We start from the raw sequence: 133,169 nt of genomic DNA, 5'->3' as shown, positions 1-133,169 counted from the left end.
ACAAGTCATAAGTGCAAAAAAGTCTATAAGGGTTTCCAGTCACCATAAATGTAGATATTGTCTTTCTTTTGATCAAGGAAGTCAATTTAGTCATCTCTGCAAGCTCCATCATCTTCACCAACCATTCTTCCATTGTGCGTAGTATCGAACCTTTCCACTTTTGAGCATATAATAATCTCACTGCAGTTGTCATATTATAAAAAGAAAGTTCCATGACTTTTTTCTAGTTGCCTGCCATTAGACCCAAAAGAAAAGTCTCTGGTTTCAGTTGTACTTTAATCTTTAAAATCTTCTGAATTAATGTCAGTATTTGTATCCAAAATTCTTTGGCTTTTTTACATGTCCACCAAACATGATAAAATGTCCCTTCATGTTGTCCATATTTCCAGCAAAGACTTGAAACACCTTTATACGTTCTAGACAATTTTTCTGGTGACAGACACCAACGATACATCATTTTATACACATTCTCTTTAAGGTTAGAGCAACTTCTACATTCTTTTGGATTCTTTCTTAGGTCATAATATGTGTTTCAGGTATTCATCTATTTACCTCATTTTTAAAGAGGGCACTGAGAGTATTACCAGATGTGTATATACTTCTCAAGCCATTTCTCTAAGCTTCTAGAGCTACAGCCACCTACATTTTAGATACAGTTAGAAAGCTAAATTCTAGGAAACTAATTCTTTGTACTTTTCAGTAGCAAAAGACTTAGGGAAGCCAAGATTTGTTCTGATTCTGATGAAAATAGGAACTTGCATGCTTGCTTAGTGTCCTGCTCAATTTCCAGAGACTAAAAGCCACATCAAATGAATCTTATGCACTCAACTGTCCTTCTAACGGCTATCCTTATGAAAAATTACTACTACTTGCTTGGGATGCTCATAGGGACTGAACCTTAATAAGTCAAAATACATCCCTTTTATTTATTTGACTTCAGCTTTACCAAGGCTACAATCCTAAATGTACTTACCTGGAAGTAAATCCCATTCAGTTCAAACAGCTTTACATTTGAGTACATACGCTTAGAAAAATTGCATTGATTTTTTTTAACAATTTCATCTGTACTGACATTGTTACATGTGCCTTTACATGCTTACATGCTTCATGTTACATGCTTCAACAATTGTCCTTCGAATATATAAGTACCAACTAGGAATTGGAACTATTGCTTTCTTCGTTTTAATTCAGTACTTTTTTCTTTGATATCAACGTAATAGTTATTAATATGGTATCCTATTTGCTGTTTTGTTGCCTATTAACTTGCTTTGGAGAGGGGCACCTACAGGGCTCTGTATTCAGTGAGCCTTATTTGCAAGCTAATGCATATTATCTATATGAACAAGTAGCACAGGTTCTTCTGCATATCCTTGTGAAGAATCTCACTTCCCTCCATTGTGAAAGCTTCCCATGTATTCCTGCTTTGTATTTCCTGTTCTTTCACCAGTTGCTAATCTATAACCTTCTGCTTACTCCAGATAAAGCTTTGAAACTTGCTGGATTGAATTTGTCAACAATTGGAACACAGCTTTCAGAGGAAGAACAAATAAGAATAATGAATGAATTTTTAATCTGAGAGCAGAGATAGTGAAGATTAGTGATTCAGTCTTCCAGATGTGTATAATCTCTATACCTTAAATTGAACTACTTACAGTGTTTGTTCAGATGTTTTTCTTGGTTTACATTTATATACTGATTTTAACATTACAAATTTTGCAAAAAGACAATTTAATTGAAAAAGAAGTTGAGCATAAATCTGTGTATCAGCTTAGATTGTGGCAGCGGATCCCAATTGTCAGAATAGTTTCAGTGTTGTAGTCCTCTGCAGGAGCATGCCAAAAAAAAGTAGGAATCATTTTCATGAAAGAAAATGAATTTCTGTTCTTGTGTGTATCCACCTTTTAATTCTCCCCCATTTGTAAAAACAGCTGGATAATTTATCATACATAGTTCTGTGAAAAAGCATTTGCCCCTTTTGGATTTTCTGAATTTTTTCCTTATTTTGCCACTGAGTATTTTCAGAGCTGCTTTTGCGTGCTTGTTATATTTAAAGGGAATCTGAGTAAACAGTACCAGAGCTTGATGCTCATTTCAGTTATTTCTTAAACAAATATCCAGATGCTGTTTGTCAGTGTGGAAAAAGTACTTACATATAGTAATCGGTTGTACCAACTTAGCCACAATAGCTTCAAATGCTTCCTTGAAGTGGCATATAGAATTTTAGCCAATTCCTCCATTGTGAATTCACTCAGTAATACTACAGGGGCATAACCTGAAACCAGTAGTTCATGCTAGAAAGTATTCAAAAATCTGACTCATACTTTTTGACAGAACCGTATTTCTTTATTTAAAAATAAATGAAAGATAAACATAATGTGAAATGAAACTGCAAATTACTTCACTGACATTTAATCCATAAACCTCTAGTTATTAATTTTCTTAATTGAAGTTTTGATTCTTCTCACTTCTTAGTCTGCTGTCCAGTTCTTTATTTTGTGCTGGGATCTCTAGATAGTTCATTTTCATTGTCAGGACAATGCTTGACTTATGAATCTTTTTTTTTTCTGTTCAGCATCTTTTGTTGAAACCTCTTCATTAGAATTTCTTTGTAATGCCAATATAATGAACTAGTTTGCATAATCCAGTCATAGTTCTTTGATAGAATAAGAACCGTTGGGTATTTTCATTGCTGATTTGGTTTTTACTATGTCCTTTGCTGGACTACATTTGTCAGAACAATCCTGCACATTAATGAACACTGGTGGAACAATCCTGCATACAAGTAAAGTACATAATTATTTGCTTACATATATAAGCTACACAGAATCTGTTAAGAAGAAACAAAGACTGATTTCCTGTAGCTGTTCTTTAGAAAGCTATCTGTAAAGTTACCTAGGCAAAATCATTTATCTTTCATTTTACGCTAGGATGATTGCATGGCACTTGACAATGGATTAAATGGTAAATTGGTTTCTATGTGTTCTCAAGATATAACTTTAATTTTAAAAAAGTCCACTCAAATAGAAAAGACAGAACATTCCCTGGATTGAATTCTAAAGTCCATCTGTGGTTTGCTTTGTAAGAACAGAGAGCCCATATGTGAGGTTGCATGGCGGATTACTTGAAAATATAAATAAGCAAGATGGTTTTCTTCATGTCTCTGATCTAATGCCCTTAAGTAGAACTTTCTTCAACTGTACATGTCCTATGACGTTTTGAGTCACGTTTTGGTATTCCCACTATGGTTGGGTAACTTTGTATAGGTTACTTTGGGATTCTCAGTAGCATAAATACAACTTGATGTTACCTGTCAGAGTATTGACAGTGGTATTTTCAAAATTATTAGGTGCTTAATAGCATTCACAGTTTCAACAGGTATTGTTCTGGAAATCATTCTTGACATCTGAAGAACTGTGTAAACATGGAATTGAAAGTACCTCCAGAAAGTTTAATTCTTTGTCCTTATAGCAAGATCAGCCCAGAACTTTGACCAATAAATCCATGCAATCTACACTACATTGATAGAAACAGATAATCTGTTTGTAGAATTGTAGAATAGATTATCTCAGAGAGCAAATATGGTCACATCTTAAGAGGGGAAGCAAAAAATGCTGGGTAATATTTAGATACAATCTGGAAGTGATAGGAGTGTGTACATGTGAGAGGGGGATGCTTTTATAACTCAAAATACAGGGATTAAACACAAATACACTTGTTTTCACAAATACAGTGTAAAGATCCATATTCATTTTCCTAAATCTAGTCCTAAAAAAGAGTCTTGGATTCCCCAGAGCAGCATTTCTCAACCTTGGCAACTTTAAGATGTGTGGATTTCAACTTCCAGAATTCCCCAGCCCCTGCCCTAGAGAAAGGGAGAAAGCAAGGTCATATATTGGGAAATAAACTACAGTATTCCTGAATCAATGGGTGATGGAAAATCAAAATAGAGGTATTGTGATCAGATTATTATATATAATAGGACCGTATAGCCCTTTAGAAACAATGTGGAAAGGAGCGCAAACACCTGTCTATGTTTGCATCCTTGCCTGCTCCAACGGAGCTTTTGGGAACATAATGCACAGCATTACTCACAGAAATGTTCTAATATCTAATCGTTAAATATTGCCATTTTGCCATATGTAAAAGCTCAGGTTGTCAATGTTAATATTATTTTAGCCTTCTTTGTAGCAAGTCTCACACTATTCTCTCCTTGTTGAAAATGTAAAAAAAGCAAAAGCAAAAGAACCAATTTGGATGAGTCCTGATGAATGGTCAGCATGCTTAAACCTAACATGAGACATAACTTGTAGGGTTGTGTGGTGTTTTGGATTACATTTCAAAAAAGTACTTCAGAACACACAAGGATGCAAATGTAGCACCTATCTGCAACTTTTTAAAGCAGCCCCATATTTTACTGAGATTGTCAGTCAGTTACATAATTCTGGGGAGATACAACTGCTGTAAAGAGGTTCTTTTTGGAATTGAATTTACAGTGCTGAATACTTTGCTTGCAATAACTAATTGCTTAAATTATATATTGTTTTACATTTTATATTTCTGTCCCTATAAAACTTGCATTGCATATCTTTTTACTGTTTATGCTCTAAAATGTTGAACTTTAGCTGTTTCTTTTGTCTTGGGTATATATATAGTATAAAATATCTCTATCTGGCTAAGAGCTTTTGAAAGTAAGTTTAATGTGTCACACTAAAACTGGGTATTGTCAGACAAAACCTCATGGATTTCTTCCTTCTCTCATTCAAAATAAGGGCAATTAACAATCTTCATATTTTATTAGGAACTTAGTTGATAGCATATCTTGCAGATTCTAGTAACCAAATAACATGCTGCATAAAGGCCTGCCAGAACAGAAGACTGATATAGCTTAATTGGCCTCTGTCTGGACCTCTTACTTAGTTGGCTCTTCAGCAAGAGCTTCTGAGTATGTGGACCTAAAAGCATCAACCTAATCCATTAACCTTCACATGACTGAATGGGGTGTTTGATGTGGGCGTGTGGGTGGGAAGAAGTATTCTCCTAAGGCAGGGATGGGAAACTTTTTGGTGGTCTGGAGATACACTTAATGGCCCTATTCCTACTGAGTCCATCAGAGAATTAGTACATCATGGAAACACCAAAAAAGAGTCTGCTGAACTAATCAACTAATTCCAAGAGACTAAAGTAAACATAATCTTGCATGGGGTTAGATTAATTCAGTCCAGTCACCTCTGTTGTGGGAACATCAAAGTTGATCAATTTGTCTATCTAGTCCTCCAAGAAAAGAATTGGAGAGAGAAAGTGGCTGCAAAACACAATCCTTTCCATTATAGAACTCGCTGCCAAGACCAGGAGACATAGAACACATTTCCCATATACTGATTGATATGGGAATCAATATGAAAGCACTGGCTAATCCATGCCTATTGCTGCCTGGCTAGCCAAATAAGGGAAGGGCTAAAAATGCCTTAATAAGTGTGGTCTTGGTAAAAGGACCCATGGAGTACCAGGTACTTCCTGGAAAGAGGTCAGGAATTCATGGTCAAAAATCCCTATTCTGAGAATGCCATTAGCTTGATTCTGTGCTGCCAAAATGGAAGATGAGTGGCCTATTGGCTGACTGGCCTCATTTCTACAACACAACCCAAAGTGGAGAAGGTGAGTACTATGGTGGGCAAGTGATAATGTAAAATGGATGGAGCAACATTCAGACCCCTATAATCCAGTAGATGCTTGAGTTGGGCAAGCACGACAGTGAGAATGAGAATGAGGAATTGGGTGATTTGATAGCCAAGTAAGCAAAATAAGGGCAGTGGTGACAGGATAGTTAGAGCAATGGAGCAGCCAAGACAGGAGAACTAGGGCCTCCAGAAGGCATTGTGTTTGGCCATCCTGAACCCTGAAAGCACTATGGCCAATAAAGGTGTGAAATACAAGGGAAACTATTATTTCAGGAAGGACCAAGACTGAAAGTATGCAGTTGGGTGTTTTATGAGCTGGAATAGGGTACAAGTCAAATAATATGAAAACTAGAGTAGCCAGAATGTCAGATAATATCAACAACTGCCTTTCATAAATTATGAAATGTTGCTTCTTGAAGAGACATTTTTCTGCTTGAAAATGACAGCTGCGTTGTTTGGTTACCTGACCTTTGGGATGTTTAGGCTTTTGAACAGAGAACAAAAATATAGTCAGTTTTTCACTTCAGCTTTTGTAGTTTTCTGACTGGAAGCTCCCCATACTTCTCAGTTGTATGATACAAATGTTCTGCTTTTAAGGGATTCATGGATGCTAGATTTCAGTGCTGTATAGTTCACAGTCCATGCTATTGCTCAAAAGAGAATTCAAACTCAAAAGATCATTTGTATATAATTACGTGGACACCCTGACAAATCCAAGGCTAAGTGATTAATTTCACTTACTACTCTTGGAATTCCTATTCATTGAAATGTGAGGGATTTGATAAGAAACATGGTCTTTTCCACATCAAATCATTTGTCCATCTAGCTTGCTATTACTTTAGCAAATAAGTCACTGGGGGAATGATAAAGAATTTCACACAAAAATTGTGATCTTTTTCTTAAATCACAGGGCTGAGGTACTTATGACAAAAAAACAAGCTCTCTTCACTTTCAGGCATACAGAGAACGAGCTATATCTCAAGAAGAAAAGATGTAGAGTTAAAACATGCTTTAGCTGAATTAGAACCAGAGGTCTCACAGCCATATGTGTCCTCCAAAGCCATTTTACATACTTCCTGGAGTTTCCTTGAACCATAGATGCCTGTAATTCGTAGCACATTTCCTGACTTTTTCAGGCAAGAATCACTGTAGTATAAACCCTAGAAGAGAATTTATGTAGTTAATTCCACTATCCCACTGCCATTTAAAAAAAAAAAAAAATCCAGGAAAAAACAAGAAAATTCAACTCTTGCTCCCATGTATGTTATGACCCCATCTACTTTGTAACATGACCCTATGCACTGCAGCCCTGCCTGCCCCCATATTAACTATTGCCTCCACTGATCAAAGATAAATTTCTACTCAAGATATTTTCCAGAAAGTATACATGGCTAAAGCAACAGTAAACACTGGGAAAAACATAGAATTGCAAAATGAGAACATACACATATATGCCTCTCTGTCTCAGCCATGTTGTTAGATATATTCTGAGCATTTCAGCCCTATAGTCCTGGAAATTTCAAAGAAAAACTCACCCCTCCTGCAAAAGAGACTAAAATATTCTACCTTTTTCACAAAGGGACCAATTTTTCTAGATTGGAAAGAGGAGATTCAGCTCAGCACTAGGTTTTTTACTCTTGTTCTTTAATTGACAGTTAGAGACAGGTCTTACCTATTATTTGCTGCATAATATCTAGGCAAATATTATTTGTGGATTTTAAAATGGCTCATCCCTGGGAATGTGAGGATGTCTGAAGGAAGGATGGGCTCTGCAGAACAGATTCTATCCTCATTATATCATCTGGAGAAGACCTGAGAAGGGATTCAGTCTTTCCACCATTGCTTTCCTGAAAAGGATATCCTCGGGAAGCTTATGAAGCATAGCTTGCAGTGTTATGCACACTTCCATAGGCACTCCCCTTTTGGAATATGTGTTTAGAAACTCACCATGATGCTTTGTCCACCATTTTACTGATTCTGACTCCCCATTCCTACCCCACAAACACCACTGCACATATCTTCCATCAGCACTAGGCTATCTGAAGATCTCCCAATGTTTTGTTCCTTCAGCAGTTTTAGCTAACATGACTAATGGCAGAAAGTTGTGGTTTGGACGATATGTTTGCTGAGATCTAATATTAAAGCAAATACTTCTCCCTGTTTCCTTCTTTGATACTGGCTTTTGGTTAACCAAATTACCAGTTTCTATAAACATTTCAAAGCAAAAATCCTACGAGTTTCCACAGATTGCCCCAGAATGTTGCAATACTGAGTGTTCAATATTCAGAATTTCAGATCGCTAGCCACTTTATTTCACTTTCTACCCTAGTTTCTCATTTGCAGCACTCTAGAACATTCAACGTTCTGTTTATTAGTAGTACGTATATGTCATCTTTTCACAAGTCAATAAGGTGCTATACAACAACAAAATCAAAACAGTTATTTTCTAACACATATTTGTTTTCAGGTTCCATCCAGAACTTAACCAAAACATCATTTACAACCCAGCCCTACAATACAGACACCTCTGTTCAAGCCCATCTGACACTGAAGGCCTTTATAAAAGGCCTTTCTAGAACTTATCTAATGAAATTGAAAAGCAGATCAACATAAGTTTTCAGAAATAGTCAAGTCAGTCCAAAAGAAAAGACAACAGAACACTACTTGAGACCACCTACAACTCCTAGCTAAACTACTCAGCCCACCCACAATGATCTATATATCATTCTTCCCTTTTTTCAGCTTTGAAAAGTAGACTTATACTTGTAGAAACAAGTACCTTATCTAAAATGGCTGCTATCACTCACCCGCCAGACAGTAGCATGTGATAGACATCAGTTCCAATTCCCCACATCTACTCTAGCACCATTTTCCCCAGTCCTATAACATCATCCACTACCTCAGGAGAACATATATTTGTTCTTTATATATATATCTATATCTCCCATGTGAGCAACAGCTTGGAATGATTGCAAACAAACAGAAGTCACTGCAGGGTCAGATAAACCCTATTGATGCTGGTGGTGGTGGTGGTGGGAGAGCTGTTGGCCAGATGCTCCTGGATGTTAACTTCCAAGTATTTTTAGTTTAATTACAATACTTCAAAATCATTTAATAAGAGAACACTGCAGAATCAGCAAAAGAATGGGAAAAGGAAAGAAGCGCGAAATGAACTCTGGAATTACAGTTTCTGCAAAGCCATCAAAGCAGCTGAAAATTGTCAGCTACACTAGCACTTAAGAAAGAAGAACCAGTAAATAAAATTAATAATAATAGAGCAGGTGTTGCTTACATGTCAAACCGATACGATTTTTTTTTTAATTGGGATTTGCAAGCAGAGATTGAGCAACAACTGCTAGATTTCTCTTCTTCCCTTTGGGAGGAATCACATTCCCAGCATGGTTTTACAACAGCTTCTCCAAAGGGATGGGGCAAGAAATTTCACAAATGAAAAATTTGCTTCTTTTTCAATGTATTATAAGCCATCTGCCAGCAATCCTTCACTATGCTTTATACAATACAGGACAAATTGGCTGATCTTTACATAAAAGAGTAAATGGACACCAATCTGACATCTCTGAAATAGCAATATCCCCAAACCACAGGGAGAACTTTTCAGGTTTCCCATGACACTTTATCTCTGAATTGACTGTGGCAATCCTTGAAAAGAAGAATTACAAAGATCAGTTTCAATTAGAAACAACCAAACTGGAATGCATTAGAAATTATTTCTAATGGATTAATCAAATTGAGTTTCTTATCACACTACATATTCAAAGCAAGAATATCTGTGTCACACAAATACCATTTCCCTCTTTCCCTGTCTCTCTCTCCACTTCCTGCTCTGAATTACGTGAATATCTACCTTGCCTCTCTCCAGACTATGTTCCATCCCTCCCATGAAGTGGATTTTGGTCCATGGAATCTTACACAGTGTTAATCTTTAAGATACCACAAGATTCTATGTACTGGAAACCAGGATATAAATGTTGTTAAATAATAAATAAATAAGGATAGAGAAATGCTGTTTTAAAAGCTTTTTAGAAAAAAGGCCACATCATTCCTTCATATAAATTCTTTTATATATAAAAAAATTAAAGATTTTAATTACAGTAATAGAAACTAAACTCAGAGAGAGAAAGGAAAAGAAAAAAAGAGAATATAAAGTACAAAGAAAGAAAAAGAAAAAAGAAAGAAAAGAAAGAAAAGAATGAAATAAAGAAAAAGAAAATAAATATATAAAGAAATGATTTCCAATCTTCATCACAACAAATATAAAGTATAAAAGGCTACATTCTTTCTTTAAAGAAAAAATCCTCCCAGTTTTTCTAAAACTCAGAAGAAACTTGCTTACATATTCACTGTAAACCAATGGTTCAGGAGAAATGTAAAAACATTCTGTGGAAACACCATAGAATTCACTTACTCATTTTCCCTGTTTCACAATATGCAACAGATGCTTGAGTACATGCCTGAAATAAAAGCAACATTATTGCGCATTGTGATGAATCATTAATTTGCGCAAAGAAACAGATTTCACTTTCCAGGTCCCTGAAGATTACTGTTTACTGAACAATCATTTTGTTTAATGAAATGAACATACTTGTTGCTTTTTCAGAAGAGGATATATTACTTGCCAAGATAAATTCCTTTAAAAAACAGTTCGATTAATAAAGTACAGGTAGACCTTGACTTATGACCCTTCATTTAATGACACTTCGAAGTTACAATGGCACTGAAAAAAGTGACCTACAACCAGTTCTTGCACTTACGACCATTGCAGTGTCCCCCTGGTCGCATGATCAAAATTCAGGCGTTTGGCAACTGGCATGAAATTTGCAGTGTCCTGGGATCATGTGATTGCCATTTGCAACCTTCCCAGGGGGCTTCCAACAAGCAAAGTCAATGGGGGAAGCCAGATTTGCGTAACGACCACAGTGATTCACTTAACGACCACAGCAAAAAAGTTCATAAAATCAGGCACAACTCACTTAATGACATTGCTTAGCAGTGGAAGTTCCATTCCCACTTGTGGTTGTAAGTTGAGGACTATCTGTAGAACATTTATTATGGCAATGAATGCACACATGAATTCAATTCAAGTGAGCTACTATCACATCAGTACTTTCTAGCTAGATGTGATTATCTGTCACGGGCAAAATTAGTACTAAAGAAACAAGATGCCATTCTCTTTGGATGCATGAGTTTTTAATATTTAAATGGCAAGCAAGAAGGTAAAAAAACTCCTCCAAGTTGAGCTTGACCAATGGTGAAATCGCAGACATGTCCTTGTATAGGTTTTTGGGTGGTGGTTGAGGGGGGAACAATGCAAAAATGGTTTGACATTTCTTTCTCCCAGCATGTTTTTTCAACATTGCAATCTAGTCTACAGCCTTAGATTTTCTGGTGGCCTCTCATCCAATATGGATCAGGTCTGACTCAGCTTAGTATTTCAAGATCACCCAAGATTCCCTAATTAGCACAATGTGCCAATTTCAGTTGAGATCTTTCCATAGGATTTATGGTTAAAATCGTGATAGGCTCTTTACCCTTTCTGTTTTCCTCAGAAGATAGTTTATAGTAGCATGTCTGGAAGCCTTTAATCCTATGCAAATAGTCCAGATTCAGATGAGAGCTTTAATGCAGAGGAAAGTATTAAATTTTCCCTGTTTCCATCCCAGGGGTTCTGATATAGACTGGATATTCATTCTTGCTATTTATTTTCTTTTCATTTTTAAAACATTATTAAATATGTAAAGAGTGAAAATAGAAAAAGAAATAGGAGGAAAGAAAGAGAAAAATGCATAAGGACTTTGCAGAATATTAAAGAAACAAACCAATTCCACTATTATTCTTATAAGTCATATTAAATTGAAACAAATATAAAGATAGTCATGCAGCACTTTAAATCTGATATTAGAATCAGATCAGAAGTTGACAAAAACAGCCCAAATAATAAGAATTAACAGGAATTTCTAAGTAATCTGAAGCATTCCATCCTTAATTTTATGGCCCACCTGACAAAACCTGGTGTTTTAAGACCTTATGTTGAAAGAAACCTGAACTATGATGTTAGGCAGAATTATAGGCATGTGCAGAATTATAGTCCATCCACCCCACTTGACCTTAAAATAAATCAACGAAAGACTGGACAGTTGAGGGACCCACCTCCTTTTGTGAAATGTGACATGAAGCTGAGCGGGGGAAACCATAGAAACTGGAGCAGGGTGTTTCAAAAAATTCAAGATGGTGGCCACAATTATCTGATCATGTGGTCATGTCTGCCACATTGACTTCCTCCCTGGATGCTCTTAAGTGGAACAAATTCTTTCTTCTTCTGGGCTCTCTTTTGATTCTAGCCAAAGGCCCTTGACTACCTGAATGGCTGAATTGCAGTGATACAACCATCTCACATCTTACATTTCCTTCTTTGGTGGAGTCCTGTATAGCTTAGCCTCCAGGACTTTATGTGCCTTCCCCACCCCCAAACCTGGTATGCAGCCACTAGAATGCCACCAAATGTTGCCACCAAATTTTAATGTGCAATATATGTAAAGGGAAAGATATTAAATTAATGGAGAGAGGGAACCACATAATTAAGTTTCAATTAAATTAAACATAGTTTAATGCTAGAGCTGGCTACTTCTTGATCCTGGCCCCATTTATTTATTTTTTTAAGTGATACCTCCAGTGCACCACTCAAAGGCCAAGTATGTCCCTTTGTCCAAAGTGCACCTATATACATATCTTACACACACACACACACGCACACACGATCAGTACATTCCTACTGACACAAATGTTGTTTTTTGTCTTGATTTTACAATCAAAATGATCTTGCCATTGGTTGGTGTTCCTTCTAGTTACGTGTGTTAGAGATAAGAGTGCTATTATATATGACAGAATTCTTAGCTGGTTAAATGATTCAAGTCATCAATTAAATCCAAGCCACCATGGCAAGATGCAGAGCAAGCTAAGCCAAAAACAATAACTTAGTAGTTTAGTTGTTTAGTAACCCAGCAGTCGTATTGAAACAGGTATATCCACAGGGTATAGTCAAAAAAGTCAAGATGGTGGTTGCAAGACACATAAATATCAGGCAGAACTTCAATCACACTATCACAATTATTGTCACTTCCTCATGAGATGGGCAGTGGCTAAATTTGAAATGTAAATAAAAATAAATAAATGATTATATCCTGTGGACACCCTGTGGAGGAATCAAACTAAAACAAATGCAAATATTATTGGGCTAAATGGTCTAAAATATTCCTATCTTGAATGCTAGGTACACAGGGATTAAGAGCAGTAGCTAGGAGCTTCAGTGCTCCTGATTAAAATTTTTGTTCACTCCTGAATTCATGGTCTGCCATTAAGCAATTTTTTTCAGTACTATTAAAGAACATCACATACAGTATTTTCAGTGCACAGGGACAATAATAAAGCTGTTACACTGTTGCCTGACATTTGGAATTATTAAAGCTATGTACAGTTTAATGTAGATGGGAGACCTCAACTATGGTTGGGTTTTATAGCTAAAGGAAATGAATGGCAGGAATTTCTAATGAAGAGTATCTTTTTTATTGTCCTTACGAACATTGTTTCTGACAGAGGAAACATTATGTTAACAATAGTTCCTGTCGCACAATATGGATTTGCCTCACAGATGGCACCAACAGAAGAGGGTTCCTACTGAGAGCCCAAAAGTTTGAAATTACTTATTTTTCTGCAGTTCTATCCAGGCAACAAGTGGTTCCACAAAACCCAGGTTGCCTAATGCAGGATTATGAAAATGCACAGAAAGATATTGCTCTCTGTAGCAGAGGAAGATTTAACACCAACCCCACCCCCCATCTGGCAGATTCCAGCAATAGAAAAACATAAAGACCCATCAGAATAGAAAGATTTTGTTGTTGTTTCTTTCTCACCAACTTTTTGAAAAGAAAAAGGTAGGTGAATTGGATGCTGTGGACGCCATACTAGGAAACCAAAGAGCAGACCAATACTATTTTTAACCTAAAGTTATAGTAACAAAATTTTGTAAGCCAGCATGCGCCTTCCCGATCCCTCGCTTTATCTTCATGTGAACAAGGGAGACATTTGCGTACATTACAGCCCTGTCCTGGACTCAGGTTTCTTTTATCTGACTGTTACCTTGGCAGTGGCTTTTCCTCCTGTCCCTCAAGGCCATTCCCTCTTTTCACTACATGCTGTGACAGTCTTGGCCTCTCAGTAGTATGGAGCTGGAAGCATCATCAATGAATGGGCAAGTCAGAGGCAGGGATAACACAGGAGAACATATTCTTTGAAGGCAGGAGGGAGAATGTTGTGTGGGCTGGAGGCATACTGAATTGTGTACGAGTGTGTGTGTGGGAGAAGGAACATCATACTGGGCATTGGGGATGCAAAAGATATCGGGCCATATTTATGAGTAGGGTTGTCCAGGAAGAGGGGCAGGAGTGGGTCAGAGTGATATGAGCCCCACATGTATGACATCACATACATGTACCTTCTGTCACTTGGACAGAAGCAATGACAGCCTGTGGAACAACACTGTGAGCAGGATTGGGACCCCTCCCCTTTTTTTTCCCTTCCCTTTTTGCAGGGAAGAGGGGATATGGCTTTTTATTTGTTTTTAACCTATATTTAATCTATTTCAGGATTTACACTACAGTTTCAGTATTTCTTGCCTTATACTGGCAGGAAACTACATCACTGATTTTTATTGAATTTTAGGAGTCAAAAAGAACTTTAGGAGCCACAAAAAGGATAAAGATTTCAAGGGCTGCAGACAGCCTTTAAGGTTGTAAATTGTCCATCCTTATCTTAAATCCAGCTAGACCTTGTAGAGTCTAAACTGGCTGCTTAAACTGTGTTGGGTAGCAATTTGGAGGCCAGTGCAGCACAGAATACGCTAATCTCCTTCCAGCTACTTATTCTCAATAACTGTGCTTTGAAATAATTGTGGCTTTGGAGCAACCTGGGGTGGATCAATCTGTTTCAGATGCGGTCACTGCTGTGTATCTTATTTATAATCCTGCTCTGTTCCATGTTCACATTAATCTGCAATTTGGGGTGGAGGCATTTGTACAATATTTTTTAAACAATTTAAATCCTTATTTATGAATGTGCTTCCTTATAAAATACTTTTAATATGCATTTTGAAACATATTTGAATTCAGAGGAAAAAAATGATTTATATGCTCACCTTAGTCCAGAAGGCAGAATTGGCAAAGATTTTCCTATCACTCCTAATCTTCATCACACAGCTGAAATTTGGTAACCAATTGCTGAAAAAAAGAACAGTAGTATGAGAAATGAAATCAGTGTGTTAGACCTAGACTAGGTAAAGATGATATGGATAAGGATAAAGATAACGATCAGAGCCAGTTTGGTGTATTGGTGAAGGCATCAGGCTAGAACCCTGGAGACCTTGAGTTCTAGACCCACCATAGGCATGATGCCAGCGGGGTGCCCTTGAGCCAGTCACTCTCTCTCAGTCCTAGGAAGAAGGTAAGGGCAAACAACTCCTGAAAAACCTGGCCAAGAAAACTACAGGGACTCATCTAGGCAGTTGCCAGGAGTCAAAAACTGTGGCAAAGGCACCAAAAAATAAAATAAAATAAAAATGCACTCAAGTTAAAACATCTTGGAAACGACATGGATTCAGTGATGTTTTTTTCTTAGTAACACTGTGATAGTGTTTTGCAATTACCTTTTCCAGGATGATTGCTGACTTCGCAATCTAACCTACAGCCTTGGAATCCCCCGGTAGTATCCTGTCCAAACACTAACTAGATTTAATCACTTTATTAGGACTTACTCCAGGTGGGTTCATAAAACCCTGCAGCCTTCATCTAGGAAAGAATGCTTATATTCATTTCTAGAGCAGGATCAATCATACTTAACATTTAAGATTTTGTTTCTGACTGAGGAGCAAAAACAGTCTTTTTCTTTTTTCAAATCAGCTTTCCAAAACAAATTTGGTGGCTGCAGTGTGTACCTAACCCATTTCTTTCGGTGAGAATGGTGAACATCTTGCCCCCGTCCCAGGGTGAATGCTAGCCTCCACTTTGATTTCAGAGTCCCAGAGGCAAAAAAATGCTGAACAGTCATTGCTTTATCACCTGTGACTCTGTGGAAGCAGTTCTTCCTTCCTTTTTTCACTCCAGCGAAATTAGCTTAGGGAAGCAAAGTTTGAATGGCAAATTCCTGTTATTCCAAAATGCCCTACGCAGCACCGCATTTCCTTATCATTCGAGCACCAGCATGTACTCACTGAACTATCAGTTCTCAGAAATGAGCCCCTTTCTCTTCTTGGCTGGGTTTAATAAGATACGCTACAAAAGGAGCCCATGACATGACATGTGCTGGTGGAAGGGAAGAGAGTGGGAACCAGCTAGCAATGATTGTTCCTTTGCTTCTCTTTTTCCTTTCTGTTCTTCACAGTGCGGTTTCACTAGTGGGTAAGTCACTGTCAGTTCTTTACCAAGAATGGGGATATTAAGATGAAATAGCAGGTTTTGATTTCTTTTTTCCCACCCAGGAGAATTCAGACTTTCAAATGGATATTAGTGATTTGATGGGCATACATAATGCTGGCAATAGGATGGGAAGACATGTCTACTTAAACAGTCCATTCTGTTGCACAGGGCTTTCCTCTGCCAAATCATTCTTTGCTGCCAGTTTGAAGATTAAATAAAATAAATAACAAACCAGAACACACACCCACCACCTCTAATGCAATCAATGGAGATTGGAGAATGGGTGTGCACTATTATAAGCAGAGAATAAGCTCATGTTACACGAAATGTGTATGCATATCAGGAAAGAAAATGAATATTTTACTAGTAGTTAGCCATTCTGTTAAGATGCAGTTTTACACATAAAAGGGTACAATAAGTTTTTAAATCAGCAGCATGGTAACATTAGTGTTTTTAACTTTGAGGGCAAAAATAATTCTCTTTTAAAATCAGCTGCTGAATACTTCACTAAAACTACAGCCTCATGTCTACTTCTTTTTGAGTAATCTCATTTGAACTCACTGGGAATTATTGATTCATAATAATTCTTTAATGACTACTTTGTACATGATTGCAGAGGAAAGCTTTTAGGATTTTCAGAAATTGGGGTAATGCAAAGGGTCATTATATTTTGTTTAACGCATTGCTTAAATGTCTGGAAAGGTTTTTGCTTTTTCTTTCACCCCCATGGAACCATAATTAAAAAGTTGGGAACCTACTATATTCTTTTATGATTTTACTGAAAACCAAACCCACTTTTATTAAATACAGAAGTGTGGGTCTGTAGATTCATCCTTGTTTCCCTATGTTTCTGCTGTGAGACCAGCACGTTGTACTCTATGCATCAGAAAAGTTCTGCTGGGTCTGACTAAAGACCCATCTAGCCTGGCATTTTTATCTCATTTTAGCCATGCAGATGCCTTGGGGAAGTCCCAAAGCAAAACCAAAGCACAAGAGGATTGTCCTGTTTGTGTTTCCCAGCTACTATCTCTGTTAATAGAAGTAATATATAATTGTTCTCATGATTAGCAGCCATAGGTAATCCTGCTGTGGAAGGCTGCTTCAATGAATAGAAGGCGATATCAGAGGAATGACAATGCACACCATGCTCTTAACTTCTCTGCATAGTCTTCTGCACAGAATCTCAACAGATACCTTCTATGCAGAAGTCTGGATCGCCTATGCAGAGCTCATGAATGTCCTGAAGAAGAAGCCGAGATAGTTATGTTCTATTTTGTGGTGTAGTTAGTTGTGGATCTCATACTTGGTTTGAACACCAAACACTCTTTTTTAGGCATAGTATAATAGCCTTGCAGGCAATCTTTAGTTTTCTTGCTGCTGGAGTGAGGGATTGGGGGGGGGCACCTATTTTCATTGCTGTTCTATAGCTCTTTCTTGGGGATAGTTTTTTCACAGTCTGCTGGTATGCGCAGTATCCTGTATGTAATGTTTAGATTATGGTTATTGTTATTATTATTGTTTTTTTATTACTTGGAAGAGATACTTCAGATAATGGGTGAGTATGAGCATGAGCACAGGACTTCTTTAAGGCAGCTATGTCTTTTTTCAGACTCCTGCACAAGCCTGAAAAAAGGATGTGGCTGCTTTAAAGACAACCTGAGAAGATATTCCTGTGTATTTTGAAGCAACTCTTTGACACATGCACTGCCATAATAATTATCATTCTCATTGCCAGGGCCACCACCACAATCATCCCCATTGCATTTGTATCCTGCCTTTCTTCTGGAAGTTCAAGGCAGCATTCATGAAATTCTCCCCTCATTTTCTCCCCACAAAAACTTCGTATCTGGGTTGAGAAAGAGGGAGGGGCCCAGTGTTACCTGGAATCTGGTGAATCTGCATCTCTCCAATCCCAGGAAGAAAGACGGGATATAAATTTCATTAATAAACACCTTAACACTATACCATTACTTTTTAGTAATGTAAATTGCTAGAGTTGCGATTCTTACAGTTGGGAGGTAGGGACGTCCTCAGGGGTGTGTGAAAGAAGTCAAGATGGTGGCTGTGACTGTCCTTTTTTTACGTGCATCGATCCATATTTTAAAAAGGGTAGGGCTTCAACCTTGTGGCTGCAGATGCCATTTTGAATTTTTTCACCCCCTTAGCCTGTGGGTACCCCTGCTGGGAGGCCATCTGTGGTCTGCAGATTACTCATGCTATCAAATGAAGATAACGGATTTATAATGGCTTGTTTTCTTCCATTAGAAGAAATAGCCTTTTCTGGCTATCAGCAAAAGCCTGGACTTTTAGAAATGAAATTATGTGCCTGGGGAAATGATTCAAAGTAAAATATTTCATCTGATGAGTTGAGAATAATCCCTTTAATTAGTCTGCTGCTTTTATTTTCTCTATTCATTATCATTTTAGTGTTCTGCTTTTTTATTAGTTCATTGATGAACTATTTTAAACTATTTATTGTGCTTTTGAATTGTTCAGAATTTTTATTTGATGATTTTAGTGTTTTATATGCCACTGTAGAAACACGTAGGTTTGAAGAGAAACGTACAGTTTCAACAGTTCTTACTTCTAATTAATCTAATCTAATCTAATCAACATTTGTTACAGTCATAAACCAGCATAGAAGAATGATCTATAAAATTGCTTACAATTGGTTACAATTTCAGTTGGTTACACTTTCTCAAACCTTTAAAAAAAAACAACCTTTATCACTAGATATCACCATAAAACATGACATTTTGCAAACACTGCATATACATTATTAGTTCATGTAAACTAATTCAAGTATTATTATAACAATGCAATAGGAGGCTTTATCACTATTGGTGATAATTGTATATTTCCTTGTATTGTCAGTAAGAAGAAATGACTGTCAAACAGCAAGAGGTGATGTCTTTCACTCCCATCAGCTGTATTCTGCTTCCTAATGGCGTAAGCCAAGCAGAACAAGAGGCGGAAACTGGTTTCTGGCTGAGATAAGTCTAGGCCAACTTTTTAACTGAAACAGAAGAATTTCTAGGTCATAATTCTGCAGGAAAGCCACCTAATGCATCGCAGGAAGAAAACAGAAAATAAAATGTAGTGCAATTGGTGTAGAAACCATTTATGTGATAAACATAGACAATAAAATCTGGCTTTAGTTTATCTGGCAATAAAATTCCTAAAGACCAGTAGAAAGCAGCAGAGCAAACCAAAACCTCTTTGCAGCCATCTAGTAGTTACTCATGTTTTTGGAGCCCAAGTAGAATAGCCCAAATGCAAATAAAACTAATATTTTAAATTCCCAGGTAGGACTAGCACGTTTGGACACTATAGTCCATAGGAAAACGTATAGGGATTTTAATCTCACCATGAAGAAAGATTAACTACAGTTTATTATGATTTGCAAATCTCTGACCATCAGCTGTTAAACTGGTTATGCTGTTTAATTTTATTTATATCCGCCAATCTTGTGAAAGCTTAGTATGGTCAAATTCAACATGTGTTAATCCTTAAAGCACTTTTAGAAATGTTTAATACAGGTAGTCCATGGGTTAAGAATGCCCAGTTTTAGGACAACCCATAATTAAGAATGGAGCCTATTGTAGCAAAATTCGAGTTAAATACACAATGATTCGTGTTAAATACACAATGGTTTGAGTTAATTGCACAATACTACTTATACAATATTATACAATAATACTCTTCTGGCTTACATACGAATCTGACTTAAGGACAGACCTTGGGAATGGAACTCGTTCTTAAACTGGGGACTATCTGTATACTTGTTGGAAATTCAACAGGAGTTGTATATTCATTCTTCTGATCTGGAAGACTTATGTTTAATTCAGTGATGTACAAGACTAGTTCTTTTTAACCAACTCTGTTGCTAATGTTTGCTTTACTTACGCTTTACCTTACTTTTACATGTATAGATACAAGCACATTTCTAATATATAATGAAGACCATAAAGTCTGTGTGCATGCTCAGTCAGCCAACTACGTCACAACTGCTGCTTGCAGTCATGGAACTGAGGCACAGGAATTCAAGTGGGTTTCCAGATACCAGCTGATGAGTGTTTCCTTGAAATTATGTTTCGGAGTAGCTTCAAAGATTGACTGGACACCAGTTCAACTGTATCCATGCGACTCAGCAAGTAGTCTCCAGAAATGGGAATGCAAAAATGATACACTTTTTGCCATCCATGAAGCAAACCTGTTTTTCAACTATGGCAACAGAAATGAAAAAAGAATTATGCTCTACCAAGGATCCGGGTTATGGAGTAGATGGAAGGTCTTTGGAACTAGAGATGACTTATGTTCTCGGGGCTACGAAGGTAAACCATGCGTGCTTTCTTCCTCTTGCATCCAGAGGGAGTGGTAGTCAAAAAAGGTCAAGATAGTGGCACAGGGGGAAAAAACTATTCATTAATTAATTTATTATTCTGAAAGAGGGAAAAACAAGAATGTGTTAAAAATATACAAAACATTAAAACTACATTAAAAATTAAAAATCATTAAAAGAAAAAAGAAAGACACCCACACTTCTTACAAGTCACACTAGGTTGGAAGTGAGACAATCTTGCGACTGTTCAACTCTTAAAAAATGAATATTAGAATCATATCAGAAGCCAAGATAATAAGAATTAATAGCCAAAATAATGAGAATTAATTTATTATTTCTAATTAATACGAAGCAATCCATCCATAACTTTAGGGCCAATCAGACAAAAACTAGTTTTAAAACTTTGTGTTGAAAGAAATCCAAATGTTGGATGTGGCAGAAGGCTATGGGCAGAATTATATTCCTTAAACAGTTTCCAAATTAAGTTAAAGTTAGTACTGGACCTATTTTTAGATACAAAATTATTTTTGACATTGATGCATACGCTCAAAGCTTACTCCGACAGTCCTCTAATGAAAGGATTGGATGTAATTTCCGTGAAGAAGCATAGTGTATCTCAGTGATTATCTTATATAAAGCCAACTCAGTATACAGTATAAGGGTTGGTGATTGCTTCACAGAAAAAAAAAAAAACTGATAGAAAAGGAACGTCAGTATGTAAAATTTGTTTCACCCTACAATAAACCATGTTGCAGAACTGCTCAGCATTGTGGCATTGCCACCACATATAGAAAAATGATCCAACCTAATTGTTATGTTTACAACAGTCTTTTGAATATGGATTATCCATTTTGGCAATCAACAATATTCCAAAGGGAAAAAAATCTTATATCAGTTTTTTTTTCTGACTATAATATTGACAGTATACATAACATTTACCCTCCATTGATAGTCCCATTGTTGCTTATAAATTGTCCTGTTTAAATTATGTACCTGTTTAATCATGCAGTTTTTAGGTTCTGAATCATATTTCTGTAAGATGTTGTGTATACACACACACACACACACACACATACATGCCCCTAACAAATGTTCTGAGTTTTGTGTTATAAGCATTTCAAATCCAGTCAGATCTCTAATGTTCTACCCTGTTTTTGTAATTCCTTTTGAACGATACTGCTTACTGGAAGATATTAAAACCATTTCTGACCTTTCTGAGAGTCTCAAAAGATTTTGTCTTTGTTTTATTAAAGGTTAAATCTTGTGGTCAGTATGAATTATTATCCTTCCATTGCTCATTTTTAGTATATTTGCTTTCTTTATAGTAAATATTTAATACTGAAGCAAAGGAAGATAGACCTGGACTACTGGTTTTTTTTTTTAATTTGATCCATACTTTAAATAGGCTACATACAATCAAATGCTCTCTTACACACTTCTATTTGTATCTGACCAGAGATATTCGTGCAGGCCTTCTGGTTCCTCATTTCTTCATTCATGTCATATGCGGAATTACAGTTGAGTAATACACTTCAATGCTGCACCAAAATATCTTCTATGTTTTATGTTCAGCCTTTTTTTCATGGGAAAGAAATTGGTAGAGGGAAAGGAGAAGGCAGTTGCAAGGTGAAGGCAGAAAGCAGTGGAGTAACACTGAGAGACCTCTTACTAGAATCACCCTGAAATTTGGCAATTCCATTCATACCAAATAGTGTGTGTGTGTGCGTGTGTGTGTGTGTGCATGTGCCTTCAAGTCAATGTTGACTCCTGGTGACTGCCTGGACCTATCCCTGCAGTTTTCTTGGCAAGACTTCAGAAGTGGTTTGCCACTGTCATCCTCCTAGGCTGAGAGAGGATGACTGGTCCAAGGTCACCCCACTGGCTTTGTGCCTAAGGAGGGACTAGAACTCCTGGTCTCCCAGTTTCTAGCTGGGTGCCTTAACCACTACACCAAACTGGCTCTCTATACCAAATAGTGTACCCCTTGATATTGTCATGCAGATCCAAAGAGCCATATCACACTGCTCTTGCTGACTATCCCTTTTCTGCACACGACAGTGCATGCAGCAAGTAGAGATATGGTGAAGATCTCACAGTGTCCCCTTTGGACCCTCCACCATTAGCTTTGGCAGGAGGCCCTTCCTTCTTCTTCTCTCTAGGAATGAGTGCATTTGCATAAGTGGTCATAATATTTTAATTATTTGTTCTCCCCTTCATTCCAGACTTATTTACGTTAAAAGGCAACAGCAATGGAGCTCCTTGTGTATTTCCTTTCCAGTATACTGGCAAATGGTATCCAGACTGCACACTTGAGGGAAGGACAGATGGTTTGCTGTGGTGTTCAACTACAAGGTCTTATGATTCGGACAAGAAATATGGATTCTGTCCTGTGAAATGTAAGGATTTTTAAAGAAAAGTTTGGATCGTGAAGTGTTACTAAGTAATAGTTTGTGCTAAAAGTATCTACTAATTAAAAACATTATAGAGGATTTTTAATTGTTTAGTACGAAGTGCAAACAAAAGTACCATCCGTGGTTGTTAAAGGTATCTTCTTCATATTTCGTTGTTTTTTACATCAGCATACCAGATTCAAAATGCAGAAGTATGTTGCACTGTGCTCTATCAGTTAAAACTCAATTTAACTTCACCTCTCTTGGATATATTATTATCATGTGCAAACCTGTTTATGCCAGTGGTCAATTCATATTTGCAATATATCTTTGCATATTTGCATATACATTTAATAACAAATAAAAAATAAAAAATAAATAAAAATCTTCAGAGGAATCCCACTAAAAGCCGTGCTCAGCCCATGGGTATCCGTAAAAGTGGGGGTGGTGCAAGTGATGTCACAGTGTTAGGTTGTCACTGTACAAATAGATGCAGATTACATAATCTGTATGATGATGTCACGATGCACGTAACATCCTCGGGGCTTCCAGTGGATGCACACGGCTGAAGTTTTGCCTACCATATAGTCCCATAATCTGTAGCCAGAATGCTGATTGGCCCTTCTAGGATATGCATCTTGGATTTTTCTTGTGGCTTTACCAAACAAAGCTTCAGATCTATTGGATCTCCTAGTGTTCAGCAAAGTGATTTGCTGGATGCCTTCCATGGCACAAGGCTTTCTCCTACTGCATCAGTGTGTTCTTGTGCCATCTAATCAACTGAATACTCAACCTATAAAAGTAGTAATGTGAAATAGATGGGAGAATTCTGCAGCCAAATACTATACAGAATGGCCATCACTTATCTTGTTGACTTTCACTATTGTATGGCGGAATGTTGTGGAAATGCTTACTTTAAAACAAAAAAGACCATTATTGATTGATTGATTGATTGATTGATTGATAGGATTTATATAACCACCCAACTCAAACAGAGTGACTCTGGGTGGTATACAAAAATCATCAAGCAACAAACACAGAGAAAACAACCCATACCATTAAAAACCAACTAAAGCAATAAAAGGTGACCAGAACTAAAATATAGCATAGCTCATCCAGTTGGGAATTCTGCTCATCCAGACCTTGGGCTCTGGGGAAAGAGGCAGGTCTTGACTGCCTTTCTGAAAGCCTGTAGGGTTGGGGCAATTGTATGTCAGGGTGAGGACTGTTCCAAAAAGCAGGGGGTGCCACCAAGAAGGCACATCTCCTAGGACCTATAAGGTGATATTGCTTCAGTGGGGGAACCTGGAGTGTGTCCTTTCTGCTGAAGCATGTGGGACTGTCAAATACGTTTGGGAGCTGGCAGTCCCACAAATAGCCCCCTCCTATGCAATGTAGGGGGAGACCAGTTTGGTGTAGTGGTTAAAGTACAAGACTAGAAAGCAGGAGACTGTGAATTCTGGTCCCACCTTAAGCACGAAGCCAGCTGGGTGACCTTGGGCCAGCCACGGTCAGCCTCATGGCAATGGCAAACCACGTCTGAAATCTTGCCAAGCAAACTGCAGGGACTAGTCCAGGCAGTCATCAGGAGTCAACAGTGACTCAGAGGCACACACACACAAGCAATGTAGGGTTTTATGGGTGATAACCAGTACCTTGGAAATGCACCAGGAGCTTATTGGGAGCTAGTGCAGCTCGCAGAGTCGAGTCATGCAGACGTAACTACTCACACCACTGCATTCTGGAGCCATTGATGCTTCCGGATGGTATTCAAGAGCAGTATATTTGAAATCACATCAAGTATGTTTCAATAATTCAGTCAGTATTATGGAGTCAATGTAGTTAATGTGATATGTATGTAGTTAATATGCAATATGACTAGACATTACCTTGTAAGCCATCAGTCAATTAAGTAGAGGCCATATTATATACTGTAAGTCCTGTTCATTATTAGTATGTGTTTGGGTGGTATGTCAAACAACAACTATAGCACTGTTTAGATGGTAAAGTCTAATTCAGGAAAATGTGGAACTGCATCCTGACCTTCTGACACGTTTGTTTTGCACATTGTCTTTTTTATGTTTGCCCTTGCAAAACTGTCTAGTGTACAGGAAGTTTGACAAATAGTTCTGATCTCTCTCCTGAATTTTGTAATTGAAGAGCTTTCATTTGAAAGCATTTCATTACTGAGGAGCCTGCCTCTTCTTTTGGGGTCTCAGTCAATATTAATGCAACAGAGGTCTTGTTCAGTAGATGACTTCTGTATTAAGCAGTTGATGAATCAGCAACCAGCCTTCTTCTCCTTTCTTATTATTTGATGCTGGACCCTGTGACAAGTGCCCAGCGTCAAATAAACTCAGAAGCTATGGTTCACTCATCAAACTAAGGGATGATTTGCTCATCTATAGCTGCTGTGAACAATTGGCTTCACCCATTATGCTTGGTTAAAGTAAAAAAAAAAAAAAAAGCATTATGGCTTAACCGCAACTTGTTAGTCCATCTAATGTTATTTAGCATATTGTGTTCTAATGAAATTAGGCTTTAGATCCTAGATGAAGAAAAGGCTACCACTGAATGCATATATACAGTGGTTACCATTTGCCCAGGTATTCACCAAGAGCTTAATGCGATTCAGTGGCACCTAACTATGGTTACTGCAGTCTTTCTCAATTCTGATGACCTTCAGCTCTGTTAACATTCCCACCACATGGACTTGTCCATGTAGTCACCAGGAGTCAAGATTGTCTCAAAGGCACAAATAAGTAAATAAAACATGGAAGCTTGAGTGTAATACATGGTCTAATACATCTGGTAAAAAACAGCTTGAGGAAGCCTGGAGTAATAGCCCACACATCTGGAATGTTCCAAGTTCAGAGGTTAGTGCAAAATCCCCTCTTTTCTCTCTATAAACCACTACTTAGACATCCAGTCTTTGTGTATAGCAGCCTTATGCTTTTTTCAGCTGCTTGGCCAAATGAATTTATTCTGAATATGGGAAGCAATCCTCACATTTCTTAGTTAAAAATGAATTATGGTTATGCAGGCAATTTCAGGAATGTGGTTTTAGTCTTCATAAGATATTTAGTTTGATATTGTTTTAAAACTATTGGAAACATTGATGCACCTTTCTTTTAGCAGACGGAACAGGTAGATTTTGGACTACAGACCCTATGACAAGTGTCCAGTATCAAATAAACCCAGAAGCTGCTCTAACCTGGTTCCAAGCCAGTAAAAGTTGCCAGCAACAAGGTGCCAATCTGTTGGGCATCACAGAGATACATGAACAAATGTACATAACAGGTAAATAATCTATGTCCATTAAATGTACATTTTATGTCCAAAGAGGAGGCCTTGTAATTGTAATTTATTGTAATTCCCAATCCTGCCAAATTCTATCAACATGCCCACAGTTATTATCTGCCTATTGTTATCTTCCTGATTGGTGGTTCTGGAAAATTAGGACTCACAATTGTTCAGGAGTTCCACCATGCACTATGAATGTGCAGTGGCTGGGAGGGGAGGTGGCACCCTTGATCATCCACTATCATGAATAATTTAAGATGTAACAGGTTCTATGGTGTTGTTGCTTCAGAAATATGAGAAGCACCTAAGTGTATGCTTTGTCTCTGCCAAGACATTGTAGTTGTTGCTGCCTGCCATTCAGCATATATTCCTGAGACAGATGCATTGCTAAATGTTGATGCTTTTTCAGGGTTAACTTCTAGTTTGAGTTCTGCACTCTGGTTTGGTCTTAACAGTTTGGATTTCAACAGTGGATGGCAATGGAGTGGTGGCTACCCTTTCAGATATCTAAATTGGGCACCAGGTAATTTTCTCTTTTATGTTAACATTTACACTTTTAAATTTTACTTTTTTAAAAAATTAAAATGCTTACATCATCTTATTTTTCTTATTATATTTGGATAAAAATTGCTTTTAAATGTTTTCCTTCTCCCTTCTCCCTACTCTTCCTGAATGCTTTAATCTCAAAACCTTTGCTTATAGGCCTAATTCAAATTGTGGGGTCCCTGGGGTTCTCTGAGCTTGGTTGTTTTCTTGCACATGTTTTGTTACCCGACTAGGTAACATCATCAGTGCTAGAGGTCCAGATTAAGGATTAAGGAGTTTTCAGCTTGATGAAAACTCCTTAATCTCACAAGACATGGGCAGACGTAACCATAGTTTCAACTGGGAAACTGTCAGCATCTTAGACCAAGCTAAATCCGAAAACATGAGGGAACTCCTGGAAGCTTGGCTTTCAGACAAGTCAGCCATCAAGAGGCACATAGAGATAAACAACATTTACACACCATTCAAAAGAGACAGTAAAAAACTAAAAAAAGGAAACAAGAAGACCAAACTACCTCCTCGCCAGCAATCAACACCCAGATAAGCAGGGATTAATGCCAGGATTAACACCAGACAAACAATCAAGCAGTAAACAACAGCCTAATCAAGGAACTACCAAGGAGAAAACAGCCCCTCCAACACTGACAGGGCAAGTTACTGTATATAAACAGCAAACCCCTCCCTTCTAGCACTGAAGATGTTACCTAGACAGGTAACAAAACGTCTGTAAGCAAACAACCAAGCTCAGAGAACACCAAGGATTCCACAGTTCAACCCTGAGCTACAGATATTCTCTTCTATTACTAATTCAAATTGTCCATTTTGACTTACAACAATTCTAAATCAGGGATGTGCAACTAGAGGCATCAGGGCCATGTGCAGTTCCCTTAAGGCCTTAGTTCTGGTCTTCCAGAATAGTTTTTTTTGGGGACTGCCCACCGTTGTGGAATGTTATTGCCTGCACTTTGTGTTTCCAACCCATGCAGCTCGGGGAGGCAGGGTGCAGGGTGGGGAGAGCAAGAAAGGGCTGAAAGAGAGTAGGGTCACCATAAAGCATTAGGCTGTTGTGCTGTTATGTGCAAATGCACAGTTACTAGTAGGGTTGTCCAAATGCTTCAAAAGAGGTGGGCTTTCTATGGGCTCTTGCACATTCCAAAAATCTTCTTTTGATCAAATTACACAGCCTTTGTCTATATCTGCATCTACATTAGCTTCAATGAAGTTTTATGATATTAGGTGAGAGGTTAATAATACCCTTCTTGCCCGATACTTGTTTCTTGAAGGAAGCCCTTCGCCAGAGCCTGGGAAGATCTGTGGAGCAATAAATCCTGGTAAAGCTGCCAAGTGGGAAAGCCTCGAATGTGATCAGAAACTTGGTTACATTTGTAAAAAAGGAAATGCCACTCTGAACAACTTCATTATTCCTTCAGGTAGGTTAGTGAATGCAACATGGAGATAAGTTGATAAAATTGGTGGTGCCCTAATGGAAAAAAAATGGCGTTCTCTAAGTTTTCTTAAAATGTGTTTGTGAGTCTTTTCAGAAAGTTCATACAGAGGGAAGTCTCTCAATTTTCTAGTCCTAGGAAAGTCTAGTACTAAGAACAAATACTAGCTAACTCAGGAATATATAGTCAACTATTCCATGTTTAGAACCCTCTAACTTCCAGTAATAACAATTGTTTCAATAGATACCTGTTGAATTACCTAAATTATTCTGCAGGAATAATTTAGGTTTATGGTATCAATTTTTCATTTAATTTCTTCACTTCCTCATTAGATTTATATCCCAACTTACCTCCAGGACCTCAGGTTGGTCTACAAAGAGTTCCTTTCTCTCATTTCCCCCACCACCACCACCACCACAGCCCTGTATGATAGGTTGGGCTGAGAGAAAGTGACTGGCCCAAGGTCTCCCCAGGAGCTTCCATGGATGAGGATGGATTACAACCTGGGTCCCCCTGATGCCAGCCCAACCTCTTAACCACCACACCACACTGGTTCTCATTACTTCAGTATTTTTTCCTGGAACTGTAAAATCTATCAACTAACATGTGAAGCAAAAGACATCCATTTAGATTAAAAAAAAAAAAAACCTGAGTCCACAAATGTGTTCCTAGGACCAGACTGAACATGGTTGTCTGTCCTCTGATGTGAAAATGTCCTGGCTCCTCCAACTTTCTTCATTTCTTCCCTATAAGAATTCAGGGTGCTGAGGGAGGTATTTTTCTACTGCTACAATTAAACTACAGGAAGTCAAACTCTTTAGTGTCTGTGGCAAAATGTCCCAACAGCTCATTCTGTCTTCCCATCCTGATCCTGTGGACAATCTTTTTCTGTGCTTTCTGTCCTTCTGCCCTCCCTGTTAACTATCTTTACCCTTTCCTTAGCAGGGCCTACTGTATTTCTTTACTCTGACAGCCCAAGGTTTCTGTGTACATCAGTTTGCACGTGGGGCATTTTCAAAAGAGGACATTGCGCGGATTCAGAAAACAGCTGTGAATCTCTATGATCACACTAGTGCCTGCCTTCAAAGGTAGACATTATTTACTTCTGGCTTATCTGAGGTTTATTTTAAACCACAGTTTAAAATTAAAACAACAACTCTGCAGCGGACTTCTGGCTATTCTATTTTTCCACTGGCAGGAATTTTTATCCCACCACATTTCCTGGCTCCTGATCACAGTGGATACATCAAGGGGAAATGGGGATTTCGATCTTTGCAGCTTCGGCTCATAGGAACTGTTGGGATTTTTTTTGCATATGACCAAATACAAGCAAAAGGAGCTTTGCCTGTCTTATCACCACAGGGTAGGACCAAATATAGCCTATACCTGTGCTTGGTCAGATCTACTTTTTATCTTCTCCCATCAATGCTAATGCTCTATGCATTACATCTGCCACTTCCTCTCTTACAGATCCTCAGTAAACCAAGAAGCCAACTAGGACTGGCCAACAGAGAAAGGGCATTTGGGAATAATTTCATCAAGAGTCTGGGTTGCCTCACATTGTCAGTGGACAACCAGGTTCTTGATGGATTTGCCTGCCAGATTGTTGGGAAACTCCCCTAAGTTTCTGGATTTTTGGAAACCACCCAGTTTAGATGCCAGTGGTGGATGAGATGAATAGGTCTTGTCTTGCAGAGGTTGCTGGTAGCTGACAATCTCATCTGGACTAGGGAGTGATATGATGATGGCAAAGGAGTGATAGAAATTTCCTCCCTATCCAGATCACAAGGCAACTATTCTGATGCAAAAATGAGGTTTGTTGTATGTCCACCTATATGTGTTGAACCTAAAGAAGCCCATGGAAGCCATGAACTCCTGGACCTTACTGGTCCCATCCCCTGAGGTGAAGTTCTGAAGTTCCCTAGCACTAGCAGGTTTATGGTGAGGAGATGGTTTCCAGCTTGAGAAGGAAGCATCCCAATTCCAGTAAGTTATGGTAGCAAATTTCATATGTATGACAGAAATATCAGGTCTAGTAATCAGGAAAAGACCCGTTTGCTTGTAAAAACATATTTTGTTAACTATCCCAACTATCATGCCAATTCATTGACATGGTTTCCTCTTCTTGGCTTTCCCTGAAAACAGATCCAGGTGTTTCCTAAACATATTTATAGCATGCTTTCTCTCTGGGCTTATCTGCACAGTCTGGTTGCTTCATTGCCCGCACAGGCCTGCAACCATTTCTGGAAAGTAGAAACAAAAGACATTGCTCTGTGCTGACCCCCTCTCATTACAAATGCAAAATGGGGGTACATTTTCCTGTGGCTGTTTTAAAGTACTCTTTCTTCCCTATTGTAACCTCAAGTGCTCCTGTCTGCTTTGGCTGGTGTGGTTTGTTACAGGCTAACCCCAGCAGTTCACTGACTTCTTTGCAGAGGCACAAAGACCCCCACAGCTGAGTGAATGGTTGCTACCATCTCTAATGTTTTCAGGACCTACTTTTATCAGTAGTACCATAATAGCACATTGATTCTAACACTCACCTTATAAATAGAAAGTTGTTGGTTCAAAATCCAGTGGAATTTTTAAAAATAGTATCTTGCTTTCCCTGAGCTTACTACTTTTTTTTCTTGGGCTTTCTAAAAAAAAAAAAAAAAAAATCAAGTGGTATACCATTGCATAGTTTTTCCAAAATCTATAATTTTGGAAAAATCAATAATCTGTGAAACAATGCACTGCTGGAGATAGATATATTCTTATACCCAAAGAAAATTAGGACTCTCAGGTAAAGAAAAATAATAAACATATTTATATAATTATTTTATAAATAATTTAAGAATTGCACACATTTCTGTTAGGTTTGCAATTAGAAACCTTCAATTTGGAAGGCAAGTATTACAACTACTGTGCTATTATAGTGTTAACAGAAGAGCAGCTCTAGAAGACATTAGAGTCAAACAGGGCAGTAATAAATGAATGTTTACAGGTAGTCCTCGCTTACCGACTAATCATTCAGTGACTGTTCAAAGTTACAATGGCACTGAAAAAGGTGACTTATGACCAGTCCTCGAAGTTGTGGCCATTGCAGTGTCTCTGTGGTTACCTGATTGTAATTCGGACCCTTGACAATTGGCTCACATTTACAACAGTCACAGCATTCCACAGTCACGTGATTGCCATTTGTGATCTTCATAGTCAGCTTCTGAAAAGCCAAGTCAATGGGGAACCCAGCAGGAAGTCACAAGTCACAGTCACATGATGTCATGCTTAATGACCCGCAGCAATTCGCTTAACGACCGTGATGGGAATTGACATCATAAGTTTGCATGGTCACGTTTCACTTAATGACTATGCTGCTTAGTGATGGAGTTGCTGGTCCCAATTGGGGTCGGTAAGTGAGGGCTACCTGTATTTTAAAGTTTGTTGTTATTCTGCATGTGTGAGCATTTTGATTTTTTAATTTTGTATATACTGTATAAATTCAATTTAACTTTGTAAATATATGAAACAAATAAAAAATATATAAGGTCAGTAAGGCCTGCTCACAGGAAGGAACATGACTAGCATTTGCTTTCCTGGAATAATAAGATGTCCAATGAGAGGATGTGGTAGTCTTCTCTCTGGATTGAATATCATGCAAGCTGTTAGCAAAGTCTCCCGGTCCAGGCAGGATTTTCTTAAGCTAGTTTAGTGTCAAGCAAGCAGAAATACAGGATACAATTAGCTTAAAAATGCAGTGTAGATATGCCCTCTCTTTGTGTGTGCATGCGTGTGTAAGTGTATATACAAATATGCACATACACACATACATTCAATATACTGAAGCCATTTCCTTATAGGAATGTGTGCTTATTAATAATACATTATTAGATGTACATCAAAGGATGTTAGGTTATATTTTAATATTTTAATAAATATTTATAGAATTAAAAAAAAACACTTTTAAATGAAACAAGGTTGTGAGAGCCGTTTTCAGATCAGCACGAAAGATGACAGTTCCTCCCTTCCAAGCTCAACTGCGCCAAAAGGAAAAAAAATATGAAAAATGAAGAGGGGTAAAAACCACACGTATGCAGCAACTCTCTCATAGAGTTCACTTATCCAGTAAGCTGTGGTTCGCTGAACATTAATGTGATGAGAAAACTGCAGAATCACATACCACGTGAAACTGAAACAGACCCCACTGTGGCTAAAGATGTTCTGAGAAACAGACCTTTGTTCGAGTTCCAGCTTAAATGGAAACAAATCAGGAGCAGGAAGTGTGAGAAGGCAACTGCGAGCCTCTCCCTGATCTAGCGAAGCATGTTGTGTGAATGCTGCCAAAGATGCTCCAATTTTATGATTGCATTGCAATACAGCCAATGAAGACAAGTAGAATCCAGCTCCCGCAAAAAGCTGGCGGCAAAACATCAGATTTTCTGTACCTGGCATGTTGGTAGTCCAGGTCTTACTGAACACTCCCCACACGCCCAGGCATCTATGAGTTCTTCGTTCATTGTCAAACTCCAAATACTCTGTGAGATACTTTTAGGTACCCAACCAGTCTTCCTTAGCTGATTTCCAGATAGTTCGGACACACAGCTTTTAATTAGTTCTTCCTAAATCCAAGTTCAGTGTTCTCGTATTTTGCTTTGAGAAGTTCCCAGTTATCTGATTCCCCAGTCACGTCAATAATCTGGTCATGGCAACTGCTTTTGGACTTTTTTGCTTGAAACGGAAAGAAATGAAACTTTCATTTTGGGGTTTGATGACTGATTTTTTTATGGTTATAGAAATACTTTTTATTAGTTTAAACATTAGAGTAGGAGGTGAATGTATTATATATTTGGACCTGTACCAAAGAAAGTTGGAAGTTATCCTTTTTCTTTCTTTTTACTTTTACTTTTTTGCATTTTTAATTTCATTCCTTTTTTGGTCTTCTCTTTTTTTCAACTTTTTTTTTTCTGTTTCCTTATATTTTACTCTGTTGAAACTTAATAAAGTTCTTGTAAAAATAATAAAAAAATCATCATCATCATCATCATCATCATCATCATCATCATCATCATCTGGTCATGGCAGTGAGTCAGTGGTATAATACTGCTGCTGGAGCTAAAGTTGGAGGTGACAATTCCAGCCCTGCTTTCCAGGAATGACCCTGCCGTTCTCTTTTAGCCACTTCACATGTTATGGAAGAATGTGCATTTCTAAAGATAAGTAAGCCCATGTCAAGGAAGGTTGTGGTGAATCAGTAATATATTCAACCTAACTCCTCTGCTTTTGGATGTTTTTCAAAAATAACAGGAAAAGAGCTTCTGGCTGTCTCCATCTCCACCTCACCCCTCTTCTGTCCTAGCCAGAGCATTCCCACAGTAGCAAGTGGCAATTGATTGAATGGTGGGTTTGTAAATCAGACAACTAAGAAGATAGGTAAAATGTTTGGCTGAGAGGTCACACACAAACTCCAGTATATTTTAGTCTGGTTGCCATTTTATGGTTTTAGTTGGTTTTTAATGTATTGTGCTGCTTTCTTTAAGGTTATAGTTGTAGTTAATTTTTGTATGCTGCCCAAGGTCATTGGTTTGAGCTGGGCAGCCATACAAAGGCAATCGATCAATCGATCAATAAATACTCATACAAAGCATAACTTTGATTATTGTTGGTGTGGTGGTTGTTTTTCAGCTTCCGATATACTGGCGGAATGCTCTGAAGGATGGATATTTTACGTGGGCTGGTGTTACAAGATTCGCAGACAAACTGCTTCTTGGCAAGATGCTTCTACTCTGTGTAGAAAGGAAGGTGGTGACCTGGCGAGCATCCACAATGTGGAAGAGTACAGCTTTATTGTTTCTCTGCTTGGGTACAGTGAGTATTTGTATGGGCTTCTGTTAATGTTCAGTTCTTTTAAAAATATACCATGTTTGGTTTGGTTGTAAGTAACAACCGGGGGTTATTTAGACAGCATCAGTTTGATACATCTTGCTAAATGGTTAAGAAATATTACCGTTAAGGAGTGTAATTGTGAATCCAGCCTTTTTGCAGGACGTTCTGAGCCTTTCTGTATGCGTCCCTGCTCCTGTCTTTGAGAACAGATGCATTGATCTGGCAGCTCCTCATGAGTGTGGGAATGATGCCGCTCCTACAGAGAGGCTATGATTTGAGGAAGGAGGAACCTTGTATCTGTAGCCAAGCTGTGTGGAAATCTGACTTTCAGTTTCTCAAAAGTTTTCTTCCCTTCAAAAGAAGCCTTTCTGCTTCTTTCTTATTCTCAGGGTGCTTGGTGGGAGAGTTGAACTTCCTTCACTATTGGAGCTGGTGAAGGATGTCTGGAGCTGGTGTCACCGTTTTCTGTTATACAACTTCCCATCATTCTGGAAAATCTTGGGCTTCTTGGATTTCTCAGTCCCATGAGAGGTGTTCCTTTGAGACTTAACTGACCTGTGTGGAATCAGGAAGACTATACATTCACACAGATATGTACACACACACACTTTGGCTAGAACGAAATAAGTTCAAGAGCATTACTTCCACCCTTGAGAATTTCACTACTGTTTTCTTTTCCTTTGAAAGAAAATTTGAAAGCAAACTTTTTCTCATCCAACTGAAGGAGAACTGGGAGGAGAAAAAATACAGATTTTTTTTTTCCCCCATGGGGCACTAGTCTGGGAACTCTAGGAGCTGGAGGTAGCATTCAAAATTTGAATTGCCAATTGGCAGTTGAAGTAGCCCTTGCTTTCTGTTGCACTGTCACTTCAATCTGTGGTATGTTTAGTCCAGACTATTGGCTTTCATTAAACAAATGCACATTATCCAATCTATCCACCATGATTAGAAAGCTATGCTTGAAAATGTGGCAAGCAATGCCTACTGATCTTTTGGAAATCAGAAAGGAGGAATTGTTTCTCAATAGCACAGCTCATCCTTTGGGTACAGAAGGTCACAGGTTCAATTCCTGCATATGAGCTCAAAAGATCAGATATTAAGTGATTGAAAAAAACAATTTTTAGCCTGGAATTTTGAAGAATCACTGCTAATGGGTCTAAATATTTCAAGGCAACTGGACTTCCTGGTTTTGCTTCACAAAAGGATAATTAGATACTGAAAATATTTGGCCTCTATCAGAGATATCAAGACTTCTCCATATATAAGCACCACAACTGTGGTGGATAACAACTTCATACATTATGTATTTTTGTGCAATTTTCTTGATGTGTATCAAATCCAGAAACTGTTTCGATTAAATGTGAAACATTGTGAGTTTTGCATGGACCACAATATTCCACACTGGAGAGCGGGATTCTGTTTCTTGCAGCATAATATCTCTGTTGTCAGTAATAGGAAGTGTAGGGACAGAAGTGTGAGAGCAAATAGAAAAACCCTGTGAAAATTTCAGGAATTTAAAAGCAATATGTCTGTCATGAGGCAACAATCTAAATGACAGTAAAAGCAGGAAGTCAAATAGTATTGTGTGCTCTGTTCTATTGGATTTTGTACAAGCCCAAGGAAATCATATGTACATATTTTGGCAGTAACATCTTATTCATAGTGTTTTAGCCCAATGGAAAGGAAACACCTGCTATATTCTGGCATAGGGTCAGGTTGGTGCTGGCTACTCTTGTATGGAGGACAACAAGAACCAGTTTGGTCTAGTGCAGGGTTTCTCAATCTCAGCAACTGGGGCAATTCTGGCTGGGGGAATTCTGGGAGTTGAAGTCCACACATCTTAAGTTGCTGAGGTTGAGAAACACTGGTCTAGTGGTTAAGGCAGCAGGCTAGAAAGCAGGAGACTGTAACTTCTAGTCCCGCCTGAGGCATGAAAGCCGGCTGGGTGACTTTGGGCCAGTCACTCTCTCTCAGCCCAACTCACCTCCCAGGGTTGCTGTTGTGAGGAAAATAGGAGGAGGAAGGAGGATTAGGTATATTTGTTGCCTTGAGTTATTTATAAAAATGAACGTGGGATAAAAAAAATCTCAAAAAAACGAAAAACAAAAAAAACCCTCTTAAAGTCAAGTCCTAGCACCTGCTCTTGTTTAACTGACTGATTAGTATAAAATGTTTCTGCAGTGAGGCATCCCATTAGAAAACTATCGCTGAAAATCAGTCCCTTCATATTTCATATTTCAGTACTAATCAATGGAGGAAGGGTCCCTTTGAGACCATCCCTTATGTAGCACTTGTGAGACAAAGACCCCTGGTCCCACAGGAATGAGGAGCGATTGGCAGGAAGGGAGATGTAAGGCTATCTTCACTCAGCCTTACAACTTTTTTCCTACCTTGGACTGTGACCTCTCATTGCCCATAATGGTCAATGCTTGTTGAGGGTAAGAAAGTTGACCTTGACGGAGATATGCCAGAACTGTTGCCTGGGCAAAAAGGGCCTGAAGTATTTTTTCAGTCCAGAACAACAAGATAACATTTGGAAGTGACTCGGGCAGACACATTCCTAATTCACTGGACTATAAGAAGGAGGAGGAGTTACAGCACAATCAGACTTGCAAGGTTCTGCTATTATAGCCAATCTCAATAAGAGTAGTTTTAGCCTTCCCGTGGGGTGGATTTCCTGACCTGGTCTACCCAGTGGGGCTGACAATGCTTGATTTCCTTATGGATGTCCCTGCATATAACCCAAAAGTGGAAGGAAAGAGGTGGTGGGAATCTTGTGTGCTTGAGACTATTTGTGGGAGACTTGATCATACTGGCTGGGAGTTCTAAGAGCTGTAATCCTGACACATCTGGAGTGTGCCAGGTTGAGGAAAGTGACTCAAATGATCTTTCATAACCAGCAGGATGCCTGAATACAAGAGACAGCATCCATGGTGGATATATGTTTATCATGCCCTAGGAAAATTATATTGTTGTTTTAATTTTATTTCTTCTTTTACCTTAAAAATGTGCATACTATCCTCCAAAACCCATTATTCCAAAATAGCTTGCAACACGTTAAAAATCACATTTAACAAACACACTAAAATATTCATTAAAATGCAAGGTATAAACAGTAAAAGTGTAAGTAGCAGACTGATTATTTAGAAAGATTTATTGCAGCATATACATTTAAAATATTAATATATTTTTGTTTACCTGCAATGAATTAGGACCAACTGATGAATTATGGATTGGTCTGAATGATCTCAAGATTCAGATGTTCTTTGAATGGTCAGATGGGAGTCCTGTGACATACACCAAATGGCTCCATGGCAAGCCAACCCATGCTAGCAACGGGCAAGAAGATTGTGTGGTCATGAAAGGAAAGGTAAAAGTAGTTTTGACATTTCCCATTCTTCAAGTCCATTTATCTCCAATTTGATGCAGTACTTGGGTTTAAATATCTTGTCTGATCTTGTTTGTATTCTCTCTCTAAAAGTTCAACTTTCAGATGGTCCTTTGAAAAGCAAAACTACAGCATTGTCTTTGAAAGAGATTTACTCACTTTAAAATATTCCAGTGGAAGTCAAGGATAACTTGACAGACCACTCAGACAGGAGCTCTAGGCTCCAAACAAAGCAAAAATAATTCTAAAGTCTAGCCATTCAGTAAACTTGTTTGGCTGCATGAAAGAATGTGCGAGGAATCAGATTGCAGGAAATGAAAGAACATGCATTTTGACCCATAGCTGGTGTCCTGTCTTCTCAACACCTGACTTTTTCAAGTTCACCATGAAGTTCTAAAGACAGATTCTAGGATGAATATCCTTAGAATCCTCCTAATGAGTAGGAACTATGTGTAGTGAACTGATTAAATGGAGAGACACTTTTAAGTTTATTGAACCTAATGTGCATGGGGAATCTTCATGGTTAGAACCTGAAGATCACCAGGGTGGGTGGGGATATCAAAGATAGGAAATGTCTGAATAAGGATAATGGAAACACAATAGCAGAGCAACAGCATTAAAAATAGAGAACCTTAGGGACTGGACTACTACATGCTAGTTCCCACATTAATTATAGATAACTTTCTTACCGGTCAATTCTACAAAACACTAATCAGTAGACAGCACACTCATGACCAGTAGTAATCAATCCATTACTTCATTAAGATGAATTTACTTAATTCTCTTTTGGGATAATGACTTTATTTAGTCAATTGCTTCCCATCTTTATTTAGGTCAATAGCTCAGTTGTAGAGCTCATGTTTTGCACACAAAAAGTCCCAGATTTGATCACTGATATCTCCAAGTAAGGCTGGGAAAAACAGCTTGTCAGTTAGAGAATACTGAGATAATTGGATTTACCTTATTTTAAGGCAGTATCCTACAGAAGAATCCACAACTTATGGTAGATCAGCAATGGGAAATACTGTATGAGGTTCAGCTCTGTAACATATAACCTGCACCAGTTCTGATGCCACTCCACTAGTGGTAGTTTTGATATACAGTAGACTGTGCACACACACACACACACACATATATCTCCACTGCTGTGTGTGTGTATGTGTGTGTGTGTACACACACACACACACACACATACATTGTATATATCCATGCTAGTTTTGGTAGTCCTTGTTTAGAGACTGTTCGCAGTTACAACAGTGATGAAGAAGTAACTTTATGACCAGTCCTCGCATTTATAACCTTCACAGGTCTGTAAAGCAAAGGAAAGCTGAAGTAAGATCATCAGCATAGTTGCGGTTTCACTTAGTGACCACTTCACTTAATAACCGAGTTGCCGGTCCCAATTGTGGTCACTGAACAAGGACTACCTGTACTATTTGGTATGCACTAATTATTTTAGAATGGAAAAATTGATATTTTACTTATTTCTTTAATTTGTTACTATTTTTTTAATCCCCTCCGTAATAAAAATTACTGTTTCTATAAAAGGAAGAAAAATAAATGGTGTAAAAGCTGCTAGCCCATTACAGGGCAGAAATTTTTAAATGTTCAGGCTAAACAATTAAAATCTAAGCTAGGAGGAAAAGGGTGATTTTTTTTCCCTATATGCAATAAAAAAGGTAACTGATGGATCTCCTTGCATGTCGGCGTCAAGGGCTTCTCTGTTATAGTCATCCAACTTCATTTAGTGGGGGCATCTTGGCAAAGGCTTCCAGTAATCACTTAACTTTCCATCTAGTAGAACAGCGTGGCTTAAGCAGACAACCCTTGTTCTCTTCTACTAACCCAGTGCTAAGAAACACACCCCTCAATGTTTTTCGTTGCATTTCATGCATCCATTTAATCTAATTTTTTTTATATGGGGATTACCTTGATTTTGGGATTTTAAGGGTAAGAGACACTAGGGACTGTCAGCAAAACAAGTCAGCTGGGTGAGCCATAAAGAGAGAAGCCAAGAATCAGCTCTGAAGAGAAAGTCCACACATCTCCCAGTTAGTATATTGATAGAGGAATTCTGGCATTTTCTTCTTCTGTCCAACACAGGATGGGTATTGGGCAGATCAACCTTGCGATATGAAATATGGATACATTTGCAAAAAGAAACCTTTAAAAGAAGCACCGGAAAAGGATATAATTGATGAAGGGTGCCGTAAAGTAAGTAGAAGATTGGTGAGATGAAAGTGCTGAGTGTTTACTCTTCCTGGTTCTCTGTAATTTCTTCAGTGCAATTGTTCCTTTCATTTGATTAGCAATACTTATAAAGTATGAAAATGGAATAAAACTAAAAACTTTATCTGATTATTGATTCATCTTTATGTGTTCAGTTGTTGATGTTCACAGACTGCTTGAAGGAATTTTTAATTTCTGACTTCAGTATCTTGGATGAGATATAGTCAAATATTAAAATGTGTCCTATATTATAGTTATAAAACAAATTAAGTATAAAAGCAAATTAATAGAGGTACAAAGGCAATTAATTTGAAACAAGAGAGCAACAAATAATGATACAATATTAAAAACTATTTTCAAACTTTTGAGGGACCCCAAAAGTATTTTGACAAGAGAATTTACACTTAAATATTTTTTTTTAAAATGCAGAAGGAAGCAGAGCAAAGATTATCTGTTCCATAATAATATGTTCTATGAGTTTAATACTCCTGTTAAAAAAACACATTCTTAACAACACCAGTATCCCAACAGCTTATATCATATTTCATTTAAGGAAGTATTTAGCAGAATTATTTTTGTATCTGCCTGAGTTTTCTCCTCCCTCTAAATTGTTTATTGCTTTTGCTTCAAAAGCAAAGTTCTCAACGTATTTCCAGTGTGATCCTCCACACTTTTTTTAAAAGACTATAATATGCATACCATGAAGCTGGAAGGAGCAAGGTCAGAGCAAAGAGCATGAGACCAGACGGGTCTGTTACAATAACAATGCTCAGATGTTAACCACCCTTCCTAGTGACAAATGACTTGCTCTCCATCTGTTAGAGTACGCAGACAGGAAAAAGAGATGAGAGAGAGAGAGAGATTTATTGTTTATATCAGTGTTTCTCAACCTTGACAACATTAAGATGGGTAGACTTCAACTCCCAGAATTCCCCAGCCAGCATGGCTGGCTGGGGAATTCTGGGAGTTGAAGTCCACCCATCTTAAAGTTGCCAAGGTTGAGAAACATTGGTTTAGATAAATGTATAGTTTGACATTGCTGCTTTCTGCTGTATTCACGGCTTTTGTAGTATCTGTAATAAAACTGGTTTATCAAAAACTGTGTGGCCTTGAATCTCTGCCTGCTAGCCTTCAAGTTCAAATAATGATCAAGGTGAACCTTTACACAAGACTGTATAGGACAGCCTATCTATAATATAAAGACTGTCTGTATATGGTTGGGTTTCATTCTCCTTCTTCTCTTCTCCTCTTTCCAGGGCTGGAAAAGATACTATTTATACTGCTACATGATTGGAAATGCATTTTTATCCTTTGCTCAAGCAGGTCAAAAGTGTGCAGAAAATGGGGCTACTTTAGCTTCTGTTGAAGATAGGTAATAAACATTGATTAAAAAGTAGCTTTGATTAAAGAGCACTAATTACATATTTTACCAGTGTCTTCTGCAAAAATAGATTCTCATGGCAGACAGCTTTCCCCAGTCTGGTACCCTGCAGTCCTGCTCCGCTTCAACTTTTAGTATGCTCACGTTGCATGACCAAAGACCAGTTTAGTTGGAGATAATGAGTGAAGTCCAAACATCTGATGGTCCTCAAGTTAGGACAGCTGATCTAAGGGACAGATATTCAAGGAGTTGACGATTGTTTACCTGTTACCTAATCGTTGAGGCTAGTTTTGGTGCAAGCCTTGGTTAAATTTAAAGACACACAATATCCGAGATTGTTCCAACCACCAGAGGCAATTTTTCAAGGACAGAGGGGGTTTCATGGGGAAGGGGGAAAAATAGACAATTCCTGTTTCATGGATGTGACCTATTCCATTTAGGATGAAACATAAAGGTCAGACCCGTATGATACTCTCCAAATGTTTGAGCTGCACTAATTGCTGTTGGCTGTACTGGCTTGCACAATAGCTTGTATGGATGGCAGGAAGTTGCCTACCCCTGGGAACTCTGCAATTCTAGTCTCCATTTCAAGAACCATGATTATAATGTCTGAAAGAAACTTGTTCTACTCATCTCCCTGGAGTTGCTCAGACTGACAACCAGGAATAATATTTCTCCAATAGCAATGAATGTGCTCTCTTTCTGATAAATCATCTAAAATGTTTGTGAGTTGTGAACATATGTGCAACTGCTTTAAAGCATTTTAAAATCATTTTTGTTACTAATATTTTGCAGAAATAGCACATTGTGATAAATAAATCTTGCCCTTTATCCCCTTTCTACAGATATGAACAAGCCTTTCTGACCAGTTTGGTTGGATTCAGGTCTGAACCTTACATCTGGATTGGTCTTTCTGACACACAAGAAAAAGGAGTGTTCAGGTGGACCAGTGGAGAACGTGTCCAGTTCACTCACTGGAATTCAGAAATGCCAGGTACTTACAGTTATATTTTGCAGATGGCTCTGCTCTAACCTGTCTGGATTTGAGCATGGAAGACCAATTCTTACTTCATTTCTTGATCACACTGAATTCTAAAGAACATTTGTTTATTTTTCTCAGTCACATGAACATGTCTTTGCTGAAAATTCATTTCTTTGGAACTGACTGAAATGCAAATAGATTTTCCAAGGTGTTTTTATTTAATTGGTCTGCTTATTGTTAATTATTTGTTTTCTTAGCACTGTCCATTGATCTGATTAAATCCAAAAGTGAATTTATGTGCAATATTTTGAAAGATTCTTACTCAGATTTCAACTTTTCTGTCCTATCGAAGATAAGAATAGCAAATATAAGCCTGGCACAATATCAGTTTGGCATGAAGTCATGTCTTTTTTAGAAATATTTTTCCTTCTTCATTAATCTTTATGAACAACATAATCTCAAATTTTAAAAAATGACAGAATCCTTTGGGAAAATGCTTTGGGAAGTTATACTAAAATAAATCAAGAGGCAACCATATATTTATCTTGAATGAGGTATCTCACTTTAAATGACACAGACCTGTTTATTGCTTAATGTGTCTTGAAGGTCGGAAGCCAGGCTGCATTGCAATGACAACTGGAACTACAGCTGGATTATGGGATCTTCTGAAATGTGAAACCAGAGCGAAATTTCTTTGCAAGCGCTTGGCAGATGGAGTGACTCCTCCACCAATACCAACTACAACACCTGTCCCTCAATGTCCTGAAGACTGGGCTCCAAGCGATGGAAGGAATGTGTGCTTCAAAGTATGCCCCTTCACTGTAGAATGTATGAAGTAAGAAAAGCTAAGCTCAATTCCTGGTAGCTTCATGGATGTTGCATGCCATCTTTTTGGCAACAATATGGAAGTAGTTTGCCATTGCCTTCTACCAAGATGGTTTTTCAACTTTCCAGCCTAGATGACAACCATGATATACCTTACTTGTCTTTTTTCTACTGGTCTCCTATCAAAGACTCTAATCCAAACACAGAGTTGAAACAACGTAATTTCTGAGACCAACAATGGTATCTGTGTGTATGTGTGCACGCGCGTGCATGTGTGTGTGTGTGTATGAGAGAGAGAGAGAGAGAGAGAGAAAGTCAAGATGGTGGCCCCAACCATAAAAATCAAAGCCCCATCTTTCTGATTATACGGCCCCAACCCATATAATCATAAAAAAAAAGGGCAGGGCTTTGATTGCATACTTGTGGGTACAATCTTGATGATTTTGATTTCCTCCCTATTGACGCTTCTGGAGACTGGACAAGCGTAGCTATCTGCTGCCACCTGCTGATACATCAAATGTATACAAATCTTAATAAATGCATCTTTCCTTTCATTTTTATATCTGTAGGGTGCTCCTTTAGGACAGGTGACATACCTAAACACATATTGATGGCGGTGTTTTGCTCATCTCCACTTCTCTGGAGGGAAATCCTAGAAATTCAATACAATTCCAAGTCTTTCTTTTGAAACTGAGGCTTATCTTGGCTGATTTAGATAAAACTAAAGAGGTTTGGAACTACTTTGTACATGGATAGGAGATTATCAGGGAATTCCATGGCTGTAGGCTAGAAAAATATTTTGGAAGAAGACAGTGGCCAACTACTTCTGTATTGTTGACAAGAAAGCTACATGTCCGCGAAATCACCAGGTGTTTGTGCTCAATGGTTACTCTATTTTACTAAAAAATGAGTTTTCTATTATACTATATTGCTATTGTTGTTATTACCATGCCTTTCTATCCATGGGAAACTCAAGGGAGTTCTCTACAATTAGATATTAGCAATTTAGAACAGATTTAAAAAGCAGTTTAATTCAGGCCTGGCTGGAAAAAAAAATCTTCCATTCTTTCCTGAAAGTAGAAAAAGTGGAGGGAAAATTATGCGCATTCTATAGCTTGAGAATGGTTTTATTTATTTAGCTTTAGTTTTTTGTGCATTCTTTACTTTCGACAAAGATGGAGGGCCAAATGGCTTGATGGAAGAATATCAATTTTGGACGCCCAGGATCCTGAATTTTAATTCCTCATATGCTTATTACAAAGAATTTGAAGGGCAGATAAACCAACGATTTCGGGAAGCCACATCTATTCAGAATAGTCTGTAATGGATGATATCATCTTTTCCCAACTGCTGCCAATCAAGTTTGTTCTGGGAATTTCAGGAACTGAATTCCAACTGATTGGAGAGAATCAGATTGAGGAAGAAAGAATGATGTGGGCCAGTGTAAAAATTGTCTAAAAATTATAATCAATAGCTGAACACAACTGAACTAGGAAAACCTAGTTTTAATGTTGTCTGTTACTTCTCACGTTTCTTCTTCTGTTGTAACTTTGGTGCATACATCAGTATCATGATCATGCCTTGCTGATGACCTGTTTCTCAACTTTATCATGTGTACATTTTTTTCTCCTGCCTAATTGCGAAATAATGTATTGTCATTAGGCTTTCTTAAAACATGACAAGAAATCATGGGCAGATGCTCGGAGTTTCTGCTTAGCAATTGGAGGTGATCTGGCTTCCATTACTAGTGCCCAAGAATCCAATTCGCTGCAGAATTACTTGCGGTGAGTACATGGATCGATCCTGCAATCGTAACTCTTTCATTCTAGCAGCAGAGTCAGAATGCCTTTGAACCTCATAACTGAATCCAGTTCTGTTGGAAATAGATAAGATATAAATTGGAATTCACACACCCAAACCCACATACTGCCACTGAATACTGCACTGGAGAGTCGAAGAGTTGAGATGTACATAAGGTGACAGAACAATTGAACATTAGGGGAAGGGTCAGACCTCTGACTTTATAACATGTAACACATTCTCTTTGAGGTGACCAACCTTTTTCCTGCCGAGGATCAGGTTCCCAAGGAAGTTTTCTATCTGGGGCTGGAATGCGTGCCAGTTGGGGAAATGGAATAAGCTCAAAGTGGGAGGAATTACTAATTTCCCCTTTTGTTTGGCATCCACCAATTTTTCTTTTCGCCTAGCTATCCTTTTACTTTCTCACTGTTCTTCATTCTGACACTCTATTCTCTTTTTTTGCTAGTAGATGGTGGACAAAGGCCATGATCCAGACCCGCTCCTTTTTTACATGCTGGTAACATGGATGTCCAAAAGAGGAAAGGTTTGGATTATGGCGTTGCATCCTCCATCTTATTTACTTATTTATTGTATTCATATAGCCACTCACATAAAAGTGACTATGGGTGGCGTACCACAATTAAAAACATCTCACTTGCTTTGATACCTCCTGCAGACACTGCTGGCAGGTTGTTAAGATTAACCTTATTTCAAGAGGCCAAAAAGAACATTTGAAAATTACTGTGCATTTTTACGACATAGCAAGTGTGCTTATCAGAAACATTTATTGGTTTGCTCTTACAGAAAGGTTCAAACATTTTCAGGGGCAGATTTTAATGAAAACCACCCTAACACAGCTTGTCCCGCTTTTTAAAATCCTTGGTTTTATTTGTGTTTGTGTTATATTTTAGGAACTCTGGAGTCGTCTATACACATTTCTGGCTTGGTTTAAATTATATAAATCCACAGGAAGGGTTTAAATGGAGTGATGATTCACCAGTGAGTGATTTCAACCTTTTTCTCAGGCATTATTCTTCCTGTTTTTTTATATGCTTTGGCAAAAAATAAGGGTCTAGAATTTTGTACTGAAATAACGTAATAATTTGAATAGAAAGAGCATCCCATTTTGGCTTTTCTGCAGTGGGGTTATAATTCATTTTACCTGAGATATGTTGTTTTTAACACATATTTTGGATGCTTTAAATTCTACTTTTGCAGAAACCTAAGGTCTCAGAGCCTGATTTACACGTTAAAAGTTGCGTCATTTAAAGTTCTTCACATTTTGTTTCACAATATTTGTAGAAGTCTCACAGGTTTGCTCAAAATAAATTTAAATTGGCCATGTTTTTTTTTAAAGTTAATTTGATTCTCTGAGTTATTAGGTCTAATAAAAGCTTGTCCTAAAGATTTCATCAAAACTGGTTGATAAGCATGCTCTTCAGAACAAACAGGCAGTCAAAAAATGTGACAACTGTCTTGTGTTGGTTGCCAACCGAGGTAAAAGGTCCACTACCAAACTCCATGACTTAGATCAGAATCAACAGGTTTGCTGACATCCACAACCTAGCCTTCTCCCTCCAGAAATCACAATACCAAAATTTGTTGGCAAAAGAACAAGTTCAGTTCTTTATAAATTAAATAAAGATAAAATAAGTATTAAACCTCCACGAGGCTGGTTGGCTTATTTATTTATTTCAGGTATTTCTATGGTATATAAAGGAATCTCTTTTACCCATCCCAGCCCTCACAATGTCAAAACGAAGACCAGAAATATCTGCTGTGCCTCCACAAGTGATGTTACTGCATCACCCCATTCCCAGAGCCTTCAGTAGCCAAAAGAAAGATGATCATGATATTGATAAATGGTGACAATCAAGTGTGGCCTCCAGCTGAAAAGCCTATCTGGCCCTGAGCTTGATATAGTCTGTGGATAGAGAAGTGATATAATTAACATTTTAAAACTCAAGCAAAATGAATTCTTAAAAAAAAAAAAAGTCCCTGAGAAATTACGAAGTTTTCTTGACTGTTGTAGTTAATTGGCACAATGGCAGAACACTTGCTTAGCCTATAAAGAGCCCAAGATTGAACCCTAGACCTCCAATATGAGTTGAAAAACTCCAGTCCAAAGTTCTAGTGTAAGCAATGTTAGTGTGAGCAATGTTGGCTTAAATCAGTGTTTCTCAACCTCGGCAGGTTTAAGACATGTGGACTTCAGTCAGTGTAAGCAATGCTGGCTTACATCAGTGTTTCTCAATCTCAGTAGATTTAAGATGTGTGGACTTCAACTCCCAGAATTCCCCAGCCAGCCATGCTGGCTGGAGAATTCTGGGAGTTGAAGTCCACACATCTTAAACCTGCTGAGGTTGAGAACCACAGGCTTAGATGGACCAGTTTTCTAACTCAGTAGAAGGGAGCTTCTTCTGTTCAGTTAGATTGAATTTTGTAGCATGAAACATAATCTTTTACAGCAAATGAATAACCCTTATTTCTATATTAGCTAGGTTATATCAACTGGGGATATGGAGAACCCAATAATTATAATGGAGTAGAGCACTGTGGAGAGTTAAATCCAAATAACAACATGTACTGGAATGATGTACATTGTGAGGATATATATTTCTGGATCTGCCAGGTTACAAAAGGTACGAGTTTCTTTGTCACATGAAGCCATAATATCAAGTTAATAGGCATCATTAACCAATTAACAATGTGTTTAGTTTTTTAAAATTAATAATTAATCAGTAATTTGGCTGGACTTTGGGAATAATAAACATTGGGCATCCTCGTTTAAAATTTCTTTAAATGAAATCAACTAGTGGTATTTCATTCTTTGGTGAGAATTCATTGACCAAGCACCGTGGGCTTAACAGGCAAGTTGGGAGCGCATCAGGAATGGTGGTTTACTTACCAGATTCAAAAACTCCTTTAGTCTCTTGTACCTTCCTTCAAGGAACCTAAAATTATGAAGACCTGGAGCTGGCATAATTGCCTTCCTCTCATTGATGTTAAGGAGTGAGAAAGGTAGAAAATGTTTATATGGCGGGAAAAAGATAAAAAGCACCAATGTATATTTTACCTAGGCCACATTGAACAAATATGGCAAAGTAAATTCTCGTAAAGATGCGTATTTTAAAGATGCACATTCAGTTTCAATTATTGAGCTGAAGGTCATATTTGGTTTGAGTAATAAAATGGATGTAATGTGAATTCCGTGATTTGGAGCAAGCGGTATTCATTGTCTTAGTTTCATTAAGTTAAGCCAATCCACGTTTTCTTTCCTTCCTTTGTCAGCAACCTATGAAATTTCATAGTGACAAGCCAAACATTCAACCTATTCATTGAAATTATGTTAGATTTAATATACCTGTTATAGTTCCAAGTAAGACATTTGGAGTTTCTTTTCCCTGCAATGATGGTGAAGACTTCATCTTTGGAAATTCTGTTGATTTTTTTTTTTAGAATCTAGGTGCAAATGGGAGCATTAAAACTCTGTGAAGATTTATTATTTGCTGAAAAGTCATGGGGGCTATGGAATCTATCCATATTTCTCAATACATGTTTCCAGGGAACAACAGAAAAAAACAACCACTTGTGGACTTTCCACTATCATCTAGTTGACCAGTCCAGAGGACAGAATGCTGTTTTCGCTAAGTTGTTTCCCTGACCATCAAGGCTGCTATGTTTTTAAAAAGATAGATTTAATTTTTTAAAAATGTAAGGAGTGACAGGATATTGATGGAATAATCACTTAGGGAACACTTTTGAAATGTTTATTTAAATTATGGTGATTCAACTAATTAAGAGAGCCAGTTTGGCGTAGTGGTTAAGGCACCAGGCTAGAAACTGGGAGACCATGAGTTCTAGTCCCGCCTTAGGCATGAAGCCAGCTGGGTGACGTTGGGCCAGTCACTCTCTCTCAGCCCTAGGAAGGAGGCAATGGCAAACCACTTCCGAAATCTTCCCAAGAAAACTGCAGGGACATGTCCAGGCAGTCACCAGGATTCAACAGTGACTTGAATGCACCAAAAAAAAAAAAGTAAAAAATCAACTAATTAGGTTAATAATATTATCCATTTTTTTCCTTTTAATATGAGAAACCACTCGTGTAGATTAGATTTTATTATAACTTTTCTTTTCCAGGTGTGCAATTAAATGCAGAACCAACAAATCCACCCATTCCAGGTAAGTTTCTATGGCTTGTTGTAATGAAATGGTTCTATGCCGATGATAAAGCTAAAATTGTGCTAATCTTCTTGTGGGTGAGGGGGGCAAATGATGAAACGTGTGCACCATCAAGCAAACACTGCTACTTATATACTCGCATTAGATGGAGGACACAAGTACGTAAAGGTAGCATTTGCGTAATGATGTCATGGTGTGCACGTTGTCATTTTGGTGTTGTTGCAGTTTGCTGAGGACACTGCTGGCTGAAAATAGCGATACTGTGTCCTAACTAGTTGGAGAGTCCCAATTTGTTATTAGCTGCGCTACAAGAAGAAAGGGCTTAATTCCATCTTGCATGCTTACATTATATTATTATTTATGCCCCACTTTTCAAAACAATGTATATGGGGGAAGTTCTCTCCTAATCTGATCACCACAACAACCCTACAAATTAAGCTGGACTGAAAGAGAATGTCCCAGAATCACTCAATGAGGTCTGTGGTTGAGTAGAGACTTGAAACTGTGATCAGATATGTAGCATTGTCAGATCTTCTCATAAACTGAAGGCTATTTGCTGATTGGTTGGCTTACATATTCTGAGTCTGCAGAATATCTAATTAATCTCTCTCTTTCATAGATTTTCAACTTACTAGTGATGGTTGGCTTGTCAATGAAGACAAGCAGTATTACTTCAACACCAACAAATTCCCAATGGAAGATGCCCGTGCATTTTGCAAGAAAAACTTTGGGGATTTGCTTGTCATTGAAGGCAACACTGAAAGAAAGTTTATATTGAAATATGTAAGGCACTTATTTATTATTTCTGATATGAGAACAATGAATGTGTATTATTTGCTTATTTCTTAGTTTATTTAAAGCATTTCTATGGCTGCCAAACACTGAGACTTTTGGTGGCTTACAATAACCCTAGCCTTCTTCAGAAATTTACATTTACAAACTCTGTATTATGGAAGTTTGAGTACATTTGAGCTTTTCCTCATTAAGGAATTAAGATTTAAATAACATATCACTCATATCTATTCTACTACTGTTCATGTCAGAACACTCCAAAAGTACTGGAAAGGGTATGGAGGGACAGCTTTTGATTTTCACAACTTGATCTAAAATTCATACATGCTATTCTATATTCCAAGTGTATCAGTCTTCTTCTGTCCTGTGGCTCCAAGAACAGTTTTATTGAATTACCCCCATAAAAAAGCCATTCCTCCTAATCAGAAGAGTTCTGTTTGCATTTTTAAATCAAGGAGCTAAATTCTAGGTTAGCAAATACTGGATCCTGACAAAAGCTCCATCTGTTAGATGATTGCAGTTAAAAGCTGGGGACTTTTTATTCATTGTTAAGATTTGCAATTGTGTCCAATAAATTATCCCAACACATCTGTTGCCAGATTAGATTGACTTTTTAGTAAGAGTTGGTGGAGTGGTTCTTTATAATCCTCCTTTGTAAACCTCCTTAAGGCATCTGTCTACCTAATTGGGGAAATCACACTGCTGAAATGAACTGATCCTTGGTCTTATCCAGCCTGATAAACAGGAAGTGCCAGATTTCTACCTTGGGCAGAATTAAGAATTCATCAAGTATGTGTGCAATAAAGCAATGGCCATCGCTTGAAGTAAGAAATCCATATTAGGCAGTTTTAGAAGAAAAGGGTGGGCTGAGATATTTAACCAGTTCCCCTGTCTGATATCTCTCCATTTTTATTTAAGAGCCAATAACTGGATTATTAGCCATTCTTCTTGCTTTGTATTTAAAGGAATGAGGTTGTTTTCCAAAATAACTTCTTGAAGCTTAATATAGACTTGCTTGAGACATAATTCCCAGACTACAAAAATAAGTGATAACCTTTTGTTTTGATGCTTTAGATCTTGCAAAATGAACAGATAGATACTTATTTCATTGGATTGCAACTGAGCCTTGATAAAATAGTCAAGTAAGTAAACAGAAAACATTACATCTTGTTATATGAGTTTCTTCTTACTTGTTTTGCTATCCTGATATGGACAATTAGAATTTTACACCTAGAAAAGCCCAATACAATGGCCTGGTTTACATGACATACTTGCTTGTCCATGGGGGAGGGGGGGCAAGTGATGCCCTGTATGCCATTATGCGCATGATGTCATTCTGATGCAGTGTTTCTCAAACTTGGCAACTTTAAGATGTGTGGACTTCAACTCCCAGAATTCCCCAGCCAGCCATGCTGGCTGTGTAATTCTGGGAGTTGAAGTCCACACATCTTAAAGTTGCCAAGTTTGAGAACTACTGTTCTAATGGAAGCCTTTGGTTTTACACTGATTGAAAATAATATGTTAACTTGCTTTAAAGCTGGATGGATGGAACTCCTGTCCAATACGTTGCCTGGGCACCGCACGAACCTAACTTTGCAAACAATGATGAAAACTGTGTGGTCATTTACAGAAATACAGGTATGTGGCTTGCTAGTTGACAATACCGGTTTCAGATGTATTTAAAAATGAAAGAATCCCCAAATCTGTATGTATGCTGAAGTTCATATTTTGGAGGAATGGCGACATACTTCACAACACAGAGGTATATACAAAAATGCATACAGGAAGGAAATATACAGTCCCAACTGCATAAAATAAATGGGACTTTTGTGTGTTTCAGTATCTTGCCAACAGCTCTCAGGCTTTGAATAAGAACAGACTTTGCCTGTGGGAAAATGTAATTTAGCACTACCATGCTACAGGGTCGTGTTCTGTAGATGGTGTCTGTTGTGTTCAAGGCTGGATTCTGCCTTAATAAGCTGGTCTGGGTTTATGGTGTTCTCAACATCTCTAGATTTTTCTCCATTTTTTCCTAAGGCTGTCTGACATTTGCTTGAAGGTGTGACTTTTGCTAGTTCTAGCCCTTCCCTGGTCTGTGGTTTTGGTTTAGCTGCTGCAGTGCCTTGGAGAGATTTCCTTTTCCTAATTTGTTCATCGTTGCTGAGTGACACTGTTCTGAGTAGATTTATTTAGCTGCTGCAGTTCCTGAGCTGAAGACTAGGGACATCTGAAGTTGCAGTGAAGACCGGTTTTCAATAGGTTCTGTGATTCCCAAGTTGGCTGATAGGGGTGTCTGCAGCTGACACACATTCTGTTTAATTAGAGAGCATCTAGGTCAGTGTTGTCCAAACATGGCCACTTTAAGATGAGTGGACTTCAACTCCCAGAATTCCCCAGCCAGCCATGCTGGCTGGGGAATTCTGGGAGTTGAAGTCCACTCATCTTAAAGTGGCCAAGTTTGGACAACACTGATCTAGGTCGTCAGCGTTGTCTTCTAGCAGTATCAAGAGCTTTGGAAAGGCGGCTCTAGTATGCATATGTTATTTGAACATGACTCCAGCTAGCATGCTCAGATTCCTGTTCAAAGGCTTGAGACTTGCTGTTTTTAGGACATTTACTTGTATGGATTGGACAGCCAGCTGTGGTTGCTGTGGTTCTTTTCCCAAACTTGAAAGGCATTTGGAGTAGGCTGATTGGCTAAAGGAAGAAGCTGTCTGACTCCCTGCAGTGCTGTTTAGCATATGAATGTTAGATTTTGTTTCATATGCTAGTCACATAGTCTTTCTCGTAACTTTGCCCAACCTTCAGCTGCGTTTGAAACCTCTTTTTACTATTCTGAGCTCAGAATAGGTGGATCTGAAATCTGGAGTCTCATCAGTCAGACAGCATTAACTTGTATCTTTCCATATTTTCTTAAAAACTAAATAACTTTACTGTTTTATAGCAAATACAATAGAAAGGAATTGATTCCTAATACAGGACCTTACTATGATTGGGCAATTTATGCAGATTAAAGGGTCTGGGTCACATGCAGGCTAAGAGGCATTTGAGGATAGCACACATCTGTCTTACACCCATTAACATAGCGACCTCAATTCACTTCTAGCATGGATGAATCCAGGTTTGTGGATTTCCTAAATAAATGATCCTTTAATGATCTCCTTGTCTGTCAGTGGATGCAACAGCAGCTTATCAAGTTGTAGGTGACAGTTGATTTTAGCTACCCTCAGGACATACATTAGAAAGGGGTGGGGCTTTGGTTTCAGGGTTGTGGCTTACCTTCTTCACTTTTTTGACCACTCTGAAGCCCCCCCACCCCCGCTCACATCCAACCATTTCTTTTCTCTTGCACAGGGCTTTGGAATGATATAAACTGTGGCTACCCATCTTCTTTCATATGTGAAAGACACAACAGCTCAATCAATGCAACTGTTGCCCCCACACCACCTTCCACTCAAGGAGGATGCCCTGAATCTTGGTTTTTGTTTGAAAACAAGGTGTAGTAATTATCTCCTTTTTAAAAAAATCACTCCAGGAAACAAAAGGATAAAGAGATGAGGAGGGACTTTCTGTGGAGGATTTATTATTATTTTTTAGATGATTAAAATAAGTGTCTTGACAAGATGGCGTCACAAAAGAATTTGTGGCTCCTTCACATTAAGCATGACTCTCGGTGGCATCCACAAGATCTTGCTGCTTTTCTTGAAATGTCAAAAGCAGTGTGCAATTATCATCCTGCAAGCTCTGTCCATTTCGTCCGTGGGCACCCCATTGCAATGCGTGCATGAAAACGGGTGGGACTACTCTGCTTTCATGGGTTTGCTCTTCCTTGCTCCTTCGCCTATCAGTACCAATGTCAATTCCTTCAATTTCATTGGTGACAATAAGGAAGCACTTTGTCCTAGCGGTTTTCTAGGATCTTTTTTGATTTCCTGGTAAAGGTTACATGCCAGTTTCCTCTCCAAGTACCAACTAGGTCCAATCTTGGGTATCTTTTGCAAAATCAGCCAGATGCTGCTACCTACTTAGAATCAAGGTGAGCAGTACTTAGAAAAGCACTTCTGAGATTGTTCTCTGTCACAAGCACTGCGCTCTGGAACACCCTCGCAGCTGAGTTATGTGTGGCCCCCATCAAAAGAGCCAGGATAAGCGGGCTCTTTCCCCAGGCTTTGGGTTAGAACGGGTGGCAGAGTGGGTGGTGTGTTTGCTTTTTAATGCTTGCTTTTCTTTTGGCTGTTTGGTTTTTGAATTGTATTTTACTATTGCTTTTACTGTCTGCAACCTTATGTATTTCTAAAACAATTAAAAATGAAATAATGTGTTCATAATACAAAGCTAGAGGCAGTTTGGTGTGGCGGTTAAAGGCACAGGCTAGAAACTGGGAGACTGTGAATTCTAGTCCCGCCTAGGCACAAAGCCAGCTGGGTAACTGGGGCCAGCCACTCTCTCTCAGCCCTAGGAAGGAGGCAAGGGCAAATCACTTCCGAAAATGGTGCCAAGGAAAAGAAAAATGCAAAGCTGCTGACATGTGGGATATTATTGGAGAACGTGGCTCTGACTCATGAGGGGGAAATCTTTTTTAGGTTCCAAGGGGTGCCTTGGGTCACCAATGAAAGCTCAAGGGCAATGCGTTCATGCAGATGCCTGGCACAAACATACAACTAGCCATCCTACTGCCTAAAGTCCTCCAAGCGCATGCAAGCACCAAGATACACTAGTAAAAAATGTTTGTATTCTGAGAAGGAAGGGAGCAAACACTTGGGGTTCTGCTTGGCACAGGAAGACTGAAATCATACTACATACATTTAATTAACCAGTTTTATGGGTTCATATAGTTTATTTAACTATGCACTCACCAAATGAGCTAGATACTCTCAAGGGCTTTTTTTTTTTTTTTTGGTGCCTTCAAGTCTGTTTTTGATTCCTGGCAGCTGCCTGGACTAATCCCTAAAGTTTTCTTGACAAGATTTTGGAAGTGGTTTGCCATTGCCTCCTTCCTAGGGCTGAGAGAGCATGACTGGCCCAAGATCACCCTACTGGCACCCAACCTAAGGCAGGACTAGAACTCATGGCCTCCCAGTTTCTAGCCTGGTACCTTAACCACTACACCAAACTGGCTCTCTCAAGGTAAACCACACACACACACACAAAATCCAACTGAGATTGACATAAACCAAGATTAGCAAGATTAGCAAAGGGTAGGGTAATGGAACTGAGGAAAAAATAAATAGGAGGAGATTGATATATGAAAAGGCCTGCATATTGCCTGGACCTCACCAAAGATTCACCTCAACTTCTCTATTCTTGCATTTGGATTTTTTAATAAGTGCTATAAATTCTTTGGGATCAAAGAAGAGGAACAAAAAAATTGGAAAGCTGCACGGAGCGATTGTCAGAAAGATGAATTTGGAGGAAACCTGGCTACTATACCCAATGAAAGGGTACAAGGTATATAAGAACCATGTCAACTAATAAAAGCTTACTTAATTATGAAGTCTTACATAATCTTTGGGGTGACTATATTTTATGGGATGAATATGCCATTGATGGGCCTTCTATGGAGTCTTAAAATACCATTGTGAACCCAGAATTTTAAACCGGAGATTATAATACCTTCATTTATATTTTTCCCCTTATTACTACTCCTACTGCAACTATTTCTGTTCTCTTCCCCCTTGTTTTTCTTATTATTACTTAGATGTAATGGTAAACCTATGTTTGCCTGCAAACCTGAGCCAGGGGCAAAGGTAGTTGTACAAGTCATTTTGCATCTTTGAGATAAAATGAAAAATTGTGATTTGGCAGAAATTACAAATGAAAGTTTCATATGTTCCCCTTTCACATTAAGAGGAAAGAAGAAGAAATGTACCTGCTGTATATATTTATTAGAGCTGTGCAAAGCCTTTGTTTTGCTTTGCATTTTCCCTGATGGCTCTACATGCTAAGACAGCTAGGAACAGTCCTGAAAAACACATGGCTGCTTTAACAATTTGAAAAAAATATGCTTTATATGTGCCCTTGAATGCTCAAAAGCATCACTTTCCAAGGATTTGTACATCCATATTTACAGATTTTTGCACTCATATAATGTGTAAGCCACATAGAGTTGCTTCTGTGATTGAGCTGGCATACAAATTGATTAAATAAAGCGATTACACACACACACATACATATACACACATGTATTATGATGTTTTATGATTCAGTTGTATTGCTCTAGGATCAAAGGTAGGTTAAAATAATTTAATCAGTACATAAAAATAAATGTATATATACATGTAAACACTTAAGTCTCCTTGCATTAATAATGGCAAATTATCTAAATATAGCCAGTATCTCAGTGGAATGATAACATTCAAGGTGTGTCTGTTCACTTCCCATACTTCTCTCTACATTTTCCAAACAAAGTTTCAAACTTTAGTTTGTGACTTTTATTTCTCATACTCATTATGTATTTTTATTTAAGTGTAGTTTTCAAGATGTTTTAGTTCATTTAGAAATTCTTCTTCTTTCTTTTAGTGAAGTATTTGCTTTGGTTTCATGCTGTCCCAAATGTTAGATATGTCTCCTTTCTCAGATGACATTCTTCCCCTATCACTCTTTTTCTTTTTAGCCTTTCTCACCTTCCATTTAAATAATTTCCGAAAGGATGTATGGATAGGACTAAATGACATCAATGAGGATCAAATGTACCTCTGGACAGATGGAAAAGGAGTCCATTACACAAACTGGGACAAAGGATTCCCATGGACTCTTGGATCAAGCAGTGTAGGTATTTGACTACCTGATGTACATGATGGAAACTGCTCCCATCTTCCTTGCTTTGTCTTCTTCCCCTCAACCTCTTTTGTATGAGCGTGAAGTTAGAGCCACACGGTTAGAAGGAAAAAGCAACTTGAGCAGGCAAAATAATTCAGTGGAGAAGTTAACTTCTAGCAGTTAGGGACTTGATTTGATTGATTTAGATTTGAAGGCAAAATATGCTCCTATGTACTTCAGAACACATAGGAGTGCACATAGGACACCTCTTTGCAGTTCCTAAAACTAAATGTTTCTTTTCTCAGGATTTTGCTGCAGCTGCAGAGGGCAGCTAAGCAATCACAGGAAAGGGTATGGCTGCTTGAAGGAGTTGCAGACAGGTGCTATGTTAGCACCCCGTCCACTCCACAGCACCTTTCACCTCAAGTGCAAAGCGTTGCACATGCCTATGAGCAGAAAAAAATCAGCAGAGGCAATATTGCAGATCAAACCCCAAAGATACTTCTTTTGAGAGTAGGATCTAAATACTCAGCTGGCAGAGGCAAGTAAGGGGCATCCTGCAGACTGGGAAAAAAGAGCCAAGGATAGCAGCTAGGCACATGGCTGTTCTGACTGTTACCCAGGCAAGCTCTGATCTTGAGCAATCCTCTCTGTGAGGAAAACAAATAACTCAATGCTCTCTGTGAATGAAATTGCCTTGATGAATGGCAGGCCTTATAATAAGATAGCATATAAGGAGCAGCTATTACAACTGACATTTCCAGATTCTGTCCCAGATTTGTCATATCCTGACAAATACATCCAAATGAATCTCCAGGAATGTCCTGTGGGAGCTAGGCCTGAGCTGTGATTGGGTGTGTGTATGTGTGTTACCATTTGCAGTGCGCAGCTGATGAGGTCATCTGTGACAAAAGTGACATCATGGGCAACTTGGCATATAACATTCTTGCTTCTCCATGGTGCCAGAAGTCATGGTGACTCATTCTGCATCCTCCTCCACCCATTTTCCCTGCTTGCCCATGGCTGTTAAATCGGTATGGTTGAGGAACTAAGGAGTTTATCCGTACCACTTTCAACATTTGTTGTTGTTTTCCATTTCATACAGGAAGACTGTGTTGTAATGAAAACATGGCCTTATAAGATCGCAGGCTTATGGAGAAATATGTATTGTTCCAGTAAGAAAGGTTACATATGTCAAACCAACACTCGTGAGTACTTCTGCCTATCTTTGCTTCCTCTCCTTTTCTTTCTTTTTTCCTTTTTGAAAGAAAATGCATACCTTGATTTAAATTTCTCTGATTTTTTTCAATGTTTCAATACAACAACCGGATCATGATGACTTTTGAACTCAGAGCATAACAGTGGTGCAGAATAATAATTATGAGTTTTATTTATTTACTTACTTGCCTTTCCAGCTGAAAAATGTCTTTATTGCTGTATTAATATTTGATTAATACAGCAATAAAGTTGAAATGCACAACAAATTCATGTAAAATTTCATCAGTCACTAACTGCCACTACTTCATTTATTTTGCGAGTAATCAAAATTCACATTGTCCTTCAAATCTTGGAAAAGCCAAGTCTGAACTACCTTCCAGAACACTAGAAAGGATGGGGCAGCCTTAAATCTGAGTGTATGCTGTTCCAGAGGAGAGATGTAACCATGGGGATGGTTGTCCCCTATGGTCCATGGTCCAGACCAGCAAGTCTGGTCTATCAGATCTCACCAGACAGGCAAATTTTACTCAGAGCAGATGGTCTCAAAGATACTCAGGTCCTGATCCATACAGCACTTTTAAGAGTAACAATTAGCATCTTGAATTGCACCTAGTAGCCACTGCAGCTCTTAAAGTAAAGATATCATAGGGCAACTGAGTCAAGCCCATACTATTTAAGCTGCTGCACTTTGGACCACCTGTAACTTCTGAGTGGTCTTCAAGGACAGCCCCATGTAGAGTGAATTGCATTAGCCCAGCCAAGAAGTGATGGAGGCATCTCCTTTATCACCTGGTCTTGGAATAAAAAACAAGGGAGAAATGGGCTTCTTTCAAGTTCCCATTGTTTTCTGCGACCAAAATACTTGAACATGTTTCAAGTGGTGCTATTTGCTTTGATCTTGAAATAAAAACACATTTCCCATTTTATGCCCGTCCTGCCCAAAACAAATGCCAGTTTATAGAGTCGCTCTGCAGTGAGATGGTGGTGACAAATTTGAAATATAAACATGAATAAATAAATAAAATACCATCTATCATTGCTACCATATTTCTAGAAAGGGGTTTTCTCATTTTTGCATTTTATGTCTTATCATTTTTTAAAAGAAGCTTACAATCTTCTTTTCTTTTGTAGACCCCAGATACTCTTTAATTCCATCAACTACCCCAGAACAGCGTTTCCATTATAGAAATAGCAGCTACTTCATCATTGAAACCAAAATGACATGGGAAGATGCGAAGAACAGTTGTGAAAGGAAAGACTCAACTCTTGCTAGTATTTTAGATCCCTTTGGCCTCTCATACCTCTGGCTAAAAATATTAAAACAAAAAAGGGCTGTGTGGCTTGGCCTCAACAGCAATCTGGTAAATGCAACTTGTATTAGTCCATAGAGTTCCATATATTCTAATTTCTATTTGTTTATTTATCTTGGAGCATTCAAGAGAATGCCATTAATTTTGGATAGCACTTAATCAATTCAATAGAAATGAAAATTAGAAAATTAGATGAATGAAATAATGATTAGCTATACCTTCAGTCAGTCTAATGTTACTTTGCCCTCCCAGACTAGAGTCTGTATTCACACATACTGATACGCCAGGATTTTTATCCATTTGTTTATTAAACCCACCTTAGTGGCCAGGTTCATGCATAATACTAATCTATAGCGTATGGATTCTCAGAACAGACTTAATAATAAAATAAGCAAACCTTATTCTGAAGCAGTTTGCATGACAGAGTACCAGACTGGTGCCATCTTGGTCTTTCTATCACTCATAGCCTTTAACCGAGGTCAGAGTTTACTGAAAGCTAAATTTTCCATGTGAACCCAGAGCATTTGCCATTTCTAGTTATTGGGGATTAGATTTTGGAATCAAAGACTTCTCTTGGTTTCAAATCTGAACTAGCATCAGCTGGAAATTATAGTTACTCTATGTTCTCACAGTATGATTAGTCTTAAGTTTGGTTTAAGGGGCCATAGAAGAAGAGAGGTTCTCTTTACCCAGATCATTAGCTTAGCATGTTGCGTGAACTAAGTTGGTATGGCAAAAAGTCTGCAAAGTATTTATTATGAACTGCTTAATGGGTAATGGGATGGTACCTAGATTCAAAAGCTCTTCTGATTACCTTCAGAAGCAATAGCTCTGACATTTATTTTCCGTAGAGAACAGAAAGAATGTGGATAAATGAGGGACAGAGAATTACACACGTAAACCACTTGTCTGAATGGCTACATTCAGGTCAATTCAGTAGCACAATTGTGATAGCAGTTCTCAAGATACATTTTTATCTACAGTATTAACAACAGGTTTATGTCACCTTTACTCAGCTAACCATTCCGGACCTAATGGATTACAAATTGTCTAAAAGAATCGGATTACTTCTAGACATAGTCATTCTTGCTAGACCTGAGTCTTGGCCATCACTGTTGCCACAGATGAAAGCTATTTTGCTTTTCCATGGGACAAATAGCCACCTCTAGCCTCAGTGCCAGGCCTGGTATAGAAATGTGCACCAGCCCATTCCCTTCCTCTGCTTCAGATCTCAGAGGATGGAACCTAATTTCCTTTCAATGCTGGTCTACGAAGCCATAAACCATTTAACCTGAATGACTGGATTCATACAACAAGCTAAGTAAAACAACGATAGCAAACATTACGGCTTAGTGCTGTTTGTGAAAAGAACCATATAAAACAACCCACACTGCATTTACTTTACTACCCGTGCTTCAGATTGGATTGCTGTTGCTATTGCAAATACAGGCTAAATTCTGAGCAGGAATTTAATCAGTTCAGATAAATTTTTAGTGAAACAATAATGTAACATTCCTGACTCAATCCGGTTTGCTCAGATTAATGATCTCTAACAAGGAACATGGCTCTCATTCAACATGTGCTACTTTTTTTTTTTTTTTAGACTGGTGGGCAATACTTATGGATTGATAGATTCAGAATGAAGTACACTAAATGGGCAGCAAACGAACCCAAACAAAGATACGGCTGCGTTTATATGGACTTGGATGGGACCTGGAAGACAGACTTATGCAATAAAAATTATTTTCCCCTTTGTAAACATTCCAGTGGTAAGTTAAAGGAAAGGCAAAGCTTTTTCTTAATGGTTTCTCATTCAGATCAAAGCAGCATATCATCAACTAACCAGTTTTCTCCAGACTTGGTGTCCTCCAGATATGCTGAGATGCCACAAATTGGAATCATTTGGAAATGTGCACTAGATATTTAGGTTACTTTTCACAGGGAATATCCCTCCATTTAAGTTGTGAAATGTTGCACAGGTCTCATTTTTAAAGACTTCTGGGAATATTATAGGGTGGCCATAGGAAAATATTGCTGAACTACATGCCCAAGCAGACTTAGCCAGCATGGCTAATACTGATGCTTGCTGAGAGTTGTAATTCAGCGACATGGGGGGAGAGGGGTGGAATCACAAGTTCTACACCTCTGATGTAGGGGAATTCATGATTTAGCTTTAAAAACTTAAAGAGATCACAAATGCAACCAGGATGGCTAGGATAATGTCACAGGAGAAGACCAGGTCCTTAAACTGTAGAACTTGGATGGGAGGACCTCTGTCTTTTGATGCCAGTTAAGTCAGTATGAGAACCACAACAGTGTTTAAATAGGAAAAAGGCTGGAGAATTTAGTCTGCCCTTTAAGCGGTCTGACTTAAAAAGACTACTGTACAGACTGGAACAAAATTATCTTTCAGATCCTGCATTTCTCTCAATTTTGTGATCCATATTTGGAGTCAATGACTATGTGCAAAAAAGTACATATTAGGGAGAGCTGCACACACAACAGTGCATATATCAGGGAATGTATGTCCATAGAAGTGTGAAGATGGTGGCCACAACCACACGATCAAAGCTCTACCCATATTTACACGTGTTGGTATAAAATTAAAAAGTAGTTAAACAGTTAAATAAAAATGTAAAAAAGGACATAGATGCTTACTAGAAAGCACTGTAAGTTTTGCTAAGGCTTCTCATAAGCATCTCTCAAATGAAAAACTAAATGAAATTAATTTGAATTGAAAATAATATTGCTTTTTAAAAACAGTGCTGCCACCTACTGTACCACCTCAAGAACCAGGAAAGTGCCCCGAATCAGTAGAGAAATCTTGGATTCCATTCCGTGGTCACTGCTATCACTTTGAGGCCTCAACAAAGAAGAATTGGCCGAGGGCGTCATTAGCTTGTTTACAACTAGGCAAGTGTCCAGTTCACTGATTATAATACCTGACTTTATCTTAGAGCAAGTAGAAGGGACAATTGCTGGAGAAACATTAAGATTTGCAAATGTTTTAAATAAAAAGGATGTGGGTTGGTGTTGCAAGGAATGAAGGCTTGTCAGAAGAAGTGAAAATGGCTGTCTATAAGAGCTTGCCTCTGACCATTTTGTTATACGGAAGTGAGATTTGGGTATCTAAGGAGAAACAGAAAAGTAAACTAAATGCAGTTGGAATGGGATGCTGTAGGAGTGGGGATTGAATACAAAAGTGAGTGACCAGTACAACACTAATGTGAAAGAAGAACATTGAGGTGGTTTGAGAGGGAATGAATAAGGATTGGATCACGAAACAAATACTTTTTGCATGACGTAAAAGTGAATGGATGGGGAGGAAGGGGAATCCCAAGAAATTTGTCAATGGCTGGAGTTGATGAGATCCTCAGAAAGAGAGAATTTTAAAGAAGAAGCAATTTATAAATTGATGTGTGGACATGGAGGAAACGAGGATGGTTTGCAGAGCTAGAAAGGTATGAGGATATATAGTAAATAGTGTTGCTATAAATTAGATTTATTTAAATATATAGTTCCCCCCCCTTTAATCTCCTGCTTTAATTTCTTTTGTTTACCACTGCTTACTCTTTTTCTGCACTTTGCACAATGTCTGAAAGGGAACAATATAATAGACATGCACATACGTTCTTTATTTGTAAAGAAAATTTAGGTGACTGGCTTATCAGTGTAGCCAAACGTAAACAAGTGGCGAATAAGAAGAAAAATAATGTTCTGGTGATAAACAAAATCTTTGTTTTAATTAGCTACTCAACTTGCTCTGGGTCAAAGACTTATTCAAATATTTTCTCTGAGGGTGTTGTTGATTTTTTACAGATGCCTCTCTGGTTTCAGTAACGGATACAGCTGAAGCAAACTTTCTAACAGAACTTGCAGAAAATCTTGAAAGCAAATCCCAAGCATTTTGGATAGGAATGTACAAAAATCTAAACGGTATATTTTTTAAATTGAAGTTTTAAGCGCAATGTTTGTTTACATAAATAGTGAATATTTTATTTTGACCACACCTGAATCCTCTAAATGCCATCTGTGCCTCTGGCAAATACCAAAGGAGGTTTGGTTGCTCCTGACAATCTTTCTTGTAAGTAAGGAAAAAAGAGGAAACCAGGAGAAAGATGTAGACATTGTCATGACTTCTGATTCTAACTCAAAATATAAGCTTAGGGGGAAAAAATTAAAAAAAATTTTTTTTGAGATATTTCACACTGCCATATTTTAGTGCTGATCAAGATAAAATGCATTATTAATTTATTTAGCTAACTGGTAGATGAGTCAGTGCAGAACTGATTAAGAAGCACGGTTTGTCTGCTTAGCTAGATGACAGATTATTCAATGAGGAGTTTCTTAAGAAGCATTAATCAGTAGGTGGTGCAAGCGCTTTCACAATTTAAGTACCAGAAAAGTGTTTCATTGATTATGCTGGGAATTGGAAGCTACAGCCCCATTTGAGTACATCATGGGGCATTTTGTTACACGCCCTTCTCTGGAAAAAGGCGCATCTTGTATTTGATGCAAAATGAGTGGATTTACCTATTGTGCTAAACTACAAGGAAGTTTGGTTTTGGTTTAGAGGAAAAATGTCCTTTCTGTCCCCTGAAAGCTTTAAGAGTAACCCCCAGAGTTTTCCCAAAAGCTGATTAGTATAACTTTAGTTAAGTATAAATTAACATGAAATCAGATCAAATTTTATTTTATTGTAGCCACTAAGCTGAGATTTCATCCAAATGACCAAACATGTATTGTGACATCATGACTGAAGGTCCACCCTTGCATGTGACATCACAAGTACAGTATGAAAGAACCCAAGTTTGCCTAGTGATGTTGCCATGCACATTTCATATTTACTGCCCACAGTTCATCCATTTTTTTTTTTTTTTAAAATCCTGGGCCCACCCATGTTCTGGCATGCAGCCCTTGGCATGTTGTTCAAAAGCAAAGTGAGGACTTTGTTTTTTTAAAAAATGTACACCTTTGGCTTAGAGTGATGTATGAACCCAACTTTGTGATTTGTAAATTGTGGTTTATGGCTTTGTATAAAATGTGAATTCAGCCAGTATGACCAATTCAAATAACATGGTTAAAAAACTTTGGCATATAGTTTTTAGTTCTGCCTAACTGAATGAGCAAAAAGTCAATTTGGAAATACCATCTTGATTTCGGTTGAATTGGCAAAGGCAAATGATGTTTCCAAACTCTACTACTATATATATCTGGCTAGGAAAGAGCCTTCCTGTTTTATATTTAAAATCACACTTGTTTATTAGGGACAGTTTGAAACAAATTTCTAATAACTGCAGTGTATAGATATAGATAACATACATAACTGAAGTTGTTTACATTTGTTTAAATCTACAGTTCCTTAAATGGAACCAGGCATTTAATCATAAATTAGGGGAAGGAAGGAAGGAAGGAAGGAAGGAAGGAAGGAAGGAAGGAAGGAAGGAAGGAAGGAAGGAAGGAAGGAAGGAAGGAAGGAAGGAAGACATTGCTAGAACTGATTATCTTGGTATATTTTCTAACTCAACACTAGGTGATTGGTTATGGATTGACAATGCTGTTGTGAATTTTGTCAACTGGAACATTGGAGAGCCTTCAGATCAGAATAATGAAGAGTGTGTGGAAATGTTTGCTTCATCTGGGACTTGGAATAATATTTATTGCAATTCATATCTGGGATATGTTTGTAAAAAACCGAAAAGTAAGTAATAAATTTTATATTTTTATTTTTCCCCAATTGGCACTCTCTGATCCCAACATAAATGGGAGAGAGAAAGAATGCAAATGGGATATACAGTGAACTGTGAGATAATTTTCATGCTTATCTTCAGCTTGAATGAAATCAGTCTGGAAAAGAATTCCCAGCTAATTCACCTCCCCTGAAATGATATTATCTCTTATTAATACTATTAATTTTGCCATTTAAGCCAAGTCCATTAGTTTAATAATCCATTCTTCTGCTGTAGGTATTTGTGGGACCTTTCATCTTTCTTGGCTTGTTCATCTTCCAGATTCATCTATAACAACATCTTCTACATTTTAACAATAACATATTCATCATTTATTAAAAAAAAACATTCAAACAGTTGCATATAAGTAGATCAGTAAGATATAAAGCCTTCTAACTCTAACTATTCTTTTATTTTAAAATTTGATTCACCCTATCCCTCCTAATTTTTCCCAACAAAAGAGGATTTTATTCTTTTTCAAAATATCTGTCAAAACAGCATAATCCTTTCCTTTCCTTGAAATCCTAACTGATATTTCTTTAGGCATAGTTATAACCACGTTTTCAGTGTTAAGTTTAAAATCAAAGTGTACTTGAAAGACCAACACATCTCTTGGCTTAGCATATACAGTTGCATACTTAGAATTTATACAGAGAATTTTCTCTATTTCATCCATCATATTTATTAAATTTTCTTCTTTAATCTCAGAAATTTCCCTGGACCTTAAACAAAGTTCTTTATCTCTCAATTCCAGTAGCACAGCTTTATCCAACTCTTTGTCCCTCTCACTTTCCAGCAAGTTGACTGTGTCATTAACTTTTTAATTTCCTTCTTCCAATTCCTTTTCACTTTTGTCCAATTTTTGGTTAAGCTTTTTGTCAAGATCAGCAAATCTGAAATCAAATATTTGGTTAACACTTTGAATAACAGTTTGTGTCATTTTGAGAGTATATTCTTCAAATATACCTTTCATCCAATCAAGTTCACCAAATCCATGCCTTATATGCTTTCTGGTGGCCATTACTTTAGTTTCTTCTTCTTTCCACTCTTAGTTAAAAATTAAAGGAAGGAGAAAAGGAAAGCTGTTTCTTCCTTTTGATAGTTTCCAATTTAATATTCTTGCTCCCTCTTGTGGCCAAATGCAAACAACTGGATAGCCACAACAAACAGCAAGACGAGGGAGAGCCAAATCAGCAGCCAATCCCAGCTTAGAAAAATCAGTAGATTTTGCTTTCTCACAAACAAGCAACAAAACAAAAGAGGGTCAAACATGCAACCAATCATAACTTGAGAAAATTGCCAAACCAAAACTTTCCCACAGCATTTAAGAATAAATCTCTCTCAATTCCACAAAAAAAATCCCCTTATGTAAAATTCTTCCTTTTTAAAAGCAAAAGTAAAATATAGATTAAAAATAATCTCCTAAAAGTGTAGAAAACTTCTTTGAAAACATTAAAACTTCCAGATTGCATGCTCTTATTTCAATCCTTCAAATCCAATACAACGCACTTTAAAAGTCCCAAAAATTAATGAAAATCCAACCAATATTTCTGTAGTGGAGATAGCCTTTTTAAATTCTTTAAATAACTTACAGCAAAAGTGAGTTTAGAGGTGGGGTGGTCGGAAGTAATGTCTCTTTAAGAAGCTTTAAACATGGCACTGACAAGCTGATCCGCCCGCTTCCCAGCCGATTGCTCACTGTTCATTCACAACCTACATTCGTTCGATAAGCTATAGCTGTCTGGAAGACATGTGGCGCAATTTGATGACTTCCCCTTGCCCGGAGAATGCTTTGTGTCTTGGAAAAAATTCCTGAGACACCGAATTAACCACGTTTAACGCTCCATCTTCAGAGGAACTTCAGCCAGAGGGACCTTCTGGCATATTGTCCTCCACCGGAAGTCTATTCTACTACTGTTGGATTTCTCCCCTGCCCATCTCCACCACAATAGGGGACTCTGGGCGACTTACAAAAAACATTAAAACTATAAATATATATAAAATACATAATGCATCTAGAATTAAGAACAATACTAAAAAAGGAAAATCCAAGTTGATGGGTTGGAATACTCTGAATTCTGTATTAGAAAAAATATTCTGTAATATTTTTGTGTAGCTATAGATATTATCAATATATATTGCATTTCCTCTTCTTTTTATGTTGCTTCTGTTCCTCTGGAACAAGTGATACCCTTCTGCTGCTCTATTCTAATTATGAAAATCATCTCTGATATACCACATAATTCTATTTGCCTTTCAGGTACTAAGAGTTCAACCTAATCTTATTTATTGCCAATACTCTGAGCATTGTGAAGAGATAGTGAAGGTCATGGATTTTGAGTTTCCTAGTTCCACCAGTCTGGGGGCAGCTTGATCCTTCTCTGTCCTTGTGGAGGAATTAGAGGGCCACCATGTAAACTTGGCTAGAAAGAAAAGGAAGAGGATTTGGTATAGAGATGGGCAACTTTTTCCTCCAAATACCGCATATTAAAAAAACAAGAACCCAAACTCTTGCTTGTTTATTGTCTTTAAAGACTGTAGGGAGTGAGGTGACAAATTAATTGATGTAGGGAGATCCTCTTTTAAAAATCTGTTGTAGAGGCTGGAGCTTTGAATGCAAAATAAATATGTTAAGTCCTGCAGGGCTTTAACAATTCGTTTTACTTTTCCTCTCCTTTCCTTCCCCCCCACCCCCCAAAAATTCAGTCACTGAAAACCAATAGATTTCCTGCCAGAGTTCAGTGGTGTTACACTAGATGCCACAAAAATGCATTTGAGGTCTGCAAGCAGCTTACACATTGTTTACCCTTGGTTTGGTGTGAAAAGTGAAGATTGATTTGTGAAAGAAAGGGGAATGCGTAGAGCAATTTTGGAGTTAGATTGATTTCAAAAACAAATAGAACTACTTCCTGTTTGAGGTCATTTTTTAACTTCTTCAAAGTCACAAAGTCAGCATATGGGAAATTTTCCATCTTATACTCCACTGTCAAAGTATCCAAATGAGATTTCTTCAGACATTCCAAACATAATATTTTGTGCTGCCTGAATCCTTGAAATGTAAAGGACTGAGTATAACATAATTCATTATATTTCTCCTCTTTTAAAGTTGTTGAAACAGTGCCTACTGTGAAGATAATAGAAAATAAAGGTAAGAATTGAATATCTTTTAAAAATAATTAATTTTACATTATTACATTTTCAATTCAGTTTCTCAACTAGCTGGCAAAATTTAAATATTCTTTTGATGATATCTAATTAAGATGTGGGATTGTTTTTGTTGGTTCTCCAAAAATACAGCGCCAAAGAAATGAAAATTTCAGTTTCCTTTGACCTGATATATTCAGATGTATTAAACCAAAATATATATCATTCCTAACTCACATGGCCTTTGATCTAATACTGCTTTATATTGCTGTCTTCTGGAGTCAGAATGCCATCCAGAAATAACTTTTAGGCAAAATCACAACAATTATTGATACTGATTTAAATTCTTTGGGGGGAAAAAAAAGAATAAAAAAATCTGGGACCAACTGCATCACCATCCATACTGTATTTTCCTAATTATTATTTATAATACAGGTTCTCCTCAAGGATAAACCCCATGGAATCCAGTGGGAAAGTTGGAGGTAGCTGGAAGGGAAAGAAAGAGAAATAAATAACTCCAGTGTCCAGGAACAAGATACTGATGCTCTTGCTAGAGGAGGAAATAAATGATTAATAGTCACTTAAGCACAGAAGCTGGGAGGGAGGACCTAGCTGGAGTTCCCACCAATGAGAACACAAAACACCCACAAGCCCCATTCAGCTGCAGCATTACAGGGAAAAATCAACTTTTTTCAGTTTCAGATAAACTGGTGCTGAGTTAGGGGAAAAACATTGGGACAAAGTGGGGTCAGATAGGTCTGGAATCAGCTTCATATTGGCTAAAGGTCATTATATGGTGATATCTTAGCATTGAAGTTACAATATTGGACAAGCACCAAAAGAAATGGATTCAAAATGCCACATGACCACAAGCACCATTGGTTTCTAGTTTGCCTACCTCACATAGATCTTAGAGGAGTGACATGGGGGGGGGGGGGATGAAACCCAAAGATCTTTGAAGAAAATGCAAGATCCAGTTATACTAAGAAGATTTTCCATCAATACTGTGTTGTGATTACTGTGCGTTAATTTACAGAATCAAGAAAGACAGATGACGTTCCTTCACCAACCCATAGCAAAGCCATCACTGTGGTTGTGCTGGTAATCCTCATTCTTTCCGGAGCTGCTCTTGCAAGTTTCTATTTCTACAAGAAAAGGAATCAACTTGGGTTGACAGATGTAAACTTTGAAAATTCTTTGTATTTTACCAGCGGAGCCACTCCAGCAACTAGCGATGGGATGGATCTGGTCATGAACATGGAGCAGAATGAACAGGCATCCAATTAGTCTGACAACAATCTAAACTGTGCCTTGTTTAATAAACACTGACTTCTGAAAGCACGCTACCAAATTCTAATTTTGACTTGACAAAATAATTATAGAAGTCCATCTGTTTCAGCATCTTTATGGCATATTAAGAGCAGCAATAATTTCATTGCACACACTGAATAATGCAGCAGCTTTGGGTTCAAAATAAACAGCGCTACTGATAGCGAAGCTGTTGGATGATAAGAGCTAGCTAAGAGCACTTAAGGGAAGATCCATTCCCAAATCCATAATGGGAATCATGGAAAGGGCTAAATTTGGGGTTATTTCTGGCACCAGAAAAAAAGCAGGAGGGAGGGGATAGAACGAGAAGTCAGTATCTATATCCTAACGCTGAATTCCTGAAACAAAAATAATAGAATATTTTACGTTAACTTGAAGGGCGTAATAACTAAGAGGCATGGCAAAGAAGTGTCTTGTCTGGAGAAGCAGTTCCTTCCCTCTGTTTGCCCCACTAAAGTTGCCCCTATCTAAATTAGGATAGAATCGTCTGATATCTATTTTGACATATTCACAAATTGGTGTTGCCGGTCTAAGATTCGATTGAAGTAGTTGTTATTTAATTGCTTTATTGAATATGCGGCACTTCTTAAAGCAGTAGCAAATTTGCAAATGCAAATATGTCTGACATATATTTCTGAGATATCATTGTATGCTTAAACTGTTCACCAACATGAAGCCTGCAAATTGCATACCGAAGTATTGGCATTATAGTAGCATTATAGGAAGAATGTCAGGTCAGAATCATAGAATTGTGGAATTGGAAAGGATCCCAAGGATCATCTAGTCTAAACCTTTGTCATATGCAGGAAAACCAGTTAAACAACCTTCGGGAGGTGTTTGTCCAGTTTCTTCTTAAAATCCTCCAGAGATGGAGAATCCACAACCTTGTTTTACTGTTCTACAGATATTAGCAGAGTGCATCCATGAACACCAACTAGCAGTCACAAGACACAATGAAAACTCCTTAATCTCACAACACATGGACAGACTCAACCATAGTTTCAACTGGAAAACTATGAATATCCTTGACCCAGTTAAATCCAAAAATGCTAGTGAATTCCTAGAAGCTTGGCATTTAGACATATCAGCCATCAATAGACGCATAGAGTTAAACCACATTTACACACCATTCAAAAGAGACAATAAAAAAACTAGGAAGGAAATAAAAAGACCAGTATACATCCTGTCCAGCAACCAACACCCAGCTAAGCAGAGATTAACACCAGACAAACAATCAAGCAGAAAAGAATACCCTAATCAAAGAACCACCAAGGAGAAAACCACACCCCCTCCAACACTGGCAGGGCAAGCTACTGTATATAAACAGGGACCAAACCCCATACTTGCTAGCACCAATGATGTTACCCAATCGGGTAATGAAACGTCTGCAAGCAAACAACCAAGCTCAGAGAGTGCCAAGGACTCCACAATTCAACTCTGAGCTAGATATATTGTCTTCTATACCTGGATATTTCAAATAAATTTGAAATTCTCCTTCCCCTTTTGACTCAAAAGTATACTTGAAATTGTTCATTGATGCTTATGATAGCTCAGAAGATATTTCTGGTATATCTAAAGAGGGGCCGTATGAAACTATACAGTCTTCAACCTGTAAATGTTGTTCAATATAAAATATAGCAGAGTTTAATGGATTCTCCTCCTCAAATATAAATGAGCAAAAGTATGTACGGCTTTACTTAGGCCATCTCTGCATTTCCTTACAATAAACAGTAACAGGTGTATATACTCCAAGTTGAATGCTGCTTTTGTGAATTGAAAAATACAATAAAGTTTACCCCCAAAAGTTGAAAACAACCACAGTATTCTCAGCATCAGCAATGCTGATTCTTGTTACTAAATATGACCTATTTTACATTTTTAATGACACATTTCCGAATTACTATTTATCAGGGGTGTCCTTGGATGTCCCTGGGATGCCCAAGGAGATTCTTTATCTTCTGACACCTTCCTTGACAGCAATCAATCTTTCTGCCCCACCCAACATTAATTTGCTAACATATTCTTTTAAGTTTGGTTTTTTTTAAAGTATGGAACACGTGACATTTTTCAAAGCATTAGCCTAGAGTATTATCTCTACAAAACTGCCTCTGGGCTTATACTACATTCTGAGAAAATAAATACAACGGCAAGCCAGTGTTCTCAGTTTCTGGCAACAAAACAATAAAGATGAGATTAGTTGTGGGAAATATGCTAGGAGACTAGACAAGAGGTAGCTTTGTAAGTAGTGTTTTTCGTCTTGCCATACCTATTATGGCAACCAAGTAACAAATAGGCCAGCCACTTTGTGAGAGCACCCGCAACAAACTGTCACGTTTTCAAAGGTGCACGTTGGCCCAAAAAGTTTGCTACCCCAGTGTCAGCCCTATAAGGTAGACCAGACTGAGAAACAGACACTGTGCAGACCTAAAGTTACTTTTATTAGAACAGCTATAGAAACAGAATCTTGCAAGTTTGAATGAATATCCTCCCTCTTTTATTTTCATGAGAATTGTGGGGGGAGGCTGCTTGAGGCATTTTCGCAAACTACTTTCTTTGATTTATGTCCACAATTGGGACTGTTGGGACCGGAACTTCTGTCACTAAGCGATGTGGTCGTTAAGTGTGTCATGCCTGATTTTATGACCTTTTTTGCCATGGTCATTAAGTAAATCTGGCTTTCCCCATTGACTTTGCTTGTCAGAAGCTCCCTGTGAAGGTAACAATGGTGATCATGTGACCCCGGGGTGCTGCAACCATCGTAAATATGTTCTGGTGTCCAAGTGCCTGAATTTTGATTACCTGGCTGTGGGGACACTGCAATGGTTGTAAGTGCAAGGACTGGTTGTAAGTAACTTTTTTCAGTGCCGTTGTAACTTCAAACAGTCATTAAATGAATGGTCATAAGTTGAGGACTACCTGTACCACAAAAGGACAGGCAGGATCAGAATGATGCAAGATGTGTTGAAAAGTGAATGCATGTTTGGGTTGAAGAAAGTCCTCTTGAGCTTCAGAATCCCACTTAAAAGAAATCCTCTTTTTGGTGAGATAAATCAGTGGTAGGGTCATGCTGCAAAGTTAGGAATCAATTTCTGGTAAAGATTGACAAAGCCTAAGAAAAACCATTCATTTTTCAGAATGTTGTAAGGTGCTTGCAAGGCAAAATGGACTATACTTTAGTTGAATCCATCTTAATTTTTCAGAGGGTACTTGGTCACCAAATGCTCTAATGCAGACAAACCAAAGGCACATTTCTGCAGCTCAGTGTTTCTCAACCTCAGCAACTTTAAGATGTGTGGACTTCAACTCCCAGCATTCCCTAGCCAGACACTGAGCTAGCTTAATGTAGTAATGAAGGCATTGAAGAACTCCTCAAACTTGATTGATATGAAGGAACAGTTTCTCAGAATCAGAATTGTTCTAAATAAACGATCAAGAACTTGTTGAGAATTTATTACTCATAAATATTGGAAAGGGAGATGTTCTCCAAGCAGAACATTATTGCTTTATGGTCAAATTTCCCATAGCAAGAATCAAAGGTAGTTTAATATAAGTGCCCCTCTTTCATGAGAATTAGATTGTAAGCACATCCCCACTGGGTCTAGCTTGGCAAAGACATACCTCTTCTGCAACTATTCTAAGAATTCAGAAATGAGTGGAAAAGGGAAGTGATTATAAAGGTTATGGAGTGGAAACTGATCATCATGGATTGCAGATAGAGAACTAGCTTTTTTGACAAAAATAAATTACTGGTGAGGGAGGAGGAAGAGCAGAAAATTAATTTCATTGATATATTTGACATTGCGTAATAACGCTTTACAAGCATTGGGGCTCCAAGAATAAGATTGATCATGCAAGCACAAGATCAGTGGGGGGACAGGATCTGTGCTTCCCCTTTCCAAATTCATCTGTATAATCCAAGGTGGCCAGGTTATCTATAACATAAATATAGGCCTTCTGTGCAAACTTTCCTTGAGCAGTCCAACTACTCTGGCAGCAGCTATAGGATCAGTCTGAACTGTGGAATTATCTTTGTTTCTCTCCCACATGTTGGGCTAGTTGTTTAACAGTCTGAAGTAGGTTCATATGATAGACACTTGATTCTGATTCTAGAGCGAGATGCTGGTTTCTTAATTAACAGTTAGCAGAATCACTAGAGGGTCCATCTTACTCATTCTTGATCTGCAGGAGATGGGTGTCTTCTCATAGATCTGCAAGAGGTAGTGGTAGGTGAGGGCAAACAAGCTGTCAGGCTCCCCTGTCCAGGAGCTGACTATAAATCACAGTCTTTGCCTTTACATAGGTTATCCGGCAGCTTGATTCAAATGGCAAAGTCTTTCAGACATTCAATAATAAAAATCTTTATTGCAAATAAAAATGAAGCCATATGAAACAGTTGATCATCCCCTATCCGTGCAAAAGAGTAAAGTCCTCTTAAATCCATTGCTTCCCCCCCCCCCCTTTATATCTTTCTCCAGACTTCAGTGCTTCATAGCCTTGAACAAGCAGGTGTTCGTTGTTGACCTTCCTGAAATTTCTGCCTGGAGTACTGCTGGATCTTTGCTTAGCTCTCACAGAGAAGATCCTGCTGGCTGGCAAATTCTAGAAGTTTAAGTTCACACATTTGGAACATGTTAAGGCTGGAGAGAGCCATGTTACACAAGCTTAAGCTTTAAGAGAATACTGGGAGCAAGGAATTACATAAAAGTCTTCATGGAAGGTGAGGATGTCATGGAGGAGAAGTCTCGGGATAGTCAGAGAGAGGAAACCAAAGAGCTTAAATTGTCTTTACATTTCTACTATTAAACAGTAGTAGGCCAATAATTTTCATCCAGTGATAGGCTTTTTATTTCTTTTTCTCAAACGTTACTTAGGAATGTACTGTACATGTAATCCATATTTCCCCTTTCTCTGGCATCACTCTTGAGACTTTGATGATAAAGCACTGATTCAGCACAGGAAAAAGCTAGAACCTATTGTTCTGCCTAAAGGAACAGTCAGAAGACTATGAAGCAAGAACTGTCATGTTATTATGGGATGTTCCTATTATTCTGAAATATAGTTTATGGGATATAACATTTATCACTAAACTTTGTAAGAAACCTAGACCACCAAACCTGGAAAAACAATATATAGTTGCTCACTATAGTGTATAAAAAGTAGACTCCCTTAAGATTAGCTTTATTCCTGGTGAAGGCAGGAACACTTTCATCAAAGCTTCCTTGGCAACGATACTGTGTAGCAGTGGTTTGCCACTGCCATCTTCCAGACTGTTTTTTTTTCAGTTGTCCAGTCTAGCTTGCAGCCAGGGGTTTCCTTGTTGTCTCCCATCCAGGCATTAATTAGGTCCAATCCTACTCAGCTTTTTTCAAGAACAGTCAAGATCAGTTAGATTACCTGTTGTAACTTTGAAGACATTACAAAACAAAAACAAAACATGATTTTACACTTTTATTGTATTCCTATGTTTAGGTGGATTATATTTTTGGTTACTATGTGTACCACTGGAAAATAGTTGGACTAAAGTTGGGCTACATCTTATATGCATGGAATGTAACATGCATGAAGTATGAATTAGAAGGCTGACTTATTATCTATATACTACTAAAACTCTTGTGTCTGTAACCTTCAACTGGGTGAAACAGTGCATCATAGGGCAACAATTTTTGAACCAAGATACCTCAAATAGGTTAATTTACAGAATGCATCCAAAATCTGAGACCCATTACTCCTGTGGGATTGACATTTGGGAAATGTGTCTACTTCAATCCTGCTGTGCTGCTGCATTGCCATGGTCAGCCCAGGTCACATGATTGTCATGGGTGTATCCCCTACTCTTTCCTACCTCCTTCAGTCCCCTGCACCCAATCAACTGGTGGCAAGGTCCAACAGGTGAGTGGCGATTGGCTGCTTTGGAAACGAGGCAGAAATTTGAAGTCTCTTAATGGCTGTGGGCATTGAGGGAAGGATGAGGGAGTGATTTGGATGCCTGCTGGCAAGGTAGGGAGGCTGGGGGGCACTGGTGGTCAGTGGGTGAGCCCTCTCCCCACCTTGAGGGAAAGGGCCCTTGGGGACATGCCAGAATGGGGCAGGTATGCAGTATTTCTCACAGTCCATGGTTCTCTTTGTTCCACCTCCCCCCAGCAAAGTGGCAGGCAGTTCCACAGGTGAGCTGAGGAGGAGGAGGAGGAGGAGGAGGAGGAGGAGGAGGAGGAGGAGGAGGAGGCAGCTTCATGGGGGTGATGGTCATGAGGAGAGGGCAAATGACACAAGCCTATATTATATGTAGGAAGGAAGGAAGGAAGGAAGGAAGGAAGGAAGGAAGGAAGGAAGGAAGGAAGGAAGGAAGGAAGGAAGGAAGGATTTTTTATGCTCCCTGCCACCTTCCCACAAGCAAAGTCAATAGGGAAGCCGGCAGCAAGTCGCAAGTCGCTCCCACTCCCACTGCTTTTTTGCCCTTGGTCATTCTGTTTCTCTGTTTAAGTAAGGAAATATCTCTGAAACGATGACCCAACAGATCACGGGTTGTCTAGTTGTGTTTAAGAATGTATGAAGAGCTGCACTGGATCAGAGCACAAGCCTATCTAGTCCAGCATTCTGTTCCCACAATGTACTTGGAAAGACCATAAACATGACCTGGGAGGAATAATGACTTTTCCTGCATGTCTACCAGAGCTGTGTAATCCCTGATACTGCATTATTAGGTGATTCTGTGCAGTAGCTTTGCCTAGTTTTATCCTGCATGAATTTATCTAATCAATGGTACTGTATCATGCCAGCGCATATGCCTTTGCTTAACTACCTACTATGTGATTTTCTTTAATCTGCCTGTGACTCCATCATTCAGCTTCACTCAAATACCTTGGTCCTAGTTACATGAAGAATAGATAAAACCTTATCCTTATCTACTTTCTCCACATCATATAAAATTCCTTACACTTCTGCGAATTGCCTCTCACTTAACATCCCCCCCCCTTTAAACTTTGCAACTTTTTTGAGAGGAGAGTTGTTCTCATCCCTTAATTATTTTCTTGCAGTTTTCTGAATCTTTTCCAGTCCCATAACATCTTTTGGAAATATAGTTTACAGAACTGTGTCAAATATTTTAAATGTGATCCCCTCACATTTAAAATGGTAATTAGCTCGTGATAGCTGAAGGGGGCTGCCCTTGAAGATCATTTGGAAGCTAAACCTGGTCCAGAATGCAGGGGCCTGAGTCATTATGGGCACGGCTCTGTGTGTTTCCTGCTTTGAGAGCTGCGCTGGTTGCCACTTTGCTTTTAGGTTCGATTCAAGGTGGTAGCTGTTATCCTGAAAGCCCTGCACAGTTCAGATATCTAGATATCTGCAGCACCACCTTCTCCCTGTAATATTTACCCACCTGGCTTGCCATTTGTAGTGACTCAGAAGTGTGCCTTTTCAATTTTGCCCTCCTCCTCTGGAATAGCTTGTCCCCAGATATCAGGATGATTCCTTCCCTCCTGGCTTTTAATGTCAGCCCTTTGAGGCAGTCCAGACAAGAAGCACAAACCATGAGGACTAACGCTACCTTTACTGTAAAGTTACAGTAACAGAATCTTGAAGTCTGAAAGCCTTTCTCCTCTCCCTTACTTTCACTTTCCAGAAAACCAGGGAGGGTCCCTTGTGAGATGCTTCCCATGCCCCTTTTCCTTCTGAGATATCTTTTGCATGATGGTTGTCTAGTCTGTGGCTCTTCCTCCTGTCTCCCAAGGTCATACCCACATACCGTTACATCTAGAAAGCCATTAAACATGATGTTCCATCCGGTCATAGGGGCTGGAATGTTACAACTGCTCCCTCTGATGAGGAAGGGTGTTTTAATTTGGGCCTGCAATATTGGACTGCAATATTCCCAGTGTTGTTTGTTTTTTTTACATTTTTTCTTTTTTTCCTATTGATCTCTTCCTATGCTATTATTTATATTGCTATGCTTGATTATTTGCTTTTCATCTGAATTTATGAAGATGAGAATATTCAGAGATGGCTCCATCTGGAGGAGCGTATAAGCCTTGGAGAAAAAATAAGATAATATACAAAATAACTTAAAGTGTTAATCTATTCTATTTCCGATGGAATTCATAAATATAAATACCCCAAAGCTAGCTAGTTCAGAAGCAAACATTGAACAAGCAGGCTTAATTTTGAAAGTACACTGCAGCTTAAAATCTGAAGCATAGGTAACAAAACATAACTGCTTACTGAACAGAAACTTTTGGGTCAACCCTATTATATAATGGTAATCATAAAATTTACGAGTCTACAGAGATAACTGATATGAAATACTATTATGAATTTCCACAGTGCACGAAGATTTTATTGAGTCTTACTGCATTCATAGAGGCTTATTCCCTCCTAAATGTGTTTAGGAAACACACAGGCACAGTCACCTCCTGACATTGTGGGAGGAGAACCATATTAATCTATTGTGGCAAAAAATCAGGAAGAGTCTGGAAGCATCTTTTCCAACTAACACATTTTATTAAAAAGCATAAGCTTTTGTGATCTTATATCTGATGAAGTAAGCTGCAGCTCCCAAAAGCTTATGCCTTTTAATAAAGAGGTGCTACCGGACTGTTCCTGGTTTTTAGTCACCATCTAATCGATCTAGCACTTATTGTCTCTGTGCCTGCTTTTTCCCTTTGGAATTATTGGAATTATACCATAACATTTGGAATTTGGTATTACACCATAATCATCTGACCTGTAACAACACTCATTGAAAAACAAGCATCGCCATTTGTGTCATATTGAATTACTGCTCCCAATTTTTCAGGAAGCTTTTTAACTTTCGGTTCTCTCTCTCTCCTCTTTCCCCCTTTTTGGTTTGTGGTTCAGATTTCTGAAAGCAGGAAACAGGCATTACTTCAGAAGCACCAATTGCTGCAAAATACTGTACTGTAGCCAAATGCTGTGCACTCCCCCCGCCCCCACACACACTGCTCCGAAGCAGGCCCAGCTTTAGATGAAGCATCTCCATCAGTTGAGAACCTACCACTTCTCCAAATAATCTATGCCACTGTCCAAGAGCTCCTGCTTTCAGGAATTTTCTCCCAGCAGGATGCGGGAACCTGAGGCCCTCTAGGAGTTGCTAAGCATCCATTTCCAGCAACCTCAACACTGACCATTCTGATTGGAGCTGTTGGGAGTTGTAGTTCAGCAGTACCTGGAGGTCATAGAAATAAATACACCATCCAAATGTTTAGCTTAACATTTAGCTTAATTTCCATTGTTTCACTCTAGCCCTACCCTGTAGATCATGAGAGAATTTGTCCATTCAATTTGTTACAAACTATTGGAAGGAATTCTTCTTTAAAATATGGCATTTCAGACTTGAGACTATATTCTAGATAGAATAGAACAAGAGAGATTCAGTCTTTAATGCCCTCATGCAATTAGCTGAGAGACTAGAAATGTGCTTGCTCCCCTCTCTATCTTCCATCAAATCACTGTTGCCTGGCCCCATGACCCTATACATATTAGGATTTTAAATTCCACAGACAGCCTATATGCCTAGAAATACTGTTTCCCATTTCTCCTTCCCATGCATAGAGCATAAAGGGAATTCACCACCAGGACTAGTTAGCATATGGTTCTCCCTTCATTGGATGAGGGCTAGAATGCTTGCAGAACCTTTCTCAAGATCAGCTTCACACAGATTGGTCCTAAAGTGGTCCATTTTTAGATAGATTAGTTTATTATGGTCTTTAGCCAGCAAAGAGGTCACCTTTTTATCAGTTGGTGGTCTGCTGGATCTCCCTTTTTATTGTCGCAAATACCCATTCTCTACTGGACTTTTTTTTGAAATACAATTGTAAATTTATCTCTCTGATTTTTCTCCTTGCTGGCTGCAGCCTGGTGTTCCATCTCTCCCACATTTATGTCACCTGAAAATGGATAAGCAGAATCTCTTACAGACCCATCCAAGTCCTGAACGTACTTGTAGTTCAAAGACTTCCAAAATAAATGTAGCAATTTATACCAGCTTTCATCAAATAAATTTGAGGGCAAAGAACAGCACCTATGATAAAACTATAATAAAGCAATGACACTGACATATACAGTCCAGTGGTCCTCTTAATCGCCAGCCGAAGAGTAGAGACATGCATGCTTTCCTTCAGCTCTGCAATCCCAGGATCCCAGTACTTGGAGATGAGTGGTTTTCCTAGCTGGTAGCAGGGAAGGATGCTCCTTGCCACTGCCCCTTTTCTGGTGATGGAGAGGGTCAGGCTGGCCTTCCAACTGCTGTGATTCTGTCTACTTTTGGTCCCCTGTCTTAGGACAGAGTGTGCATCTATTCACCTCTGCATCCAAGGCCAATAATTTATTTTCTCTTAGATCCTAGAAGTCCAGCTAAAGACATTCTGCTTGGTCATATAGAGATAAGATCTCTCCCTAAGCACCAACTGCCCATCGTAGCAATTTCTCAGTCTGATGCCTTCTCTTTATACTCATGCAAAAAAAGTCTGTCCATTCTCGCCCCCCTACCTCAAATAAACTGGTTGGTTAGATTCCTTCCTGCGAGTCTTCTTATTGCCATTACACTACAGACTACAAACCCATTTTTGTCACTACTGGAACCCCAAGAACTAGAACTGATGACCTTCAGCTCACTTCATGGTTGGCCCATATTATAGGAATATCCTGCAGGCAGACCAAGCCTGTCCTGGATGCCTCCCAGAGCTCTCGCAGCTCATGCCATTAAATTAATGTATCATTTAAAAATAGGAAGCAAAACGAAGTATTCAATACAGCCTTTAATAATTTAATAATATGTCTTTTTTCTGTGCCTCTCAGGACTTTGACATTTTTGCAGAAGTGGCTTTCATAAAAAGACTTGGCATTTGACAGACAACTTCACTCAACTTTGAACAGCAGTGGAGGCATATTATGCTTCCTGGTTACAGTTTACTCCACCCATGATGTTGAAAATGGTTACATCCTGTTACAAAATACATTTCTTGCAAAGTTTGTTTTTTGTTTTCTAATTTAAGTGGATTTTAAAACAATGAACTTGCTGTCTTAAACTTAAGCGTGTCTGCTTTCAGACAGAACTTCTAATGGCAAATTCTTGGAATGTCCGTATGTGGTATTCAGCAGTCCTCATTTTATTTCTGAGCAGGGACACACTGTTTAGCAGAAAAGCCTAAATGAGATATGTAACTATCCAAAGGGGTATAATTTCCACAAGGCTCTATAACTGGTGATTGTGGGGTGATATCAGGAATGGAATTCCAGATTTTGAAGGCATGTAAGGGAACTGGATGGAATGAGAAGGAGGTAAATGTATTGCAAAAGGAGACTTTGGGTTGTGTGACATTATATACTACTCCAATATTTATGATACACTGATCATTCGTATGTCCAGATTTCCAGTTTAGAAACACCTTTGCAAATAGTAAGTGTCCCTGAAGATGGTGGAATAAATTAAGGTAGAATACTTGGGTTCTACAAAAGCATTTTGCTCTTTTTGAATTCCTGACTGCAAATGTGAAACAGTCCCAAAAGATGCATATGTCACTAGGTAAAACATATATAGTGCTCAGAATTATCTCTGAAAGAAATGGAAAAAGGAGGCACAAGAGGCTGAGGATTAATTGTGTGCATCATTATTCACAGAAATCCAGTTCAATGTTGATACTCAATGTTGTTACCTGAGATCTGGGTGAAAGTCAACCCAGAGGATTAGAGAGGGCCAATCAGTCAGCTGGGGCATACAGAGATGCTGGAGCAGACATCTTACTGGTACCCAAAGATCTCATTGCAGATCACCATTTGAACAATGGACTCTTAGGTATGCAGCAGGGGCTCAGTCAGCAGACATAATCAAAATGCTTGTCCGGACTAGAATGGCCAACCCAGTGGTTTTCTACTGGAAAGTGATCTGGCATGGCATATTTGAAACTCCATTCAGTGAAGAGAAAGATGCCCTGAAGCAGATGGTTTTCAAAGCATCCTGCAAGCTACAATGATAGATTCTTTATGTTGTGTAAAGGCTAGCCAACAGGCAAAGAAGAAAAGGCTCACCAAATTATGTGTTCTGACCTGGGAAAGAAGGAGGAAGAATAAACAGTTGAAGGCATTATTCACAGAAATCCAGTTCAATGTTGATACTCAATGTTGTTACCTGAGATCTGGGTGAAAGTCAACCCAGAGGATTAGAGAGGGCCAATCAGTCAGCTGGGGCATACAGAGATGCTGGAGCAGACATCTTACTGGTACCCAAAGATCTCATTGCAGATCAGCATTTGAACAATGGACCCTTAGGTATGCAGCAGGGGCTCAGTCAGCAGACATAATCAAAATGCTTGTCCGGACTAGAATGGCCAACCCAGTGGTTTTCTACTGGAGGCCCCTTCAATGCTTCTTCCCCAAGAGATGTCCCAGTATGGAGGGTATGATCAAAGCAGTTTATATGAGGAGAATCATGGTTCAGTGGACCTCAACAGCCCAATGCAGACACTGGTGTTCTCTCTTTCCACTGAGTCAATAGATGGAGTAGAAATCCAAGAGAATTGACATTATATGGATGACTACCATATAATGCTTTTTAGTAAAAAGAAAAGAGCAGACCAGATTATCAGCCTTGCCACATGTATCATTCACTGCTAATGGTAAGAACAGCACTGGTCAGTTTGGACACATTTTGGCCAGTATGTCCAAATTTTCTATGCAAACTAGGCTCTTTAATTTAGAAAACACCTTCCAAGCCACAACATCATTGCTTATATACTATCAACCAAGAAATACATCACTCTTGAGGAAGGCATTTGCAGACAAATAAAGAGTCTGCAAATAGTGGCTTATAAGGCTGTTGGTATTATAATTCTCATTAATAGTTCTATGTTTAATCTTATTTGATTGATTCTTATGTATTTATGATATTTATTGATAAGCTATTTGGAAAAGGAACAGCATATACGTTGAATGAATGAAGTTTTGGAAGTGTAAAATAGCTTTATGCCTTGCAGGCGGTAGGAAGACCAGAGTTTTGCTGTTCAGCATGTCACTAAAAATGTATAAATGTGAGAAATGAAGTTTCATTTGAATTATAGAAAGTTGGTTGCTGAATGAGATAAAAGTGGTATATAATGCAAGTGTGGGATAATAAAGCAAATGCTTAGTAAAGAGTTCATCACTAAAAAGTGAGTAAAATAAGGATTTATGATGCCCTCTTGATTGTTTCATATATTTATTTATGGATAAATGCATGAGGAACCTTTATTCATCACTTCGGGTTTATTACATGTTAGCCATCTTGTTTTAGATGTATTTTGTTTTAGATGTAATATTTTGGGTTTATACTTGCACAGGTAATTAATATACCATCATAGCAGTGTGTTATATATTTATAATAGAGACTCCTTGTTATGCTAGTATTTTATCTCACCCATTTGATTTTACTTTTGTGTGGTATTTTTTAAAATTTTGCTGGTCACTGACTGAATAAACATTATTTCATTTCATTTCATATATAATGTTTCTTATTCTCAAAGGGATAGTACATGGGAATAGACATGTACAGTATGGATGTACATATGTACAAATGATGAGTTCACTATCAATTCCTAAACCAATTTCTATGGAAATACGTCTTTTACACAACAGCCAAAGACTATTTATAGTCCTGCTTATTACAATACACATTTCGTAACACTGAAGCCAGAAGTAAAGATTTCTTTCTTCTTTACTCATATGTAAAGGAGGTTGCCGGAAGAAGCTAACTCAGTTGGTTCTTAATTTCAGGATAGCTTTGTGGAAGGTTTTATTGTTTCCAATGCCTACTTTTTTGTTCCTAAACCTTTTATTTCTCATTCAGCCAGCTTTTCAAATACCAGGTAAGCTTTATTTTATATATTCAATTATTTAACTTAATAAACTATTTTTATTCTGTCTCCCATTAAAAGGAATGTCATAGTTCTTCAGTTATATTTGTGTTATTTTTTCAACAGTAAAGTATGGATGCATTCTCCATAATTACTGATTACGTCTAAATAATCTTTTGGAAGTTAAGGTTATAAAGTATTTTTTCTTTTTTATACGTTTTTAAAAAATATTTTTCTCTTTTTCTACTTGTTTGTATATTGTAATATGGATAAATAATAAAAAGAGTTAAATTTAAATTGATGAAACCTGAGTTACAATAGAATTGATTTAACATGTAAATTGTATAGTAGGTAAGAAAAGCAGTAAAAAACCAATCATATAAAAGTATACTTTTTTCATGGAAAAAAATGATAGCCTCATATAGATATCAACAGCATGGATGTTATTACTGTAGTAGTAGTTGGTGTTATTATTATTAATATTATTTGGTTCACTTTATAGAGACAGACACTTTTTTGATATACAATGAAAATCTTAATCTTTGTCTACAACTTGAAGAATCTCGTTCCTTCATCTTCGAGATCTGCAACAAGCAAAATGAGTGGCAAAATTTTAAGTGGGTTTCTGATTATCAGTTATTGAGTATGGCAGTGAAGTTATGCCTGAGTGTGTCTTCAAAATCAAACATGGTTCCACTCACACTGGCACCATGTAATGAGACCACTGAATTACAGAAATGGGAATGCATAAATGACACGCTTCTTGCCCTTCAAAACCAAGATCTGTTTTTACATCCTGCTAACGGACGTAGGGATGGGATTATCCTTTCAAACAACTCCACCATAAAAAGTGCTTGGAAGATCTATGGAAAAAAGGAGAGCCTGTGTGCCCAAAAATATGAAGGTAAATATCAGAAAATTAATCCTTTTTGCTGAATTTGGTCACCTGAATCCTTTTCTTCCTTGTTGAATCTCTTTACCTGAAAACTGAAATAAATTGGATACTAAAAATATAATTTCAAATTATAATATTACTCACTTTATAACTTTCCTTTAACATAGTAGATATGTTGAAGTTCCTTTTACTTCAGCTGAGAAAAAAATGGCATGTATTTTAAGACATGAGTGCTCAAAATTGTTCCCTGAAGGAGGTAAACATGGTTACGTGTACTGTACACAAACTGTATGTGTGCCTCAGAATTTATATTGAGGTATTTTTGTATAGCATTTCTATTCTCATTTCAGTACTTCTCAATCTAACATGAATATATTCGATTTTTTTACAGCTCTATTTACGATAGAAGGCAACGCTTTTGGAGCTCCTTGTGTATTTCCTTTCAAGTATGTGAATAAATGGTATGCTAAATGCATAGCTAATGATGATGAACACAGCCGGCTTTGGTGTGGAACAACTCCAGATGTGGATAAAGACTCTTTAACTGGATATTGTCCAGTAAAAGGTAAGCTCTTAATTTGATCATACGTGCAAGAGAACATACATATTTATGTTTAAAAACAAGCCTCTTAAAAACAAGTAAAGCATTGAAAAAGGTTTTTTACTTTGCCCAGTGGATCAGAACTTAATGGTAATATTTCCATATCTCAGATTTCAAGCTTACCACGAACAAATAGTTTGCAGTCATTTCTGCCAGGAGTAGTGAATAAGCTTGACCACAGAAATCAGAAGTCATGGTTCACATGTCATGACAAATGAACTGTTCTTGATTTATTTAGCTATTCTTGCATGCAAAAATGGTCAGGTGATTCCTTTGTGGTAAACCAGAAGCTCTTCACATGGTTCACTTTGTCATATGAATGTGGCCATTAAATAACAGTATTAGTCAATATTATTGTTTCTGTTGGAAGAACCAGAGAAATCAGGCCACAGCCAAGGTCTAGATCACAGAAATTGTAACTAAAGAAAAGTTCCAAAAGTGGTTGTCCAGTGTACAGATGATAGCTGTTATAACGAGTTTCTCAGACTAAGGAGCCAAAAATGAAGCAACAATTAGGACCAGTCAGCTCCTCAAGAGTCCTTTATCACCTGATCAGATAGCATGCTTTGCAGCAGAACCAAGCAAGTAAAAGGAGAAAAGAAAAATAAATAATTAGTGTAGAAATATAAATTGCATGTAGGTACATAAAATTATTTTAACAATGTAAGTAAGGACTTAAATCTCTGAACTAAGTGCCAAAATATCCACTATTTGTTGTTCTTCCTATGTTCTTTCTTGTATAGCAGTATTACTATCTAATTGGACCTCTGATGCAGGAAAGACTGAAACCTTAAAATTGACTTTGATGGCACTAGGAAGGTTCCTGGGCTCTACTGTCAAAATCCATTAAACCTTCTGATATTTTTCAATGAACTTCTTACCTCCTAGATTATCCTGACCCGAGCACCAGTCTGCATTCTCCTTTTTAAAATTTAAGGTTTTCCCTGTCACCAGTCCTTTCTAGGCCTGAATTAAAAAAAAAAAATGCTCCCAATAACTTCTCTTAACCTGACTGAATTTCAGTAAAACGAGGAAGAGGCATAGAATTAATATCACATCTGGATCCTTTATAGATTAACAGAATTTTAGAAATTAGCTAATCATTTTTTTAAAGAGTAAAACATTAACATACCATAACTATGTTTATCTCTTACATGTTTGGTTTGGTCCTTTTTATTTAAGAGAATCTTCCCTAAAAATAAGTTTTCAGTGAACTTCTCTTCAAACCAGAGCTCCATCTGGCTTCATCTCAGCCAGTTCCTTCACAGTCCATCTAGCAATCTTTTTTCTGCTTTGAAGTCCTTGTTGTTATCACTGGTTTCTGTTGTGATTTATTCTTTCAGGTCTCTTTGTTAAAGTTTCCCCTGTTAAATACTAACTCCCTGTTCTCTAGTTCTTCTTCCAGCAAGTTTCTGGAAGCCCAGGCCTTCTCAGTAATTTCTCATCTACCCTTTTCCAAATGAAATAACTACAATTTAGCAACTGCTGTGCTGCAACTATTTTTTTTCCCCTTGTTTTATGATCCTGGCCCAAAGCTTGATCGAATCATAATTATCACCACTAATTAATTTGTTGACATTCCTCCCTGTCTCTGTTTCCTGTTTCAATCAGCATGAAGTCTTCCAATTCTGTAACAACAACTTCCAATACAGTACTATAACAATATAATCAAGGCTGTCTTCTTTTAGCCTCACTGTATCAACATAGACAGTCCTACATTAGTACAAGTCTATAGTAGTATCAACTTTATTCCTAGAGTTCAGTTCCACTGTAAGCATAGAAAGATCCCCATAAAGGAGTCTTCTCCATCAACAAACTGGGGACGGCTGCCATAAGACACTACAGGGTACTGTGGCATATGATCCAAAGGCCTGGCCTACTGAATTCTGACTGCAGTAGCCTAATGCAGCTGTGCCCTACAGGTAGTGTTACAACGTTGGGTAATGTGTTATCAATTAGAACTTAACGTAGTATCTTGTTCCATTTTAAAATAAGACTAATTAAATTTTTCAAATCACCCTTTGTAATATAATTAGAAATCACCATTTTGTTGCTGTTATTCCCAATTAAGGTGCTTCAGAGCATGTGTTTGTTAAATTGGGTGCATTTTTTGGAGAATCTGAAACATTAGTGATAAAGGGGATGGACTGGCACTGGAGAAACCCAGATTCAAGTCCATCTCAGCTACAGAAGCTCATGAGTGATTCTGAATACTCTCTCCTAGTCCAACCTACCTCACAGGGTTGTTATGTGGGGGGAAATGGGAAGAGAACATTATGTATACCACCTTCAGGTCCTGCAAAAGGAAGGGAGGATCAGAATGTCAGCAGCTTCATTTTGGCATGAAGTTATGTCTTCTGCATTCATTAACATTTTTCCACCGTAATGTTCATCACATTTTTGCACAAAGGGCTTCCTCTTTTTTCCAGACATTATTAAATTATTATGTAACATTGATTTCAATAGGGTTAGTACATTTTCTGCATCAGGTGGCAGCGCCAATCTTGGCTGATCTTGAACAAAAATCAATGCAAGACCAGATATCATTTGTACTAGGATGGGAGGAGACTACCAGGAAATCTCAGGGCTGAAGGTACACTGGGATGTTGAAGAAAATCCCAAAAGAAGTCAGTGGCAAAGCACTTTTGCTCTGTTTCCAAGAAAACCACATGGGCATCAGGATCAAACTTCTCTTTAGGAAATCTTAATTTTTTTTATAATAGCATACTTTGTTGAACAAAAATATACATATGATTTGGAAACCAAGTATAATACTGAGACACTAATATGCTCAGGGGATCCCTGATTGCTCTGGGTTTCCCCGTGAACCCCACCAGGAGCACTGGTGCCAGGCAATCATGGGGTAGCTAGGCTGAAACTAGCATGGCAACCCCTTGCCCTTTACAAATGAGTATTCTCTGACTGCTTTAAGAGGACTTCGCTGGGCTGTTTGCTGATTTGCTCATTCTGGTGTGCTAGCTAAGAGAATGGGAAGTGCGAAAGGAAGCTAGCACTACATACATTCATCGCTGTATTCAGTCAGCAAGTTCCTGATTAGGAGTTACTTAAAAATGTGTCACTGATCCTTCCTTCCTTTTTTTAAATACTTATTGTGATTGGAGATACAAAGGGGGTATTTTTATGCTCTTGGTAAGTTAGGCTAAAAGAGAGAATGACTGGTTGGAGGAATCTCTGAAGCTGAGTCACTGCAGGTCACATTTGATCCTCTTAATTAACAAAGCATTCGCGTATCTCTAAATACAACTCTATCTCATTTCCCTGCATCGTTCAGAGGTGTTTATCCTGGGGGTGGGAGTCAGCACTAAATGTTGTAAACAAAGATAGGATAGGACAGCACTAAATGTTGTACCTAGAAAGGCTGGAACTGGTGACAATCATGCGCTGCTGGAAAGCCAAGTCAGCTAAAAGTGAACCAAGAGGGGAAAACCCAATCATTGGTTTTCATCATAATAGGGAACTCAGGGGAGAACTGCTAGACTGAAGTGGCTTGTGTGAGAAAAGTGTGGTTGAAAGGAACAAACCTTTTCATTCATAGGGAATACTAACATGGAAGAAGAAGACATGTCTCTTCCTACCTTCAACTCCCATGTTTAAAATGATGTTAAAGTTTCCAGAAATCTAGAATGCAACTGTCCCCCCCACTACAACACCTCCTTATTCTGCTGCCTGCCTTTTTACCCAGGACAGTGAAAAAGGAGACACCCCCCCCCCCCAAATGCACATGCCTACCTTCCCTACTTTGTTAGCAGACACTGGCAAAATGGGGACCCTATTACTAGCCTGGCACTGAGGTACCTTTTAGTAATCCTTTTCGGGTACGCCTATATCATGGGGTGCTTCAGTTTCTTGTCTGGCCCTACTTTTAGTGAGGCAGCCATCTCAGACATTATGAGGAAGTGACTATGCAGAACTAGGGTCTTGTAGCCCCCTTTGCATTCTAAAGCAGGGTTCCTCAACCTTGGCAACTTTGAGATGGGTGAACTTCAACTCCCAGAATTCCCCAGCCAGCCTTGCTGGCTGGGGAATTCTGGAAGTTGAAGTCCACCCGTCTCAAAGTTGCCAAGGTTGAAGAACCCTGCTCTAAAGCAACATCCATGCGTGGTGGCACTTTGGGGTACTATTTTCTTGTCCTATCTCTCAAAGAATGACAGGCTGAGCCTCATTATTAATTTTATGTTTTATTTATTTGTAATAACACTTCTATACCACCCTGCTTTGAAGCACATTACACTGAAGAATAATAAAACCAACTTGTAAACTTATTGTCACAAATGCAGCCTCTGTACCGAAAGCCCCATTGGAACAGAATGGTCTTAACAGTTTTGCAAAATGTGAGCAAAGTGGGGCCATGCTTTACCTTGGGGGCAAAGTATGCCATAATGAGGAGCTATCAACAAGAAAGAATACCTGTGGGTTCCCATTCTTTTGGCTACATATAGCTCTCAGGGTGAATGTACAGGATGGGTAGATTCTTGCTAAGAGAGATTCTAAACTAAATTAACTGTAGCCAAGCAATGTAAGGCTTAAAAGTTAAAACAACACCTTAGATTGGGCCCAGAAGTCTGTTGGAAACCAGTGGAGCAATCTCAGCATAGCTGAAAGACCACTAAATCTATTTCATCCAATAGTAGTAAGACCCCTGCATTTTCAACCAATTACTACCACCCATTTTCAAGGGGAGCCCCATATAAGCCCCATATACTGCATCTTGCAGTAGTCTAAACATGAGGTACATGATTCAATATTGCAAGGGAGTCCTGAAGGAGAACGTCCTGCAACTGGTGCACCAGCTGATGTTGGGCAATGGTCAGGGCCACCCTACTTTGCTTCTCTCCAGATACAAACGGACAGAGTTCCCTGTTATCCAGTGAAGTTACGTAGCAATGTTGCTGTTCAAAAATGGGGAATTGTTTTACTTCACTATTTTGTTTTAAAGCTCTTTAAAGCATTCAAAATCTGCAGAACCCTTGTTCAGGTTTTGGCAGCTCTTATTAACTAGAACTATGCAATGAAATTCAATGCAGTAAAAAAATATAAATAAAAACATTTAAATCCTCCCAGGTCTTTCCAGTTGTCTTGCTGCCAATCTTCTGTTGAATTTTTAAAGTCCTTCTGAGTTGTGAAGGTCGCAGTTTCACAATAAGGCACTCTCCCAGATATGATTCCTTGTATCTAAATACGGTGGCAGAGTGGCATGTTGCTATGGTGGGTGGAAGGAGGCAGTAACAACTGGCTTGAGCCTAGGGACTAAAAAGAGACAAGAATTTCTGCCAGTGGGAAAACAGACTGGCCATAAGGTCTGTGATCCACTGTTATTCAAAGAAAAACAGCAGCTTTGCACTGGTTTCAGTAAAGCAGAACAGTCCCAGTAATAAATAAATTCATCTCCTCAAAATAGAAGATGTAAAATCAGTCTGGTTCAGAGCTGACCCCAAAATTGTACAAATGGTAATGTCTAAACTTTATACAGCTAGACATAGATTTTCTTGGGATCTAGAACCTTGATTTGAACATAGCTTCAACTACGGGTAAAGTTGTATGTGCTGTGAATTACACATGTAGGCTTTCCCCCACCTAAAGTGAGATTAAGTGAGATTTAATGTGTGGAGGTCATGGACAAAAATGGGTAATTGGTGATACCAGTCATTTTACCCTATTTCTGTTTGAGTAAATAGTCTTCATGTAAATAAACGTTGAATAGGTTTTAGTTATTATTTAGAAAAGTAAGTGTCAATATTATTCAATACCTATATATAGCTTAGTCCTGCTTTTAGTTTTGCTACTAATGAGCTAACTCTACTTTTAATTATGCTTACAGATGAACATGATGACTTTTTCTGGGTCAAAAATCACTGGACAGGAGATTTCTACCAGATCAATTCCCTTTCAGCTCTAACATGGGGTGAAGCAAGAAAAAGCTGTCAGCAACAAAATGCAGAATTATTGAGTATCATGGACCTACATGAACTAGCATATGTAACAGGTATTATGTAACAAAATATTTCTTAAAAGGCTTCTAAAGGCATTCCTGATAATGAATATTTTCTCATCTGTACAAAACAATTTTGAAAGCTTCATATAAGAAATATCATTTTTCCTCCAGAGGAATTAATCTTCTGAAAATATTTGACACTTTCAAACAATCTCACTTTGAAAAATCCACTTCCAAGAACTGAATTTTCTGACATGTTTCCTGTGCCTTTATCAAACTGAAATTTATCAGCTGAATCTGCATTCCAGAGAGGAAAGTTTATTTGATTGATTTGTCATTAATATATAACTATTAAAGGTATAGCTTCAGGCCAAAAGAAAGATGATAGTTGCACTTCAGGTTTAATTGCACTGTGTCTATTTTCTCTTCAGCTTCAGACCTATAGCACTGATCATTATATGAATTTTCTTTCTCAAATAGGATTAACAAATGCTTTCGAAACCAATTACTGGATTGGTCTTAATAATCCGGATATTGGCAGTGGATGGCAGTGGACTAATGACCAACCTTTAAGATATTTAAACTGGGCTCCAGGTGAGTAATTATGTACAGTTAGACAGCCATTGATATTTCATAAACAGAAATGTAGATTTAAGGGTTATTTAGATTAGAATATTTGAAAACTCTTATTATCCTACCCAAAATAGTTCATTTTAAATAGGTTGAGATAGCATTTAGAAACAATACTTTGTAGTCTTCTTGTAATGATTACATATATAATGTATTAAAATATATATTATTTATTTATTTAATTGTTAAATTTGTATGCTGCCCATCTCCCCCAACAGGTGACTCTGGGCAGCTCACAATTAAAATCAAAAACCCATAAACAATTAAAAATACCCCATAAATAATTAAAATTAATTAATCCATTAGAAATCAACTGTAAAAACAAACCCTATACAAAACATTCAAGACAATGTGGGGGGGGGGGCAAAGTCAATTACCCCACAAGCCACCTCCACTGGTGCGAGCCCCCATCTGGCCCCCAGGCTTTCTGGCATAGCCAGGATTTTACACCTTTCTTGAAGGCCATGAGAAGGCACATCACACCTCGGGAGGTAGGTTGTTCCACAGAGCGTGGGCTACAGCAGAAAAGGCCCTCTTCCTAGATCCCACCAGTCGAAATTCCTTGACTGGAGGGGTCTGCAACATGCCCCTTCTGCCAGACCAAGTGGGGCGGGCTGATATAACAGGCTTATATAATAACTGATATAACAAATATATATTATGTATTTGATTTAATCAACACTTTTTCTAGAAGAGTGCTGGCATTTCTTATATCAAGCATACTATATAAAAAAATTATTCTCAATGTACTGCCATCTTCACTTTTTTGATCCCCCTGAAGATGCCCCTGAGGAAACTCTGAAAGGAGCCTCAGTAGCTGTGTTTAGCTAATTGTGGCAATAATTCTCTTGTGTAGGGTTAGTAGGCCTGTGCAAAGTGGCTCCAGTCCACAGTGAAGTGCCATGACAGTTGAGTTGGAAGTTGTGCCTTGACTCAGAAAACTGTTCTGCCTCGGTACAGACTTGACCTGGCTGGCTCCTTTGATCTGGTAAAAAGGGGTCCCTGAAGATCCAGTGCCACTGCAATCCAGTTCACTGAAGAAGAGTGCCATTTTGGTTGACTGTCTTGCTCTGAAGAACTGCACTGAAACTTTGTTGAAATGAAGCACCCTTTCGAGGCTCTACACTGCCCTAATAGTTAGCATTATAACAATAGGAAAAGTGGCACTTATCATATGTCATTATTAGGTACCATAACTCATAAAATCACATAATGGCTAATTGGATAGAATATCCAGTGTCATGCCGAAACACAAAGCACACGGGCAGAGTGGGAGACTTCCCACTGTCAGATATAGGAAAGCTCATACATATTTATTACAGCTGATATGTGTGTTCTTGAAATACAATTGAAGAACAAGGAAGAAAAACAGTTCTGATTTGTTTTCAGATAAAAATGTTGTCATCTTGGACATCAAGCAGTGATAAGTTAATCTGGCTCACTTTCTCTTACAGGTAGCCCATCTTCAGAAACAGGAAAAAACTGTGGATTGATGCAGGCTAAGAATGGCAGATGGATAAATAATATGTGTGAAAAGAAATCTGGATACATTTGTAAAAGAATAAACTCTTCAGTTCAAGCTTCTGCAGCTCCTTCAGGTCAGCTGTAAACTGGAAATTAAGTTAACTGTATAAATATTCTTTCACTGTTATGTATGGCACTCATGACCCAAATAACATTTTTACATTCTTTTCCTAGTGATGATTTTGGTCCCAGAGCAACCTCTGTAGAGTAATGTGAAAGAATAGACCTACCTGAGGTGGAGAATATGCACACACTCTGGTTCTGAATGCACATTACAGTACACAGAAACAATTTTGCTTAGGCCAAAGTGGTCCACTCAGTGGCAAGATGCAAGGTAGCCTAGAAGTCCCATGTACGCACCTACCATTCTAGCCTGGGGTGGGGGGACGGCCCAGAATGGATGTAAATTATAATTTTCAATTATAATTTATAACATTTCCAGATGAGGTTCAGACCAAGTTTGAGCTCTATAGTCGGTAACATAGCTTTCCAATGTTGTTTGATTACTTATTTATGTCAGCTACTCTGAGACTGGCAAGGTGATGCCAGAGTATGCTTAAATAGATAAGCATTGAATGTAATGAATTATGAGCAAAAACAAAATAGATCCTGGCAGAATACTACAAATTCAGACAGAGATTCATGGAATGTTATGAATGTCAAATTCTATGGTAATTCTCATCGTTGTTCTGCTGGTCCCTGAGGAAATAATTGCATTTATTTTAGAAAATTCTAATATGAAATGTGGCTCACCGCTTAGATGAGTTAAAGCCTGAAGACTTGCACAGCTAAAGATAGGTGTGCGTAGGAGAAATCCTTATCTATGAATTATACATGCATTTTTCCCCTCACTGGGGTGGTTTTACGCTTGCTGCCAAGTTTATTTTCAAGAAAGTTTACCCCTTGTAAATTTCTATAAAGTAAGATGGAAGCTTTGAAGGAAAGCAACTATCTGGTAAAAAATAGTTATGACAAAAAAACGTCCTGTAAAAAAAGCAGTAATAATTTCAGAACACTTATAAAATCGTGTAGGATATGAAGAGATGCTACTTTAGAACCTGCCTGATCCATGAAAAATTAGATTGAAAAATAAGATTTGATTACACTAAATCCTGATGACTCTCCTGGCAAATGGCCTCATGACAATGGACAAATTACCCTTATTCTTAAGATGGATTGTCAGATTTGCTTTTACTAAATTCTATTTACTGAATTAATTATTTCATAATACTAGATCAGGATTTCCCCACCCCCACCCCCAATTCTTGATGGTTTACACATAATTATTGTCTTTTTAGATGACCTTAAGCCAATTAAATGTCAAGATGGCTGGGTTGGATATGCAAAACATTGTTACCGTCTTAATAGAGATCGCAAAACGTGGAAGGATGCATCAGCCTCCTGCCAAAAGTATGGTGGACATTTAATAAGTATACACAACATTGAGGAATACAGCTTTGTCTTTTCTCAGCTTGGCTACAGTAAGTATATTTAGAAGGTTTACTTCCTGTTTCACTTGTAATATATATTCTCTGTATGTATGCGTGCCAGGAAAAGAAAGAAATAATTGCTGTGGCTGCCATCACAAGAAAAAAAAAAAAAAAGAGGCCTCAGAATATTTGTAAAAAATCTGTTGAGTCTGTATAGTTTGAATCATACTACAACCATAGTATTCATCCATGACAGATTAGCATAGACATTTGCCAACATATTATGTAGCATACTAACTCTCCTATATCCACACCAACATAGCACAGAGTTCTGGGTTGGAAGATTATATACAACTTCTGGACTTTCTGTCATTAAATTTGAGAGCAAATGAATAAGATGGATTTATGTTCTTAGAACCAACAGATAATCTGTGGATAGGACTAAATGACCAGAAGACTCCTTCATATTTTGAATGGAGTGATGGTACTACAGTGAGATTCATCAAATGGCAGAAAGGAGAACCCACACTTATAACCAACGTGCAAGAAGATTGTGTCGTCATGAGTGGAGAGGTAACAATAAGTACCTTTAATTGTCAGATGGAGATATTTTTTTTCTCTTCAGTTCTCTTTTGGGTGAAATTTGTGTCTACAAATATGTTTGATAAAATCTCTTCTTCCATAACATAATTTGTTCTTTAGATCAGTGTTTCTTAAACTTTTTTCTCTCAGGACCCCTTTCTAGTTTTAAAAATTATGGAGGACCCCAAAAAAGCTTTTATTTGTAGGGGTTATATATATCAATATTTACCATATTAAAAATTAAAATTGATGCATTTGCTATGCTACCACTGAGAGGGGAGAAGTCGCATGGGTGTGATCTGATCCAGAGCCTCAGCAGCCCCCTTATTCCAAGTGGCAACCAAGGCTTTGGACAGACCATGCAGCAGACCAGCAGGAACAACCCCCAGCTCCCTCTGGAACCCATCCGGGTCCATTAGTTGCCAGGGGTGGACCAATCTAATGGGTCCAGCCTCCCTGCAGTGGACAGTAGCACTAGAAAATCCCATGGTAATCAGCGTGTGATCTGACCATGAGAAAAGAGACACCAAGAGCTCCCCCAATTTCAGATCACATAGCCACTGCTCCAACAGAAACACCAGATCCATTGAATGGCCACTATCCTGTGTCGGACTCTGGATGATCTGGAGGATTGCCACTATATAATTAATACTTTGCTTTAAAATGTACTATTGAATTCTAATATATTTACCCAATTTTGTGCAAGTAAAGTCAGAAACAAATTTTCCTGTGTTCAGTTGAATTTCTTTTCAGAAGACTGTGCATAAACTTTTAATCTACATTGACTGAAGAACAAAAGCTTATTTAGGCATCCTAAATTTTGATCAAATGAACTACTGGATATTTATTTGTTGAAAAAAAAATAACAGTACCATTACATTTTATACTTTAGGATCTTGAGGGGATGTCTGTAAATTATATTTTTAAATAATTTAATTTTCCATAGGCTAAAAGCTATGTTTGCTATTGACAACTTAATTTAAATACTTATATCTTTTTGCAAGATGTTAATATGGCTGCAGATTTTACAGAAATGCAGATATAACAAGTATTGTGCAGCAGTCCAGCTCATGAGAAAAATAAAAGCAAAAATTATATAAAACATCATGAGAATTAGAAGGGATAAAAGTAATGGATTCCTTTTCAGTGAGGTTTATATTTCTTCACCTTTCCATCCTCAGAATGGATACTGGGCAGATAATTTCTGTGAAGAGGAACTAGGGTACATTTGTAAAAAAGAGCCTTCAGAATTCCTTCCTGAAACAGATGTTGTTGCTGATCCAAAATGCCCAAAAGTAAGTTTAAAGAATTGTGTAGCTGTTGATATTTTATAATAGTTAATTCTCCTCTTAGGAAAGTTTGGCGATATGAAAGCTGGTTTTGCCTTGAGATGAACATTCCCCCCTCCACAATATTGGATTGGTGTTGACTCTTAGTGACCACATAGATAGATAGATTTTCTCTGCAACATTACAAGAAGTTAGGTTATTCACCTTTACCATATGACAAAAATGAAAAACTATCTGAAGTAATGGGTAAGCAGAAAGGATATATTCTGCTTTAATTTTTATGAATAGGAATGTGTTTGGATTTGGCTGAAGCTGAAGCTGAATAATGCTAGATTTGTGGGACATCCAAATTGAAGCAATGTTTTTACAAAATTAAGCAAATCTGAAGCTGAATCCTTCTGAACTTAGCTAATGTTCTGGAGATTCATAAGAATTCAGGAATTTTAAAAAAAAAGTCTGCAAAGATTTGTATATTTCTGCTCAACCTCTTAATTTAGGGAAAACACCAGAGTTCTGAGAATGTGGAGAAAATGGAGTGGTTCAAGTTTGTGTAGTTTATGCAGATTCTGCACTTATTTGGAAGAATATTGATCATAGAGTTGACTGGAGTTCTCTTCTCTTGCAGGGGCATGAATTTTATAAGAAGTTCAGTGGACCTTTTAGGATCTGAGATATCATATAGATAATTGCTTGGCAAATCCTAGATTTAGAATAATATGGCGCTTTTATTCTAAAATATTATGTATATATTTTCTTTATAACATTTCTGACTTAAATTTTCATTACTAAAAACCATTCCAAAGTATCTAGTTATTTCCAGTAATGATACAGAAGTGGAATGTTGTGAGTTTATGTCTATCAAAATTTATTTCACAGCATCTGTTAGATTCTGGGTTCAAAAAGGTATTATAGAATAGTCAAACTATCACTATGCAGAGACAGACATTCCTAGAGTACAATTATACAACCTAAAATATAAACATAAAATAATTAAAAATTACACTTTCATCAAGATAAACTCAGTGAATCTGAGAGTCTTTGGATTGTGGCAAGATAAAAATGTGAAAAATAAATAAATAAATCCAGGCTAATACTGTTCTGTGTGTATGTATGTTATGTCAACAGGGCTGGAAAAGGTATGGTTTGTATTGTTACTTAATTGGACAGATACCTGGAACGTTTGCAGAGGCAAAGACATCATGTGAAACAAACCAAGGATTTCTGATCACTGTGGAGAACAGGTAAAATATGTTGGAAGGAACAAATCAAAATATTTTAATATCTATCTATCTATCTATCTATCTATCTATCTATCTATCTATCTATCTATCTATCATCATCATCATCATCATCATCATCATGATATTTACCAGCCAGCTGGAAGATAATTGGACCAACTGTTTGCAGAGTGCTCCTCATTTTTTCTCACCTTATGTAGCAAGGAAAAGAGTAAATAGATTTCCTGCATCTATCTGCTTTTTAAATTAATTTCCTTTAACATAAACTGTGCTGTGAGACCTAGTGAGACAGATTAAAAATATTTTATCTGAGTATAGAAAACATTTTCACATATTTCATTCCTGGATTCTAAACTGTTTGTAAGATTAGTCACTTTTCTGAATTACTGAACGTCTAATTCTGCACTCTAATTTTACATGAGTTCATTTGACCTATCATCTACAGCTTGGTTCTTTTTCTTGAGTTTTATATAGGCTTACTGATTGCTGTTGTGTTTAATGACTATCTCAAAATAAATGTTTTCCAGGATGTATTTTAATGTTAATTCAGCTCTGCAGTGTTTGGTATTCAATCTCCAAAAGGTGCTTCAGAGTGTGTAGGAATGAGGATTGTAGCACTTTCTGCAACACCTGCTCTAAAGCAGTCTGTTTTAAGGTGTTCCATATAGCTATGCTATAATAGTATGCTATGAAGAATCCTCTGGAGCAGTGGATTCTGCTCAATTTGGGATGCATACACCATAGTGGGATCCACATATTGATCCATTGTTGTGCAAGAAGAAAATATAGGATGTCTATTTATATTTAGTTTTTCAAAAATAAAAAATAAAGCTATACTAAGACTTAATATACATAATATACAAAGTATAATATACACTTGGGGTAATGTTTTATAATGTACACAATATATTAGTAAAATAGTACACAGATATAATTTATAAATAAACATAGATATATTGCGGTACATGCTTAATTTTCTACTGATAAGGGTGCATGATCAAAAAGGTTTGGAGACCATTGCTATAGAGCAATGTTTCCCAACCTTGGCAGTTTTAAGATGTGTGGACTTCAACTCCCAGAATTCCCCAGCTGGCTGGCTGGGGAATTCTGGAAGTTGAAGTCTGCACATCTTAAAGCTGCCAAGGTTGGGAAACACTGCTCTAGAGAATGTTGCGGTGCAACTGCAATCTAGGTCTCGAGACAGCTACCATGTGTGGCTTTGTTATTTATGGCAGAGATTGGGCAGGCCCTATCATTGGCCAGATTGGGACAGTCACCTCAGACAGTATTTGCTAAGAGGCCTCAGCAAGATGGAGGCCTGCCCTTATCCTTAAAGTAATCCGACCTTCCGGAGAGCACCACCCTGTAGTCAGCACTGGCAAAGCAGGCCACAGCAGATAAATAGAGAGCAAACCTCATCCCATTTTAGCACTGAAGATGTTACCTAGCCGAGTAATGAAACATTTGCAAGAAAAGAACCAAGCTCAGAGAACCCCAAGGACTCCACAGAAAGATTCAGCTCCAGTCCTGTTGCCTTAGCAAATGTTATGGAGCAGACCCCTTAACTCTGATCAGGAGTTTGTAAAATGGTGCTGTACTTCCAGATCTGAGAGGAGGAGGAGGAGGAGGAGGAGGAGGAGGGTTGGTCACACAGTCAGCCAGATGTTTAGACTGGATTTGGTATTTTTATCCACCTATCAAGTCCTTCCCAAGGATCTGGGATAGGCAGATGTTGTTGTTTGATGGTGTTAAAGGTATTGTCGCAGGATATAAACTGTTCCAAGTAAAGCTGCCTTTTGCAATTGACTGACAGTGATTTTGTCAATGCTGATGGTGTTCAAGTGTTGCTCCAGAAGATTTGGGATTGTACCTAAGGCGCCTATAACCATTGGTACTACCTTTCCTTTCTTTTGCCATAGCCATTCTACTTCTATTTGCAGGTCTTTATATTGTATTATTATTATTATTATTATTATTATTATTATTATTATTATTATTATTATATTATCATCATTATTTTATCCTACCTTTTTATATATAGACATATAACTCAAGGCAGCAAACATACCTAATATTCCTTATTCCTGCCTCTTATTTTCCCCACAACAGCAACCCTGTGAGGTGGGTTGGCCTGATAAAGGCTGCAAATTGGACCTAAGATAAACCATCTGCTGAATCTGAAAACTTAGTAAATGAGAGACCATCCTAATTTGAATTATTTTTACCACAGATATGAGCAAGCCTTCCTGACTAGCCAAATTGGACACCGTTCCGAAACGTATTTCTGGATCGGCCTCTCAGATGTAGCAAATCCAGGGACTTTCAACTGGACCAATGGAGACCCCGTTCAGTTCACTCACTGGAACGTAGAAATGCCTGGTATGGAGTCTGTTGGAGCGTGAAAGCTTTTACCCTGTTAGCCTATATATGGAGACGTGTTAAATTCTTGTTTTCCATCCTGCCAGGCCCAAATCCCGGCTGCGTTGCCATGAGAACGGGAAATGCAGCTGGACTGTGGGATGTCGTGAACTGCGAGGAGAGGGCCGCCTTCCTCTGCAAGCAATTGGCTGAAGGGATAACGCCTCCTCCAATCCCGAGAACAACGCCCCCACCCCCGTGTCCCAAAGGATGGGTTGCAAGTCCAGTGAGGGATGTCTGCTTCAAAGTGGGTCAGCCGGTTTCAGAGTCAAAGCGTTTGCTTGCTCAAACAGGGTCAGCCCTTTGAGATAGGCTAGGTCAAGAGGCAGGTCAAGGGAGAAGGGGCTCTTGGGGCATCACCGCCTCTTCTCCCTTCCCCTCCAGAGGGAGCTTGGTGCCCTTCAGCCATGATTAATCCTCTTCTGACAGAGAAATATAATGTTTGGAATAACGAAAAATGCTGAGGCATCATACAGAACTCTGAAAACCGGATCATGTTCCTTTACAGCCAGCTTATTTTTGGCCCTCTCTCTGAAATCCCCATTTATTGTCTTGAGACACTAAAGTCTCAAGTACCGTGCCCCAAGAAATCCTGGCCTAACCAATCCGAACCAGATGGCGACTATTATTATTGAATTAACCTAATACAGTTATGGCCCTAGTAGAATGGTTAGAAATTGGCATTTTTCTTGCAGTCAATGCAGTCATCTTTGCTTCATCCAAGAAGCACTTCTGCTTCATATTTTTTTTTTAACTTTTCACAACTATTTATCTGGATTTGTCACTCTTTTAGACTAGTTTAAAGGTGAGCTACAGGAATTGATGTGATTGCCTTGAATTTTAATTGAATTATAATAAAAGAAGAGATTAGATTCCTTTGACACAATACTCCTAAGGAGTAGTCATGAGGAAATTGTCTGATTCGGTAGCCAGTTGGCCACTGGGGGGAAGAATATTTATTCAGACATATGACTTTTATAAGTTACAAATTGATTAAGGGCAGGGTTCCCCAAACTGATCAGTATTGACTCCCAAGGGTCGATGGGACTATCCAAGGGGTCGATAAATGCCTGGTTGTCCAAAGGAGGTCAGTAAATATCTTGGGGTCAATAGGTGGTTGATAAATGATGGAAAGTCAATTGGGGTCAATTAATTTTTTTGGGTCTCTGTAGAACTCCACACCATTCTCTAGTCCTGAAGGTGAGGTGGCTAGTGGCCAGACAGGATTACCCAGGGTTGGATGGTCAGCTGCCAGTGACGGTGGCCTTGAGTTGTCATTATTATTATTATTATTGTTGTTGTTTGTAGTATTATTAGTTAAAGTAGTATTTATTAAATTGTTTTCATGAAATAAATGTTTGTGGGTCAATGAGCTGAAGAGTTTGGGGACACCTGATTTAGGGGCTTGGCCTGAGCCTAAAACAGATAGGTATGCTATTGAAAATAATCAACTTTAAACAAATTAAATAATATCTGAGGAAAACTTAAGGGAAGTTTCAGATGCTGTGTGTAGGTGTTGCAGGGACAGAGAGGTGTGGGGTGTGTGTGTTGTTCTCTTGCTTCTTCAGTTATGGTAACTTTATTTAATCTTTATCCTGCCTTTATTTCTGGTCAGCTCAAGGTGGCATACAGACCTATTGCTCCTGCCTTCTGTTGTCTTCACAACAACCTGGTGAGGTACGTTGAGCTGACAGAGAGTAACTACCCCAAATCTCCCAGCTGGCCTAAGGGAGGCCTATAACTCACAGTCTCTCTATTTCTAGCCAAACACCTTAACTTAAACCACTACTTAAAGTCGCTCTATATTTGAATAGAGCCTATTACCAATTACCTCCTATCAACTTTTGTATCCAAAATGGAGAATTGTATAAATTACAGTTCTCACAGTGAGATTTATGACTGCCAGTTTTCATGTAACATCTAAAAGAAGAATCAGATTTTACTCAAAGATATGTTTGAAGTACATATGGACTAACTGGTGTAGTGGTTAAGGTGCTGGCCTAGAAACCAGGAGGCTGTGAGCTCTAGGCCTCCGTTAGGCATGAAAGTCGGCTGGGTGACTTTGGGCCAGTCACTCTCTCTCAGCTCAACCCACCTCACAGGGTGGTTGTTGTGGGGAAAATAGGAGTATTAGGTATGTTACTGCCTTGAGTTATATATATTAAAAAGGCAGGATAAAAATATCATCTTCTTCTTCTTCTTCTTCATCATCATCATCATCATCATCATCATCATCATCATCATCATCATCATCCTGTGGGGGAAAATATCTATAGACAGTCTCTTAGAAAAGCCAGCAAGTGTTCTTGTACTAGTTATGACAGCAGCAAAAAACCTTACCTTTTCTCCTATTTCTTGGTAACATCAAGAATTGTTGTATTGGTTAGAAAAATGTGAAAAGTGAAAGAATCAAATATGAAAGTTGGAGGCTTAATTGAAAAGATAATTAAATATGAGCCAAGAGGGAAAGCAGACAACTACGGAGTTAAAGCTAATTTGTAACAAGATACATTTATATACCTTTAGGTCTACAGAGAGAAGAAAGCTGAAAAGAAATCTTGGTATGATGCATATGACTTTTGTAAATTAATTGGAGGAGACCTGGCTTCTATTCATAGTAGAGCAGAGGAAGACGTAATACGCCAAGAGTGAGTTTAATAAACTGCTTATTTCTTAACATAATCTCAAAGCAGAAATACTTCTGACAAAGGTTTATCAGAGCACTGAATCTATCTTCAGGGAATATATAACAAGGGTAATTCTGTACATTCTGAAGTGCTTTGCATGTAGTTGAATTTTCTCCCAGGACACTCTACTTAGAATTATAGATCCGGTGCTTGATTTTACAGGTAGTCCTTGACTTACAATCACAGGTGGGACTGGAACTTCCATTACTAAGTGATGCAATCATTCCCAAGTTGCACCATTCTCTAAATCACGCATGCCATTCTCCAAATCGTATGCCCCATTCCCGTGCTGCTTTGGAAGACCTTTGGAAAGATTCTGAGGTCTTCCAAGGCATTGTGAGAACAGTGTGCATGATTTGGAGAATTTAGAGAATGACGCACATAATTTGGAGAATGGTGCAAGTGGCCTTGGGCAGAAGGGCTGGCACAGCCAGCAGCTGCCTTCCATAAGGCAGGCTGGATGCTCCTTGTCAGCAGCAGGAAGAAAATGGTGAAGGTCACATGGGTGCGGCAGGGCAGGGGGGTGGCTGGGGCTTTGCACTGTGGCGCTGGGGTGGCTGGCCCTGGCACAGGGCTTGAAGCGGCACTCCTCAACAGCAGTGCCAGCTGTGCTGGGACTGAAGTAGAGGCCTGTGGGTGGTAGCAGCCAGCTGAGACTGCTGAAGGCCTCGGGGCCTCTAATTCAGCCCCAGCACTGCTGCCACCACTGCCAAGGAATGCTGCTGTGCAGGGCACCCAAAAGGGCAGAGATGGGGGGGAAGATGGGGTGGGAGTTGAAGTGCCCCTGCATGTGGGCAGGCTGCCAAGCACCTGAATTTTGATTGCATGCCACGGGGGTGCTGCAGTGGCCATAACTTCAGATGCCAGTCGTAAGTCCCTTCGTTCAGTGCCATCCTAACTTTGAACAGTTGCTGAACGAATGGTCATAAGTCGAGGACTACCTATATGTCAATAACTGAGTGGGGAAGAAAAAGACCATGATGATGATGCTCATTTAAAAAACAAACAACAAAACAAAACTCCCTCAGTGGTTACAACAGAAATAATAAAGAATCATCAGAAATGCAGATTCAGTCATTATCATCATCATCATCATCATCATCTCAATAAAGGAACAAGGCTTTTAATATTATCTTATACATGACTACTTAAATAAATTCCATTGCAGTCATCAGAACTTATTCCCACTTGAGTAGCTATCATATTGCAGCCATAAGGGAGTATGCCATATTTAAGAGCCTGGATATTTCTGGGGGTTACTCGCTTGCTGACATGCTTATGTTTGTGTGTGAGAAAGAAAACAGGGAGAGAAAATTGCAGTGCTATATTTAAGCAAGACACATGCATAAAACATATTTAACATATTTGCTGATTATTACATTTTAGATCAGGAATAGGAGAAACCTGGATTGGTTTCAGGTCTTTGGATCCTAGCACAGGATTCACTTGGAGTGATGGGTCTCCTGTAAGTAAATGATTAACATGCATGCTTTATAACACAACTATTAACTGAAATTGCTGGTATTCTTAATATTTAATGGAGTATAGGTATTAGTAATATTTCTTGTAGTGAAGTTTCACAGGCATATAACAGTATTCTAAATGTTAAACCAAGTGTTAACCAAGTATTAAAAACCTTAATATAATATGATGTTGATATTTGATCTGATTCAGATTGTTTTGACAGTTTCTCTGGAGTTGCTGCTGTTGAAAACAGTTTGATTTCATTGATCTTACAGAAGCAGACAAACTGCTTGAAAACTTTCATTCCACACCCCGCTAATTTTTCCTTTATCCATTTTTCTGGAGTGAGAGAAATTAAGCTAATTATTACACCTAGCTAATTAAGAACAGTTGGGTGATCCTTTCCCTAAGCACCATGTTTGGGTAACTGCTAGCACCTGGAACCTTGAGTTGGATGGCCAATATGGCAAGTATACTAATGCTCATGAAGGTGCAAGGGGGGGATGATAAGGTGGGATACATTGGGCAGTTTATGTTTTATGTTTGTGTGTACTGCTGTTGACCCCCATTGGAGCCACTTGATACTGCTGATGCTCTTGTACATGAAGAAGATAGTATTCCAGAGCATCTGAAGTGGGGGGGGGGGGAACCAGAGGGCATGGTTGCTGACAAAGTATCATCATGATATTTGAGCCCCTGGAGAAAAGGTTGAAAACCTCCAAAGCGATTGAAGAGCAAAAGAGACCCAGAGAGATCCAAGAGGTAGATGGAAGCTCATAATAGTAGTGGTGACCCAAAGAGAGGACTACTGCAGGGAAGATGGATCCAGTTTGGGGAGGAAGGAGTGAACTGAGCAAGTTAAAGAATAGCAGCAACATTTTCTAAGTATCCAATTTCCCTTAACTAGCTCTTTCTCCCTGCTATCAGAAGAAACTGAATCAGTTCGCAGGACAAAAAGGAGGTGACAGAGGTGACTAGAATGTGGGCTAGCGTAGTGATGAATGCAGTCTTGGGTGATGGACCAGTGCCACATGCCTTGAAGAAAGTGGTGGTATGTTCTACCCTGCAGAAATATAGTTTGACCCAGAAGTATTAGACAATTACTGATCTATCTCCAATTTTCCTTGTGTAGCTCTTTGCTACAGTGCAATGTGCTCTGGAAGAAATGAATTCTGGACCCTTTTCAATCTGGCTTTAGGTCTGGGGGTGGAACTGAGACCACATTAGTCATACTTATAGATGATTTTTGGCAAGATCACGATGGGGGATTACAACCTTGTTGGCATTACTTGACTTCTCAGTGGCTTTCAATTACCATCAACCATGCTATCCTTCTGCGCCATCTCTGAGTACTGGGAATGAGGAACACTCTGTTGTCATGATTCCTTTCTGAAGGAGTGGTTCTAGTTGGGGTAGAGAGAGGTCAAACTCTAGGCCCTAGATTATGAGCTTTCTCAGGGCCTGATGCCCTCCCCCACTTTTATTTAGCATCTACATGTGATCCATTGATACAGGGTTAAGTTTCATCAGTGAGCGATAAACAACTTTACATCTCAACCCCTGGTTGAACAGGTGATGCAACTGAGGCCCTAGTCCTGGTGCCTAGAAGCTGCTAGGCTCTGGATGGGGATGAACAATCTTAGGCTGAATCCCAGCAAGACAGAGCAGCTTTGGGTTAAGAAGCCAGCTGACTGCAGGGAGATTCCATCTCTAATTCTGAATGGGATCACACTCCCCTCTTCTGAACTAGTTTGTCATCTAGGTATTCTTCTTGGCTCATGGCTGTTGCTTGAGGGACAAGTGGCAATTATGACAAAGAGGGACTTTTGTACAACTCCCCCTGGTGTGCCATCTACGCATACCCTAGAATGGGAGACACTATTCATAATCATATATATCTTGATCTCCTCTCATTTGGAGTACTGAAATGTGTTGTACATGGGAGTGCCCTTAAAGACTACACAGAAGCTAAAGTTGGTCCAGAATGCAGCGGCTTGGGTAGTAATGGGTGTGTCATGATTCACCCATATAACATCTCTACTCTGAGAACAATGCAAGGTGCTGGTTATTCACATTTAAAGGCCTGCATGGTTGAAACCCGGGGTATCTTCAGGACTCCTTTCTTCTGGTTCTTTATGCCTGTCTGATAAGATCAGGTAGAACAAGCTCCCTTTGGGTCTCTTCATCCAGGGAATGCTGCCTTCAGTAACCTCAGAGACAAGCCTTTTCCATTGCTTCTCCCCTTCTTTGGAATAGTATTCCTCCTGAGATCCATATGGCTTGAACCTTACTGGTTTTAGAAAGGTGATTACAACCTGGCCTTTCTGCAGGTCTTGGGGGCAGAAGTGTTATGAAGTATTCCCCCTTGGAAAGTAGTGTTCTGTTCAATTGAATTTGTTTATTGTCCCTGGCATAGAATTGTGAATTGTCTGTTACTTTGATTTTTATCTACATTTTTAACCTTATTTTATGGAATCGGGTATGGAAGCCACTGAGTTGGTTTTTTTTTTTTTTATTATTAAACTTGTATGCCACCCATCTCCCCCAATGGGTGACTCTGGGCAGCTCACAATAACAAAAAAGAACAAACACCCCAATACCTCCAACAGTGGCTAAAATCCGTAAATAATTAAAATACAAACATACATTAAAAATGTTCTAAAAACCCCTTGTATATTTTGTATGTTATGACTAGAATGACATGTAAGTGTAGACAGACAGACAGACAGACAGAGAAGAAAAAGAGTGGAGAAGTTAGAAAGGGGTTGAAAAAGCCAGGCCTCAGGTTAAACTCTGTCACTGTTTTGCATGCTGTAGCATTTTAAGAGAACATGAAATAAACAAAGCTTTTTATTTCAGAATAAGATAGAGGGAAAAGACAAGGCAAGGCCAGCACTGTAACAAAGCATGCTTAATTTAAACCTTTAGTTAACCATTTAAACCCCTAGAAATTATGTTAAGAAGTTTGCATATGTTACTACACTTAGGTACATATATTAAAAAATACAGTATATAATAATTCACAACTAAGTTTAGTAATCACATTTAAACTGAAAATATTTTTTATTATAAAAATAGTTTCTTGGTCAAAAGTTTTGTATCCAGTACCTGGAAATATAACACCATTCATTTTGCCCCTCAATCCTGACAGATCCTATCCTATCCTATCCTATCCTATCCTATCCTATCCTATCCTATCCTATCCTATCCTATCCTATCCTATCCTATCCTATCCATCATCTTTTTATTAGATTTAAAGGCTGCCTGACTCCAGAATGAGCCTGGCAGCTTATACTAAAATTAGAAAACAATTTTTAAAAATCCCATGTATCCAGACAAACATACTTCCTATAATTCAAAACATAACCAACAATTCTTCACAAGCATCCTATCCCAGGGCTTCTGGAACAACATCAGAGTAAAGCCATATAGATCTCTTGTAAAAGTTACAACCATTGCTAGCTCCTCTTTTGGAGTTATACCATCTTTTGTATTAAAATATGTGAAGCTGTAAATGTTGGATCAGTGGATCAGGCTAATATGAAATGTGCATGCCAGCTCTCACTCCCTCAAATTTCAGTACTCAGAACCACATTGGTAAAATTTTGCTAACAGCCCATCAAACATGTAGACCCAAATCATTAGAAGGTAATTATGGTACATTTGTTTCTTTTTCCAAATGTTAAAACTCGTGGTTTTGGAAAGTAAATATGTAAGTACATTTTATTTTTACTGTAGGTAGTCTATGAACCAGCGTTTGGTTGGTCTTCAGTTTATGGATCTAATGAACAATGCAAAATATTATGGAGACATCCTGGATTCTGGAATGCAGTGTTTTGTCATAAGTTATTTAATTGGATTTGTCAAATTACAAGAGGTAATATGCTTTTCATTCTCAACTAGTTTATTAGTACAGATGACAGAGATTTTATTTATTGCACAACTTGTAAATCTAGGTTTTAGCATTCACATGATGGTCTCCCTTTCTTTTGGGACAGGAATTTGGAAGTCTTAAATACAATTCACTTTTATTTTTAACATTGCAGATTTTAAATTCCTAAATATAACTACTTAAGTAACACAGTACAATGTCTAATATAAATATCTTCATGACACTCAAGAATTTAGTATACTGAAGGTATTACGGATGCCAACAGTTTTTCTTTTGAAATAATAATAATAGTAATAATAATAATAAATATTATTTATTATATATAAATAATATAAATATAAATAAATATTATTTATTAAACTTGTATGCTGCCTGACTCTCAATGACTCTGGGCAGCTCACAACAATCAAAGAAATTGGAATAAAACCAATAAAAGATAAAGATAAAAGATGGCAAGTACAATGAAGTGAGGGGTCTTGCTCTCCCTTCCCAAAAGCCTGGGTGAAGAGCCAGGTCTTCATGGCTCTTCTAAACAACACTAAAGTGGGGGCCATCTGGATCTTGGGGAAAACTGGTATACGGTTTTCCATAGTTTTATTTGCTTGTGAATGGAAATACATTAAGCTAGTATAACACTTCTCTTTTTGTGGATTGCCTTTTGTAATATGGAGTAATGTAATGTGATAAGGTTATACTTGAATTCCTTGTAATTAAAATATTTGGTTTTGCAGGTTCACACTTAAATCCAGAACCAAGCAACAAGTTTGGTATGTTGGGCAATTTAATGTCAAAAATATTATAATATATGTAATCTTTACTAGAAACTATGGCTGTGCATTGCATTTAGTCTGATTTGAATAAGGCTGTTTTGAGCCAAATCTGGCTGTATGATGTAAAGAAGCATTCTTAAAATGTGATGGGTGCTTAATTCTTAAAATCAGTTGGGTTTGTAAGCAAACCAATTCCTCAGAGCACTGTAGAAAGCCAGACACTCGTTTTGGACACTGTAGAAGAACAGACATTGTGTTTTCCCTTAAATGAAAGAAAGGTGCCATAATGTGATTGACCTTCTCTTCATAGGCAATCATTCAGTAGGGGCTTCCCAAGCATACACAGAACTGTGGCTATAACTAAAGAGCAATTATTAATAAGTAGGGCACTGAATTATTTTGAATATCTATAAGAAATCATTGGAAAAGTTTAGAAAACATTCCCAAATACACAAAGCTTTGATGAAGTGGTTGCATTTGATAGTGATTTGATTGAATCAAGTGATCTAAGCAGTTCTATGAGGAACAACCCATTTCTCTCTCTCCCCATTTCTGACAGCAAATTAAAGTGGCCTCCACTTTTAAAGTAAATGCTTTGCTTTACATTACTTTGACTTGCAGACTCAAGCTAGCATTTATAATACCCAGAAGAGACTTCTGGGCATTCTGGAACATTTGCATAGAAGCCTCTTTTAGCACTCAGTTGAGGTCAGTTTGCCAACTATTACAATGGATGTGTATTTTGGGTATGCACATTCTTGTTCAGAAGACTTTGGAAGGAAGAGATTTGCCCCAAAGTATAGCACAGAATCTTCAAGTGGTTCTGTTTGCTTCATGGTTTTGCGGAATGGATCTAGAGGGACTGCATAGACCTATAAGTTGTTTCTTCTACTTCTTTTGCAGACTATAGTTACAAAACAATTGAAGATGGCTGGATTGGATTTGAAAGCAATGAATACTATTTCAGTAATACAACACTGCCTGCAGAAAAAGCCCGGAAGTTCTGCAAACAACATGGTGGTGATCTTACCACCATTGACAGTAAACATGAAAAAGTGTTTTTGTGGAAATATGTAAGAAATATATGCAATAATTATGTATTCAAAATAACTGGCTTCAGAAAGCATATATGTATGTGGGTGTATATATGTGTTTATGTACAGTATATACATATGTATATCTATATATGTGTGTGCATGTATGTGTGTGTACATATATGTATGTGTGTATGTGTGAGTGCGTGCGTGTGTATAAATTATATGACAGCAAGAAGTTTTCAGAGACTGAAGAATTTTTTTTTAAATTTTTTATTCTTTACAACAAACACAAAACATACATAAACAAACAAGAACATACAAAGGCATAAAAAAAAACATCTTCCATTTTATACCGTGTGTCAACCAGTTACCAAATCATTGGTGCCCCTTTCATAATCTTCACTCATTTATATAAATTCTCATATCATCTATTCAAAATATACTTGTATACTTTTCAATTATCAATTATTAATCATTTGTAGCTAGTCTATAAAATCATTTATTACAAGAAATTTTAGCTTTCATTATAGGATTAGTAATACATTTTTATCCATCGATTATATATATATATAGTAATTAATATCAAATTTCTATTATAAAATTTCCTAATCCATTACATTACTATATTTTCTCATCCAACCATTAATAAAACAAATCCCGTGTCATATAAAATTGCTTATCTTCTTACTCTAATTTCAAATATCAATTTAACTCATCTCTGCACATTCCATAATTTTCAATAACTTCCTCCTGCATAGGTACTTTTTCATTCTTCCAATTCTTAAAAGTTACAGTTCTAACCACTATCAAAACATACTTCATTCTTCACTACATGTTTCAACAAGAATATCTCTAGTTTAAAATCTATATGTTACTATGTCCAACCATGTATGAATTTTAGTCTAATATCTTAAAACATTTACAATCAAATACAATTCTTTACTATATATCTCAGTTTTATACCTTATTCAAACGCTTGCATAGTTTTAAGTTCACCCTTTTCATTCAATATCCCAAAATATCTAGCTGTTTGTTCCTTTTTCTATATTATTGGATAAGAGAAAGCAATAATAAATGTCCTTTCAAACATTCTGCTTTTGAAGCTTCTGTCAGTTCCATCATTGTTGTATTCCCCTCGTTTTTTCTTTAGGCATCTGGAGTAGTTTCTTTCAATATTGTTTTACTTCTTCTTCTTAAGTATTCTCTTAGTACAATTTTCCATTATAATCTTGTATAATCTTTTTCTCACCCTCATTACCAAGAACAAGTCTGTCCCTCTTCATTTATCAATTGATTAACCCTTTTTGATTCTCAGTTTATAAGCCTCAAAATAGTTCTGTTTAGTGTTTCTAATTTCTTGTGCTATTTCTTCCTTTTCCATTGATCCCGTTTTATGTTTAATTAAGTCCATTTTAGCTTTGATGTCTTTTTTTTTTTCTTGCGGGAATTTCTGTGGCTCTTCTTCCAGTTTTTTATAGTCATCCTCGATAGTTTAAAAATCTTTTTCTGCATTGTGTTTCTCGTATAGTCTATTATCAAACCTCTTGTATAGACCTTCATTAAGTCAAAGGATTCTTTATCTTTGTTCTTGCCAAGAGAAAGAAAAAAAAAAAAAACGAGGGAAAAAAAAGAAGAGGAGGGGAAAGGCTAGGTCTCTTTAAAAGTCCGACTGGGGGGGGGGGGGGAATAGAGAGCAAAGCAAAGCTTCTACCAGAAAGAAGAGCTACTGCCACTAAACAAGGCTCTTGTGACTAACTCAAACTTTCCATCTTGAATATTTTCAAAATCGCTTTCAACTCTGCTTTCTTATTTATAGTTATTCGGATGGCACCTGTATAAACATGCACATCCCACTATCTTTTTAGAAAGCCCAAAGTCCTTGAGTATACGTCACAATGAAAAGAAAACAACAACAACACTATATCGAGCCTCTAGATGGCAGTGCAACTTTCTTTCATTTACTTTCTCTTAACTCCACTTTCCCCATTTCCAAAACAAAAAATATAGGTTTCTTATAACAATAAAAAAAATCTTAATCAAAAAAGAAGCTTGAGATAAAAGATTATTGAGTATTGAAAAGAAAAAGCCAGTCCAGTTAAAAATATATTTTTTTAAAAGAAAAACATCTTGCCAATTCCACTAAAAAGGAAAAGTTAAAAAACAAAGATTTTTCCCCCCTTTTTTTATAAGGCTCAATCTCGCCGCTTAATCCACTTTTTTTCACTTTTAAAAATCTCTTTAAGTTACTTAAGGTGTTCTCTAAGAATAGTTGAATAGTAAAGGTCCATCTCACCCGGTTGACACCCCTCTCCTTCTTCTTCCTTTGGAGCTGTCCCGGCTTTCGCAGTCATTAAATGGCTGCCTCTCCTCCGCCGGCTTCAAGAGCTTCTCCTGGGATCAATCTGGAACTTGCGGTGTCCCTGAGATCCGCAGGACGCGCCCTTTGCGATCACCGTCTCTACGGGACGGCTTAGGTCCATCGGGACCATCCGGGGGGGGAGATATCGGCTGCGATCCTGGGAGCCCAGGATCGCCCGCCGTATCGCCGCGACGCCAGCTTCGCCCTCTCAGAGACTGAAGAATTTCTTTCTAGCTTTTGTGGTGACTTTTGGATAAAATACATAACATGATGACGGTCACTGAATTAATATCAGTGGAACTTTAGTACAGCCATGTTAGCTGGAAACCAATTATTTAAAGAGTGCAGTAAGTTAGAAGCTACCCTTTTACACAAATGAATTTTCAAAAAGAAGAATACTACATTGTTAAAAAGCAGAGTATATTTCAAAATTATGTCATTTATTTTATGTTTAGTTGCTTCTATTCAAAAATGTTTTTAATTACACATATGCAAAAAAATGTTTTTAATTACACATTGTAATTGTGTTTTGAAAAAACACGAGCATGCTATGAAAGATTCTATCCAACATTATAAACTGTTTCCTATATTGCATGATATGTTCTGAAGCTCTATAGAATAACTGAATTAGATTATTACTTTATATTAAGGCAGAAAATAACTATTTTTATTTCCTATTCTTTATTTTATGTTTTAGGCTTTCACTTATGGACTTCATCATGATTCTTATATTGGTTTAATCTTGAGTCTTGACAAAAAGTTTGGGTAAGTGAACAAAGTATATAAAACTGATTAACAAGTTCTACAGCATGCAGTGTAATTTTGTTTTGAAATTATTTTTAATAATAAAATGAAATAAATATAAATAAGAAAGACTTTGTTAAGCTCTTGACAGCCAACTTTTGCTGAAAAACAAGATTTTGCCAGGGTTTTCTTTAACAAGATTTATTGAAAGGGAAAGCAATATGATTTTAAAAATCTCAACTTTCATTGCAATACTTTCACTTTCTCTCAGCTTCTTAAGATAACACTTTTTTCAGTTTTTTACTACTAACCTATCTGTGACCCAGTGAGGAGGTGGTTCACCAAAAAATGTGCAGGTAGGCAGGCTGTGAATCTTTCTCAAGCTCTCAACATACCATTACGGATTTGGTAATAAACTTCAGCCATTAGAAAACAAAACTAATATTAGCTTCTGGGGTTACTATATTTCCACAAACATTTAACTCTATCCAACAATGGACGTTACCATGTGATACTTCAAACTTTTGAATATTATTAGGCTATGCAGGGAAAAATATATGATAGAGGTTATGTTACTAGCAGCCTACCTGATTAGACTTTTTTGGCTTTCTGCAATAACTTACTATCCATGTTGTAAATTACAGAACAGAAGCCTGTCAGCTGGTGGTACATATAGCACTTAACCTATTACATTTCTTTAAGATAAATTCTATTATAAATTATAAACTAACTGCAATTAGCTCCCAACACATTCAGTGCAAAAGAGCGTTCTCAGAAATCTATTTAAATATCTTCATAACTGGCTTGTTCGTAAGTCCATTCACTGAAATGGGAAACCAGAAATAAACATTTCCCTAAAGAAAATTCCAGTGATATCCCATATAGTGTAGCCATGCTACTAGGAGATTCTAGGTATTAGAGTCCTAGAATTTCTTTTTTTAAAAAAAACTAGATAATTGACAATCTGATACGCTTTTATAATTTCTCATTATTTGTACATGTGCCATACATTTTGGTTACATACTTTCAGTTACTTTTGTTTTATACTGTCAGTATTGTCCACTTGGCAGGGTTATTTTGTCTTTAAATAACATAGAAATTGAATAATGGAAGTGTACAAAACATTTCAAATTCAATGTGTCCTAGCTCAGAACACCCCTTCTTGAGTTTCAGACAATTGTTTTGAGTTCAGAGCAACTATTTGGACCACACCAGGAGTGTTTTGTCACCATGCAAACCGTTTTGGAAATGTTCTGATTCTGAAATGACTTTGGTTGGATTTTGAAGTTTCAGGTTTGAAACAGGACTTTTCAAAAGCTTAGAATACTTCCAGAATGGTCAGAAACAGCTTCAGGGCACACCTGGCAAGATCAGAACACACATATATAATTCAGAATATTTAAAGTTCCAAATATTTTGTACATGACATGTCAACAGCTACATTTTTTTCTCATCCTGCTATCTCTTTGGCTAAAAAGAAGGCATACAAAAAACTTCAGTTTAATAAATTAATGCATTGTAGATGACTGTCAAATATTTTTCTTCAGCTGGATGGATGGAACTCCAGTAACATATGAAGCCTGGGGCCCCGGTGAACCCAACTTTGCAAATGATGATGAAAATTGTGTAGTTATGTATTATGATTCAGGCAAGTAGAATAAACTTCAGTTTTTTAACAGCTCTCTGTATGTATATGTTCAGGATAAGGCACAGCATTATTTAATATATAACTAGCACACATTGTTATAGATTCCACATTTGTATTGGAAAATCCATTATTTTATAACTCTAAATAACATGTTAATATTATGTGAATAATAGTGAAAGCCTAGAATAAACCTCTTGAGAAATATTACAGTGAGAAATTGAAGATTGCATTTATGTTGAATTTTAATAAATTAGTAACTTTAAAAATATTTCATAGCCTATTATTTTCCAACTATTCTAACTAGGCCTATTATTATTATTATAGCTTATTATTTTCCAACCAAGAACTTAAGGTTGCATCCATAGATCCAACCCTACTTAACTTAGTTACTGTATCATACATTCCCAGGGAAAATCAATTTGCAATTCTCCTAAACCCAAAATAGTCTAGCTAATGGTCAGGGATTAAGGCAATTGCATTCCAAAATAGCTGGACAGTCACTTGCCAATCACTTCTTTAAAACCCTATTTTGGAATTACTGACATACAAACTACAAAAATAAGAATACAGTAGTCCTCATTTAATGACTGCAATTGGGACCGGCAACTCTGTCACTAAGCAATGCTATCGTAAAGTGCAAGACATGTGATCATGCCCAACTTAAGACAGCAGTTCCAGCTGTGCTCATTAAGTAAATCACCTGTGGTCATTAAGTACAATGTCATGTGACTGTGACTTGTGACTTCCTGCTGGCTTCCCTATCGATTGTGCTTGTTGGGAGCCGGCTGTGAAGGTCACAAATGGTGATCATACGATCATGAGATGCTGAGACTATTGTAAATGCACACTGGTTGCCAAGTGCCCAAATCACAATCACGTGACCATGTTGATGCTGCAATGGCTGCAACTTCGAGGACTGGTCCTAAATATTCTTTTCCAGTGCTGTCGTAACTTCAAACGGTCCCTGAACAAGTGGTCAGTAAGTGAGGACTACCTGTACTGCTTCATAAATACTGTAGGATTCCAGTATGTATGTTGCGCTTTGTCATTATTGTTCTCATCCTCATTATTTCAGTTACAACATACATTTGATCTGCTGGTATTTATTTTAAGAATAATTTAATCTTCCCAGTTGACAATATAACTTCTTTGATCAGGTGTATGGAATGATATCAACTGTGGTGTTCAGAATGGTTTCATCTGTGAAAGACACAATAGTTCTGTTCGTACAACTGCGGCTCCCACATTACCTGCACCTCAGAAAGGGTGCGCTGAAGGCTGGCTTTGGTTTAATGACAAGGTAACTGACATAGTAATTGTTAATATGTTGAGATACCATCCTTATTCAAATATCCTAGAGGTAATCTGTAGTCAGTGGTTTTTTCCGACTTCTCAGTGAACATAGGTAGTTCAGGGAGAGATATTTTCATGATGCTACATCCCTTTTAAATCACATCTATTGCATATGGTACAATATTTGAACAGAGTTAATAGTGCTACAAAATAGAAATACCTGTAACAGTAAAAATGAAAAATATAAATGCTACCAATACAAAAAGAACCATATTTTTTAGAAATAGGTTTAGCATTTCAGGTAAATGCCATTTTTGCATCTGCTGCCATAAAATGTAAATGGAATTTTAAATGTTTTCACATTGTTTTTCCCTCCTACTTTTATTAATATTTATTAACTTACAGTTTCAGGGGAAATGTCTATAAACAATGTCATTTGAAGAGTCTTTCTTCCTTGAAATATATCTCAAATGCCACCAAGACTTTAAAAGATTGCTACACTCTTTTTTCATCAGTCCCTCTCTCCTGGCAGTGACAAACCTGGTTCTATAACTATCATTGATACAAAAATATGTTGGAGTCAATTATGTAGCAAAAAGCAGACAGTGAATCAGCATATAATTAAGTCAGAAAATGTTATCTTTTATTATTGCTTTGATTACATTTTTCCCAAAAGAAAATGGGAAATTAGATTTTATTAGTACTGAATTACTTCTTAAATTCTGCTAAAAATTTGTGATTTCATTTCATGATTGATTATATTAGTTGTTAGTGGTTTCCATTATCTTTTATTTAATCAATCCTTTCTTGATTGATGGATTTTTGGAGGGCTTCTTATTCCTCTAGTGCTTCCAAATATTTGGGTTCAGAGAAGAGGAGAGGAAAAACTGGAGTGCTGCACGTGATTACTGCCAAAAATTAGAAGGAAACCTGGCTAGTATACCAAACAAAGCTGTTCAAGGTACAATCACTTTTTGAACCCATATTGATTATACAGGCTTAACATTTCTTTTAAAACCCAATTATCTATTCTCAAGGTACTTTTATAGGCATTATTATGCCCTATCTTCTTCCATAACCTCCAGTTTATATGATAAGCTTTGGCTACTTGGGATATGAAAATGCTGCAGCAATTCATATGATATGCTCCTTCTCTGTGGCTCCATGTCTCTTATTAGCCAGTTCCCAATGCAAAGGTTGCCATGCTGAAAATATAAAGGCAGTAAGATCCCAAAGTAATTCTACAATAGTATAAAAAAGTGTGCATTGGCAATAATGTATGGGTTAAGTATTATTTAAGAGCAGTTACAAGTGCCTAACTTGATTGTTTTCAAAACAGAGTTTGGTAAAATATTCATTTTTGGATGGAGCACATATCTTTTTATTTTATTTATTTAATTTAACAGTCATATTGAAAAAACCTGTAGATAACTGGAAGATATAAACAGAAACTTACATAGAACATATGGGCTATATGGTGAGGTGAAGTCATTTGTTGGTTCAAGGCTCACTATCATCAGTACGCCGATGATACCCAGCTTTATATCTCAACCCTGGGCTGCACAGGTGACGCTATTGATGTACTGACCCAGTGTCTGGAGGCTGGTTGAGCCTGGGTGGGGTAGAATCCTGACAAGACTGAATGGCTATGGCTGTTTGGCTATTTGCCCCCCCCCCTTGATTGGGAACATTTTCATCATTGGATGTTGGATGGGGTTACACTCCCCCATTCAAGACTGGTGCACAACTCCTAGACTCACAGCTCCTGCTTGAACAGCAGGTGGACCCTGTGGCCAGGGGGCCTTTGCACAGGTTCATCTTGTGTGCCAGTTGTGCCCCTTGACTGGGACACCCTATGGAGGGTTGCTCACACCCTTGTCTCCTCATGGTTGGACTACCAGACAAGCACCCTACATAGGGCCACCCTTGAAGACCATCCAGAAGTTAGTGCTGGTTCAAAATGCAAAAGTGTGAGCAATTACAGGTACATTTCACTATACCCATACTACTACTGCTACGCGAACTACATTGGTTGCGACTCAGCTTCCAGGTGCCATTTAAGGTGCTGGTCATCACCTATAAAGCCTTTCATGGCATAGGGCCTGGTTTTCTGAGGGACTGCCTACATCCAATTGTTTCTGCCTTCCTGGCAGGCAGAGTGGGTGTGGGTCTATTAAACATCTTGTGGAACTGAGGAAGCGTGCCTCTCTGTTGCGGCCCCGAGCCTCTCGGGGCAGCATCTCCCCAGAGATATGGACAGCACCCTGACCAGAGCCCTTAAGACCTGGCTCTGATCGCAGGCATGGGGTTAATGAGTTTGTGGGGGCCCTGTTGTGGTTACATGTTATTGTTATTGTTTGTTGGTTTGGGTTCGGCTGTCTTTGTGGTTTTATGTTTTTACTGTTTTTTGGGATTTTTGTAAGCTGCCAAGAGTCTGCTGGATAGGCAACTATAACAACAACATAGCTAAAATACCAAGTTTGCTAAACAATTGGGCATCTGATAGCAACATTTTGTGACTCTTCTAGAGATATTCAGTGGCTTGTCAGCTAATAGAAAGAAAAGTGGCACTTATCCTATACACCAATTTGATATATATGTATATTACAATTTATAATTATATATTTAATTTTTTTTCAAATACAGCTTCAGCAAAATGCCAAACCATTAATATTTCATTTCTGTCTGACCTCTTACACATAGATGTACATATATTTCTTCAACAGGACGTAATATTCCATGTATCTGATTACATGGACTGCAGTACACAAAAGCTTGATACTGTAGTAAATGTGTCAGATCTGAGAAAGTTGTTTGTATGTTACATAGACTGTACCTTTCAATTTACAGTAGGACCATATCACCTTTGCAACCCCAAAGTTCCCTCTTAATTAAAAATCTTTAGCCTTATCTTGTTTTCAGCCTATAATTAAAATTCTTTTTACACCAATCCTTCTTGTTCTGAAAAGCAACTACTTTTTCTTGCTTAAGCAAGGGGGATTTTGCCACAGCAAAGAGGAAAAAGAAGGCAAGGGGAAGGGAGGTCAGGTGACTTTTTATGGGATAAACTCCCTTCCCTACATCACTAGCATGATGTACATCACTACATCATTAGCCATGCCTTTGACCAGCCTCTGAGCAACTCTTGCCCCAAAACACTGGCAGCCGACTGGAGAGGGGATGGTTCTTGTCTACTAAAGCATCATGAACACATGATACAGGCTGCAATCTGGATAACCCAATTTATGGTGGCAGTTTAAAGCACCTTAGAAGGTCTTAGAAAAATGAGAGATGATTCTGAATCTCAGAAAGGACAAAACTGTATCTTTACCTTTTCTCCTGACATCCTTCCAAATTGCACCTGGAACATCTACATACATCTACATACTATTCAAAACTACTAAATAATAAATACTATTCATCTACATACTATTCAAAAGAGACAAAAGACCAGAAGATCACCTCACCAGCAATCAATCACCAGCAATCATCACCAGCAATCATCACCCAGATAAGCAAAGGTTACCATCAGGCACACAATCAAGCAGCAAACATATGCCAATCAAAGAACTACAGAGGAGCAAAACAAAAAAATCCCCACCCTTACCAGCACTGGCAAGGCAGGCCACAGCACATAAATAGAGAGCAAACCCCAGCCCATTTTAGCACTGAAGATGTTACCTAGCTGGGTAATGAAACGTTTGCAAGAAAAGAACCAAGTTCAGAGACCCCCAAGGACTCCACAGTTCAACCCGGAGCTACACATATTCACCTCTATTGGTACCTGGAACGTTCTTAAGACGTGAACAAAGAAATGATGGCTGTCTTAAGTATGGTATATGAGCAGTGTTTGGCCTGGTACAGCAAAGCGCTTTTTAAAATCTGGTGTAATCAAAGTAACCTTTAGAAAAGATGGAGAACATATAATGAGCATAGGACCTGCCAAATATTTTATTGTAAAACATATCTGTATTTCCCCCCCCAGCTTTTCTCACAATGCATTTAAAAAGTGCTCCTGCTGATTCTTGGATTGGATTGAATGATAAGAATTGGGAGAATCGTTTCCTCTGGACTGATGGAAGTGGGGTCTATTTTACAAACTGGGCTAAAGGGTCACCTCATATAAGCAACGTAAGTCCAACTTGTTTGAGTTTTTTCTTTTCTATTTCCCCGCAAAGGTATAATTCCTTGATGCTGAATTCTTGCAATGAAACAGAATATATATGGAAAAGAGTAACTTTTTTATGAGATGGGCGCCATATAAATTTGATGAATGAATGAATGAATGAATGAATGAATGAATGAATGAATAAATAGGATTTTAGAACAAGCATTAGAACTGTGAAGTGATTACAAAGAGTCCTTATTGGGGAAAATGTAATTTGAAACCAACTGAGTTCAGAATTGGATCTAAGCATCAAAACACACTAATAAAGCTAAGTGGTTAGAATTGCAAAGTTGCTCTCAAAAATCTCTTGGAGATTTTTCTTCTCTTTTTTTATTTTGCCAATGGGATAAGAATTTCACTAGAAGAATTGATCAAGTTTCAGATTTAACTCCCTCCTTCCCAATTGTCTTGCATCTGTATACACTACATTGTCTTTACCACAAGTGTTTAGCTTGCAGCTTACCAGCACCCTATCTGAAAACTTCCGTAGTATTTTAAGAGCAAAATGCATACCTTAAGATATAAAATAATAGGCCTTCAGACCTACCCTTTATGGCACTGTTTCTCAATCTTGGTAACTTTAAGACGTGTGGACTTCAGCTCCCAGAATTCTCCAGCCAGCAACTTAAAGTTACCAAGATTGAGAAACACTGTTTTATGGTGCTATTTCAGAGCTTTTCTGTTCGTTGAAAGGTAAGAAAAGTCTGATGTGCTTTCTCCTCATCAACAGAGGGCGCTATTAGATTAAAAAAAAATCTCAATGTTATTCCTCCCTCTACTGAAGAAGGAAAAAAAATGTCATGCAGATTATTTTTTGGAGAATGTTGCTATTATCAACACTCCCTTAAGGACCCCCCCCCCAGTAAAATGAAATTTAAAATAAAAACGTATATACAACTAAAAATTAAAAATATCTAAAATTAAAATAAGTATGGGGGAAAAATGGCCCTGCCCAAGTTTGGAATGCACGATACATAAAGCTTGCTATAGCTTTCAAATTCACATAAGTTATTTGTTCCTCATTACCTTTGACCCATGCATAGGCTGTGCCCAGCATCCAAAAGTGGCATGAGCAAAGAACTCCTTTTCCATCTTGTTGCCTAGAAGGCTCAGTGTGAGGTCTTTGAAGACATCTTTGAAAGCTTTTCCAGTTTGTCTTCCTGTCCATGTATGTGCAGCTAACACTTCTGCTGGGATTGCCATAGTGGCTCTGAATGCACATACAGACTCCATATAGCCTCACTGAGACTTTTGGGAAGAGATGGATATCTAAATGGCTACCTTGCCCATGACTATGTACTCTGCACAACCTTAGTATGTGATCTGTTAATATTCATGAAGTACCCTGACTATAAAGATTCCTTGAAGATTGTTTGTTTCAGGTTGTTTTCAGAATCCATTGACTTCTTGTATCCCTTCCTATGCCATAGCCAGTGGCAGCATCTTCCTTTGAAGAAGAGATTTCATCCAATGATGGAGGCTCAGTATGCTTCTATGGAGGCTTTTATGCTACCCTCTATAGGACATAATGACCAATGACAGATACTCCTATGTGGGTCATCTTATATAGTAACCAGAAACAGAAAAACACATTTCTTTTGAGACAATAAAGGAAGAGTTCCAGAAAGATTGCTCCAGTTATGATACCAATGACTCTACTTGGCTTTCTTGCTATACTTAAACACTGTAGGGTGACTGCGTTTTTATGATGAGGAAGCCTGAAAAGCTTGCAGGATATTGGAGAGATGAACGCTGTTTTGTTGAGAAAAGCTTTATCTGCCAAAAAAACACTGGTAAGTTTTTAGAAATCTTGGAGAATAATTCAATTTCAGAGAATAAGACATGTAATTCAGATTGTCTTCTACAGCTCAATATCAGTTTTCTAGGCCAAAGAGAAAACGACATTGTCACCTTAAAGTATACTAATGGGTACAAAACAGTTGTATAAAAAACATGGCAGCAAATATAACTGCTTTAAGAATGGAAAAGTCCTCTTTTTCTGCTGAAAGAAAACAAGGCCTTTCTAGCAGCCATCTCCAATCTCCATCTATTTATCTACTGGGGGCCCAACATAAATCTTTATGAAGCTAGGTAGGCAATTGATCAAAATTGCATATACTCCCCAGCTTTACTTTCTACAAGGCAAAGAGCTAGTGGCAAGGTCTTGAGGAGGAGACCTGGAACTGTGAGTATTGCTGCCGTTTAATGACTGATAGGCAAAAAATCTGTTCCATCTCCTCATCTTTGCCACCACCAAGAGAAATACACCAGCTTTTGAAACTAACCAGTCAACCTGCAAGTAGGATGGTTTTACAGCATGCAGGGCAGAAATAATATGAAAGAGGCTTGGTATGAAGAAACCTGGAGGGAGAGGAATTGGTAGAAAAGTATATCCCTAGGAAAACATCCCAGGAGAAGCAATATGAAATGTCCCAGTATTGAAAGTATGCAGGAATAGGCAAGTCATTAAGGGGGGAAAGGGAAAGAGGAAAAAACAGCACTGGGACACAAACATTTAGAATGTTTCTTCCCTGATCAGGGGTGTCTGCAAAGTATGGTCAAAAAAGTCAAGATGATCAAAGCACCACCTGTTCTTTATACACATCACATTAAAAATCCCATACCCCTTTATGAGATTGATGGGGTGCCAGGCTTTCCATTGCCAAGAGGAAACAATAGTATGGAATGAACTATTATTAGTTAGTGTTGTTGAACTGAGATTGTAAGTTTCAGAAAGAGGGTTAAGAAAAACTTGTGTGAATAAACAGATTTGGGCCAATTAAGTCTGTGACAAGCCAGATATGTTAACCAAGAAACTGTCTAAACACCAAATATCTGAAGTTCAAAATAAAGGCTTTTGGTAGTATTGAGTCACTTATTTGGCCAAAAGGCCAAATGTATTCTCCAAAGAGAGGTTCTATCCTGCTATCGTATTAGAGATTTAGTGAAGCAAGAAGTCAATCAGATTGTTTTTGAAACCAATAGCTAGACTGAAATTTCATATAGCACTAATATTTGAGTTTATATTTTTACTGACATTTGATGGATGTCTCATGAATTCACATATTTGGGGCTACCAAATATATACATTTAATATTATACCTCAAAAGGGTCTCCTTAAAGTGGCTCACTGTACTTTATATTTTATTTGTTCAATGTGTTCTTGATTTTTTTATATCAAGCTTGATCATGGCATGGAACTGGGAGAATATTCTAAGAAAAAATAGGAATTAAATATTAAGGGTCATTTTTAGGACTGTGTGCAATCTTGACTGACATATACTTTTACTTTCTTTTAATAGGTCCATTACCTTACTCTGAAACAACTGTTCCAGCTTCTGGCTATATCACTTATGGGAATAGCAGCTATTCTATTATTAGTCCCAAAATGACATGGGAAGAAGCAAGGAAGAAATGTGAGTCCGAACATTCAAAACTTGCCAGCATTGTAGATCCCTACACAGAATCATTCATATGGCTACAAGTGCTCAAATATAAGGAGCCTGTATGGACTGGACTAAGCAGCAAAGTGGTAAGGACATAATCTATATTCACAATGAAGTCCTATATTCACAATGGCATAGTTAGAAAATATCATCACATAGATGATGAATGCAAGAACAGGACTTTGTAAGAAAGCAGAATGAGTACAGGTAGTCCTTGTTTAGCGACCACAACTGGGACCAGCAACTTGGTCATTAAGCGAAGCGGTTGCTAAGTGAAACCACGACTGTGTTTACGATCTTACTTCAGCTTACCTTTGCTTTACAGACCTGTGAGGTCATAAATGCATAGATCGGTCGTAAAATTACTTTTTCATCACTGTTATAACTGTGAATGGTCACTAAAAAAGGCAGTCATGAAATGAAGACTACCTTGTCTGGATATTACACATATGTGACAATTTTCCAAATGGACCTTAAAGACTAAATGCTTTCATAGAATTTCTAACAGTTAATGAGGAGAACACGAGATCTAACTGGGAATGAAAAAGGGGTACAGGTAGTTCTCGCTTAATGACAATTCATTCAGCGACTGTTTGAAGATATGATGGTGCTGAATGAATGGTAGTTACAGCTGTTCCTTGAAGTTCTGGCCGTTGCAGTGTCCCTGCAATCAAAATTTGGGCACTTGGCAGCCTACCCACATTTAGGACCACAGTGTGCACTTCAACTCCCCACACCCATCTATCTCCCACCCCTGCCCTTTTGGCTGCCCTGCACTCCACCACCCCCGCTGCCTACCCTGCTACTGCCCCCAGGAGACCTTTGCTGTCTTCTTCCTCTTGCTGATGATGAGGCAAACCTGGCCGCAACACTGTGTGAGGCCTCCATGATGACCTCACGAAGGGTCAGCAGGTGTCTCGGCCGGGCATGCCTCATCAGCAACAGGAGGAAGAAGACAGCAAAGGTCAGTTGGGGCTGGCGGGGGGGGGGGGGCAGCAGGGATAGGCAGCGGCAGTGGTGGACTGCAGGGTGGCCAAAAGGGCAGAGATGGAAGGAGAGAGGTGGGTGGGGGGAATTGAAGCAGAGGCGAGTGAGGCAGGGTAGAAGAAATATGAGATCATTGCCTAATGATGGTGCAGTCCTCACCTAATGACTGCAACTGGGACTACTGGAACTGCTGCTGCTAAGTGGTGTGGTCACATGATGTTTTGCCTGATGACTGCCTCACTTAGCAATGGAAAGTCCAGTCCCAATTAGGGTCATTAAGCGAGGACTGCCTGTAGTGGAATTAAAGGAATAAAACTTTTTCTTGCATTTCCTGTAATTATTCTCTTATGCATTTTGCTTTTAGAGTGATGCTGTGTACAAGTGGGTAAGTAATTGGAGACTAGTGTACACTAACTGGGCTGCTGAAGAACCGAAGCATAAAATAGCCTGTGTCTACTTAGACATTGATGGTTATTGGAAAACGGGAAATTGCAGTGAAAAGTACTTCTCTGTTTGCGAGAAATATTATGGTAAGCAAAATAATATGTCTATTTTAATAGAGTTTGCATTTTAATTTTAATTTCAGTTAGTCCCTCATTACTTAAAAGTGGCAAACTACATCAACAAAATATATAAGCTAAATTTTTAAAAACAATAATATTTAATAAGTTTCAAACAGAAAACGACAAATTATTTAGTTTATATCTTACTATATTATTGCATTGTAGTTATTGCTTATACTGCTTATGATTATTACTATTATTAATTTTTTTAGTGGCTAGTTGCTAATGTATCTGTTTTTTTAAATAAAGAAACCTATTTGTTTCATAACAGGTATAGTGCCAACTGAGATTCCACAATTGCCAGGAAGATGCCCACCTTCCAAAGATAGCCAATCATCCTGGATTCCTTTTAGGGGTCATTGCTATAAATTTTACCCTTTAAGGAAATCTTGGCCTCAAGCATCCCTGACATGTGCTCAATTAGGTTAGTATCATTTTGAGCCACATAATAATAACCATTAATTTTCTGTGCTCAGGAAAATCTTGCTAGTGTCTACATTTACAGTACTTTGGAATAAACAAATCTGTGTCAAATTCAGCCAGCAATCCTAACTTTTAACATATTATATTCTACCCTACAAAGTTGTTGAAAGAACAGAATGAGAATGTAGGAAGGTGCCATATAGAATGTGTATAACATAAAGAGAAATAAACACCTTTATATTTTTCATGTTCACTATAAATAAATACTAAAAGGAAGGTTTCAACTGAGTGACATAGTTCATCACACAGAAACTTACTTTCATTTTCATGATACAAGGCTAGAATGGGAGGAGCATTCATCACCGGATCCATTCCTTGAAGTCACACAGCAGCTGTAGTTATTTGAGATTTGGTATGGTTGATTAAGGCCCCTCTGAAGTCTTATGGATATGTGTGGACATGCCTCGAAGACATTTGCACATGATAGCTCAGAAAGCAAAGTGGCAGTGGCTTATCTTACTAGCTGACCTGGTAGAAATATCTTCTGGGCATGTTCACATACACCCAGTTCAACTCAAGAGGACCTTGATACAGCTGTGCTGAGCCTTCAAGCATCTTCTGATCAGCTTCAGGGAGTGAATCCAGAGAGATGCTTTTCAGAGTGTGCCTGGGTATCCTATTTTTCATTTATTATTTGCCATCACCTTCTTCTGTTTCCATAGCTAATGACACATGCACCTACCAAATTGCATAAGAATGAATTCATTTTAATATCTTCTTTCTTATAGGAGATAGCATAGGAGATAGCATTTATGATACTGGAAAGCAATAATTCTTTCCTTTGGAAGCTTTTTTTTTTAAAAGAAAAAACACCTTATAAATATAGAATATTTTAAAATATAAGCTACTTTGGAAGACTTGATAATTTGATCTGTCCTTTAGATTCTTTTGGGTGGGACCTCTCAAATACTGTGGAGAATTTGGAAGAGAAGCAGTTTGTCTTTCCATATATTGTGCAAAATACTATTTTTGCAGAATGTTTGCTTAAATTACCAAATTTAACTTTTTGTATCATTATACTCAAAGAATAAGCTGCAATTGTGTTTCACCATAAACATATTAAGCAATACAAATCTAATACTTGTTTGAAACAGAAGGCAATATGCTTCTTTAAGGCATTCAAACCTGAAATTGTTGCTTGCGCTGGGCAGTGAATCATTGGTCTTGCCTTGTGAAGTGACCCCCATTTTTGGGGAAGAACCTTTTAATGAGCTTCTTCAACTCATCTCATGTTTCATAGGTGGCACCTTGACTTCGATTGAAGATTCAGCTGAATTACATTTTTTAAAGGAACGAATGGAACTTCTTGAATCTACAGAGTTTTGGATAGGATTGTACCACAATGTGGATGGTAATTATTTAACCAATATTTATCTATACAGCTGTATGCCTAATAATAATAATAATAATAATAATAATAATAATAATAATAATCCCTTTCCATTTCTCTCAAAACAAAGTAAATTGGTAATGCAGATTTTCCCCAGATCTTTTAAAGAGATACGGTAAACACTCTTATCTATTTGTCTTCATAATTTTTCCTCATATACAAAGACTTTCTTTGTCACATCTACATAATGTAGATGTTAACATACATTCAAATAATAATGATACAAATAAAATAATACAGATTTTCTGATGTTATGTAAAGTTGCTTAATGCAGCTATTTAAAATATAAAATAAATATGTCAGATTTTTGTGAATGAATTATAAAAAATTTAATGTAAAACAGTTTCATAAATAAGAAAAGAACTGAGTTTTAAAAGGACTACATGAAGAACTTTTTACAAAATAACTTTCTAGAAGAAATTTCAGATATGAGAAATGTGTAATACATGTATTAAGAAAAGGAAAAAAATTAACAATAATTAGAAAAGGCTCCTGTAAGGGAACTTTTTGGTAATCAATGGCTTTGACCATGAGCTTTGTGAGTTCAAAAATTGCACCTGGAAGTCAGGTGGCTTTTAAACTGTGTGGTGCTGTGACTTCCTAAAATTATAAATCAATTTAAAACCTACCAATATATTGCTTTCTACACAAGAAATCACCAGTTAGTATAGCCCAAATAAAGTGTGTGGGCGGGGGGGGGGTAAATGTGTCACGATGTCTCAATACAAACTCCATGTGGAGTTTGTACATGCATCATAATGTCACTCATAAGTATTACGGGTGGAGCTTATATCATTATATCACAATGATATAACATCACATTCCCCTAATCATGGCTTGCACCCTGCTATTAAATTTAAGACCCTACCAAAAAGAAAGGTTTGATTTGCATGGGGAAACAGACAAAAATATTGTGAATATTTATTTTCCATGCTTTGTCAACCAAGGGCAGCTTAAATCAATCCTGCAGATTTCCTTCTTTTTATTAACTGTGAGTGCAAGTATAGAGAAGCACAAAGATGGCCTTGGAAAAGATAGTGGTGACCGTTAACAAAACATGAGTTTTGGAAAAACAAAAAAGCATGAGAAAGAAACTAAGGTTTGACCCGTCCTGACTTTTTTTGGTGTAAGAAAGTAGGAAGAGGAAACAATTATAATTGTCTATATCAATAAAGCAAAGTTCTAATATTTATGGTGTCTGTTTCCTGACCTGCCTTACCTTGAAGGGCTGAAAGTAAGCAACACACTCATAGAATCTACATTCCAAAAACAAGCAAGACCAAGACTGCACACACACAGCTCTACCAGCCCTGTGGCTCAAATAACAAAATGGAAAGTTTTGTTATTTGTTATTTGAGGGGCAATTGGTCGGGCTGTCTATCAGGGAGAGCAGTGTCAGAACAGGAATAAAATAGCAAATATAGAAAAAGAGGGCTAAGACACCAGGCTAGAAACTGGGAGACCATGAGTTCTAGTCCCACCTTAGGCACGAAGCCAGCTCTATCTCTCAGGCCTAGGAAGGAGGCAATGGCAAAACACTTCTGAAAAACCTTGCTAAAAAACTGCAGGGACTTGTCCAGGCAGTCGCCAGGAGTCAAGACTGATTCGAAGGCACACATCCACCCACCCCCAAAAATGGAAAAAATGCTACATACTGTAGCTACAACACTGCATAATATTTTCATGAATACCATGTTGGGAGGTATGATGATGGTGATAATCGTAACATTGATTAAAATAATATGAAATTATTACTAACTAATGAGGATACAATGAAGATGACAGAGAAAACAGAAAATACAAATTAATTTACTCATTCTCTTTGAGATGCATAAACTTTCTTCATGGAAACCCTGACCTACAGAGGAAGTTTTCATGAGCAGAAAAACATTAGGATTCTGCTTACATTATTAGTGAATTCAGCAATCTGGTACAATAAAGGGGATTGCTTGTATTTTGTTTTTTAATCAGATGAAAAAAACACCTAATAAAGATGTTAATCCAATAGAAGAGAATATATGTAGCTCAGGGTTGAACTATGGAGTCCTCGGTGCTCTCTGAACTTGGTTGTTTGCTTGCAGATATTTCATTACCCAACTAGGTAACATCATCAGTGTGAGTGTTTATACGTTTTTCTTAATCATTATGCCATACATTTGTTTTGTCATTAGGAGAATGGATATGGCAAGATAAAAGTAAAGTAGCTTTTGTCAACTGGAATGAAGAACAGTTCTCAAATGATCACAGAGAATATAGTAGTGAAGAGAGCAATGAGCACCTTCTTGACCGCTGCTTTTTCATGAACAGTATTTCTGGAGAATGGTTCAAGGCATCCTGTGGAAATTATCCACCGAGAGGATTTATTTGTAAAAGAAACAAAAGTAAGCCTTATTACTATTATCAACATAATGTTAGATTGAAAGTAATAACTGTGTGCTGAATAGACATTAAATTATGCAGTATCCTAAAATTGGTCCCTCTATTTTCTGCCTAGATGGGTATTCCTTGGAATTTTTCTTACCATGTCATTATCTGCTCACTTTTTAAATATATCCAAGGATATTTGAAGTTTTCCTGTGTTTCTAATTTCTTGATGGAGAGGTTTTTCTACTTACATACTTTAAAAGACTTCATCTTGACCTATCCTTATTGCCTTTTGTTGTTGTTCTCAGTGTTCTTATGACAGTCTTTCTAGACTGTTAATCATAATTTATCTGCTGTAAAGCACAAGTCATCTTTCTTTCTCCCCCTCCCTCCCTCCCTCCCTCCCTTCTTCTTTCTTCCTCTCCTCTCCACTCCTCTCCTCTCCTCTCCTCTCCTCTCCTCTCCTCTCCTCTCCTCTCCTCTCCTCTCCTCATTTTTCTCTTCTCTTCTCTTCTCTTATCTTATCTTATCTTATCCTATCCTATCCTCTTATCTTATCTTATCTTATTTTTCTCCTCAGTTTCTGTTTCAAATAAAGCATTATCTGAAATAATAGGAGTAAAAATAGAATCAATAGCAAAGTATATTGATTTTTGCTATCATTGATTGAATGACATATTTTAATATAAATAATTAATTATATTATTAGCAATTGATAAAGGTTTAATAAGCAAAGCTTCCCTCATTTGCTGCCCCCTAATTATTATGTCAACTGTTTTATGGTATGAATGAATTGATTTTTTATGTCACAGGACACAGAATTCAATAAACTGAATATCAACAGCCAAGGATGATGCTACCTAAAGTTTATTTCATAACATTTTAGACAAATATCTGAAGTAGGAAACGTTGAATTCCTTTGTATCTATTATTACTTCTGAAATTTTGTATTTCTAATTGGCTACTCTAGATATAAATTTTGTATTTACTCTAGTTGGCTAAAATATTACTTTCACTTTTTGTATCTTAAACCATTCCCAATAGATACTTTAAACACAGTCAAGAAAATCTCATTAAGCTAATGAATACCCTGATGAACTCAGATGGATAACCAAACAATATCACCTTTTAATGGAAACTGAGAAAAATCTTTTCAGTCATTGTCCTAAGGTGTATAATTCTTTCTTCTGAACTTGTAAAGGTTCACTGTAAAAATACACTGTGAATCAGAGAATTCGTTTTTTTAAATTGCCATGCATATTTGTTACCTTAGTGTTTGTTACCTTCATTGTTACCTTAGTGGTGTGCAGTAATGCATATACAGTAATTACATACTGAAAATATTTTTGTCAATTTTCTAGTTATTGAAGAACCAATTATAAAGCCTACAGAAAAATCAGGTAAGAATGTTATTTTAAAAGTTCAATAATAAATTTTCCATAGCTCTGAGCTGAAAATTCTAATATATAGCTCAAATGTAGAGGAACACATTTTTGTAGATTAAAAGAATTTGGATGACAGCAGAATTTCTTAAGAGATGTTGTGAAGACTTACTTTGGCTACAATAAGTTGTTACGTTACAATAGCTAAGTTTTGTTTTATATAATTTTTCCTTTATTAATGGGATGGAAACCATGTAGATCCTTGAGGTGGCTGCCAGTTGCCTTTTTCCTTTTTTTCTCAGAATGGACCCAAAATAATATTATTCTAGAGATCCTTGAGAGGAATTTGGCAGCGGCAACCCAAATAAAACAGTCATATTTTTAAAGACTCGTCCTCAAATCACCTTACCTTTATACATTTGGGAAAAAATAAAATGGCAGCATGTCTAACATACTCTGTTGCAGTGTAGAAAGAGAGAGAGAAGAGTTATTTATAAAAATAATAAAGATGGGATTTAAAAAAATCTTTTAAAAATCTAAAAATCTAAAAAAAGGAAAAAAAATTAAAAAATAAGCCTGCCAAAGGTGTATAAAATCTCACTGAATCTCTTGAGAAATTTTGTTCCCCGCACTGTCGAAGTCTAAAATGGTATTCCTAACCACCCTGCCATAGATGAGATCACGTGGATGATCTCATTATATTTACATGTTATGAAGCCAAGTCTGGAAAATCCCCCTTCTTCAGTGGATGTTATTAAATAATTATGATTTTCTGTTCCCAAATAAATAATTATCATAAGTGATAGTGATAGCAATTTATAATTGTATTTGCTGTAGAAGAACTCATATTTCTAACATCAAGCTTCATATCGAAAGACTGTGAATTCAGTTCTTATCTTCAATAGGCGACACACATCAGTTTTCTCTGGAATCTGGGACATTAATGGAGCAGGGGATTACAGTCACTTGCTTATACTGAGTTACCATTCACAAACTTTTGCGGTTGGTGGTTGACTCTAGTTAGTGCTGCCTTTATTAGACTTCTAGATGGGGATGCAATCTCTCTTGGCTTCTTTCTTACTTAAAGAACATTAAGTCAGAGTTTTGTTATAATATACATGCACTCAGTGCTTTTTCTTCCCTCTGATATTTTAGAACAGAAAAAAAAGGCACCTGTATCAGTGCATGGCACAGTTGTGATGGTACTTATCCCAGTTATCTTCATACTCATTGGAGGAATCGCAGCCTATACTTTCTATAGAAGAAGAAACAGACCACAACAAGTCTCTGCTGGATTTGACAATTCTTTGTATAGTGACAATGTGGTTATCCTTCATAATGACTCACAATCTCTCATAGACAACAAAGAATTAAATTAACAAATATTACTGGCATATTACCTGAGGATAAGGCCCATTGGACACAATACAAGGTGGTGAATTGCACTGTTAATAAATTCTTTAAAATATTTGGAAAATATTAGACCCTATCAACAATATGTATTGTCCAGACCCATGATATGAAAAGTATTGAATATATTACAGTTACTGAGTGAAAACATATTCTGTACAGTATATTTTCAAATTAAAGATTTTTTTTTAAAAAAAAATAAGGATCATCTTTTAATACACTGGCAAGCGAGGGGCTGTGAGAATTCAGTAGACTGTTTAGGTTTAAGTTTACCTTATTACAATTTTCAAAAAAGGAGATATAGAAGAGGTTCTTTTGCACACTGCATAGACAATATACAAAAGTTATTTCTTTATTGAAGATCCTCGACTACAGTAAATGGTAAACAGTTCATTAAATCAGTTCTGATTCCTTTAGTTGCCCCATCAGACCTAACTTTATGTGAGGTTTCAAAATCAAAAATTCTGCCACCTAAACCAGTGTTTGAGGTATGAAATCACAAGTTACTACCACTCAACTAGTGTTTCCTGTGTATGGAATCAAAAGCCCCTATCTCTTGAACAAGTGTTTAAATGATCTCTCTCTTTCTCTTCTGTCTGCTTAACAAATTACTAAGAACAGTTCACCTCAATGCCCAGATAACGCCTTCTGCTGCCTCACAGACAGCCGCACCTCCATTTAAGTTCTTGCTGGCCACATGCGTTCCCTCCATCCGCTACTCAAAGTGCAGCAGGAGTGATGCTCTTTTCTAGAGACTATCCCAGAGAAGCAGCCCCTGCTTTTTGTTCCTGGACTCCGAATGTTCTGCCTGGCCCTGATGCACCCAATCTCAAACATTTCAGGATAATATTCCTTCCTGGATTTTATCACTAGGACAGAAGCATGTGCATGGGAGTCCTGGATTCATGATCACCCTGTTCATGCTTGCAGCCTTGCATAAAGCTAAAATTCTAGTGAGTAGCAGTTACTGGTGTTTACAGAGCCTGCTGGGTGATCTTGGGCCAGTCACTTTCTCGCAGCCCTAGGAGTCAAACCATTTCTGAAAAACCTTGCCAAGAAAACTGCAGGGACTTGTCCAGGCAGTTTCTGAGAATCAGACAGGATTGGAAATGCATGAAGGAAACCATGTTGCAATTTTCAAATAAGTCTGAATTCCAAAGAGTAACTGTATTCCAGTTCAAATAGTACTGAGACTAGAATAGGAATAGGCAACCAGATAGCCTATTTTTTTTACTATAACTTGTAGAATCCTTGCCATTCACCATGAAACTTCAGCTGATTAGAGTTGTTCAAGAAATCTGTAGGATAGCAAGTTGTTTGTCCCTGGTCTCGAAGTCCACATTTGGGGAGTACTGACTAGTTGGTAAAAATTAAGGCCCCCTATGAGTTGAGCTCAACTCCTGATGACTTCATGGATACACCCATATAATTTTCTTGGCACTAGTAATGAAGTGGTTTACCACTGTCATCATATGAGATACTTTTCTCCTTCATAGTCTAGCCTAAAGCCCTCAAATTCCTTGGAGGTCTTTTATCTAAGTACTAATCAGGGGTGACCTTGTG

General features: G+C 37.8%; 2 protein-coding genes across 3 annotated transcripts; both read left to right on the top strand.

The window, feature by feature from the left end:
* The first annotated feature begins 15,947 nt into the window (after nt 1-15,947).
* On the top strand, nt 15,948-69,130 carry LOC103068134 (mannose receptor C-type 1). 2 transcript variants are annotated; one of them, XM_088150437.1, is made up of 30 exons: nt 15,948-16,144; nt 20,095-20,496; nt 22,727-22,900; nt 26,033-26,194; nt 26,607-26,720; nt 28,027-28,173; nt 33,850-34,032; nt 37,263-37,420; nt 39,542-39,652; nt 40,924-41,039; nt 41,894-42,042; nt 42,637-42,836; nt 44,518-44,639; nt 45,567-45,654; nt 47,153-47,297; nt 48,796-48,837; nt 49,457-49,620; nt 50,704-50,771; nt 51,167-51,267; nt 52,984-53,126; nt 54,957-55,077; nt 56,243-56,397; nt 57,494-57,596; nt 58,738-58,967; nt 60,520-60,685; nt 61,680-61,829; nt 62,736-62,852; nt 64,450-64,617; nt 67,752-67,793; nt 68,826-69,130. In XM_088150437.1, the coding sequence occupies exons 1-30, from the start codon at nt 16,039-16,041 to the stop codon at nt 69,074-69,076; spliced, it is 4,398 nt and encodes a 1,465-aa protein (XP_088006563.1). In that variant the 5' UTR covers nt 15,948-16,038; the 3' UTR covers nt 69,077-69,130. The 2 variants fall into 2 exon arrangements, with proteins under 2 accessions (XP_088006563.1, XP_088006562.1); XM_088150436.1 differs by having other exon boundaries at nt 26,030-26,194.
* A 13,686-nt stretch (nt 69,131-82,816) lies between these two features.
* Nucleotides 82,817-131,759, top strand: LOC103048825 (macrophage mannose receptor 1-like). Its single transcript, XM_025177683.2, has 30 exons — nt 82,817-82,971; nt 83,462-83,863; nt 84,246-84,419; nt 90,295-90,459; nt 90,889-91,002; nt 92,493-92,636; nt 93,861-94,043; nt 94,408-94,565; nt 95,756-95,869; nt 96,989-97,104; nt 99,332-99,480; nt 99,567-99,766; nt 102,046-102,167; nt 103,593-103,671; nt 107,409-107,547; nt 108,294-108,329; nt 109,236-109,405; nt 112,426-112,493; nt 114,020-114,120; nt 115,278-115,420; nt 116,260-116,374; nt 119,399-119,544; nt 121,272-121,374; nt 122,884-123,113; nt 124,379-124,544; nt 124,849-125,001; nt 126,301-126,411; nt 128,622-128,831; nt 130,176-130,214; nt 131,352-131,759. Exons 1-30 carry the CDS (start codon nt 82,911-82,913, stop codon nt 131,573-131,575), a joined length of 4,335 nt encoding a protein of 1,444 aa, XP_025033451.1. The 5' UTR covers nt 82,817-82,910; the 3' UTR covers nt 131,576-131,759.
* The last annotated feature ends 1,410 nt before the right edge of the window (nt 131,760-133,169 follow it).

This window comes from Python bivittatus, unplaced genomic scaffold, assembly GCF_059951505.1.
Source record: "Python bivittatus isolate LINGU-HERP-01145 unplaced genomic scaffold, Pbiv_v1 ctg000610_np1212, whole genome shotgun sequence".
Taxonomy (NCBI): Eukaryota; Metazoa; Chordata; class Lepidosauria; order Squamata; family Pythonidae; genus Python; species Python bivittatus.
Note: the sequence above shows the minus strand (reverse complement) of the source record. Positions and strands in the feature narration are given on the sequence as shown.

Coding starts and splice junctions, on each gene's coding strand:
- LOC103068134 (XM_088150436.1), top strand. CDS start 16,039: ATGACATGTGCTGGTGGAAGGGAAGAGAGTGGGAACCAGCTAGCAATG. Junction 37,421..39,541: donor GTGTGGTCATGAAAGGAAAG/GTAAAAGTAGTT, acceptor TGTCCAACACAG/GATGGGTATTGGGCAGATCA. Junction 58,968..60,519: donor TTGGCCTCAACAGCAATCTG/GTAAATGCAACT, acceptor TTTTTTTTTTAG/ACTGGTGGGCAATACTTATG.
- LOC103048825 (XM_025177683.2), top strand. CDS start 82,911: ATGCCTACTTTTTTGTTCCTAAACCTTTTATTTCTCATTCAGCCAGCT. Junction 94,566..95,755: donor GTGTCGTCATGAGTGGAGAG/GTAACAATAAGT, acceptor TTCCATCCTCAG/AATGGATACTGGGCAGATAA. Junction 112,494..114,019: donor AGTCTTGACAAAAAGTTTGG/GTAAGTGAACAA, acceptor ATTTTTCTTCAG/CTGGATGGATGGAACTCCAG.